Source organism: Ruditapes philippinarum, unplaced genomic scaffold (genome assembly GCF_026571515.1).
Source record: "Ruditapes philippinarum isolate M1 unplaced genomic scaffold, ASM2657151v2 ctg495_1_1_1_1, whole genome shotgun sequence".
Lineage (NCBI taxonomy): Eukaryota > Metazoa > Mollusca > Bivalvia > Venerida > Veneridae > Ruditapes > Ruditapes philippinarum.
The window spans coordinates 58,526-183,743 of record NW_026859038.1 but is presented as its reverse complement, the minus strand read 5'-3'; the positions used below and the strand labels follow the sequence as shown (position 1 = coordinate 183,743).

General features: G+C 32.0%; 6 protein-coding genes across 17 annotated transcripts; 4 read left to right on the top strand and 2 right to left on the bottom strand.

Annotated features, from left to right (window-relative positions):
• Positions 1 to 4,589: 4,589 nt before the first annotated feature.
• On the bottom strand, positions 4,590 to 29,217 carry LOC132754969 (ADP-ribosylation factor GTPase-activating protein 2-like). Of its 11 annotated transcripts, none has more exons than XR_009629152.1 (16): positions 29,112 to 29,217; positions 26,176 to 26,367; positions 25,195 to 25,326; positions 24,458 to 24,493; positions 23,877 to 23,909; positions 22,376 to 22,681; positions 21,529 to 21,674; positions 20,325 to 20,453; positions 19,431 to 19,595; positions 17,494 to 17,646; positions 17,175 to 17,207; positions 15,221 to 15,341; positions 14,436 to 14,651; positions 13,422 to 13,460; positions 12,029 to 12,069; positions 4,590 to 7,434 (listed from the first exon to the last, which is right to left on the bottom strand). XR_009629152.1 is itself a non-coding variant. In XM_060745727.1 (16 exons), the coding sequence occupies exons 1-14, from the start codon at positions 29,181 to 29,183 to the stop codon at positions 13,449 to 13,451; spliced, it is 1,746 nt and encodes a 581-aa protein (XP_060601710.1). In that variant the 5' UTR covers positions 29,184 to 29,217; the 3' UTR covers positions 4,590 to 7,434; positions 12,053 to 12,069; positions 13,422 to 13,448. The 11 variants fall into 11 exon arrangements, 10 of the variants coding, with proteins under 10 accessions (XP_060601710.1, XP_060601709.1, XP_060601711.1 ...); XM_060745727.1 differs by having other exon boundaries at positions 12,053 to 12,069; XM_060745726.1 differs by lacking the exon at positions 12,029 to 12,069.
• Positions 29,218 to 33,123: 3,906 nt separating this feature from the next.
• LOC132754968 (protein AMN1 homolog) lies at positions 33,124 to 42,643 on the top strand. 2 transcript variants are annotated; one of them, XM_060745723.1, is made up of 7 exons: positions 33,124 to 33,266; positions 36,810 to 36,942; positions 37,274 to 37,418; positions 37,781 to 37,998; positions 38,293 to 38,349; positions 39,040 to 39,151; positions 42,247 to 42,643. In XM_060745723.1, exons 1-7 carry the CDS (start codon positions 33,199 to 33,201, stop codon positions 42,324 to 42,326), a joined length of 813 nt encoding a protein of 270 aa, XP_060601706.1. In that variant the 5' UTR covers positions 33,124 to 33,198; the 3' UTR covers positions 42,327 to 42,643. The 2 variants fall into 2 exon arrangements, with proteins under 2 accessions (XP_060601706.1, XP_060601707.1); XM_060745724.1 differs by lacking the exon at positions 33,124 to 33,266 and adding an exon at positions 34,558 to 34,680.
• Positions 42,644 to 48,467: 5,824 nt separating this feature from the next.
• LOC132754967 (uncharacterized) lies at positions 48,468 to 59,390 on the bottom strand. The gene is made up of 6 exons (XM_060745722.1): positions 59,324 to 59,390; positions 54,222 to 54,427; positions 52,546 to 52,612; positions 51,965 to 52,087; positions 50,473 to 50,569; positions 48,468 to 49,493 (listed from the first exon to the last, which is right to left on the bottom strand). The coding sequence occupies exons 2-6, from the start codon at positions 54,397 to 54,399 to the stop codon at positions 48,702 to 48,704; spliced, it is 1,257 nt and encodes a 418-aa protein (XP_060601705.1). The 5' UTR covers positions 54,400 to 54,427; positions 59,324 to 59,390; the 3' UTR covers positions 48,468 to 48,701.
• Positions 59,391 to 59,834: 444 nt separating this feature from the next.
• Positions 59,835 to 66,893, top strand: LOC132754966 (uncharacterized). The gene is made up of 4 exons (XM_060745721.1): positions 59,835 to 60,116; positions 60,790 to 60,962; positions 62,806 to 62,878; positions 64,830 to 66,893. The coding sequence occupies exons 1-4, from the start codon at positions 59,871 to 59,873 to the stop codon at positions 65,001 to 65,003; spliced, it is 666 nt and encodes a 221-aa protein (XP_060601704.1). The 5' UTR covers positions 59,835 to 59,870; the 3' UTR covers positions 65,004 to 66,893.
• A 1,856-nt stretch (positions 66,894 to 68,749) lies between these two features.
• On the top strand, positions 68,750 to 108,078 carry LOC132754965 (uncharacterized). The gene is made up of 23 exons (XM_060745719.1): positions 68,750 to 69,039; positions 72,912 to 81,944; positions 82,484 to 82,618; positions 84,249 to 85,411; positions 86,160 to 86,355; positions 87,226 to 87,392; positions 87,913 to 88,024; positions 88,646 to 88,837; positions 89,694 to 89,797; positions 90,207 to 90,350; positions 90,805 to 90,957; positions 91,443 to 91,539; positions 91,989 to 92,096; positions 93,071 to 93,189; positions 97,155 to 97,226; positions 98,258 to 98,422; positions 101,013 to 101,120; positions 101,713 to 101,882; positions 102,928 to 103,017; positions 104,816 to 104,962; positions 105,536 to 105,640; positions 105,967 to 106,054; positions 107,673 to 108,078. The coding sequence occupies exons 2-23, from the start codon at positions 72,923 to 72,925 to the stop codon at positions 107,784 to 107,786; spliced, it is 12,771 nt and encodes a 4,256-aa protein (XP_060601702.1). The 5' UTR covers positions 68,750 to 69,039; positions 72,912 to 72,922; the 3' UTR covers positions 107,787 to 108,078.
• Positions 108,079 to 113,167: 5,089 nt separating this feature from the next.
• On the top strand, positions 113,168 to 118,813 carry LOC132754964 (ADP-ribosylation factor J-like). The gene is made up of 4 exons (XM_060745718.1): positions 113,168 to 113,835; positions 114,516 to 114,695; positions 115,203 to 115,337; positions 116,559 to 118,813. The coding sequence occupies exons 1-4, from the start codon at positions 113,724 to 113,726 to the stop codon at positions 117,176 to 117,178; spliced, it is 1,047 nt and encodes a 348-aa protein (XP_060601701.1). The 5' UTR covers positions 113,168 to 113,723; the 3' UTR covers positions 117,179 to 118,813.
• The last annotated feature ends 6,405 nt before the right edge of the window (positions 118,814 to 125,218 follow it).

Here is a 125,218-nt window from a genome sequence, read left to right as displayed (position 1 = left end):
TTTAAATCTACCAAGTGTATTAAAGACATTAATACACGTCAGAGTAGGGCCGGGAGGTGATAATCGGTCCTGAATGAATAATGGCCCTCGGGATAAAGCCCTCGGGTCCATTATTCATTTTGCGGACCGATTATCACCTTCCGGCCCTCTCCTGCCGTGTATTAACCTCTTATTCCAGTACCGTCCATGAACAGGCTCAGTTAAACAAAGCCTGCAACATTTTCAATATTGCCATTTTGGACTTTCTTTAGGGATTTCTATGTTCTCTATTTTACCCATGGCAATAATAGATGCCAGCATAAGTAGGGCCTACATAAATGAATGTAAAAATCAGTGAAACAATCAAAGAAGCCGAATTATGGGAAATAAAACAGTCACAATGTATAGAAATGTACAAAATTATGCCTGTAAAAGAGTCTTAAAAGTAAAAGCAAATGCATGTAATGATGCAATATAAGGTTATGAAGGCAGTTTCCCAATGCATATTTATTCAGCAAAACGATGTATTAAGTATTGGTTACGATTGCTTGATTTACAAAGAAATAGATATGTAAAACTTTGCTATGAAATTTTTGTTCATTATGATAGTGTAGGGCACACAACTTGGGCAACAGATGTAAAAAAGCAACCTTTATTCAAATGGGTTTGGTTATGAATGGGTACAACAAAGTAATAAATGAAAAACTTTTTGAAAAGCAATATGTGCAAAGGTTGAAAATTAGTAAATTATATAGGCCTACCTTTTAAACAAAATTTTAATCCAGAAAAAAATATTGCAATACTTGATGTTGAAAAGTTTAGATTAAGTACGGCTAAATTTCGTAGTTCATGTCATAATTTAATAATACATAAGAATATTCCAAGAGACTTGCGTTTCTGTCCTGTTTTTTGGGGGGGGGTGGCGGGGGGGACATTATTCGTCAACCAGTCTAAAGCAGATTTCAGTTTTAGAAACTTGACCTTTATTATATTTTGATCTTAAATTTCGTAAATAAGCTTTACACACGTTAATTCTAGAAATGGCACTGTCACGATCTTTTTGCGAAATAAATTTACGTACCTGTATTTGGTGTGGAAAAGGACTCTACGGAAGTGTCATATTTGTACTCCCGTATTTAGTGGGGAAAAGGACTTTACGGACGTGTCATAATTGTACTCCTGTATTTAGTGGGGAGAAGGACTTTACGGACGTGTCATAATTGTACTCCTGTATTTGGTGTGGAAAAGGACTCTACGGAAGTGTCATATTTGTACTCCTGTATTTAGTGGGGAAAAGGACTCTACGGACGTGTCATAATTGTACTCCTGTATTTAGTGGGGAAAAGGACTTTACGGGCGTGTCATATTTGTACTCCCGTATTTAGTAGGGAAAAGGACTCTACGGACGTGTCATAATTCTACTCCTGTATTTAGTGGGGGAAAGGACTCTACGGGCGTGTCATGTTTGTACTCCCGTATTTGGTGTGGAAAAGAATTTTACGGACGTGTCATATTTGTACTCCTGTATTTAGTGGGGAAAAGGACTTTACGGACGTGTCATATTTGTACTCCCGTATTTAGTGGGGAAAAGGACTTTACGGACGTGTCATGTTTGTACTCCCGTATTTGGTGTGGAAAAGAATTTTACGGACGTGTCATATTTGTACTCCTGTATTTAGTGGGGAAAAGGACTTAACGGACGTGTCATAATTGTACTCCTGTATTTGGTGTGGAAAAGGACTCTACGGAAGTGTCATATTTGTACTCCTGTATTTAGTGGGGAAAAGGACTCTACGGACGTGTCATAATTGTACTCCTGTATTTAGTGGGGAAAATGACTTTACGGGCGTGTCATGTTTGTACTCCTGTATTTGGTGCGGAAAAGGACTTTACGGACGTGTCATGTTTGTACTCCTGTATTTGGTGGGGAAAAGAATTTTACGGACGTGTCATGTTTGTACTCCTGTATTTGGTGCGGAAAAGAATTTTACGGACGTGTCATGTTTGTACTCCTGTATTTGGTGCGGAATAGAATTTTACGGACGTGTCATGTTTGTACTCCTGTATTTGGTGCGGAAAAGAATTTTACGGACGTGTCATGTTTGTACTCCTGTATTTGGTGCGGAAAAGAATTTTACGGACGTGTCATGTTTGTACTCCTGTATTTGGTGCGGAAAAGGACTTTACGGACGTGTCATGTTTGTACTTCTGTATTTGGTGTGGAAAAGCACTTTAAGGACGTGTCATGTTTGTAGTCATGTATTTGGTGTGGAAAAGGACTTTACGGACGTGTCATGTTTGTACTCCTGTATTTGGTGTGGAAAAGGACTTTACGGACGTGTCATGTTTGTACTCCTGTATTTGGTGCGGAAAAGAATTTTACGGACGTGTCATGTTTGTAGTCATGTATTTGGTGTGGAAAAGGACTTTAAGGACGTGTCATGTTTGTACTCCTGTATTTGGTGTGGAAAAGGACTTTACGGACGTGTCATGTTTGTACTCCTGTATTTGGTGCGGAAAAGAATTTTACGGACGTGTCATGTTTGTAGTCATGTTTTTTGGTGTGGAAAAGGACTTTAAGGACGTGTCATGTTTGTACTCCTGTATTTGGTGTGGAAAAGAATTTTACGGACGTGTCATGTTTGTACTCCTGTATTTGGTGTGGAAAAGAACTTTACGGACGTGTCATGTTTGTACTCCTGTATTTGGTGTGGAAAAGAACTTTACGGACGTGTCATGTTTGTACTCCTGTATTTGGTGTGGAAAAGAACTTTACGGACGTGTCATGTTTGTACTCCTGTATTTGGTGTGGAAAAGAATTTTACGGACGTGTCATGTTTGTAGTCATGTATTTGGTGCGGAAAAGAATTTTACGGACGTGTCATGTTTGTAGTCATGTATTTGGTGTGGAAAAGGACTTTACGGGCGTGTCATGTTTGTACTCCGGTATTTGGTGTGGAAAAGAACTTTACGGACGTCTCATGTTTGTAGTCATGTATTTGGTGTGGAAAATAACTTTACGGACGTGTCATGTTTGTACTCCTGTATTTGGTGTGGAAAAAACCTTTACGGACGTGTCATGTTTGTACTCTTGTATTTGGTGTGGAAAAGAACTTTACGGACGTGTCATGTTTGTAGTCATGTATTTGGTGTTGAAAAAAACATTACGGACGTGTCATGTTTGTACTTCATATTATGAATATATATTGTTATACTAGAAGAGAAACTCCCAAGACATATTTTGCAATCAGATCGGTTTTTCAGCAAAGAAGCTGGCAATCCAGCTTAATTTGTGATATCATCAAATAGATAAATACAGAATCCCTTAAGAAAGTCCAACACGACAAAATTGAAAATGTTGCAGGCTCGGTTTGATTGAGCCTGTTCATGGACAGTACTGGAAAGTGCAAGTTACCGTCCACGCACCCTAGCACCGGCTTAAGCAGAATTCAACATTTAACATGAACTGGTAAAATTTAGAATTTTGAAACATCCACAGATGTGTTCATATGGCGGTCATCATGGAACCTTTTATATGACACGTTAGTGCTATTCCATGAAAAGCAGCATATGGTCCCCAAGTAAAAAAGTGTGTGTGCCCTAAACGAGAAAACAATGGGCGGAACTAAATAAAATGGAATTTTAAAAGGGGATCTGAGGTTATGAAGCCTGCATATCACAGATAGGACGTCAAAAGACAAATTTAAAAAGCAGGCAACATATCCTAAGGGTGATTATACAGTATTCAAGTAGGAATACTGGAACCACCCAAGTTGAAAAAGCTAAATAGAAGAAACAAAAATCCCTCATAACATGTATACACAACAATAATGTCGTACTTAACGATCTTCAAGGATCGAAAATATAACATCATTGATCAAAAGTATGGTGAGACTTTTTACAGCCGCCACACGGCACAAGTAACACGGATGTGACAATAAAATAGATAAATACAGAATCTCTAAAGAAAGCCCAACACAACAAAATTGAAAATGTTGCAGGCTCGGTTTGATTGAGCCTGTTCATGGATGGTACTGGAAAGTGCAAGTTACCGTCCACGCCCGCTAGCACCGGCTTAAGCAGAATTCAACATTTAACATGAACTGGTAAAATTTAGAATTTTGAAACATCTGCAGTTGTGTTAATATGGCGGTCATCATGGAACCTTTTATATGACACGTTATTAGTGCCATTCCATGAAAAGCGGCATATGGTCCCCAAGTAAAAAAAATGCTTGTGCCCTAAACGAGAAAACAATGGGCGGAACTAAATAAAATGGAATTTTGAAAGGGGATCTGAGGTTATGTATAAATTATATCAGATTTTTCTCTACCATGACAGCTTACATTTATGTTGTCATAGTGCTGGTCGGTAACTAGGGAATTCCGAGTGCAAAACTTTTGGGATTTATTTTGAACCTTTAACAATTTGGCAATAAGAATAATGCACTAAGGTCAAGGTATACTACGGAAATATTGCTTGTAATCAGAAACAAATTTGCTCTTAATGCAATTCACTTTAAAGCAACTTAATATCTGCCATAGAAAATGTGTTACATGTCATTAACTTACAGGACTGGAGAATATACAAAATAACTAATTATTGAGCTGCTTTTATAATTATTTTATTTTCATAAATAGATATATTTTAATGAAACATTATGTATGTACCACTTTACTGATCTGTAATTAACCCGAGAATTCATTCACTACACACACTACACCAAACACAACAATGCATTCACATTCAACTTCTCCTGCACGTACAAATTTTGAAGACGAAAAAATGAAAGTAGAAACGAGTCTCCGCCATGTTTTGCAAGAAAAGCATTATAATATATACAAGGGGCCCTTACTCCGGACAATATTGCAAAATTCATATGATCTTTACACATAATAAGACAAACAATTTTCTTAAAAAGAAAACAGTGTTAAACTAAAATTTTGCAAAATACAAGATTACCCTAAGCAAAGTTTTTTTCTGAACTACAAGCTGTAAAAACCATGTACCTTAACAAGGTCTTCACCAATTAATTTCGGGTAAAATAATTTGCATTGTTTTTAATCTATCCATCTTGAGATAAAAATTATTTCTATTGACTTTTTAGTATCTAAATATTGCAATGTATATCGTGCAAGAATGAACCATTGTAACAAATCTGACGCGTTACAGAAACTTAATTGGCAACAACATATTAAACTACTGCATATCTTAGCCAATGATGTATTCAATGCTACTTTGTTTTCAGTTTAACCCTTATTCAAGTGAGCATGCTCTAAAATATTATATGCTAAAGACAGCTGGAAAAAAACAGAATATTCAAAAAATAAAAAATCAAACACAGAAAGTTTTTAAAGATAAATCTACATCCCCTGAAAGACAGTTAATTACTAGACATTGACTTAATTAACAAATATGACAATACAGATCTCTGAACATATTCACTGATGAAATAAAATACTCTTATACTTTCATACACACAATATAACAAGACAGAATTTATAAGGACATATCTGAAATAAAGCAAGTGTTGGCAGTTATCAGTAAAGTGGTGGCGTGTCACCTGAAATAACCCGTAGATAGGTATGTGACCAAATGTCATTGTTAGGAAATCTTTATTCTTTATTATTTTTTTATTTTGGTAATAGTGTTTTAAGTGTAATCAAGGTGTATTAGGTCATAATGCTTAAAACTGTTGGTAGTTTTTCATTTCAGCTAACATATCGTGCTTATAAGCAGAAATATACACCAATGTTTGTAATTGTTAATGCGGATATTTTGCATGTGCAGTTAACACAAAAACACCAGTATACCAGTAATAAGTAAAGCTACCATACAAACAGATACGAGGTTTGTCAACTTAACGCTAGACTACCAAATCAGGACTTAAATGCAGTAGTCACATGTATGACAAAAATTCTATGTTGTTACGATGTTTATAAAAAAAATCATATTCAAGCTGTCAGCCACACAAAAATGAAATGACTTGAAATTCCATTTCAGTAACCACATGAGAATTATAAATCAACATCCAGCAATGAGAAATATAACATGATGACACAACATTTACAATAAAAAAACAAGTTTAAAACAGACTCCTGGATGCCAAACCACACAACAATTGGCTTGAATTTATTATATATTCTAAAAATAGAATTTCCTCAAAGTTTTGAAAAGTTGTAACTAAACACTGAAACCTTGTCTGATGCAAAAATCAAAAAAAATTTTTGTTAGTGTTTTACCATTTATACAGACAGCATATTCTATTCCATTATTTATCTGAAATTTGTATTTTAGTCTGATCAAAGTAACTATTACAACAGAAACTTTTGATTTATGAAAATGATAAGTAATTAAAACATATGCACATAACTTAATATTATCTCACAATGGTTAATTAACTCCAGAAATAACAACTAAATTTCCCTCATCTACAATCTTAATATAACAAGACAGAAAAATCAAATATTCTAAAGTAATTTTTAAATAACTGAACAATACAGATCAAAATAATGTCTAATCTTTCAAACATCAAATGTGAAAGTTTTTTATATTTCTCATATTTCAAAATTGATGTTCTTAATATATACCACATTAATACCATTTTCAATAAGTTCACACTGTGAAAATGTTATCAATTCTAATTCACACATAAAATATTATGCAATAAAGTGCAAAAGGTTGATTAAAATTTTAAGGAAAACCACATATCAACTTGAGTGGGAGACATACACCAATTAAAACTTGCAAAGAAATGTATCATGTTTTTAGAAACAATTTTGTGTGATATAAATTTACTCTAGTTGTTTCATTACAATCAATTAAGTAATAAATTACATTTGTCATTACAAATTTTCTTAATTGCAACAATGACATGAAACAATAATGTTATTTAACAAATAAATAAAATAATCTAATTGCAAGATCTTTTACTTCAGTTTTTTCATACCATTAAAGTTCCGATGAGCAAACCCACTTCCTATTTAAACACTAAATTTGTCATGTTAACTTCAACCTTTTTAATATTCCGAGATAAAATATATCAAAAAACAAGGTTTTTGTTATTTTATTGTTATTTGTTATTGTTTAGTTTCACAGTTGTCACCATACTTTCCTAATTCCAAAAATTACACTGACTGAAAAAAGCCATATTTAAAACTGACAAAAGAATTTGAAAACTGATATCAAAGTCCAGGCTTACTGTTGCAATCCATAACAACTACATAATATAAATATTTTCTTTAACCCACATTTAGATTGTCTGTAAATATTGAATAAATGAACTTCAGTACTCTCATTTTACATTTGTTGAACGACCTTGACCTAGTTTCTAGATGACACTGACATCATGCTGTAAGACACTGACACAGTACAGGGCATTATGGGTCAGCTGGCCAGTAATGTTATATTTTCTGTTCTGTTATTTTTCAATATACACTATGATCCATATTTGTCCTGAAAAAGAGAATAAAGCTCGTGTTATTAAATCATTGATATGCAATTAAAAATCTTAAAATACAAGTGATAAAAAGCTGAATATAAAGAAAGAAACAGTTAAGCTTTTTACAAACAAGGAACTTATATGTTTATTTATTAACCCATTACTTCATATACACGCCTTTTTCACCCCCCCCCCCCTTTTTGTTGTCTCAAATGATGAAAAAATGCCTTATTTAGGCCCTAAACACTTGTTTTTGTTTGAGAAATGTTGTTAAAAAAAGTGACCTTTTTTTCGGGGGCAATGGTCCAGTCAACATTTGTGCCAAGTTTGATTAGTGTTGAAGCAGTTTTTATAGTATTATAGCAATTTGAACTTGTAACGGGAGACTTTTCAATGAAAACAGCCATTTTTCACAAAATGCTCATGAAGCAATGGGTTAAAGTATAGTAGGAATGTATGGGTTTTTTACATTAGTTCTATAAGAACAGAAATATTTTTAGTTTGACATATCTTTTCAAGATTTTTTTTTATGCACACTGCTTGTTTATCATAGAATAGCAAATATTACATAAGTTAACAAATTAAATGTGTTTCAACATTCTGAATTAACTAAATGTGTATAATGGTCTTCACAGAATAATTTATTGTTATTGTTGAGGGGTTTCAATACAATTACAGGTCAACTTCTGCTGCCAGCAGTTTAGAGAAAGGTCAACCTGCACACATGTACAAACTATCCTTACTTTATATTGGTGGCATATCAACATCAATTATCTGCATTAACAATGAAACAATTTAAAACAGATCCAAGAAACTAGCAGTTCTAATTATTTTAGAAACCTAATGCTCTAGTGATTGAGTTAGATAACAAAGTATAATAATAGTCCGGTAATAAACAACTTGAAAATTGTAAAATAAACCATCATTAAAACACCTAGAAGTTGTAACACACAGATTTAAATATATGACTTGAATGTTCATACTAATCAAGAAAATTAAGATTGGAGTAAAAAGGGAAACTATAATAACCGATATACTATGACATGTATTTACAGGAAGCTCCTTCAATATGTCTTATCTTGTCTCTTGAAAAATAATAAACAAATCAGCAAACATTGTTTAAATGTCAGTATAGTGATACATTCATTAATAACTTAACAAGAAACTGATTATCATGTTGTGAAGACTAGCTGAGAATACAGAGGCTTTCTTCTTATAAATACAAACACTTTACAATGGAGTGAAGGGCTTATGAATAGTTTCTTAAATATAACAATATCCAGCCTGCGCATCCGCGCAGTCTGATCAGAATCCATGCTGTTCGCTTACAAACCCTATAACAAGTAGAGAAACTGATAGCGAACAGCATGGATCCTGATCAGACTGTGCGGATGCGCAAGCTGGTCTGGATCCATGCTGGTCGTAAACGCACTATGTTGGTTTTGTCGTGACGCGGCTCATATATTCAAGATTGATAATGGTGAAATTTGATCTGTTGGGTTTTAAGTCACTGCCATACTGTAGAGCAACTTTCAAGCTTAACTGGTGGAGGACCATCAAGCATTGTTTCAATATATACACTAATAAGTTAAGAATATAGAAATACTAAAATGATTAGTTTTCATGTTTTAGCTTCTAAATCACACACATAGTTACAAATAAAATAAAATAAATGTGCAAATCACAGAAACAAACACACAACAACTGTAAAGCAATTTAAATATAATGCAATTCAAGTGCATAAATCTTTTACAATAGGGTTATTATATGAGAAGTACCTTGATCTGGAAGATGTAATTTACTATGCAGGATTTTACTACGCTAGCTTCTCATGTTTTCTAGAAAATTCCATGACAACTAAGTATATGTTATAGATCAAGATACTCTTAACAATAACTCATTTTTTTAATAAACCTCTTCCAATTTGAACCATAACACAACATTACTATTATGTCAGCAAGGTCATTTCGTATCATACCGGTTATATAATAATGATTTTCTTTCGGTCATGTCATATATAAATTTGTGCAAATGATGCATGCGCTAAATACAGGTATGTAATAAAACTGGGATATGAAATTATGATATTGTTTACATTTAACCTTTAACCTCCTGAATCTGAAAATGATTAGCCTTTGAAACCAGTATAGAGTCAGGCCAGCCTGTATATCTGTGTAGTCTGAACAGGCTCTATACTGTTGGCAGCTCCGTTTTTGTATTTTGACCTTGAAATCACTGAATCTTTGACAGACTGTTTGCTACATGAAAATTCAGCAGTTAAAAGGTTAATTGACAAGAAGCTCTAGCAATCTTTATATCTCAGATGTTATCAATTAGTATCTTCAGATATTTATTATTGGCTACATACAAAAGAAATCAGAAAGACATGGGGTATTCAGTTAGTCATGCACTTCTAGCTATGTTATTCATGGTTTAAAAAATCTATTTGTTTGTTCCTATATATGCATATGATATGTAAAAGTTGAAATATAGCCAAGAAAAATACACCATTTATATTTGTCTCATATACTGTATAATTATATCAAATATATTCAAACAAAGGTATACAGCCTACAAGATTTTTATAATCTAGCAAGATGCAACTTTGTCTTACAAAATGTATGTGTGAAAAAACGATGAAGTATCTCTACATTTATGAAACAAACTCTGCAAAACAACTAAAATCTTCAAAAATAAATAAATCCTTCAAAAAAACCCAAGAATATCGGGCTTTATGAGCCAAGGATTGGTCATCAGAGTTTAATAGCTAAAATACTTTTTATAACATATTTTAGAAATTGACCTGTGTTTGTCATCCAAGAAAATATTCTATATATCTTTAACCTAATTTGTACACTTTATGTCAACATTTTTATGACATAACCTAGTTTGATTTTAAAAAATTTGTACATTCAGTAATGATAAGACCTAGTTCTGATCAAAGATAATCCATAATCAATTATGATGTGACCTAGTATTGATCAAAGATAATCCATAATCAATTATGATGTGACCTAGTTCTGATCAAAGATAATCCATAATCAATTATGATGTGACCCAGTTTTGATCAAAGATAATCCATAATCAATTATGATGTGACCTAGTATTGATCAAAGATAATCCATAATCAATTATGATGTGACCTAGTTCTGATCAAAGATAATCCATAATCAATTATGATGTGACCCAGTTTCGATCAAAGATAATCCATAATCAATTATGATGTGACCTAGTATTGATCAAAGATAATCCATAATCAATTATGATGTGACCTAGTTCTGATCAAAGATAATCCATAATCAATTATGATGTGACCCAGTTTCGATCAAAGATAATCCATAATCAATTATGATGTGACCTAGTTTCGAGTCAAAGATAATCCATAATCAATTATGATGTGACCCAGTTTTGATCAAAGATAATCCATAATCAATTATGATGTGACCCAGTTTTGATCAAAGATAATCCATAATCAATTATGATGTGACCTTGTTTTGATCAAAGATAAAATCCATAATCAATTATGATGTGACCTAGTTTTGATCAAAGATAATCCATAATCAATTATGATGTGACCTAATTTTGATCAAAGATAATCCATAATCAATTATGATGTGACCTAGTTTTGATCAAAGATAATCCATAATCAATTATGATGTGACCTAGTTTTGATCAAAGATGATCCATCTTCAAATTCACTGCCTTTATTAAAATAATGAAAGCAATTTGAACAATTGTTTGGGTAAACTATGTGATGACTATAAAGTTAACAAGTTTTTCATTTGCTTTGATGCAATGACATAGTCATTTTACCCTTTAAATATAATATTGACCTGTAATTTATTGAAGGAAGCATTCTGTCCTAGTTTCATACTGATTGGGTGAAAATGTTACCTCAAATGAGCTGATTGTTTAAAATTAACAGATGCCCCTGAATAAACAACAGATAAGTTGTATTTTAAGATCATGAAAAAAAATAGCTCATTGTCATTGTCATAAAATATGACTACTGTAGAAGTGACAGAGATGTCATGATATCCAGAGATTTTAAAGATCCTGTAACACAATTTTTTCATGGTTTTATTTCATAAATATGATGCTCAAATTAAGATTTGTCAATATTGTAAGTTCCAATAAGCATTATTTATAAAGATATTACCCAATTTAACATTTCATGTAAATAAAGGGAGGTAATTAGAAATATATTTTCTATAAATTCTAAGTCAAATTTTCCAATAAGAAATGAATGCCTGTAATTTATTGATTAAATATAATGTGCACAAATATTTGCAGTACACATTTTACATATTCTTCGATGTTTGAAAATTGTTTTATTTGCATAAATATGTACATATATAATTTTTTGCTAGTGTGGTATTCATACAGTAAAAATATCAATCACAAAACATACAGGATCTTTAATATTAGTGATTAATTCATTCCATGAAAATAACAAATTCTCGGATACACTATAATGGTAAAAATATGGATATATATAAGACAAGAAAACATGGTATAATGAAGTGTTAATGGTTAATTAAAAGACAAGAGGCTAGTCACAGATAGAGAACATTGCAACACAAGAACAAAGAGAGGAAGCTAATATACCAGACAACACAGTGTAGCACATACTCTATGATGTTTCAGTCCTGAAAGTAAACAATGCATGCACTACAGTGTCCCTTCACATAATAAAACAGTGTAAGGTTACTTATAGGTACAAGATCAAAGATAATATGTATGTCATAATGATGAGGTAACAACATAAGACACTTTTGAACAGTTTTCTCTCCTGTGTTTGTTCCTGTTTGTTGTGTTGTTAGGTTTTAAATGTCCAATTAAAATTCTTAAAGTAATATGGCAAGTTTTCAAGTGAAGAAGAACTCAATCACACCTGTGTATATAATTTTACTAAGGTACAAGCTTGCACCAGAATTTCTCTTCCCCCCCTCCTCCCTTGAACTTTGTTAAAATAGGTTGTTTGATTTCAATGTTTCTGTTGGAATTTATAATTATGATAATAAAGAGAATGGGCTTCAGAGTAGGCAAACATAACCACTTGACCACAGATAACCATTATTCTGTTACACATTAAACAAATTGTTGAAATTAAATCATAACATAGAAGGCTATAATGGAAATTTCATTACGCTTGAGATTATTTTGGAGGGGTTTTTCACCTTATTATTTATATAACTGAAGTCTAAAAAAGGAATTTTCTTTATAATCATGCAGTTTTCCCAATACATGAAACAAACTTCTTACTTTCTCATATTTTTAATTTTAGCGATAATTCTTCCCAAAATGCAGAATGATGATAATAATGATGATGATGATGGTGGTGATGATGGTGGTGATGATGATGATGATGATGATGATGATGATGATTATTATGATGGAAATGATGATAATGATCATGATAATGGAAGTTATTGATGTGATGATGATAAAAATTATTGTGAAAATGAAAAATGGTAATGATAATAATGATGATAATTGCATGTCTGACTGAAACATTATGTTATTTGCAGACTTTATTTAGCAAGCAGGTTATAAAACTGAAAATAAAGTTGACAGAACTTGTTAACCAGTATAAATGTTTGTCAAATTGAAAAACCCAACATTTTAACCATGTGTATAGAGAGTGGTGTAACTGTACCAGGAGTATACATTGCCCTCGTATGCCGGATACCTTTAAACACCCAACATGTAATACATAATACAGGAATCAGGAAACACATTTCCTTTTATTGTGTAACTTACAGTTAACAAATTTGATTTTTCTTCATCAATAAAGGTAAAACCTATTAATATTAAATCAGTTTTCTGACTCAGAGCAAAATATAGATAAATATGACCTTAAATATAATATTATCTTAGAGGAAACGATGAAATAATTGAGTGTTTAATTGTACAAGCTGAAAGCGAAACAGCTTCAGGTATACAACATGAATTTAGGTTGTTCATTTATTCTCCCAGGCTTACAAATAAAGGAAATTACCTATATCTTACACACATACATCTTAAGTTACTTATTTCTCTGAAAATAATCATAGGTAATAGCTAAATATTTGATATATAACAATTTTACCAATATAAAAACCAGAAACCAGGATATAGGTAAATATAGGTAAAAATATACTCTATTCCCAATCTCCATTTCATACAATAATTGAAAGTTTGAAACACATAAATATTTTCCCATACTCAGTTTTAAGTAATGTTTATACTTCAGTTCCACTTTTGTATCAGTCTATTGTTAAATAATGTTCACAATACAATCAGTTTCTCTTAATTATAAAATTCATAAAGAAAAATGCCTTCAAAATTGTTAAAATTCAATTCAATTTCATCTAGAGAAGAACTTATTGTGATGACATTTTATTTATTTTTTTTTTTTTTTTTTATTGGGTTTTACGTCACATCGACACAGTATAGGTCATATCGCGACGTTCCAGCTTTACTGGTGGAGGAAGACCTCAGGTGCCCTTCCGTTTATATTTCAGGCACGAACGGGCATCTGAGTAGAACCACTGACATTCCGTAAGCTAGCTGGATAGCTTCCTCACATGAAAGAATCCAAAGTCCCTGTCGAGATTCGAACCCACAGCGGTGAGGGGCAAGTGGTTTGAAGTCAACGACCTTAACCACTCGGCCACGGACGCCCCTTGATGACATTTTAAGCATAGATTGAAGGGCAATACATATTATTAGATAATGATTTTTCAAATGTAGTACTTAAATAAGGCTTGCAAATTTTAATTCAAAAGTACATTTCCTTTCTGTTAAATGCTCCTGACAATATTAGAAACATTTCATTCTACAGCATCATTCTATAATGAGATATATTTCATATTTACTCAGAAAAAACAACAAATATCTTATATATGTATATTAGACACATCTCAAGCTGAAACAATTTAAGACCTTGCAAGTTTAACAATGTTATAATACATATAAATATACTAGATGCACATTCCATCTATACATGATGGAACCTACGTATAATACACACCTGTAATGAGCTCATCACGCCACTAGCAATGTTAGATAATCGACCGGCAACTTTTGACACGCCTTGTTTTACACTATCCTTCACGTCCTGGAAATCTGGCCCGCTACCGTAGTACCCACTACCTGATTTACGAGACTTATCACCATTACCAAATAATTCAGCACTTGATATACTTGATGAACCTTCAAACTTGTTCAAGTTCTGTCTCGTCTCAAACTGTAAAATATGTCACACACATTAATATCCTCTATATAAAATGTATTATCACAACTCATTAACAATGTATGTTTAATTTATACATGTTGGTGTGTATTTTGGTCCGGAAGCACATATTCCTTGAAATAAACTGTTGAATCTTTGAATCAACCATATATAACTGATAAAGTGTTAAAAGTATAAGTATTCTTGCAGTCGGTTTCTTGTATTTTTTTGTAATATCTGTTTGCCACTTAACCTTGTTTATCAATATTGATCTTGAAATTGTTTCTGTTTAAATTACAACTATAAACTTTGTGACACAAATTATGAGAACAACAGTTTTGTATTTATCTCTCATATTTACAAAGTGCACCTTAAAAATCGTGACAATGAGTTTGCAAACACTTTATCCATTTATAATTAAGCACTTCAAAGGGAGACAACTAATATCTTTCAAAACAATCAAAGCACTCAACAGTTATTCAGTTGGGTAAGTGTATAACTAAAACAGTATCAATTTACAATATAATGTTACTTGGCTATATGTATTATTGGAATGGTATAATAGTCAGTTTGTATGTACTTACATCCATATCATTTTTACCAAAGTATTGGTCTGAGGAGATGGCCTTGGCATTACCAAACTTTTTCTGGGCCTCCGTGCTTGATGATTCTGTATTATCGTAGGCCTTTCTAGTTCGAGCAGGTCTGAAATAATACAAATTATCATAGTATATATACAGTCTCTAATAATTACAAATTGTAAAATCGTATAGTAAAAATTGTAATTTCTTCATTCACTTACACCCAATACCTATCAATCCAATTTTATATGGCAACAACATGTGCCCTTTTATCTTCGATTTTTTTGTTACTCAATATGTACTGCTTTTTTTTTAAAGCACACAATTAACTTCCTAGATTACTTATGTTTAAATTTTTTGTACAGACCATGGATTGAAACAAATAATATCATTTACTGTGGTTATTATTATTATTTGAGTAATTTCAAAATAACATGACTATATTAAATAGGAATCAACTCAATAACTGCATTGAATGCTGGAAATTTAGTAAGTTTTTTGTACTTTATGTGTGTATAAACTAAATAAAATTTGTCATTATAAGGTATGGGAAATCATATTCAAGAACTGAGCTAGTGTGATCCCTCATTTGTCGGACTAATCAGTCCCTACAATAAATACTGTCAATCAAAAAATATTTGCTATTAATAAAATATATAACACAGATATGAGATATTCTATAATATTACTGTTAATTAAAATGGCTTAATTATGCCAGCTGTGAGATAAGATAAAACAATATTTTCTCTTCTGCCATGGACGTAATGCCTTACATTTCACTTGTATGCTAAGAGTTTAATGGTTTGCCAAAGTAAAAAAAAAAAAAAAATCCAAATCTTGTCAAATTTGGCGATTACATATCCAGGGTAAACTCGGCAAAAATTATATTTAATTTGTTAAATAGTATATAGCTTGAACATTATGACTAATTGGTCACCAAAATAGATGTTGTACAATGAGATTTATGCATCAATATTTCCTGATTGACAGTATATAAACATAAAATATGAATAAAGAAAGAGAAATGACTACAGGTATAAATCATACGATAATATACAGGTCTATATAACCAGTACCAAAGATGGTATATATATATATCCATAATAATATAAATGAATCAAATTTCCAACATATTCATCATTATTGTCAGGTTTTAATATACAATAACATAATTAATATTCCAGCTTACATGGCTGAGAAAAACTAGATTATTTTCTGATAATTACAAGTTTAAAGGTATCTTAACAGGTGTTAAGTTGTTAAGTTTCGCTGACAGGTTTAATGTTCTTACCATAATAGATACCTCTATACATTCAACACTTATAATGATAGCAGAAAAATGAACTTTCTAATGTACCAATATAGAGCCAGATCAGCTTGCTCGACAATGGTCTATACCATAGGTTGTTCTATTTTCATAATTTTAGATGTACACTTAGAATGAGCAGCTCTAAATTCAAGTATACTATTTTAACTTATTAGGGCAAGAGTGAAGCAAATCCATGACATTGAGACCTACCATATTAAATATTTTATACAATTAATCCGAATCATATCAATTAGGTGACTCTCATATGTCTATCAAAATGAAAGTGATATAAATAAACATAAAATATACATGATGAATATAACCCAAGATTTGTGATATTTATCACAGGAAAGATATTTCCCTCATTATGTACCATGTGCATTAAATAAATAAATGTATAAATAAATTAATAAGTGGAAAAACACAAAATATTTCTGCATATTAACTTTAAAACAATTGAAATTTTCAAATGTATTTTTTTTGCTTTCGAAAAAATCAATTTAAATTTTCAAACTCCATTCCAAAAGACGATGAGGTGCCACTATGTCATTTAAATATAGATGTTGAAGAGATAATTGACTAGGTAACAAATAACTGAGAGAATATTTAAAGCACATGACATTATAAATGGTGACAGGTGACAATTACCCTTCTTCCTCCACATTATCTTCCTCAGCATTGCTTTGTTTGCCAATAAAATAAATATACATATATTACACTTTCAAAACACCTAAAATACCCAACACCACTAAAATTATGTGCAGAAGGAAGAAAAATTTAAATTGTAACTTTTTTTTTACTGGTGTGGTATGCTTGATTAAACCGACAGATATTTTATATTTCAACAATTTATGTTAAATCTTATATGTCAAATATGATAATCTGAAACTTAGAAAAATACATATGAAGAAATCCTTAATCTATTAAAATCTACTTTACGACATTACATTATATATAACACACTAACCTGTCATCATTTCTTGAAGTATCAGAGAACGTGTCTTGTTTAGTTTCAAATCTGTCCATACCCCACCCACCTCCACTATTACTGGAACCCCAGCCACTGCTAAAATCATCATTTTTACGACTTCTTTCTGATGTTCCAAACGGACTGTCATATCTACAAATATAATTACAATTACTTCCAATATGATCTATCATATAACAAATTATTCATAATTTATGAGTACAATAAAATGCTTTGTTCACTTCTATTCAAAAACCTGTAAGATTTTTTTATTCTTTTACTTATAACTTGTGTTTAAACTGGATCATAAGCTTTTATTATTTATCATTATTCACTTAATTCAGCATAAACAATATCAGACACAAATTACAAGTAAACATAAACAAATGTATTTAAAACTGGTATAGTTTGATTGTGTTGGAAGCTATAAGCTTATTGAACACTCTCAAATCCGTTCCTTGAACCAACCAGTACTAAGCAATGAATGTAAAGTTTCTTGCTCAAGAAAACAACTGCTTCCAACACAATCAAACTAAACTAGAAATGTGTCATCATGCCACGGATGCCCCCGCATGCAGCCAAAATTTCAGATGGTGCTTTAATTATTTTTTTCATTTTAAGTTCAAAGCCCTTAAAACTTTTCAATGTTAACACAAACCATTTTCATACAATGTTCAAGGCACTGAAATTATTCAGTCTAAACATTTTAAAAATAGCATATTGCATATTTGTAGCCAAAATAATGGCTAAAAGTAAGAGTGCTGAAAGTGAAAGTTCAAAATTTTTCCAACATTCATGAAAGATAAGTTTGTCTTAAATCATTGAACTACAACCAAATTCAAACTTAAACTGCTTATTCCTAAGATGTATCTATATTATTTTCAAAGTGAAAGGGACATAACTCTGCCAAAAAATCATCAAACCATGACCAAATTCCAACTTGGCCTGTCCATTCCTTTGACATATCCATATGTCAAATTTAAGTTGAATATGTAACACTGTTGGGTAGATAATGAACAGAAACTGTAAATTTCATGTTATTTTCAAAGTGAAAGGGGCATTACTCTGCCAAAAATCATTGAACCATGACCAAACTCGAACTTGGCCTGGGCATTCCAAAAACATATCCATATGTCAAATTTGAGTTGAATGTGTTGTACCATTGGGGAGATAATAAACGGAAACTGAAAATTTCATATTACTTTCAAAGTGAAAGGGGCATAACTCTGCCAAAAATCATTGAACCATGACCAAATTTGAACTTGACCTGCGCATTCCAAAAACATATCCATATGTCAAGTTTGAGTTGAATGTGTTGTACCTTTGGGGAGATAATGAACGGAAACTGAAAATTTCATATTATTTTCAAAGTAAAAGGGGCATAACTCTGCCAAAAATCATCGAACCATGACCAAATTCGAACTTGACCTGTATTTTCTCATGACATATCCATATGTCAAGTTTGAGTTGAATGTGTTGTACCGTTGGGGAGATAATGAACGGAAACTGAAATTTCATATTATTTTCAAAGTAAAAGGGGCATAACTCTGCCAAAAATCATCGAACCATGACCAAATTCGAACTTGACCTGTATTTTCTCATGACATATCCATATGTCAAATTTGAGTTGAATGTGTGCAACCGTTCTTAAGATAATGAACGGAAACTGATGATGACGGAATGACAGAAGGACGGAAGGACGGAATGACGGAACAGGGTAACACTATATGCCCCGGCCATTACATGGCAGGGGCATAATTAAAATTTGTATGAACTATAACTATAACTGGTTTAGAATATTACTAAGTTATAATGTTATGTTAAAGATAAGCTGTGTTCTTTTTTTAATTTAATTTTGGTTTTCTGTCTGTGAATAAATTTTTTAAACAATTTAAATGGAATTTTATCACATTTTAGGCATTTTTATGATAACTTACTTGGGTGGTCCTGATGAGAAACCTCCGCTGTATGATTCCATCTCGTCTTCAAAGAAGGAATTTTTATTACTGCGTCTTTCATATTTATCTGCATTATATTTGTTATTGTCTACACCCACTTGTTCTATAGTTTGCATATCTGTCATAGCTGAATGGCTTATACCTCTGTAAACAACATACAAATATATCACTTATATATATAAACATATAAAACAAATGCTGCAACTCATATTAAGATCATCACATAATAAATCACTCAAAAAATGCGAGAAAAAATACCTGATTTCAATTTAAATAATTAACTTTGACACAGATTTTCGGGGATTTAATGTTTTAACGTCAAGCTACCGTTTTTAAATAAATACATAAACTTAACATAGTGCTATTCCATTACAGGACTTTCATATAAACATGATGGAGACCACAAAAAGTTGCTCACCACTCAAATATTCAACAAGTACATTTTAACAATTTCTACCATGCTATATATCATAAATGAACTTTATTATTTTTCAAAATTTGGCAGAATTTGTTGCCATAAGCAGGCTTAGAGTTAAGGGCAGTAGATTCTATACTGATAGTGTAGATTAAAATCACTGAATTCATAGGTTTTTATCACTTGATTGGCATTGAATTAATAAAAACCATAAACTAATTTGACATTAATATTGCTTCTTTTCTCAATTTATATTACAATAAATTTTTATTCTAAGTTGTTTTTTTTGTAATCCACAGTCCACTTTCACCATAGTCAATTGTAACATTTGCAGTCATCAATATTTCTCACAATCAACCGATATATATCACAAGTTCATGTAAGTATATTTTACTAAACAATACATTTAATTGACACGGTTGCATGATTAAAGCAAACATAAAAAGATATCTATCTACCTAGAACCTCCATATCCCATCCCCAATCTTTCCATCTGTTCAGCTTTCTTTGGATCTGAAGTTTTCAACTTCTCTTCTTGTTTCTTCCTTTCCATACTCATATCTTGATAAGCTAGTCGCATACTTGCCCTGTAAAATACAATACACTTTATTTATGGTCGCTCACATACTTGCCCTGTAAATTATAATACACTTTATTTATATACACACACTGTAATATCATGATTATAATAGTCATCTGCCTGCTCTAAAATATACATGTAATAGGTACTGTCAATGAATTTAAGATTTTGAATTTACTAGCCCGAATTCCAGTTTTGAATTTATTCTACTATATATTTATCTAAATTTTCTTGAAATTTTCACTGGCCTGAACTATTTTTCACTGGCCGTGAGCCACCGGGCCAGTGCTAAATTTGATGACTGTAGGTAATTTGTATAGACACTGTAACTAATATCTTGATAAGCTTGTCACAGCCTTGCTATTAATTATATTGAATATCAATTCACAAAAAAAACACTGTTAGGGTCAAATGATGACTTTCTAACTTTACACTTGGATGAAGACACCAGATTTTGTCTCTGTCAGTGTGCATCATTTTATATGAACTAGGTACATGCACAGAATCATCGATCTGCTGTAAGCTAAAAAGTATATTAAAACATTTAATTTCCCTTGAGAACTTTATGTCATAATTATATATCATATTAAATATGTTCAGAGTATTATATCTAGCAACATGTCAATATGACATATTGAAGACAATGTTAGCTTTATATTGATTGAAGTAAATCAACTCTATACATATAGACAGTTTTCTATGAGCAATGTACAATTTTCTCTCTAACATTGCATCATACATCAATAAAACATTTTAAAGTTAATATTTGTTTATCTGATTTAAACATATGTCACACACAAAAAAACCCCATAAAGTTAAAGGTTCTATTTGTCTTTTCCATATTATGCACTGCCCTTTGCTCCTAGAAAATGAGGATGTAACTTTAAACTTATTTTCAAATAAACATTAAAATTATTAATGTCAGCATACCAGTTACTGTAGAGCATTAGCTGCGGTATAAGCCACAATGGAAGAAATATAATCTTACAATCCATTTACAATAATATAAAAATACTCCCATTTCCCTTCTGCTCAATACATTAGTACTACCATAAAGACAATAATATTTAATCAATATTTACATTTGTTTTTCCTGTTCTTCTTTAGTTTTAGCTTCCTGTATTGCCATGTTTGCGGCCATTGACTCGCGTTCTTTATCTCTTTGCTCTGCACGATTCTCTATCTCTTTAAAGTCTGTCTTTACTTTCTGTGCTCCAAATCCTCCTTTCTGTAAAATACAGTAAATATGTTAATATATCCTCACCTTGACAACAACAATAAATACTTAACTATGACATCAGTATTGAGCCTGGCAAGCCGTCACATCCAAATAGTTAACTACTCAGAAACAACACTCTAACAACTCTGTCACCAGACTCTAGTCACTAAGCAACCACACTCCGACTCTTAACCACTCAGTGACCAAACTCTTGCCACTCAGTGACCAGAGAAACCAGCTAAGCAACCACTCAGCAACAAGACTAACCTCTCAGCTACCAGTCTCGTACCACTCAGTGATCAGATTCAACCACTAAGCAACAACACTTTAACCACTCAGCCACCAGACTCTTGCCACTCAGTAACCACTCAGCAACTAGACTTTAACCACTCAACAACCAGATGCTTACCACTCAGCAAAAAGTCTCTCACCACTCAGCCTCTCACCAAACACACTCTTACCACTCAGTTTACAACAAATTTAAATAGTATCAGGAGTGGCCTAATATTCCAGAATATTAGACAAGATAAATGAACAGAAAAAAAATTCACAAATATTTTGGATTATAATATTATGTAACAATTGACTCAATAAGAAAAACCTTAATTATTACATAAAATCATTTTGATCAACTAAATCACACTATCATATGTAATAACTTATACATTAGAAAGTAACAAATTTTAAATGAATATCTAATCTGTGCATACCCCTTTCTTAGCTGGTGCTTTCTTGGCACCTATAAGAGCTTTCCTTGGTTCTGCCTTAGCCATTGCTTCTGTGGGGGACATACTTAAGGCATGCTCTACATTAGGCCCCTCCCCTTCTCCTAGAGACACCGCCTCCTTCTTAACGCTACCATTCTCAATAGAAATAGGCTGTGTTAGTTTCTGACCCTCGGTGACGGGCATGTTAGGTTGAGGTTCCTCCTCACGCTGTATGTCGGAATGTTCAGCAAAAAAATCAACCTCCTTAGTTTCTGGTGATTGTGGATCATGATGACTTTCTATATGTAACTAAAATAAAAATACAACAATGTTTTATCATATATACATTGGAACTAATAAAGAAATTTTGGAATAAGTAATAAATAGAATTTAAGGTAGTTTTATAACAGATATCACAATTGTAAGTACAATATAATCCACTTATTATTTGCAACTAAAGCCAAGTTTCTGCAAACATGTGTTAAGAGCCAGCTTTTTAAATGAGAAATTTGCTGTGCAAATCATGTTTAAAGAACTCCAAGAGACTGATATTTATAGACTCCTTTATGCTAATAAATCACTTTGTGACACATCAAATATAATAATGTTTTCCAAAGCAAAAACCATCTATGATATGAGGTTCCTCATATGACAAGAACTTATAATGAAGGTCCGCAAGTCACATGCATTTAACCCATATGCTGCTGCATTCATAAAAACTCAAATAAACTGTTTGTTTCCTCTTTCAGGATAAAAACATATCCTATTGGACTTATTACCCCTGTTTAAAAAAAATCTCTAATTTAAACATGAATGATTACACATCAAGATATAAGCATTGCATATTTACTTACACTATGATCACTTTATATATTCAATTATGTGAACATAATGTTTTACATTTCACAAATTAAATATGAACAATGTTCATCTCTTATTGTTCATGACAACATGACAAGCTTCTTTACCACCTCCTATATGCTACCTTGGTCAACATTATAATAATAATAAAAGACAACTGAAAAATTCTTAAATGTACTGCTCAAACAAGTATATAAACATTCACAGAGCAAAATACAAAAATATCTTGGTATCTTATCAGGGGGCGGCAAAAGTCAACTGTCTGTATTGCCCAGGTTCTCCCACAACCTGTACGGACAAGTAGCAATTTCCAAGAATTTACTATATAAATATCATACAGACAAGTTAAGAAATGCCTCAGAAAAAAAACAGACTAGTAAATAAAAATGAGACTTTGTCGGCCCTGACTCAATGAAGAGAGGTATACCCCATGAAAGAGGAAACAATATGTCTAGATTCAACAGTTAAATTTCCATCTTTCTTCTATCAGATTTAAACCCTGGCAACTATACATTTAACTACTAAACTATCATCTAAAATATGCCCACATGTTAATAATGCTCTAAATTAAGATAATATTGAAGCAGATTATATATGAATTGCAAATAAACAAGCATTTTAAATAAGTAACAATGTATTATACTTTAACATCAGATTTTCGCACTTTAGAGTGCAACTGTAAAAAGTAAATAGCCATGTGAACAAAGAATAAAACTATGAAAAGATATAACAGTACTAATGCTCACATTTTTATCTTGGTATAAATAACACCTTAACTATAAAAAACTGTCAATATCTAATATTGTTTCATATAAAATTTAAAAATGAAATAATAATGTTAGTTTTTAAAGCAAATTGATTGAACTTTCTTATTTTTGTTTGTATGTTTTTTTTCTGTTGTTGTTTTTTTTTGCAGATAAACATCAATTCAACAAACACAGATTTATTTCGGTCAATATAATCTACAATGTTCAAGTTTTAAAAAACTGAGAAAAGGTAGTAGCAAAGACATTAACACACCAAAATGTTTGTACATGTACTTTAAATATTGATTTCTCTACCAGCTAAAACTACTGTGTATGTGACAGTTTTTACAATTAATATCAAGACATAAACGAGAAGATGTCTTTGAAATAAATTATAGGAAACAATATAGTGAAATACACTACAACACAAGATTTTTAACTGATGTGAAAGTATATAAATATATCTCCCAAATCTGACCTTGCCATCTGAACCTTTCCTGGTCTCCAACAATCTCTGAGTTAAAAAATTTATAATTTTTTTCTCACTTTTCCTCAAAAATATCATTGATTGTAACAAAAATAAATGTTTCTCTTATGAATGCAATCATATACATTTTTATCAATATAACATTACAAATAATTTTAAAGCAATATCATTACACAAACTTTTATTTTTATAAATTATTAACTCAAAAAATTAATCTTCGTTTTTTGACATAAGTATAAATAAAGAAAGAGGAAGGTTTCCATTTTGTATTGTTATTATATATAAAATGGCTTAAACAAGGAAGTCTTACATCATGTATCTTGTTTATACGGCAGAAGAATGTAAAATGTAGTAATGCCTTCTGAATTTGCTCTTATATATTTTCTTGACTTTAAAACTTATTTCAAGTTTTGTTTTGCATTCAAATTTTAATCAAATATTTGATCAGTTTAAAATGTTAAAGTAAGAGCCACTGAACCCTTGGAAGACCATTCCATTAGTTTATTTACTTTAGGTATTAATGGTAATTAGATAACTATCATTTAAACTTTCCTCCTGAATATAATCTAGGAACATAGACATACATGTTAATCTAAGCTGCATATTATAATGACACACATGCAGTGAAAATACAAGACTTTAAAATACAACATAGCAACACATGGCTCTAACAGCTCAGCCTCACTGTATATTTTATAAATAACTATAATTAAAATAACCATAGTTACCTTACTGCCATGGAGTCTCATAGCCTGAGTGGCTAAAGAATGTAATTTATCTTTATACATTCTGGCAGCTCTACTGTGATATTTCTGCTGGGCATCATTTGTTGTACAACCATGTTGTCGGAAAAAAGACATCTTGAAAAATGAAAAAAAACACCTCTCATTAATGCATTGCAACATGTAAGAATGAAATGCTTAGATACACATTACACACTGCATTTTCATCAACCAAAAACTTCTTCATTTTACAAAATTCCATTTTTTAACAAAAAATTTACTTTATAATAATACATGAATATTCCAACAATAAACAAACAGATACAAAATCTCATATGTTCTTACATTTGTCGTACTTTAACACTGTTCTTTTTTCCACAGAGCTTTGGTGCGGGATTTGGGCCCCTTTCACAAAGCATTTTTTTCCACAATTTTTTTATGAAAATTTACAAATGTTAAATAAAAGTTAGTGACAAAATTGTCAATAACTTCAAAACATGGGAAACAGAGACACAAAATTGTAGGATTATATTCAATAAGTTCTTTATCATTAATAAAGGCATTTTCAAACACATGATTTGAACTTTCTTTGGTTCCCCATTTAGTAGCTAAATTTTAACAGTATAAAATAGGAATATATTCACAAATAATGTCATTGCAGCACTTATTTTCACAACTCAAAGGGTCGTGGACCCATTAACAATAGACTGGAGAAAAAATTAACAATAGACTGGTGAAAAACACCTTCTAGAAATAGGACCATCAACAAACTTATATATACACTAATCTCTAAATGACTTAGAACTGTCTAAATTGGACATCCTTTAATTAGAGCTTTAGAGAATCAAACAAATTAACTAGTATTTAAATAAATCACTATTGATATAATTGGTTAATTAAAAACCTATTTAAAATATTAGAATTGTTACAAACTTAATGTATGATTTTGTAAGCAATTCATTGTAGATCAGTAATCAATATACTCACAGCATTGGAATTGCCTCCAACTTGCATTGCTCGAAGTTGCAGCCATGTCCAGTTTGTATCAAGTTGAGTGGAGCGTATAAATGTGACATGAACACCCAGTGATCTGTGTACTGCAGAACAATCTATACATAGAAACACTCCATATGTTACACTTGCCCATGTTGGATTGTTACTCCCACAGTCAAAACATTGCTGAAAAACGCAATGAGGGATTTTTTTTAATTTGTCTCAGAAGGAAAATTTGTTATTCAGATGACATGTTTAGTTACTTTTTGAATGGGTAAGTACTGTACAATATAGATGTTGTAAAACAATTATTCTCTTCTAATAGACGTATACACAAAATTTTCCTTCACAACATCATCAACACATTGTTCACACTTTTTATATTCACCTTTTCACACCTGAATTTAATTGTTTGCTGCAATTTTGTCTGTCATACCAAACATCACATAGAACAAGCGTTTTGATTGGTTTAATAATTGCCTTATGAAATTGTGAGGCAAGCAGTGAAAAAGCTGTTTTTGACCCACCTCTAATTGACTGGATATAGGCCAAAAAACCAACAACTGAGAAAATGTTAAATAATTCTGCCACGGGTATCTGGCAATGATGTTTAGTCTAGTTCAGATATTTTTTAGAAAAGATTGTTCAAACAGCATTACAATTAGCGTACTATAAAGAAGAAACAGTGTTTAATGTAATTACATTCATTGACACAAAATCCAATCTAAAAACTTTATTTATGAATCAATCAAAAAACATCTTGTCTTGACATGTCTTTAAAAAAAAAAATAATTTCAACATCAATATGATGTTGACTTTTTTAATTTCGATTTGTTAGTGATCATACCTCTGAATTGTTTTATAGGGAGCTTGACGAGCTGGCCCGAAGGGCCTGCTCGCAAAGCGAGCTTTACGGTAACGCGAGTACCTGCTAAGTGATGGTTTTGAAAACTTTCGTCCGAAAAAACGAATTGGACACATCGCAACTTTTCGAATTTAAAGATAACGATAAAAACTAAGGAATTCTGACTGAAAACGGATATGTAGACTGGTCACCCGCGCACGTCTATGGGAATCATAATTGGACAGGGAACCAGAATAACGGAAGCTGTGTATAAAATATCGAATGACAGTTTTAAAACGGAAAATGTAAAATGAAAATTGAAGGCGCCATTTTGTTTGAAAACTCTGATAAATAAAAACATTTTTTTGTCGAACTTTGATGTGAAAACTATCTAGAATGAAAGAAAATGGTCTAACTAAGAAAATGAATCCGAACACCAATATCTTTTATTCAGTCGTTAACGCTGTACAGACGTTTAAAGTATTGTTTACGTGACGTCACAATGTAGCGCCAAACAGCACGTGCAAAACAATCAAATCAAGTACGCTATTTTAATGTCGCAAACGTTTAAAGTTTTACATTTATTTCAATTTTAATAATTTTTATTTCGCTTTAAAAATTATAGAGTGAAATAAAATAAACAAACAAAGTTTTATCAACGTTTTCAAAACGCGTTATTCATTTAACGACAGGGGCGGAGCCATATGTAACACAGTACGTGTGACGTCACACGCACTCGTCACTGCATTTGAAATAAAAATGAGAGATTATTTCATACTATTTCAAGTTAAAAGTACATCGAGCTCGCTTTGAGGCTTTGCCTTTTTCATATTAGTAAATCACTCTTTAAAAAAGTTATTATTAACTAAACAATCTATATCCTAATACGCGGAAAGTCCGAGCGGGGCCGAAGGCCCCGCGAGGGCTGTAGCGCTCTTAGATAACATGTATGACGCGTATCAGTTTAAAGGAAATCAAATTCAAACTATATGAAAATTTCAAAAAAATATATATCCTATACCTAATGGGCTGCGAAAAAATCCTAAGTTAACTGGGCGCCGCCATTTTGAAATCCTTTTGAACGCTTTTAATGAGCGTCTACATAATTCAGACTATTGCAGACGCATGCTTAGTAACACTTCCGGTGAAAGAATGATGTACAAAATCAGAAAATAAACCTGCATTTCATTGATAAGAATTATAGTAACGACTATAAATATAAAAAGTTATTCAAACATATCCTTTTTGATAAATTAGCACATTAAAAATAACGTAAAAACAACAACTGTGATTAGAGATTAACAAAAATGGCGGACGGGATTTTCCAAACGCCGACGCATGCGCAGAGGTCCGGAGTTTTTCGGAATAGGCCGAGCGTTTCCGGTGACAGGTTGAACACCACCAATTTATACGTTTTGTTTATTCAAAAAAGATCTGGTTTACAAGTACACTAACTATGTTATGCTAAAATCATAATTCATAAGAGCTTTCCGCGCCATAGGTAGCACCTAATTTCATATTAGGTTTATTAGAGAGCACAGGCAGTTGTCATGTGCCGAGTTGGTAAAAGGTCAATTTGACCCTACCTATTCACCCAAGCCAGGTTGGTTTAGGGTCGAGTGCATACTTCAACAACAATAAACCTCCTCCCTCCCAAAAAATGACATCAAATTTTATTTAGAGTTTTACAATAATGAAAATATGTCAACTCATGATGCTTTGATGAGAAATAGATATACAATCTCATCAGAGATTTAGATTTTTAATTTCTTTTTCTTTCTTGTGTTATGTCAAAATTTGAAAAACATCTGTTTTTACAAAACGACACCTAGAACAGGGTCTAATTGCATATCTTTTAAGAATTTTGACATGAAAATGTTGTAGATGATAGAGTAAGCCATTGTGATAAAAATAGTCATAATGATAAAGTCATAATTTGTCAACAACACCATCAGTGACATGGCACGTTCCACAGCGCACCGGCTGTCAACATTTGTTTATTATGTCACTCTTGGAACAAAATGGATAAATTGCGGAATAAATAGAATGACACAATAAAAAGACATAAAATAAATTATCATTTAACCTTATTTGTAGGTATAGATCGTAGTCTTTTAAAAATTGTTTGAATATCTGTTTTCGTAGGTCCGTCAGCCATTTTGGTGACGTTTCTGAAAGTCACATGACTTATAATATTCTAACGAATGATCAAAAGGCATCGTCCTAAACCGGATGGATGGTTAAGAGAAAAAGAAAGCACAGCACGACAACATTGAAAATTTTGCAGGCTCGGTTTGATTGAGCCTGTTCATGATGCAAGTTACCGTGGGTGAGAGGGGTTTCGTCGAACTACCGGTTCGGCGAACTAATCTTATATAATAAAACAGGTTGTAGTTTCGTCGAACTTAATTTATATAGTGCAAAAAATATCTATCATTGTATAAAGGGCACGTCAATTATCGTGGGTCTAATTAAATCTGTTGTTTATCACACATTTTCATGCAATTAAAGACAAGATATTAAAAATTTAAACCTATTATTTATTATTTTCTTTAGTACTTAGGGGGCCTATAATAGTTATATTTTACATAAAAACATAACTCAACACAAATGATCTCAGTAAACAAACAACATCACAAAAATATATACATGTACGTATATATAAGTGAAGCCTGAAAAAAGGAAAATGATTTAAAATTAACACAAATATACACATTTCATGATTAATTGAAGTCTGTAAAATATGATTTTTTTAATCTATGTTAAACCGTATTCACAAATGATAAAAGCTGAAAAAGAAGGACAAATGTTATTAATCGGAATAAAATGATCGCCATTATACACAGAAAAATAAAACCTGAAAGAGAAAGAATTAACTATGTATTTTATAATCTAAATATATACTCAAAAACAAGACATACAAACAACATGTAAAAATATTAATCCAAAATAAGAAAATTTTGTACCATTATTTTGTACGTAATATTTATGTATTCATTAATGAAATTTTGTGTCATAATGTGTTTACAACAAACATATTGATGATAAAACCACTTTACATACATGAACATGCACCGGTTTAAGCAGAATTCAACATTAAAACACGGAAATGGACGGCAGTTTGCATTTAGCAGTACCGTCCATAACCAGACTCAACTGCAACATTTTCAATTTTGTCGTTTTGGACTTTCTTTAGAGATTCTTATTTTCTCTATTTTATTGCCACATCAGCGTTGTTTGTGCCGTGTGGAAGCTGTAAAAAGTCGCCCCGTACATGCAATCAGGGATGTTATATTTTTATACTTAAAGATCGTTTAGCATGACATTGTTGTTGTGTTTGTGGTGCATTTAGTTTTCACTTTTTGGCATTTTCTAGTTGGATGGTTCCAATATTCCAACTTGAATAATGTTGAATCACCCTTAGGATATGTTGCCTGCTTTTTAACTTTGTCTTTTGACGTCTTATCTGTGATATGCAGGCTTCATAAACTCTGACCCCCTCTCAAAATTCAAAATTTTTTTAGTTCCGCCCATTGTTTTCTCGTTTAAGGCACACACATTTCTTTAATTGGGGACCATACGCCGCTTTTTATGGAATGGCAAGAACGTGTCACATTGAAGGTTCCATGATAACCACCGTATGAATACATATTCAGATGTTTCTAAATTCAAAATTTCACCTTTTTCATGTTAAAATGTAGAATTCTGCTTAAGCCTGTGATAGGGGCGTGGACGGTAGTTTGCACTTTACAGTACCGTCCATGAACAGGCTCAATCAAACCGAGCCTGCAACATTTTCAATTTTGTCGTTTTGGACTTTCTTTTAAGATTCTTATTTTCTCTATTTTGACGTGTTGGGCGTTCTTTAGGGATTCTATTTCTTGTTATCACATGGTTCGGACTTTTTTCTTTGTTCTGAAAGATATATTCAGTACACTTTTCAATCTTCAGTAAGGATTTGAAAACTGTATTGATATGTAACAGTGCTGTTTCTTCATTGGTCCATAAAGGAAAAACTCAACTGATACAGGTCCATCGACACCGTTTTATGATGCGCACGTGCGGCAAATTTGCTGGTTCTGGGGCGGGGGGAATACGCAGGCATGCTCCTCCAGAAAATCCTTTATTCTATGATGCTCAAAGGTGCGTTTTCCCGTGTATTTATCACAGCTTACAGTCTGCCGCTAGTACATGTTATTTTGGCACATGTCACTGATTTTGTACAAAGATCAGTGCATCGTAAATATAAAGAGTAACAGGTTGACTACCAATCGCATAACGGACGGAAAGTTGTACATAAAATACATGTATGAATAATTAAAATTTGACGAATGAAAAAATATGCAATAACTGATGTTGTTATTAAACTGCTGTTGCATTTTTATCTGATGATAATAAATAAATACAAGAACTATTACACATAAGAACAAATGCTGCTCAATATGTTCAACCTGTCCCAGTTCCTTAAAAATAAACTTCAAGTAATTCAGAACAAGCTGATTAGGTTCTTGTTGATATTGTTTGCCATATTTTGTCCTTGGTCATGATGTCAAAATAGAGAAAAAAAGAATCTCTAAAGAAAGCCAAGTCACATACTGGTCCAAATCACTTTCGCTCACTCAACTGGTATACTGTACCATTTAATAAACGTGTAGATCAGATCATCCTTTGTCATGTTTTTAAAGCAAAAAATGGTCTTGCTCCAGATTACATGGAATAATATTTCACACAGAACACTGTTCATTCTTACAGGATCAGGTTACAACAAGGGTGCATTTACAATCCCAAAGGTTTAATTTGATTCCAAGTCCTTCACTTTGTGGGTTGTTCGTTGTGGAACAGTTTGCCAGCTGAATTATCTAAAATTTGCCGGCTACCTTCTTTCAAAGTATCTGTTAAGAAGTACCTAATGGAAAGTTTGTAATTTTTCAATACTTTTTATATGAGTTTTTAAATCTATATATGTTTTTTTTCTTTATAGGAATGGTTTTAACTCATTTCATTAATCATTTTCATATTTAATGATGAATTTCTTTTAGTTTAAGTAATCTCATTTTTAAATTCTCATTCCTACTTTTTCATGGTTGCGTCTTGGTATTTTGCCAAATGTTTTATCAATAGGTTTAAGTTTGTGAAGGTGATATAATGAATTTTATAATTGAATAATTTTATTATTATTTAATGGAATATCTGGAAAAAACGTGATCCCACGGAAGCATTAAATACAGCAAAATTACGTGAAAACTGCAGACTCTTTTTGATTGAGTCTGTGCATGAGGGATAATAAAAATGCAACATCCTTCACGCCCTCTAGTACCGGCTTGAGTGGTGTTCAATTCTCAACACTTAAAAGTGCTGGACTCAATGATCTCGAATGTTTGAATTTTGTCTTAAGCTAACTATCTAATGCTTATTAATTTTATCATTTGCTTCTTCGTTAATTTATTCTATCTTAATTGAATAATGTGATACAATGCTGTAAGTCTAGTCGGTGTTAAAATAATTGCAATCTAACTTTGATAATAAATGATAATATTTAATTGAAAGTATTTATTTGCACTGGATAAAGTCTCGCTATGTCTTGCCACCAACACAGTGGGCCACAATGGAAATAAGTGTCTCTCTTTTTTGTGTTATCCGTGTTGCTGGTGTGATGGTGTCATGTTTTAAACACTTTTTAGCTCACCTGAGCTAGCTCAGGGTGAGCTTTTAGGATTGTTGAATGTTCGTCGTTCGTCGTCTGTCGTCCGTCCACACTTGTTCGTTAACATGTTAACACTCTAGTGGTCACATTTTTAACTCAATTATTATCAAACTTGGTCAGGATGCTTGTCTAGGTAATTGCTCAGATAAGATCGAACATGGGTCATCTCGGATGAAAAACTAGGTCACAGGAGCTAAAAATAAAAAAATCTTGTTAACACTCTAGATTGTGGCTACTGTTGGTCTGAAAGTTTGTTTTGATGATTTTTAGGTTCTTGTTAACACTCTAGTCACCTTTCATGAAACTTGGTCAGAATGCTTACAAATCTAGGTAATTGTTCTGATGTGCTCGATGGGTCAGGTGAGCGATCTAGGGCCATCTTGGCCCTCTTGTTTTCAAGCCCACAGCGCTCTATTTTATTTTGTTCGCACTTAATTTTACTTAACCAAACATATCGGAATCACTCGAAATGTCTGCAATGGTTAAGCTCGATGTTTCTGGTATTATTTATGGATCGGTGACGACTTTAATGGACAGGTAAATTCTTTATTCATTTTATCGTTATAATCTTCTCGTTCTGAAAATTTTTTTGCTGACTGTCGCGTTTAGCGAGTGTGACATGTATTTTCGCGACCATACAAATGTAAACAAAATTAGGATGCTAAGGAAAGTGTTTGACACCGTTTATAGTTGTGTATGACATGACGTCTCGAAGAAAGCATATACCATTTTAGTGCTGTTTCGTTGAATTTTTCATAGTGATAAATATTTTGGAGCTATGAAACTCAAACAAAGTTGATACAAATTCTTTTAAAATGACTCATTGATATAAACAGATAAAATATGATTCATGCATGTATAATACAAGCAATTCAGTTGTGGAAGGTATTGGCTAGCTGTATTGTCTGTATTGCCTTTATTGTATTTAGCTAAAAAATTCAATCAATGGCATCAGCATCGGTGTTACAGTTTACACTACACTAACAAAGTTTGCACTATTACCCTATGCTACGACCGGATGTAAACAATACGTTCGCACAGGGCATGCACGGTGGTTAAATCCCACCCATTTCATTCGATTTAATTCTAGAACAACCACTACTTTCGGTTTCAATTTTGCTGACAAAGAACAGTTTGAGTCAAATGTTGAGTATGTGTTAATTTTAATTTCAATGTCCAAAACTTTGCACTACACGGCATAATTTTTATTACATATCCGTATTATCATCGTCATGGTAGTTTTTATTCCAGTCGGTCAAAATGACGGTTCACATTTACATGTAAACAAACAGATTTAACTTCTCAGACAATTTAAATAAGGAATGGACACATGGTAAACTCTGTTGCAACGTAAAGTATATTCATAAACCTGTTTGAGAAAAATTGTCTCCGTGATCAAATAAATTTCAAAAACGGAAAAAAAAATCAGTCTTTTACCGATACCCTGCAACAGAACCTTATTATTCTGGTGAATTAAATTGACTTTATAACGCTCGTATACAATTATTTATTGATCGATTTTCATTATATTTATTTTGTAATACCTATCATTCAATATGCAATCAAACAAAACCAAGTTTTCCTACATTCAAGGAAACTGTTAGTTAGGACGAGCTTTCAAAACAAACAGGTAGCAATTTCCAACACGCTTACCGAAACTCCAACATGGCGGCTCATTTGCATAATTTATTCATAAACACAGGAGCATAGAACTTTGTTAGTGCACTATTAACTTAAGTTTTTGCATGTAAGTTGTTCAAGTCAAATCAAGTAAATTTTATTTATAAGTTGGATACATACAATAATAAACATAAGCTCTGATGAGCTCTTTACACAGAGTCACCGACTACTGAAATATGATACGTTTGTTAAAGATATGATATATGAAAAACATGGTTACAGTAGATAAGGCAAATAGCATTGCACTAACAGTCATCAATATCATACAAAGGTAAGAAGTAATGTTTAATATGAAATTAGGCAAAGCCTATGAATGGGGAAGTCGTTAAAAAATTTATTTTCACTCTATCTGTTTTAAAGGTGTCATTCGGTATTTAATACATCACTTCTGTTTTCATTCGGAAGACTCGACGATTATTATTAATCCGAAAAGTTGAGATTTGTTCCGTTATCGGAATACCCCGCCATTATCATTAAGTTACATTGTAAATGGCGGCGCCCGACTAGAACTGACACTGAAAATTTCATTGATAGGTATAGAATTCTATATATATATTTTTTAATTGTTTTTTTATTTGATTTTCTTTTGAATATACACATGTAGTCTATAGCCGGGCAAGCCAAAGCCCGGACCCGCTTCGCGGGCCTGGTCTTTGACTTCCCCGTATTAAAATCTGATATAAATAATTATCCATTAAGATGAACATTACAGATAAGATAAACATCACAGACTACATAAAACATATAAACATTTAAGCAGAAAAACCCCAAGCATACAATCATATACACAGTAAAATGTATAGACAAAACTGACTTCTAAAAATTAGCAAATTATATACACATCTTTAAAACTACAGAGGGGAGCACTTTTAGAATCTGTCTGCAGCAAAATCAATGTTTTAAAATCCCTTTCCTAACCCATAACCTTTTCATCCTAACCCATAATAACACTACTCACCTGTAACACTAACACTAAGAAGTAATCTGAGTGATTTTGTAGAGAAACAAATATCAAAAAAATGATATGATAAAATCATAATGTTAGAAATAGCTGCGGACATATTCTAAAGTTTAGCCCTTAAGAGGGAAATATGTTTTAAACTTCACACACTTTTACTATCACACACTGAGAATAGTCAAGTAGGTTGCCCTTCTCACAGCTATTGTTTTATTATACCCCCACAATATGAAGTTTAGGGGATATATAGGAGTCAGCTTGTCAGTTGGTCAGTCTTTATCATTATTTCCCAGGGATTTTTTTGGCTTATTTTATAGCTGATATTTGGTCATATTCGCAATTGAAAATTGTATATTATTAAAATTCCCAATGCCCTGGAAAAATTTCCCAATTGAAAGTTACAAAATAAAAATATTGAATAACAAATTCTAAAAACATTTGAAAATAAGGGCCTTTTGTTTGAAGATGCCATCCTATACAGTTATTCTTTGCATTCATTAATCACTGCAAAATTTAAGTCATGCATTTTTCCCCAATTTTTAACAAAACATTACTGAAATTCCCAATTCCATGGGTATGGGTCATGGGGGAAAAAAAACACTGGTTTCCAGATGAAAACTAGAGTTTGGAATAAGTTATTGTAATCAAACTTGGTATAATAGCAACCTTGTGTGGAAACCCCCGTTAGTATTGCTTTTGGTCCCCCTGGGTTAAGGTCACTGTTACTAAAAATAGAAAATTGGTTTCCGGAAAATAACTAGAGTTAGAAATGAGATGTTGTAACCAAACTTGGTATATAGCAAGCTTTTGTGAAGACCTGGCTGGTATTGCTTTGGGACCCCCTGGGGTCAAGGTCACCATTACTAAAAATAGGAAAATAGTTTTCAGGCAATAACCTTTATTAGGAATGTGATATTGTAATAAAAACTTGGTATATAGCAAGCTTATGTGAAGACCCCAGTTGGGATTACATTTGGACCCCCTTGGGTCAAGGTCACTTTACTAAAAACAAATAGAAAAATCAATAACTACAGTTAGGAGTCAAACTTGGTATAAAGGAAACTTATAATATATGAAGACCCAGGTTGGGTTTACTTTTTCTGCCCCTGGGGTCAAGGTCCTGATGTTAAAACACTGTCGCCTGACTAGCACCTCTTTGTTGGTTACAATAACAAGTGATTGTTTGAAGTTAAGTATACTGAGACTTGTAAATTTATATTTTTAATAAATTTCATTACTGCTGATTTTATATAAAAATGATAGTGTTCAATAGTGCCGGCGTATCATTAGTCATACTTAAGTTAAATATTATATGATTAAACATCAGCTGTGAAAAGTAGCTATAGTGATTAAAAACTAATTGAATTTAAGGGCAACAAGACTTAATACAAAACAATGTTTCTGTAAGCTAAATGTCTCAATCTGTCTTGATTTATTTTCAGTTGTATAAAGTCTGTTGTGAACAACTTTGAAAAGAATGTTGACAATGTTGGCAGTCTGCCAGCTAATTTGAAGGACAAATGTATATATCTGATGTCAAAGCGAGGATTCCTTACAGATTCTAACATTGGAAAAGTAAGTATGCAATACTTAAACCTTTTATTAAATACATATAGTATTGAGAGTATAAATTGCCATAAGGCACAAGTAAAGTGTTCTTACAACTTGTTCATTCATTCTGGAAGTTAACATTTGTGATTTTGAGACAAGATAAAATTTAAGTATTGTGTAATATGAATGCTTCTCAAGACACTGATGATGCTTTAAAAGTTAACATTGATCTTGTTTCTTTACCTTGAAGACACATTTGAAGACAAATTTGTATTGTTTATGTAAATTACAGTAATGATACATTGTTGAAATTTCCCTTTAAATGATGAATGATATACTGTTGTTAATATTTCAGATATTACATGACAAAGTGAAGGTATTAGATCTAGCTGATTGTGAGATATCAGATGTTGGTTTATCTGCTATATGTAAATGTCCACAACTCCGCAAGATTGATCTAAACTCTAACAAACAGTCTAGAACTAATATCACTTCAGAAGGTATTCAGAATAAAATCGCTGTTTGTTCATAATGGAAACGTATTCCCTAAAGAATTGTTTACCAAAATTATGATGTACAGTGTAATGAAATACAATGCTTGTGTATTGTTTAAATGTCAATTAAATTATAATATTTGTCATAATGAGAACAGGATTATCTTGTTAAAGTGTAGTTAAAAGTTAAAACATTAGTTTGCTAGCATTGGCTCAGATGATCAGGATCTTGTCTTTTCTTATTATGCACATGAATGTTGAAAGCATGTCTTAACTGATTGATTCATAGAAATACATTTAAGACCTTAAATGATATAAGTTATATCTTTAGTATAAGTTAACATACAAACTGACTGTATTTATTCCAGGTATATGTAATCTGGCCAGATCTTGTCGTCATCTTCAGACTGTTTATCTTCGGAGATGCATCAACATTACAGATGTTGCCGTGGAAACATTGTCAAGGTCATGCCCTCAATTACGATTACTAAACATCGGTGGATGTCAGAATATATCAGACTCCTCTCTCAGAGTGCTTGGGGAAAACAGTAAATTTCTCAAAAGCATAAATATCTCAAACACATTGGTATGTATAACTTAAAAGTTGCAAACGTGTAAAAATTCTGATTTAATTAAAATATATTAAATATACTTGTTTCATACTTCATGTTGTTATGCTTACATGTTTTATTCAAGATAATAAGACCTAAAAACATTTCCTAAAAATTTCAGATTTACTTAGAGCTTAGTAATATAAAAGTATATAAATGAACCCTACTTCGAAATCTATATCTTGCTTTGCATGCTTTATACAAGGTAGAACTAAATAATTACACACCCATTATGTGTAGCATAACAAATATACCTAATGATGTTACAGGTATCTGACGCAGGAATAATGCAACTCGTGTCGGGACAATGTGCTGCAGCTCTTACTGTAAGCGTTACACGATTAATTTTATTATAGCTCTATATGCCAAAAGCTTTACATAATACATGTATATAGTTGTAATATGCCTGAAGCTTGACATAATTTATTGTGTTTAAAAGACTGATGGTACACATCATTTGTAGTGTTTTGTTTATTATACCTGAAGCTTTACATAATTTTTATATGCCTGTTTGAAAATTATATGTATTAAAATTCCCCCCCTCGCGGGTGGGCAGTCAGGGTCAAAATTCAGATAAAAAATAAATAGAGATGATAATATATCCAGATATTTTCAGGATATTGCCAAGAGAATATCTCCTATATGCTTAGCGTTAATGCCCACATCTCTGTCAAAAGCTTCTGTGATGGGCGTATATTGCGACAATGTTGCACTTGTTGTAGTTTATTAAACACAGTGCATGCAGTGACAAATAAAGAAGTTACTTCAATTACGAAACTTTTTATCATCATATTCAAAATATTTTATAAGAACTATAAGTAAGGTAATTTGATCTACATGTATTTACATGACAAAAATCATTTCTAATAATCTATTGTATCAAACCATGGAAACAAAGCAATTATGATGGCTGCATTGTGTGGATTTATGGGCTATTTAGAACTTTTGCACACTGATTGATGTCTAAAACATTTTTTATAAATGTTATTATCATCAGAATTATTTATATATAACAGGAAATGCATATAAATGGTTGTAAGAATGTAACAGATGAAGCAGTTGAGGCTATCATGCAGTTCTGTCCTCAGATCAATATACTCATTTTCCATGGTTGTCCCAACATCACAGGTATATATACACTGTTGACTATGATGGGCATTTCATAAATTATAAAACAGCCTGACAGAGCTTATTGTAAGTGTTTAAAATTATTTTTTTTTTTTCAGTCCCTCAAAGCTCCCCCTTTGTAGAAATAAATTACCTGTTCAGAACATTCTATCCATTTGAGGAAAGCATCAGGGATAATCAGAAGCGGGTATATGTTGCATACATTGATAAACGCTACAGCCAATACTAGTTCTGGATTCATAATGATGAGCTGCCAGCATTTCTTTTAACTTTTGATACAAACCAAGTCACAAGGGGCAAGGTCAGGATGCTCAATGACCCAGCATTTCTTTAAACTTTGGAAACAACCAAGTCACAAGGGGCAAGGTCAGGATGCTCAATGACCCAGCATTTCTTTAAACTTTGGAAACAACCAAGTCACAAGGGGCAAGGTCAGGATGTTCAATGACCCAGCAGTTCTTTAAACTTTGGAAACAACCAAGTCACAAGGGGCAAGGTCAGGATGCTCAATGACCCAGCATTTCTTTAAACTTTGGAAACAACCAAGTCACAAGGGGCAAGATCAGGACTACAAGGTGAATGCTGAATGATTAAGATTGATTTCCTGCAAATTGTTGGTTACAATAGCTGATTTATGAGGGGATGCATTGTTGTGTGCCTGTGCGTAGGTGGCTGTCTAGATGAATTTTAATGACCTTGTTAAACTTTCCTGTAACTGACAAAGTACTGGACCATGCCCATCATAGAAAATAGCATACATTGTCTTACTAACAGTCTTATCTCTTCGTGTGATTACTGTCTGAACTCACCCAAACCTTTTTTTCTTTGCTTTCCTCCTCAAAATGATAAAATCCAAGTTTGGTCTCCAGTAACAATTTCCATTAAACGTTGTCATGTCAAATTGATTAAATTTTTAAATAACTGCAAAAGCTAATTAAACACCCTTTTCCTTTTGTTCCTGTGTTAAAATATGGGAGGCCCATCTTGCACTTCTTCAGCTCTAATCGATTAGTTAGTATTTGATAAACTGACAACTGATGCCCGAGCTAATTCTTCCACTGTATATCTTGCATCACTATCAACCAGTTCTTTGATTATCAACATTTCTTTTATGGACTTGGCTGAGGTTGGACATGTTGGTCTTTCATTGTCATCAACTGACCCTTGTTTAACCCTTTCCCCCATGAGCATATTGTGAAAAATGGCCGTTTTCACTGAAAAGCCTCCTGTTACAAGTTCAAACTGCTATGAAACTATGAAAAATGCTTCAATACTAATCAAACTTGGCACAAATGTTGACTGGACCATTGCCTTTGTAACGACATGCTCAGTCTTAAATTTCCTGTTACCATGGCAACGAGGGGACATCTCAAAATTGCCAAAAATCACTATTTTGCCTCGATTTTTTCCATCAAAATTTATTTCAAAGTGCTGCAACTTCTCAAGGGATTGAGATAGAGTCAAAGGCTTTTCAGCGTTGGTTAAACGTTACATTATGATCGACCTGGGGTCATTTTTAGCCTCTCACAAGTCCAAAATTTTCTTGGCGATGAGGGGGACTCCGCCCCCCTTTAAACCCCCCTAACAGAAGGGGGCACATCCCCCTTCTGGCAACCCCCTGATGTATCTTTTGGATGGGGGGCGGCGCCGAAAAAGTGCTCAATTTTTTTAGCAACATTTCTCAAACGAAAACTTATGTTTGGGGGTCAAATAGGACACTTTTTTACTATTTGAGGCCCAAAAAAAGGGGGGGGGGGGTCGAAAGTGCGTTGTTTTGCGTATGTGGTAAAGGGTTAACAAAAAATGATGAAAAACTTTGGAATCACCTAAAAACTAGTTTTTCCATGTTAACATGTGGTCTTTCACCTAATTTTGGTGAAAAATTGTTGTTTTGTAACATTATATTTTTTTTAGTTAACCCTTTCCCCCATGAGCATATTGCGAAAAATGGCCGTTTTCACTGAAAAGCCTCCTGTTACAAGTTCAAACTGCTATGAAACTATGAAAAATGCTTCAATACTAATCAAACTTGGCACAAATGTTGACTGGACCATTGCCTTTGTAACGACATGCTCAGTCTTAAATTTCCTGTTACCATGGCAACGAGGGGACATCTCAAAATTGCCAAAAATCACTATTTTGTCTCGATTTTTTCCATCAAAATTTATTTCAAAGTGCTGCAACTTCTCAAGGGATTGAGATAGAGTCAAAGGCTTTTCAGCGTTGGTGAAACGTTACATTATGATCGACCTGGGGTCATTTTTAGCCTCTCACAAGTCCAAAATTTTCTTGGCGATGAGGGGGACTCCGCCCCCTTCAAACCCCCCTAACAGAAGGGGGCACATCCCCCTTCTGGCAACCCCCTGATGTATCTTTTGGATGGGGGGCGGCGCCGAAAAAGTGCTCAATTTTTTTTAGCAACATTTCTCAAAGGAAAACTTATGTTTGGGGCCCAAATAGGACATTTTTTTACTATTTGAGGCCCAAAAGGGTGCGTTGTTTCGTGTATATATGTGGTAAAGGGTTAAAGTGACGGTCCCATTTTGCAACCGCACCATATTGTAATGCATTGTCTTCAAATCTGCATGGATATTGGTTGCAGAATAGCCTAGTTTTGGCCGAATTTTTATACCCTTTGTCCTTACATTAAATCGACCATATTTTAGCATGCTAAAAAAGGCAATAGCACAACACAGTCCAACTGAGCCAGCACAAGAAATGTGTGCCCATCAAGCAAAGTGTCCTTCAGGAAGAGTAACAATACTTATATATAAGTACACCAAAAATCATTGGAAGAGTTATACACATGAATGAATTAGTTTTATGCTGTTTTATTAGTTTATGTAATGCCCCTTGTACATAAATATCCACAATAATTGTTTTTCTTAACTTTACTGTTTCATTGTATGAAGTACATGTATGATAAAAATGAGATGACCATTCTGTGTATATGATTTTCACAATAATATTGAGTACTTGTTGTTGTCATACTTATACTCAATCTTTTGGTATCAATACCAAGATTTGTCATACAAATTTAAGTTTGAAATAATAATATTTCAAATAGATTAAGATTAAATCATTTCTACTTTTAGAACAATCAAGACAAGCTCTAGAAGATCTTACAGTTTCACGATCTGCTCCAATGAAACAAGTTACCTGGACAATATACTGAAACTGGTTACCATGGTTACGTTATCCTGTAACCAACCATATCTGTGATATTATATTATATAAACATGTCTGTGTTATTTGCCTGAACAATATAGAGTTAATTTCTGAGATTAACCTTCAGATTATTTGACTATAATCAATGTGTACATTTAATAGTAATGCAGGGTATAATGGAGTGCCTATAGAATTGTTACTTTGACATACATTTGTATTGCTTCAGTGGAGTCAATGTCACAAACTTTACAATGAATCTATTAATGTTTTGTTATCCACACATGTTAATTTGTTTATGTTTGTACCAAATTTTTTTTGAAATGTTAGTAAAAAAGTAAAACGAAGTTATTAAATATAAACACTTAAATTTCATTTTGGCCTGTAAAGAGTATTAATCTGGTAGACAAGCTGATGTTTTGACATATTAACATTCCTCTATGTGTTGTACAGATGTTTCAGATTTATACTTTATTGTTTACTTCTTCTAATAGTTTATAGTGAGTATATGTAACACTAGATTATATTTAATTCAATTTGAGTAAACCAAAGTTGTTGTTTTTCAAATAAAATTTATAAAATTATAAAGTTTTATCTTTTTAAGTCAATGTTTGATTTTAATTATTTCAGGACTTGATAATGAGGGCAGCTTTAAACTGTTTTTAAATATTTGGGGACAAAATATGCAAATATTTGTTACAAGTACAATTATTTTGCAATGCTTCAAAAATAGTTTGCATAGAGCTATCATAACAGCAATATTAGTGTTCTTGGTATGCAGAAAATACAGTGTATCTCCAAAATAAGCAGCAAATTTCAAAATGTCAAAGATAACTGTCCTGGTTTAAAGATACAAAATGTACATGTAGACAAATTGGCAAAAGTTTTTGAGGGCAATAATCTGTGCCTATGTGTATGATGATTAGCCATAAGTTTTGACAACTCTTCTTTTGGCAAATTGTGACCAATTTCTCCTAAAATGACCAACAACAAATCACACATGATTTCTGAAACATCAGTGAGAGACAAATGACCATTGGACTCAATGTCCGAGATAAATTGTGACACATGAATTTCATCTCACTTGAGGATGGAACAGCTAACCCAAGATTACAAATCTCATGCTCCCTCTATTGAGCTTACAGGGCAGAAAAAGTGTGTATTTCATTTAAAGACTATTCGTGTATTAACAGACTGCTCAACATTATTAATATGTTCTATATTACTTACTGTTATATATTACATATTTATTGAAGAAATTTTAGATACTTTTACAACAGTATGTATTTACAAAATTCTTTATTTTCAAATGTCAACACAGCATATTGTAACATATTACAAATAATAAAACAAATAATTCAGTTCATCTAAATTTCACAATTTATTATTTCTGCTAATCATAACTAACCTGGAGATAATGTTAACTGAACCATTGCTTTATGACAAGTGAAATTATTTATATATTTCAAATAATTCCATTCACATAATTAAAGGATCAAGATGGCCCAAAATAATCATAATACGAGGATATGGTTTACATGAACAAGATTTCACTATTAGGTCATTCTTATCAGGATTCATCAGAATCTGCAAAGCAACTAAGGAAAAGATGTTGTTTATATGTAAGTCTTATTTCTATACTCAGTGGCCATTTTGTTTCACTGACCAGAATGATATAAGCATAATTTGAGCCGCGTCGTAACAAAACCAACATAGCGCGTTTGTGACAAGCATGGATCCAGACCAGCCTGCGCATCCGCGCAGTCTGATCAGGATCCATGCTGTTCGCTATCAGTTTCTCTACTTGTAATAGAGATGGTAAGGGAACAGCATGGATCCTGATCAGACTGCGCGGATGCGCAGGCTGGTCTGGATCCATGCTGGTCGCCAACCCACTACGTTGGTTTTGTTGTGACGTGTGGCTCATTTGTTAAAGATCATCATATGATCATTCCTGTAGTTTTTGCTCTGATGGCCATCCTTGTTTTGCAGTCACGATCAATATAAACAATTTTTGTAAAGGACAAACTGATCTATCTTTACTGCAAAGTTTCATCATCAAAATCTACCAAGCAGTGAAGAAGACGTATAATACTTATTTCTAATTTCAGCTCTGGCTGCAATCTTGGTGAGCAAACCCGATACATTTAAGCAATTATTGTAAAGGACCAACTAATGATCTTTCCTGTAAAGTTTCATTCCATCCAGCAGTTGAGCAGAAGATTTAAATATTTTATGAGATGTTTTCTATTTTTAACTTTGGCAGCCTCTTTTTCACCTGATCCAAATAAATGAACAATTTTTGTAGAGGACCATACGACAGACTTTGTGCTCAGATAATCTAATGGAAGAGCAAAAATAAATGAGCTGCGTCACGACAAAACCAATGTAATGCGTTTGCAACCAGCATGGATCCAGACCAGCCTGCACATCCGCAAAGTCTGATCAGGATCCATGCTGTTCACTATCAGTTTCTCTACTTGTAATAGGGTTTCTAAGTGAACAGCATGGATCCTGACCAGACTGCGCGTATGCAGCTGGTCTGGATCCATGCTGGTCACAAACACATTGCGTTTGTTTTGTCGTGACGCGGCTCATTAATGTTAAATTCTGATTTATGGTACATTTTATCTACAAATGCTGCCAGGTAACAAACATTTTCATAAATGATCAACTATTGCTTGTTTTTGTATCGAGTCAATGACAAATAAAATTCAAGAGTAAGTTTAAATATTTTCAAAACATGAAATTATCTATCAAAGTACATGTATGTATCTATATATAAAAGAATAATGAACATGTTTGTAAGACACAATTTGCCATGTCCAAATCTGTTCATCAAACATGTACTGAATGATCGTAAAAAACAAACAAAAAGGAATTTCTTTAATGATTGAAGACAAAGTGACTCACAAACTGGAAATTTAACAACAATGTTCAAGTTTTCTTATATGAGATATAGACAAACAGACAAAACAAACTAGAAATGTGTCCATAGGACACGGGTGCCCCCACACTCCACCGATTTGTCAATCTTATGTCTCTGGGTCAAATTTTTTTTTTTTGGCTACATGTGCCCAAATTGAAAACTAAAAGATAGTAAAAATCTTTTATTGAGTAATGGGCAAATACTACAAAAACTGTATAAAGCCACAAGAAAACCCCAAGGTGCATAACTACACATGCTGACCAACATTCTTGTAAACTTTCAGGCCTACAGGTCATAAACTTTTTGAGTTATGTGCAACACAAGTTAAATATTGTAAATTTTTAATAAGTCAAGGGCAATAACTCTAAAAATACTAAAAATATCCACACAAAAATACCCAGGTGTACAACTACACATGCTGAGCAACATTCCTCTAAGGTTTCATGACTATAGGTCAAATACTTTTTTAGTTATGTGCGACACAAGTTGAAAATTGGAAATGTTTACTAATTCAAGGGGAATAACTCTAAAAATACTAAATATATCCACCAGAAAATACCCAGGTGCACAACAACACATGCTGATCCACATTCCTGTAAAGTTTCATGACTCTAGGTCAAATATTTTTTTAATTACGTGTGATACAAGTTGGAAATTTTAACTAAATCAAGGGCAATAACTCTAAAAATACTAAATATATGCCATGAAACCAGGTTTTCAATTATCACCATTGTAGATAAATATGTTGTATTTGAAATACAAATACAAGCAACAAACAATGTAACTATGTGCAATGTAAAACATGAATAATGTAGGAGGAATTGCCATAGAGGAAGTGTTCACTAATAATTATAAAGTTCTGTATAAGGAAAAAAAAACAAAGGGCCCATAATTAAATAAAAAATTATTTCAAATCACAAAACCCCGACAATTATGCGCCAGGGCACTGGATGACAAAGCTACTGTGAAAGTTTGAACAAATCCGTTGAGAAAATGTAGGAGTTGAGCACAGAAAAATTTTTTTCACTAAATATAATTATTCTGTATTAAGGAAAAAAAAACAAAGGGCCATAATTAGGTCAAATATTATCCAATCACAAAACCCCGATAATGTGCGCCAGGGCACTTGATTGACAAAGCCTCTGTGAAAGTTTGGTCAAAATCTGTTGAGAAATGTAGGAGGTTGCGCATGGTAAAAATTGTTCACTATATAATCTGTATAAGGAAAAAAAAAAACAAAGGGCCATAATTAGGTCAAAAATATTATCCAATCACAAACCCCGATAATGTGTGCCAGGGCATTTGATAACAAAGCTTCTGTGAAAGTTTGGGCAAAATCTGTTGAGAAATGTAAAAGAAGTTGCGCATGGTAAAAATTGTTCACTATATAATCTGTATAAGGAAAAATAACAAAGGGCCATAATTAGGTCAAATATTATACAATCACAAAACCCTGACAATATGCCTTAAAGCACTTGATGACAAAGCCTCTGTGAAAGTTTGGCCAAATTCCGTTGAGAAATGTAGGAGTAGCGCACAAGAAATTGTTCACTATATATCCTATATTGGGAAAAAAAACAAAGGGCCATAATTAGGTCAAATATTATCCAATCACAAAACCCAGACAATATGCGCCAGGGCACTTGATGACAAAGCCTCTGTGAAAGTTTGGTCAAAATCCATTGAGAAATGTAGGAACAGTTGGGCACAGAAGAAATTATTCACTATATATTCTATATAAGGAAAAAAAACAAAGGGCCATAATTAGGTCAAATATTATCCAATCACAAAACCCCAACAATATGTGCCAGGTCACTTGATGACGAAGCTTCTGTGAAAGTTTGGTCAAAATCCGTTGAAAAATGTAGGAGGAGTTGCGCACAGAAGAAATTGTTAACGCCCGCCCGACCGGAAAACCTGGTTAAAAATACTAAATATATCCACATGAAAATACCCAGGTGCACAACTTCACATGCTGATCAACATTCCTGTAAGGTTTCATGAGTTATGTGCGACACAAAAAGGGAAAGGACGGACAGACAAGGGTAAATCTAAATCCCCCCCCCCCCCTATAGTGGGGCACAAAAACAATATGTTTCAAAATCAATCAATGTCACTTAATTTTGAAATGAAGTTTTTAGTATAAAATATTACGCAACAGGTGACACTATAAAGCAGGTGAGAGTACAACAAAAAACTTGTGATCATCAATATCTGAAAGCTTCAAGATGGAAGATAGAGCTGAACTAGGTAACTTCAAAAGAAACATTAAAATTACTAAAGATGATGCAATGGATGCTCCCCAAACTTGTATGTTTCTACATGTATCATTCGTACCTGTGAAATCTGACCCTAGTGACCCAAAGTTTATCCAAAGTTAGAGGACCATTAAAGGTATATGCCTTCCAAATATGGAAGATCATTAACTGAAATTGTTAGGTGAAACTGTACAAACAAGAGGGCCCTGGATCGCTCACCTGAGAAATAGGTTAAAAGGTCAAAGTGGACCCCTTTTTTACCCCAGAAGCACAATTTAAAACAAGGGACAGCTTAATCTGAACAATTTTTGAGCATTGTCACCAAGAAAAATTTTTGTGTAAAGTTATTTTAAAACTGAACCAATGGCTGAGATGTTGTTTTCAAATTTTAGCTCTGGCAGCCACTTTACTAAACAGTTCAGCCTGTCACTATGAGAGGTGAGCTTATAAAAAGATGAGAGAAAAAGAGAAGGAAAACAAACATTTGACCTAGCTGGGGATTGAACTGTCAACCTCGATCCCCTTGGGTTGGGGTCAATTTTGATGTTAGGTGTTTTATTTTGGTAGACATACACTAGAGCATGTTTCATGCCAAATATCTCAGCTCTACCTCTTTTAGATTTTCCCAAGAAGATTTTTTAAGTTTTTACTACATACATGTATATATCAGGAAAATCAATGACCCCTTGGGGTGGAGCCAATTTTGACCCTAGGGTTTTATTTGAACAACCTCTAACTCTTTCGGTTTTTTTACAAGAAGATTTTTTATGATTTTTTGTAAAATAATCATTTGGTTGCGGCAACCAGAGTTCTTTATGGAATCTAATTCTTTGAACAACTTTGATAGCTTCTGCAAAGTTTCAACAAATTTGGCCAAACTGTTTAGGAGGAGAAGTTGTTTAAAAAAATTGTTGACGCACGGACAACAAACAATGGGCCATCACAAAAGCTCACCTTGAAGACATTGTCCTCAGGTGAGCTAAAAAGCACCACAGAATTACAGATGGACGGGTATCTGTTTTTTAACAACTTTTTCAGGAAGCATAAAAAACTTAAAACTTTATCTTTCAATTCAACAAAATAATGTTCAATGTAATGTTAATTGATGATTCCCTACTTTAAGCCTTGCTATCCATCAGACATATTAACTAACATTGAAAAATGCTTCATAAAATGATTTCTGGCTGTCATAAATGTTTTACAATTTCCTTTTTTTATTTTCTCTACCCGTTCTCTCAACCCCTGGAGATGGCCATGTTTCCATGACAACTTGTTTTCTAGGCACAGACCTATTTTCACTGGGTGTGGTCGACTCATTATGACTACCACTTCTCTCAGACTGGTTAACATTGTTCCAATTAGATCTTTGTAAATCCTTGTGTTGACCTTGTGCTCTATATCGACTACTTTGTCTATCATTCCCTGAATTTCTTCTTTCTTTTTCCATTTGTTCCTTCCTTCCATTACTGCTGATTCTTCTACTGTTATCATTAATATACATGTTATCTGATTCTTCAATGTTTTTATTGTTTCCATGTACAGGATTATCATCCGGTCCTGTAAAGTTTTCATGCTGTCCCAATCTGGAGCTTAACTGCTGAAAAACACCTTCACGTAGCATTAAATTTCTATTACTGGCTCTTTGCTCTGACACTTTATTACTTTTTCTGACTTTCTCTCTTGTTTGTTGGTCAATGGCATGGTCATATTTAATGCTTTCATTATTATGCCATGGCAAGAAAGATTCTTCTCTATTTAAAACACCTTCCTCTCCTTGATGTGTAACAGTGTCATCTGTACCAGCAGAATGGAAGGAATCTGAGCGTGGTCGTGTAGAGAAATGGTCAGTGGAGGAGACACTCTCTGTCTCACCTTGGAGTGTTGACTGTCTGGTGAAATTATCAGGCAGTTTGTGATCAGACTCTCCAGTATTCAGACAAGCCTCAAGGTTCTTGATTCTATCATTCATTGACACAATCAGAAACTGCATCTGAAATATAACAAGAAATGAGCTGCGTCACAACAAAACCAACATAATGGGTTGTGACCAGCACAGTCTGATCAGGATCCATGCTGTTCACTATCAGTTTCATTACTTGTTATAGGGTTTGTAAGCGAACAGCATGGATCCTGATCAGACTGCATTATGTTGGTTTTGTTGTGACGCGGCTCAAATATTATCACTTTTTTAGCGGTGCATGTTTGGCTTCGATAGCAACAAATGCACATCAGCAAATTCAAAATTGTTTATTTTTTTGTTGCTTTTTGTTGTTTTGATTTTTTGGCATGGCTGGGAGGGAAGGGGAAGCTGGATTGCCATTATAGTCACACCAACAATCTTTTAAAGGTCATATGGTGAAGAAAAACTTCAGCTTAACTGGTGGAAGGTTCCGCTAAGTGCATTATTTCAAGTGATTATTGCTATATATGCATACTGCATAACTAATCAAGGGCCATAACTCTGTGTTCAAGGGTCGGACCCAAACAAGGTGACGATCTGCCCATCTCCACTTGGTATTGATGGTTCCCATAAAGTTTTGTTGAATTCCTGCCAGCAGTTGCAGAGAAGTAGCGCAGAAATGATTATTGCAATATGTGCATAATCAAGGGCCATAACTCTGTGTTCAAGAGTTGGACTGGAACAAGGAGACGATTTTCGCATCTCCTCTTGGTATTGATGGTTCCCATAAAGTTTCTTTGAATTCCAGCCAGTAGTTGCATAGAACTAGCTTGGAAACGAAATTCAAACGGACTGATGGATGGAATGACTGACGGACGGACAATGCCAAAACAAATCCCCCTCCCGATTCCATTGGCGAGGGATAACAAAAACAAAACAAAAATGGACTTTTTAGCTGGTGAATATGGTATGTACTGAAAAGATTTATATTGACTGGTTAGTATAATTTTTTTCTATATATATTACATTACATACACCAGCTAAAAATGCATATAAGTATAATGCATACCTTGCTCATCCTAGCCATAATGTAATCAGGTGATGGTATATTTAACATGTCTGCTAGGTCAAATTTTTCCAATTTCTCCACACTTCCAACCAGGTAGCTGAAACACAATTTCCACTAAATAATTTTGTAACTTTTGCAGAGTTAAGTCAAGGATGCTATAATGCAGGATTCATGTACATGTTTATTTCTTTCTTTTTTTTTTATTTTGAAGATTTTGTGCACTAGGTAAAATAACAAGTGCATAAATTTAATCAAGGAATTTATTGTTGGGAGTGTTATACAAACAAAAGTTCAGCTTATCAAATATGTTTGTAATTTGGTAAGTGTTTAAAGCATCCAGTCATTTCAAATCCATGCAAGCTTTAACACAAGAAGCGCCGCAATGCGACGAAAACCAGGTTTTCAACGACCAAGTGTTGATGTGACAGCAATCAATAGGTCAAAGTGCACTGATGTTATTGAGTAGAAGCTGAAAATTCTATTGTAAGCAAATGACCTTGAACTTGCTTCCAGTCTGCGGGCGGGCGTCAACTTTTGGTTAAAAATAAACATTCTTTAAGATTATTAAACATTTGGTTATAGACGCCTTTCTTCTAAACCGCAAATGCATGCCTTTTTCAGCATTATCTATGGCCTTCGGTTGACATAAATAAAGATTCTGAATTTGACCAAAAAAGTAAATTCAGATTTTACAACACACTATAGGGGAGAAGTTATTTTAAACCATGACATGCATGCATACTAACAAAGGAAATTATTATGTTGATTCATTTCTAACCTAAATTGCTCAAATATGAGACCATGTAATTATCTGCAAGATTCCTAAAAAATATTTCTATACAAATAATACTATGCCGAAATTTATCAAGATTAAATACAACTCAACTGGTGCTATATACAGGACATGAAAACCTGAGCACTGCATTACTCATCTGTAAAGAGCAACCACCATCAATTACCAGTTTTTATAAATATTATAAGATTAAAAGGGGCATAACTCCTATATTATAATAAGTATTGCTTTCAGGATAATGTCCGTTGTCTTAAAACTGATGTCACGATAATAAAGTATTGCAAGTTTCATTTTGATAGCTTTGATAGTTTTGGAACCATGTTACCAACAATAACAATTTTGACAAAAAGTCTTAGTCAAAAGGGGCATTACTCTAAAAATACAGCGTCCAGAATAATGCCCCTTATATTACAAATGTGCCTTGTCAAGATAAATAAGTGTTCCACAAGTCATGTTGATATATTTCATACTTTTGAAATCATTCTACTAAATAGGCAAATTTGACAAAAATTCTAAGTTTTAAAGATGAATAGATTCCTTGTCTTGCAGATGACTCTTGTCCTAATAAGCAAGCACTCCAAGTTTCCCATTGATAACTTTAAAATTTAAGTAAGGGGCTATACTAATGACTATGCACAATTGCCTATGTGTGCCTGATATGTGGTATTTTAGGTTGGTGACTGTAGTAGATACACTTACCTGTTTAACTTCTCCACATGGAAGGTAAATCTGCCTCTTATGTAATCAAGATCTGGTGGAGATGCCATGTACTGTTTGCCCAAAACTTCCTTACAAGACATGCAGAATACTGTTGAAAATGTACTGAAATATATCACATAAACATTCTCCAATTATATTATGCTACAAACGTACACTGATACAATAAAGATTTCATTGGTATATCAAAATTTCAGCTAACATTATGCCTTGTTGCTAGCAATTCTAAGGAACGATCACTTTGTTTTGACAAATTTAACACAGCCTAGGATCAAAAGTAGAAAACTATTTCTTTAAAACAAGTGACCTTGACCAAATTAATCTAAACCCATATCAAGGGTTTTGGTTTATGGAATTACCAAAATAATATCATTCAATAAATGAAGTTCTTATGAAAAAATTAAAAGTGTAAGGGAATAAAGAACAAAAAAATATATGCTTAATAAATAAATTAAAATCCAGAGCAAGAAAAGAAAAATTGTGGTGGAAAAGGTTTTATAAAATAATGGCTTTAAAGATATCTATACCGAGTCTGTATTTCTTATTTAAAAACAACATATTACCTTCCTTTGTCAATTCCACTTTCAGAAATCTGAATATTAGAGTTTACACCAACTTTACTAGTAACTCCTGAAAAAAAAGTTGTTCAACATACATGTAAGGTTTTCAAAAAAGTCTCCATCAAGATGTTTTTGAAAATGTTATTGCTAATATGCTTGACACAACATTAAAATAAGTGACCAATCATTAAATTGAATAATTTTTCACTTCATTTATTTTTCCTCTCGTCTCATGGTAAAAATAAAATAAGATTTTCAATACATATATTAAAAGTTTGTTACCTTAATAGTAAAAAAATAACCATTTTGTTTCTCACTATTATTATTCAATTCAAAAGGGTATAAAGCTATATATTTGTTCACAAAATTATTGTTTTAATTTCAGACTAGAAATGTGTATGATCACTGCATTGTGGTCATTGTCAGTTGCTAGTTGGTCAAGGTGCTGCTTGGCTATGCTCAGTGCTTGATTGACAGGTGGCATCTGACATACGAGGGATGTCCGGAAAGTTAATATACTTCTTCATTTTTCATTGTATAACAATACATATGTTGTACAAATTCTGTCAGCAAAAATATACATATCTAGCGAACACATTTATCAAAAATTATTGAATTGTGACTTACGCTTGTATTTTTACAGTATTAACATACAACATATATACATCGTCATGGAGCACTTTGACAACGTCAACGGCGTCAATTTAACTTGATGCTAATCCACTTTTCAATTTCTTCCATTTAAACAGCCATGGAACCTGTCTGGCGTATACTTTATACATGTTATGTTCCCTTGCTATTACTTTATGAATTTCATATACATTAAAAAAAATAAACAACAACAAAGGTGTCACTGATTCCCATACAGTGTGTGAGATGTCTGTCTTTTTCAAGGAATGTTCATTTGTTGTAACGCAATCTACGACAATTCGGCCATGCTACTTTTGGTTATCTGATACGTTTCTTATATAAAATATTGTCATCACCGCTTCTTAATCGTGTTTGACAATTAAACACAAGTTGCCTTTAACAATTTATGGTTGATTTTGTTTTTAAATCAAAGATTATAATCATTATTAGTTCCCTAAATTACAATTTTTAGCAACTTTTTATTTGAGTAGCTATTGTCATGAAATCAAAGTGCTCCGTGATTCTTTGATCATGTTGCCATGGTGATTGGTGATTTGCGAATACAATTTTTATCATATTTTTTAATTTAGAAACTTATAGCAGAATAAATATTTAAGCAAAATATTTAATCATCATATTAATATGACTTCTTATAATAATTTTATAGCCTTGTCTATGAACTTTCCTGACAGCCCTGGTATTCCTACACAAGTAAAGCTGGAAAATCGCCATATGACCTACATTTTTGTATATATAGTTTTAATATGACTTAATAAACCTCAATTAAAAATAAAGCTTAACTTGTTAACAAAGAATTTTTAATTCTAACACACATCAGCAATACATTACGGTAAAATTTTATGCCAAAGTTATCAAACTGACAGAACGACAAGAATGACCTGGAAAACATGAGTTACATTTCAATAAAATCAAGAGCAGAAACATATCATTATTATCTCCTTAATGCAATAACTGGTTAACTCCTTTTAACTTAAGAAGGACTCAACCAGTTTATGCACTAAGGTGATGATGATATGTAGGATACTTACTGCCTAGAGTTATAGTTCTCATAAGTTCGTTTGAAGTCACCCATGCAGTTGAATCTCCAACAATAGTGTTACATTGTGTACATTGAAATACAACAGGACTTGAACTTGCTACTATCGAGGAATCAGCCTCATCTGGTTTGGCTGTTTGCACAGACACACCAGAATCATTCACTTCCATAGTGGTAACAGTACCTATAACAATATACCTGAAAAAAATAAATTGTCAAGTCTGTGTAATGGTCATTAAATTCATAGTATCAGTGCTATTTACATAAGGTAAGTATATACTTCAACTTGTAAAAAGAAAAGAAGTGATACCCAGTTATTTTCCTTCTTATATAACAGACTCCAAAGAAAGGCCTCTTCCCAATTGAAATTTTTTCTTTAAAATCATGCAGTTTTCCCAAAAATCTGAACTTAAACCAGCCTTTTTACTTCCCAAATCAGCAATTTTAGCAAATTCACTGATACCGGGTATTTGCCAGTTTCTTTAAATTCAGTGGCCGGTTAATTATGCAACTTTACATGGTTTTACAGTCAAGAAAGTAGGTCACTGTCCCGTTGGGCATGGCAAAATTAAACCCAAGGGTTTAATTAAATCAATCTTGACACAGAACCACCAAACAATGTTTCATGTCAAATATCTAAGCTCTAGCTTTCTCCTATTCAGAAAACACAGTTTTTTCTTTCTTTATAGAACTACTACCCTAAAATGGTACTGTTCTCAATAGAAAAAAGACATTAAAATTCTCAATTTCCATTGTTTAAAGTCCCAATATGGCTGTTCAAAATTCCCACAAGACAAAATGATTTCTTTGAAATCATTTAAATATCCAATATATTCATATAAATCACCATTCAATAGTTCTACCTGGACAGTGGAAGCTGTTAGCTATCTTTATTCATGATGACTAATCTTATTTGTAGCTGAAAAAATGCATGAAAAAAATCCAAATTTAAGTCAAAATAACGCATTTTTCCCAATCAGTCTGGTACCAGCACCATTCCCAGAGAAAAAAAACGCTGAAACATCTGTTTTAGTTTCTGTTTTTACTATATGTACATAGTGAAAATCAATGACCGCCAGGGCAGGGCCAATTTTGACCCCAAGGCTATAATTTTAACAGTCTTGGGTAGAGGTCCACTACACCATGTTTCATGCAAAATACCTAACTTCTAGCCTTGTCAATTCAGGGAAAAAAACTTTTTAAATTTTAACAACATACATATATAAGGAAAACCTATACCCCCCTCCCCCCCGGGGGGGGGCTGAGATAATTTTGACACAAGGGGCAAAATTTGAGCAACTTTGGTAAGGGACCTATAGATGATATTATACACAAAATATCAAAACTCTAAGCCTATAGTACCTTCAGACACGAAGAATCTTTTAAGTTTTTACTATATGTAAAATATATGAAAATCAATGACCACCACCACGGCAGGGCCAATTTTGACCCTAGGGCTATAATTTGAACAATCTTGGTAGAGGTCTACCAGACAATGCCTTATGCAAACTATCTATGCTCTAGGCCTTGTGGGTCGGGTCTTAACAAGATCTTTTTATTTATTCTTATAATTCCTTTCGGTTGGCATGGCAACCAGATTTCTGCATGGAATCAAATTCATTGAACAACTTTGGAAGTTGCTGATGCTGCGGTGGCATAAAAATATGTAAATTAAAAGGTAAACCTAAAATGAAAAGAGTAATGGATGATTCCATATTAGAAGAGTGATACAGGATAAAATAAAGTACAGTGGAGCCTTGCTAATCCGAACCCTTCTAATCCGGAATCCTTTCTAATCCGAACGAAGTGTCCGGTCCCGATTTTATCCGTTCTATTTTTAAAAGTAAAAAACCTTTCGGATCCGGAACCTGTCTTCTCCGAATTCCGGACGATTTTTTCAATTTTTGTTCTTATTTTACTCTAAAATTTACCTCTCCGATCCGAACACATTTTGCCAAATGTCACACCTTCATTCAAAATAACAAATTATCGCACATCTTGCAGGTGTAAACATACACCAAACTGATAAGTGTTATTTCGCTTGATTAATGGGTGAAACGTATGATCTGCGAAGGTGTGAAAATTACACTTAGCTTGCCTTGATATCTTCTATAATTGCTTAATTGATTGTTTTTCGTCAGCTTCTATAAATATTTTGATATAATGCAATAGAAATATCTTTTAATCCTTTGTATTGGATTCAATGATACGTGATTAAGTAATGAAAATTAATGTAAACTGTCAGTAAATTCGGATAGTCGCTGAATCGGATAAGAGTAAACAACAACTGACAAATGCTGGTACGAATATCTAATCATGTCTCGGCCTTCTGTTTAACATCGTAGGTTAACTTACCCTAGAGGACATAATATTGTTGCTTATTTATTTATTTTTGTTTCTTTATTTTTGTATTCAGATGTATTAAAATGAACGATAAGAGACTGCAAAAATAACATATCTAAATTGCAATTTCAAATATATTCCCGTTTTCTTTCCTTAAACTATTTTGCAAATAACATGAAAAAAACATGTAAAAAACCTTCTAATTCGGAAACCTTTCTAATCCGGAAACCTTTCTAATCCGAACTTTTCTTCTGGTCCGGACGAGTTCGGATTAGACAGGTTCCACTGTATAACCAGATGAGCCATATTTGTACCCTGTTCATTTGTTGCAGATCTTACACAAACATCAGCTTAACTTTTATAAAAATTTATATTGTGGATTTTGTTTTACAAGTGTGACCTTGACTTATGCGCTAGGGACCTGATTCTTGTATGTGGCACATCATCATTCTGTCCATTGTCTGGCCTTTCAAGCTTTATTCAAAAGCTTATTGTCTTTCAACTTCATGCTCAATCATTAACAAAACCTCTCAAACAATGTACCAGTGTTCAATCTAGAACAAATTCCCAGGGGGCCCTTCGGGCCCATAAACTTTTCAAAAGGGGGTCATTTGAGAAAAAAGGGGGTCCCACACTTAAAAGAACATCAAATTCAAATAAGGTATTGTATCTTTTAAGTTACTTGTTCACGTACCATATATAGACCAAAAACGGTTGCAAAATTCCAAAACAATCAACTCACTAAAAAAATGATATTATTTTGACCTCTTTTGAGAGTTCTGTTAGCGTTGATGCAGGCTCAATTTTAAGAACTGATTGGTAAAGAAACAATGACAAATTGTTCAAAGAAACATATGAATCTTATTTTAATGTTACCAGGGATATTTGATAATAATGTTCAGTTTTTTAATCAGCGCCCGATATATAAAAGAAATTCATATTTTGCAATTAGCTTTGTTGATGAAGAATATAAACTTACAATAGTCGCTAAAAATATTTACCCTTCTCAATATATCCAAGCAAAAAACAAAGTGTCAACAGGTGCTAAGACAATGTATATTGACATACCGGTACCTTTGATCTTTTGTCAGGGCAGTAGTTCTTACGTCACGCTTAAGATGTCTGTATTGATTAATGATATGCACAATGTTTGGGTGCCTACCAGCCAAAGACCAATCAAAGTTTATTAACTCAATTGTCAGACACTCCCTAGCCAATTGTGTTTGATTAGTTCCATCTTTAAGACTTTTTTAATTGGATGAAGGCGTTTCGTAATAATTTATGCACACTTCTCTATAATTAACTTGCACTTTTCACAAATATATAGTTTTTTTCCTCCCGAAAGTTATGACATATTTATTTGTTTTGACCGTGAAAAAACTATAACTACACGCACGTATTGGATTATCTGTGACGATTTGTTTTGTTTATAAAAACTGTGACTCAAAAGTAAGTAATAGTTACGGTACGAAGAACAAGTCTACATAGTATTTACAGACCCCGGCCGAGAAAACGTAGCGAAGGGTTACCGACAGTGCGGTTCTTACCAACATGCTCTTGTTTTTCTATACAAACTTCAGTTTTGAATTCAGTATTTATTAATATTATTCACAAGAACCCTTTTTTATGCACTTAATCAGGTATAAGAATGCATTCTAATGTCATTTAGGATATTTTCTACGAGTGCGCCCATCGGGCCCACAGTTGAATTTGTTTTGCGCCGGCGGTCTTTTCAGGGGGTCAATGGCGCAATGGCGCGCTCTAGATTGAACACTGATGTACTTATCAATTAAAAATAAAATATAAATATCAATCTATTTTTGCCTATCGGCCTGGTTAAGTAAAGTGCTTTACAGATTGATTCCAAATTTTTGAACGAAAAAATATATTCGAACACCCTGACGGTGCATGGGCAATTATTGCAATAAAAAATATTCCGTTAGAAACTTCTGACTTGCATTTGAATTAGCCAATCAGATTTTGTGCACTGTATGGCGGCCATTTGTTTATCGGCTGTACAAGAAATTTAATTAAATGAGAGGATTTAATCATGAATTTTCGGATTTGACAGTTTAATTTTTTTGATAAAAGGTATTTATTTTTTAGTTTTGTTCATAAATAGGTCAAAATTAATGTAAATACACACTTTCGTAATTGTTTAAATGCATTAGATCTAAATCGATGTCTAATGTCAAATTGTTTGCTACACTTTTTGCAGTGATCTGTTAAGACCTAACATAACATGGAAAATGAAAAATATCAGATTAATAAATGATAAATATGAAATAGGTTACATATAGGTCTTATAATTAGGACTATGAACAGTGGCGAACCGGCATCAGCTTTAACATTGATAACCCAAAAGTTAAATTGATCAATTTTTGGGAGCACTTTAAGAATCTGTCGCAGCAAAATGCAGACGTTATTATCCTAGCCTAACCCTCTAACCTAACCAATAACACTAACTGACTAACACATAACAACCCAAGAATTTGAGTGATATTTAGAAGGAACATAAACTGATAAATACTGCAAAAATAATTTTGTGTAAAATCATCACTAATCTAAGTCGAAACGTCACTAATGTGGGGCGAGTAGTTATGAGGCGAAACGTCAGTGGGGCGAAACGTTGACTTCGAGTCTAAAGTAAAATAAATTGACAATTGCCAACATTGAACAAAAATTTATAGCGGCCAGCAAATTGCAGTATGGAACAGGTATGTCTCTTCAACAATTCTATGACAGATCTACCTTGCTCTTGTAAATTTTATAAACCGTGTAAATTGGAATAATGCGGGAGAATCATACAAAGCTATAAAGTCATGTTTAAGTAATAATTTCGTATATAATTTTTGTAAAAATTATTTTATTTTTATTTGAAATAAAAGATCTATATATATAAACATAAAGGTTATAAATTTTGCTTATATTAGATTATAATCAGAATAGTTTATATTCCACATAATTATTAATTACAGCCGCTTAATACGAAACTCGGAACAATCAACATTCTACTTTCATTTTGACTGGTTGAATGTCAATGTTCAGCTGTCAAAAATTTAGGCAGTTCTGTATTTGTTTTAACTTTAATTAATTGGCAGTTAAACTATAAGTTATAATTCACCATATATTCTAGAGCTGTAAAAGACTTACTAGATGCCAAGTACTGTCACACGTTTGACAGTCTATGCAATAGTTTTGATCACTTAAAATCAAACATCTACAGTTTTACACTTACAGCTTTTTTTTTAGTACACATTTTTAGTACGTTATAAAAAGAGATCTGCAAGTAGTTAGCATGAATTCAGCAATAAGGAACGTTGCAAAATCGCACTTTATTTTTAACTTTGTCCGTCAACCTTTAATTCATCTGCCATGTAGCTCAACAAATATAAATTTCTCAACGCTACAAAAATCTGACTTTTATGATGAAAAATCCTGGAAACAGTCCTGTATTAATAGTCAGGTACACATGGGAGCTCCTTGTTTGAATAAACAAATGATACGGTGCAAAACAAATAAAAGAAAATCAACAAAGAAAGAGGTAATGATGTAACTTTTTTTGCACATTAATTACCTGTTCACTTACTAGGACATTATGGCAAAAATCTCTCTGGAACCTTTAATAAGCTCAATAGGTAGAGCATTTGATTTCTTACCAAGGGGTGTCTTGTTCAATCCACTGTCCTCTGAGAATTACCTGAATGACCAAAAATGTGTTAAAATTGTCGAAAGAAAAAAAAACATTAGTTGTCATCCATTTTTATTTCTTTTTTTTTTGCAAATCTTGAATTGACTTGACATATTATTAGACAGTGAGCAGCAGACCTGCTATGATATGCTACATGTATTTTACCTAAATGTAAAAATGCAAATTACAGAATAATATAATGCCAGCAGCACTTTTTCCCTTTATTAAAAGGGATTGTTATCAGGCATCATGGAGTTTAAATTCAGTTCACTTTTTTCTTTGTTCCCTGTTTTCCCTGTTTGCAAAAATACATGTATATTTTAAGGAAAGATCTGTCAAAAAAATCTAGCTTGTGTGTTGAAATAATTTCATATTTATCATTATAATCTTTTAATCTAATATTGGTATGCCTTTGAATATTATCTTTGAATCATTTTGCTGCCTGAAATTTAAAATGAGTGAATTTCTCTTTGTTTAAGATTGGTTAAATTTATATCTTCTATGTATGTTAACTTTATTTTGATAGAATAAAGATGATGGAAGTGATGATGATGATGACAGTGAAGAAGAAGATGATGATGAAGCATCATACAGTGATTTAGAAATAGACTATGAGGCTCCAGCAGCATATAAACACATGAGTGTTCATTCTCAAAGGGCTGATAGTATTATACATACAGGATTAGGAATTTCAAAAAGGTGTTCAATATAATATATATGGTTATATTAATGTTAAGTAAAGAGGAGATTTGTATAGTGTATCATGTATAATTAGCATCAATTATAAGCTATTACACTAGATTATTAGTTTAGGAGGAATTCATCGCAATTATGCTCTATAAAGAGTGAGGCGATTACGGTACTGAAGATGATGATGATGAATTAAAAGCTTGTATACTAGATTATAAGTTTAGCAGGAATTGAAAGCTTATATACTAGATTATATCTTAAGTTTAAATTATAAGGTATTAAACTACATTATAAGTTTAGCTGGAATTGAAAGTTTGTATACTAGAGTAGATTATAAGTTTAGTATCAATTATAAGCTAATGTACTAGATTATAAGGTAATTGAGAAGTAAAAGCTTGTACACTAGATTATAAGTTTAGCATCAGTTATAAGCTATTGTACTGGATTATAAGTTTAGCATCAGTTATAAGCTATTGTACTGGATTATAAGTTTAGCATCAGTTATAAGCTATTGTACTGGATTATAAGTTTAGCATCAGTTATAAGCTATTGTACTGGATTATAAGTTTGGCAGAAATTAAAAGCTTGTATACTACAATAGACTATAAGTTTAGCATTAACTTAACCTATTGTACCAGGTAATGAGTTCAGCAGAAATTATACTAGATTATCAGGTTTGGCATCAATTATAAGCTAGTTTACTAGATAATTAGTTTGACAGGAATTAAAAGTGTAGGTTTAGCATCAGTAGTATACTAGACTATAAGTTTAACAGGTATTAAAAGCATATAAACTAGACTATAAGTTTAACAGGTATTAAAAGCATATATACCAGATTATAAGTTTTGCATGAGCTATAAGCAAACTAGATTATATTAAATTTAGGAGGAATAAAGAGCTTGTATTATACTAGATTAGAAGTTTAGCATCAATTAAAAAAAAAGACAACTAGAATACCAGATCATTAGTTTTGCATGGATTGAAAATTTAGTACTAAAAATTAGATTTAAGAATACAATGTACATTGTTCTAGATTATAAGATGAACAATAAATAAAAGCTAGTACATTGTATATCATATTATAAGTTTAGCATCAATTATAAGGTAGCTATTAAACTAGATTATAAGTTTAGCATCATAATTATAAGCTGAGAAAAGAGATTATTATTTTAGCAGGAATTTAAAACTTGTACACTAGAGTATAAGTTTAGCATCAAGTATTAAAAATTGGAAATACCAGATAATAAATTAAGATTTAAAAGTCTTTCATTTGTGGAAGCTATATTTAGTTAAATAATACATGTAGAAAGTTTGGTGGTTCTACTTCATATATCAACTTGTGTCTGGAATAATTCATAGGAGTGCATCTATGATCAGGTAGCTGGAAAGTTCCCTTATAACCTTAACAATTAAGGTTTGGGTTTTTAAAATTTATGTAGCCTATGTACATGTATATACAATATTTAAAAAAATAATCCTAAAATATCAGCTTGTGAACTTTATTACATGTACATAAGCTGTTGTTTTTTCGATAAAGAAAAATATAGTCCTTTATCAAGGATTTGAAATTGTATGACACAATTAAATCTTATGCAAAAACAAGCAGGTGTCCTTAATGTACATGTGCTAAATTTTGTATATCTTAGTTATGTTAAGTTCTTTGATATTAAAGCTAGCTTTATTATGTTAGGTGCTATTTATATTAAAATGGCAAGACATATGCTAATTAGCAATATTTCTGGTTCTGATAAATAAAATTGTATACATTTTATATTGATGTGATTTAAATTTTTAAGCATAAATAGCACTTAAATTATTCATATTAGAATTCTTGTTCATTTTTTTCTTTCAGTGAAACAGAAAAATTGTTTTATGGCAGCAAATTTATGTTTCAAGGAAAAACATTGACGAAGAAAGCAAAACAGGTAAGACATAATTAAATCATTGATATAATTTTAATAGTATATAATATTATAATTTATCCTCATGATGTTGCAGTTATATTGTATTTTAGACTTAAAGTCATCAAGATATTTATTAAAAAGGCATTGTTATTTTATAAGAATTATGTTAATATATTGAGGATGATGCTCATGCTATGAGTTCAAATGTTATTTACATGTATAAGGAAGAGCATGTGGTAGACTGTGTAATTTGTTATAATACTTTAAACTGTTCCTTATTGTTATATTGTCACCTTGTGCAGTAACAGGTTAACGCTTTATATTAATTCAATAGGAGTTAACCTGTTACTGCACTAAGGTGACAATATGCCCAGTTAGATCAGTGGAAAAAATGCTATATTTATGGACATTGAATTCACAATTTAGAGTCTTTACTGTAACTTGTTTTCCTGGAATTACAATGTAGATTGAGGACAATGATTCTTTAATTGTAACAACATAATTATATTTTCTGCCAATTGGTCATGTGGAAAAATCAGCTATTACTTGTTATGTTACCTTAATGTTAATCATAGTTGGCACTTGTGATTTACATGAATGTCATAATTTACATTAGTTATGTGAATATGTTAATTTAAATAAGTTGTGTGAATATGGTAATTTACATATGTTATGTGGTTATAATAATATACATATGTTATGTGGTTATAATAATATACATATGTTATTTGAATATAATAATATACATTATGTTATGTCAGTATAATAATAATATACATATGTTATGTGGTTATAATAATAATATACATATGTTATGTGAGTATAATAATATACATATGTTACGTGAGTATTATGATATACATATGTTATGTGGTTATGATAATAAACATGTGAGTATAATAATATACATATGTTATGTGAATATAATAATTTACATATGTTATGTGGTTATGATAATATACATCTGTTATGTGAGTATAATGATAATAATATACATATGTTATGTGAGTATAATGATAATAATATACATATGTTATGTGAGTATAATTATATACATATGTTATGTAGTTATAATAATATACATATGTTATGTGAGTATAATGATAATAATATACATATGTTATGTGAGTATAATAATATACATATGTTATGTGGTTATAATAATACATATAATTATGTTATATGAGTGTAATAATATACATACGTAATGTGGTTATAATAATATACATATGTCATATGAGTATAATAATATACATATGTTATGTGGTTATAATGATTTACATATGTTATGTGAATATGATAATTTACAGTACATGTATTATGTAAATATGATAATTTACAGTAAAATGAATATAATAATTTACTTATGCTATGTAAATGTGATAATAGACATAAGATATGCAAATAATTATGATAATTTATATAAGTTATAATGATATGATAATTTACATAGTTATGCAAATATGATAATTATTATTTACATATGTTATGTTTATATGATAAAAGAAACAGTGTGTTCAAGATAACTTGATGGGAATTAATTCACCTAATACATGTATATGATATTCAATAGGTACATTATGTTGTTAGTGGGTTATATAATTATGCATGATTGAAGTTTAATTATGGTCATAGGTTATATGAATACCATTATAAACACAACCGAAATTAAATTTTTTAGATAATTAATTTGTACCTGCTTGATTTATTTGAGCGGCGTCATGACAAAACCATTACCAACATAATGCGTGTGCGACCAGCATGGATCCAGACCAGCCTGCGCATCCGTGCTGTCTGATCAGGATCCATGCAGTTTGCTTACAAACCCTATTACAAGTAGAGAAACTGATAGCGGACAGCATGGATCCTGATCAAACTGCCCAGATGCGCAGGCTGGTCTGGATCCATGCTGGTCGCAAACGCAGTAGGTTGCTTTTATCATGGCGCGGCTCATTTATCTATTTATTTTCAGCTTGAAGTAGGGGATTCTGTAGATGTTATTCATTCAAGAAAGGATGATAAACTTTTAGTTCAACGTGTTAAAGTTATCAAAGTTTCCAAACGGTTGACAAAGTCAGGGAAACCTATTGTCATCATTCGAGTGTGGAGGAAACAGTTTGAGGTGAACAATTCAGGAGGAAGTTAATTAACTACATGAAATTCTTCTTACTGTGTTTTAGTACATTATGCTAAAGCTGCAAACCCTTACCTTACTTATGCTATCTTACATTAAATTTACATTTATGTATCTTTTATATTTCATATTAAGTTTATACAGAATTTATTTTAGTTTGATTGTGTAGGAAACTAAGGTTATAGACCCTCTCCTGGAACTAACCAATAGTGAACAATGAGTGAAAAGTTTCTTGCTCCTGATGGGATTTGAACCCTAATGGCTAGAGATTATTAGATTAAGATAAGTCTGACATGTTAATTACTTGGCCCTCCCCACCACACATTTCTCAATGCTACATACAATGTTTCATTTTCCTTTTATAAATATATAAAGCAATTTGAAACTTTTTTTTAACTCTTTCAATTAACAGATGTTTCAGCTCTTTGGCCATTATTAAAATGTAAGTTAACATTTCCCATGCATGTTGTGTTTTAATATTGATCTGCAGTGTTACAAAGATAACAGAAATGATGATAAAAAATATTGGGAAGTAATTTTTCACCAATCTATTTCTAATGATATTTCAGAATTGTTATGCTTTTATTTGTGAAATTCTCCAATTGATGTCAGTTTTAAATGTATATGAAGTTATGTTTCTTCTGTTGAGTAGAATGTTTTACCAATCTATTTCTGATGATATTTCAGAATTTTTATCCTTTTATGAGTGAAATTTTCTGATTTATGTCAGTTTTAAATGTATATGAAGTTACGTTTTTTTTGTTGAGTAGAATGTTTAGGAACAATAATTGATTATTTGTTTTAACCTTTTACCTCATATATACGCGAAACAACGCACTTTCGACCCACCACCCCCCCCCCTTTTTTAGGCCTGAAATAGTGAAAAAATGTCCTATTTGGGCCCCAAACACATGTTTCCGTTTGAGAAATGTCGCCAAGAAAATTTTGGACTTGTGAGAGGCTAAAATGACCCCAGGTCGATCATAAGGTAACGTGTAACCAACGCTGAAAAGCCTTTGACTCTATCTCAATCCCTTGAGAAGTTGCAGCACTTTGAAATAAATTTTGATGGAAAAAATCGAGGCAAAATAGTGATTTTTGGCAATTTTGAGATGTCCCCTCGTTGCCATGGTAACAGGAAATTTAAGACTGAGCATATCGTTACAAAGGCAATGGTCCAGTCAACATTTGTGCCAAGTTTGATTAGTATTGAAGCATTTTTCATAGTTTCATAGCAGTTTGAACTTGTAACAGGAGGCTTTTCAGTGAAAACGGCCATTTTTCACAATATGCTCATGAGGGAAAGGGTTAATTGTTGATTATCTTTTCAAAAGCACATGTTATTAAGTATTAATGAAATTTAGTGTTTGAAATTATTATTGTCCAATAGGATTGCAGTTTTTCAAATGTGTTCTAACAGGACTTACAGAAAATGATGGTCACTTAAAACATTAGGTCAGCAGGATTTCTCTAGGTAGAGCAATTTACCAACAACAAATAATAAATTTTAGGTCTGGCTACATGATATTTTACACTCAGAGATTTTTTCCATATACAGGTATGGTATTGATTTTCCGTGCCACAGTCTGCCCTGTCTACCTGTTGATGACCTAAATTGCTTCATAAGAGATTTTTAGTGGGGAATTCAATATGATAAAAAAAATAATTTCAAACACAAATTGGTTATTTTTTATCAGTATTTAGCAATTTAAAAATTAAATTGGTTGAGTGAAGCATCAATTTAATTTTGAAAATGCTTACTAATGAACACTTCAACCTATGCATAATTTTTAATCTGAGATCATTGCAGGTTGTGTAGCGAAAGTTTAGAGAAATGTGTATAGAGAATTTATGAGAGTATGTTGCATAAAGCACTGTTATTGAAAATAATAAAATTAAAAACATAAAAGCTTCTGTTTTACATTTTTGAGTTTTATAACTTCCAGGTATCATGAAATCAAACACAAAATCTGAATCACATCGTTCCTGGGCAGGCTGTCAAGCAGTTTACCAGTACTAGTTGCTTTCATTTTCGCAAGGAACTGAAACTTCTGTACATACCAGAGCAGAGGTACAGTGCGAATGACCATAGAATGACCATAGAAAGGATTTCATGATCAATCACACTGGGAATCAAACACGGGTCACCCGATTTAGAGTCCAACGATTCAGAGTCCAACGCTCTAGTAGTCCTATTGAGCTAACCGGACGGCTTAGTTGTATACCACACTTTAGTGAAATTATATATATTTATATATTTATGCTAATAAAACAATTTTCAAACATCGAAGAATATGTAAAATATGTACTGCAAATATTTGTACATATATGTAATCATTAAAATTTATGCATTCATTTCTTATTGAAAAATTTGACTTAATTAGACTTTATAGAAAATAAATTTTTTATTCCGTCCCGTTATTTACATGAAATGTCAAATTCGGTTATATCTTTATAAATAATGTTTTTTGGAACTTACAAAATTGATAAATCTTAATTTGAGCATCATATTTATGATATAAAAACATAAAAAAATTGTGTTACAGAATCTTTAACATCAATGTTCACTTTCTTTTGTTGATTTGTTTTTGTGAGCAGCAACTATATTGTGCAAAAAATTCATTTGAGATGGCCAAAGAATGGTTAGACCTACATAAGTTAAACTTCATAGGGTGTGGCTCATCTGGTCAAAAGTTAACCTCATAGTGCAAGTTAGACAGACATTTGTTTCATGATGCAAAAATAACAAAACATTTTGAACTTTAAAGGATTGTGCTTTACCTGTCCCAATTGTTTTATTGACTAAATAGGTCTCCATTATATCTTAGTGATTATTGTTGAACTTGGATATGTACTTGTAAATGAGGTTATAGAAGAACATTGCCCAAGACGCATTCTGGTATGAATGTTACTGAAATAATCCCCATTGTGAACATACATAGACTTTGCTTGGTTCTTCAAATTATTATCAAACACAGATTAGTCAATTATGCTGCCCATCCGACAGCTCTTGTTACTATAAATGGCTATTATGGAATAATTAATAAGAGATATTTAATTGTGCTTTTAATTTATTTAAAGCTTAATTCAATTTAAAAACAAAATTATGCAATTTCTTACAAAAGACTTGACACTTTTTTTATGTGTCACAGTTAATATTAAATTATAGTTTGAAGGTACTCATTCTCACAAGAAGAGTTTGAAAAGTACACATTTGTATCTGGACTGTCACTTTGTTGTGCTTTAGAAGGATTTATAACTTGACACAAATGTCTGCCACATCATGATGATGTAGAAACAAAATTAAAAACACACGCAACTTCTAGTGTCCACCACACTATAGCTGTAAGTTGCCTTAGAAACTGGTAACAAAAGTTGGGACGAAGGACAGGGATGGTTATAAGGCAATCATCCATAAATGCTCATTATTTTTGTTAGTTCTTACTTATAAGGGCATTGCCATTTTATGACTTAGATATTTTTGTCAGTGTCAGCTGATGGGATGCCACTGAGATCCTGGTCAGACTGCATGCATGTGAAGGCTGACCAAGCCCTTATTCACAATATTTTTACAGTAAGACCGACTAATTTATAAAATTGATACTTCATAGATGTTGGCCTTTTGCAAAGAGCAACCACTTTCTATATAATAAAAAGCCCTGGTGCACAATTTGTTCGCTAGCCATGCTCTATACTGCTTGCAGAAGGAAAACTTTTAGTGGTGTTTACCAAGTTAGTGGTGTCTTACCTACACAACAACAACCAGAGGTAAAAATTGAAAGAGAAAGTGTATGTGAAGTCTACTGCAAATGTATGAAGTGCAAATACATAAAGTTGTATCTCCAGATAAACATTTTTTTTGTCAAGAGAGATTAGATTATTGTATTTATTTGCCATGCTTGATTTTTTTTTGTTGACACAAACATTTTATTAAATGGAAGCATGTTCGGATGCTCGTCTACAGTGGTGTGGTTTAAGCTTTAGGTCAAGCAAGTAATGGCTTACTGATTAGAAGAAGGTACTATACCCTTGTCTATAGATTTTCAAGGTTAGTATATTCAACATAATGTCGTGTCATCACTTATTTCATGTTAAATGATATAAACAGTGTAGCTAAAGGTCTTCAGCTAAGTATGACATGACGTGAACGCTGAAGACAGACCCATAGGGAAAGTCCACCAATAATCGTGCCAGGAATCTGACACGCTCGTATTCATTCATCTGACATGCCATGAAGTAAAGTGAAGCATACCTTGATAAAACTATTTATAATCTGTTGATATGCCAAGGATAAGGCCCCCACGATTACACGGATTCGTTTCGATTTTCATTCATAAACGTTTACGATATTCTTTACCGTTTAATCGAAATGACCATATTGTCTTACAAAATTTTTAATCATTGCCTATAATCATGGATTTTATCAATTCGTGTGGTTTATTCCAAACTAAACAAATGGAAAATAGGTGTTTACAACCCTCCACACAGCATTACTGTGCAAAATTGCTCGTGACATTATACATTTTTGGTAAAAAATGGGGTTACAATGCAATCTTGAGCCCTGCACATTCTTTATTTGTACAATGTATAAAAAATAGAAAGGAAGACATCATTTGGCAACTCAAAGACATGGTGTGTATAGTACATAGAGGTACCACCGTTTAAACGGTATCGTTTCGGTTCTTAGCAATCGTGTAAACGTTTACAAACAATTGTAAACGTGGGAGCCTTAGCCAAGGATGGACAAATTAAAATCTTAATACGAACATAAACTAACTAAAAGTTTCTAACAGGTAAAAAATTAAACACTTGGCCGCCATATTGCCAAAATGTTTGACCACGTGATTACGAGACTGACCTTTATTAACCCATGTGCTTCCAACTTTTTTATAAATTACTTTTTTTAAAGATATTGAAAAAGGTGATTTTCTAACTTTTTATGATACCAAAGGGAGGCATAATATAATCGCACTGTCCGTCAGTCCGCACTCACAGGACAGTAATTATGTGGCTAGAGGAACAATAGGTAACTGTTCTTGCTCTTTGATGTCATTCATTCTATAATGCTTTTATGTGGCTATTTTCTTTTGAGTGGCTAAAAAGAACAATAGAGAGAACAATAGAGTAGCCACATTATTACTCTCCTGTTAGAACATCTGTCTGTGCGTCCCCACTTAATGCATGTCCGGATTGTAACTTTGTCATACATGGAGGGATTTTGATATAACCTGGCACAAATGTCTACCACATCAAGACGATGTGTCGTGTCCAAGAATAACGTCCTTACCTCGTCTGTCTGTCCATCCTTGTCTATGCGTCCCCACTTAATTTGTGTCCGGACTGTAACTTTGTCATACATGGGGGGATTTTAAAATAACTTGGCACAAATGTTTATCACATCAAGACAATGTGTCGCGTACAAGAATTACGTCCCTACCTCGTCCGTCCGTCTGTGCGTCCCCACTTAATTCGTGTCCAGACTGTAACTTTGTCATGCATTGAATGATTTTAAAATAACTAGGCATAAATGTCTACCACATCAAGACGATGTGTCGCATCCAAGAATTTCGTCTCTACCTCAAAGGTCAAGGTCACATCTTCATTTTGAAGTTTCACTTTATCACAATTGGGAGTTTATAGGTACACACATTCGTGTCCGGGCTGAAACTTTGTCATGCATAGAAGGATTTTAAAATAACTAGGCATAAATGTCTACCACATCAATATGATGTGTCACAACAAAGATCCATGTCCCTACCTTCAAGGTCAAGGTCACACTTGTAGTTTGAAGGTACTCATTCTCTCGAGAAGAGTTTGAAGATACACATTCATGTCCGGACTGTAACTTTGTCATGCATGGAAGGATTTTAAAATAACTTGGCACAAATGTCTACCACATCAAGACAATGTGTGGCGGCTAAGGCACATGTCCGTCTGTCCATGTGTCCCCACATACACAACCTGTAACTTCATCATGCATTGTGGGATTTTGAAATAATTGGCACACATTGTCTATCTCATAACAACATTTTGTCGCGTCCATTTCTTCAAAGGTGAAGGTCACACTTATATTTTGAAGGTTCATGCTATCAAGAACAATATTCAACAATTAGTAACTTTTATTCTCTTTTATTTCATAATACTTGCATGCTTAAGAAACCTTTTTGGGACATTCGTCACTTGGGTGACAGCTCTTGTGTATCAATATAATCATATTTAAGTACTAAAATTAAAGAAAATAAATAAAAAAGCATTATCTTGAATTATAAATATTGAATCATGTCAACAAAAATGTTCTAAATATAGTACACAACTCTAATCAGTTTCCGCGAGTGACGAGGTCTCACGTAGCTCCTAAATGTCAAGGCTGACTGTAGTCGGCGTAATTGATGTTTTACAGTTAAATAGGCTATTTTAATGACGGTATTAATATTTTGATTCTTTAAATGGTATAGAACGATATAAAAATAATTGTTTTATCACAAAATGCACAAGAATTGATTGGGACAAGGGTGTTTGCAAGTGAAAAATAGGGTTAAATCAATTTATATTATTCTGGTTAGGTTTCCTAATGGGTCTTATCCAAAACTTTAATGCCACATCAGATGAAAAACAAAATTATTAAAAAGCGGCTTATAATGTTTTGAAAGCCAGAACTATTAACATTGATGCCCCTGGACACAACTCAGTGTGGCAGTGTTGGGATAGTGTAAAAAGTAATTCTAAAAGAAAAAAAATATACTTCACAATGATACATAAGTTATAATAATCATTATAATACTGCACGTTTGTAACGGTGCTTTTCATTGGATAATCGTGACGTTTATATAGTTTTATATACACGGCTGTTGTCAATTCATGAAGAAATCTTACTTTTTTTTTCTAAAAAATGATGTTTGCTGTATTATAAATTCGTTATAAAGATTATTGACAGGTTATATGGCCTAGCGGCTCAGGTTATATTTACAAACAGCCGTTTATATAGGGCCATATAACCTGTCAACAATCTTTATAACTAATATAGTAATAATAGCCATGGCACCTAGGAATTATGCAAGACCCCGTAATGACTTAATTCGTGTGAACCGATTAGAATATAAACATGTACAGTACATGTCACATGTAATCAGCATGTGTCAAAGACTATCATGATCATCCCTCCCTCTCCCACCATATAAATTTAATTTAAAATAATCAATCTCTATAGTCTGCATTAAATTCTTTTTTCTTAAATTGATCATTTAGTCATTATATATAAATTTTATGTTGTAACAGGGTTGTACAGTAGCATGGTGTGGTTTTGATAAGTCTTTGAAACATGCCGACTACCTGTAATATATATAGGAACATAATTGTTGACATGATTTTAATATTTGTTACTGAATTTATAACTGAAGATAACATTTATATTGGCTTGATATTTTTGTAGGAAAAAATAGAGGTATTGTTACAGTCATGTTGGCATTCCCATTGCTGTCCGCAAATTTTGACGTTGATCATAACTTTGTAACTTCTTGATGTATTGTCTACATACTTTGCTTAATAAACCCTTGCATTCAACCTATTTGCTGAAACTGCAGCTGTGGCTGTGGTGGAAACATACCTAGCAAAGGTGCGAGCAACCAGGGGGAGAAAATTTACTATTGTCCTAGTGTATTGTTGTACAATTCACAATGATTTATTTTGTGAATGTTCTGTAAAGAACATTTTTGAAAAGAAAATTATTGTTATATGGAGAAAAAACATTTACTTCCATTTATTTAAGTGGCTGCCTGGCCTGCAGCATTCTGATCATGCAGCCTTGTTCTTTGCATGTATTACATCCATAAGGTCTTTCCCCCACCCCCATCAGAATACTAATTATATGACATATTTCAGCACTTTTAAACTAGTGATTTTAAATTAATGTTACATTTTCAGGGGACGCAGAAATGGCTTACAAATACAATCCTGCTAGAGGTCACAGATACACAGAGGATCAGCCAGTGTATGATGATGGTGAGCAAGCAGATTATACAGAACAACAGCATGCTTACAATGCAGAAAGACAATTGTACAATGATGATGTTTATGAAGATACTTACCAAGAAGAAAGTACTGACTATAGTTTTCAAGAGTGTAGAGTGAGAGAGAGACATGATCCTTACAGTATGCGAAACAGCTATGAAACTGGCAGTAGAAAGTCAGAAACTGATTATACGAAGAATGTACAAGGACATAGGAGTGATATTGATGTCAGTGGAAAATTTGGAAGTCATACAAAATATAATAGAGATAGAACAACTTCTGTTGATGATGATTACATTCATCATGATGTGTATAGACGTGTCCCTGGTGAAAAAAATGCTGATGGTGGCAGGCGATATTATATGGATACTGGTGAGACATATGCAAGAAGACGCGGTATTAGAGGAGTTCATAGGAAAAATGAGTATGCCCAGGACAACAATGTCACTGAACACGGACACAACCATTCTGATCCCTCTAGTATACAATTTCCAAAAAGTTTTAAAAGTCATAGTGTGAAATATGAACATGGTAAAGGACGTGATGTATTAATGGACAAAAGTGCTCATATGTTTGACCAGGAACAAGGTACAGAAACACATGCTAGGGAATATAAATATGGTCATGAACATAATTTAACAGAACAAGGCAGAGGATTTAAGCTAGGTCAAAAACATGATGTTATGACGCATGACAGGGGGTATAAACATGGTCATTGGAGGAAAACCTCTCACGTAGATCATGTTAAGGGAAGAGGCACAAAGACCAGACCATCTGCTACTTCGCAACATTTAACTGAGAATGATTCTTTTTGTGATTACAAAAATTATGAAAAGAAAAGGCAGCATAAAACATTGTTACCATATAAAAAAATTGAAACCAGCAAGGACACCATTGTGCAAGGTCATAGTCATAAACTTATGTCTTCTTTCAAACAAAGAAAGAGTCTACTTAGCACTCCAGATATAGAGCCTAATATTACAGAGGGCCTTCTTCCAGTTCCAGTTGATTCTGACATAAGTGATGATGTACAACCATTAGCAGATACTGTACATGTTTATTCTATAAGAGACACTCTTCGCTATTCAACTGGGCTTCTTCCAACTCCTCCTGATATTCATTCAACACATGTTTCGACAGGACTTCTACCTACCCCAACAGCCAGTCCAGAAGAAGTTGAAAATATTCCTTCTCATGGTCTCCTTCCAACACCAACAAGCAAACTTTTATTACATTCTAACCCTTCAGCAACAGTTGATAAGGATGTAATTAGAAAAGTTTATCCTTCGCAAGGTCTATTACCTACACCCACAGCTTCAATCCCTACTCATCCACTCATGGAAAGAGACACATTTGTTTCTGTGTATGATGATAATGAGACAGATTTTTCTACAGATCACGATGTTGATTCTTCATTGAATAGTATACAGATGCCTGTAAAACAGCCTGAGAGTGGAAGTAATGAAACTGAAAGTGTTACAGACACACAATCAGTCAGTGATGCAGAGATTCAGCAGTTACAAAATATCATTATTCAAACACAATTAACAAAAACACTTGAGGGTATGCAAAAAACTATGGAAATTTTGCAACAAAAAATTCAACCCAAGAAACATGTACAAGGTGATTTGAATGAGAAACATCTTGGAAATGTAGTATTAGATAAAGAATTAGAACTTCAGAATAGTAAAGTAGTTCAAGATAGTGATGTTATTGTTGAAAGATTGTCTGATAATCCTTCAAACGTTTTAAATGAAACTGACCATGAATGTGTTGAGAAAATAGAAGAAATTCCTGATAATAGTGAAAGTGAGATGAAAAGAACAGAGACAGAATCTGAAATTGATGAAAATTTTAAGAGTCCAGTAAATTCCAAAGTAGTATGTGAAGGAAAAATAGAACGGTCAAAAAATGTAACAAAGGAATCTAAAGAAGAAATAAGCCATAAAAGAAAGCAGAAGGCCTCACAGCAGACTGGAGAGTACAGAACTTACAGAGAATGGAGACTTGCAAAGGAAAGAATGAATAGGTACTTTTACAATCAGAGTTTGGAAAATGAGGCTAATAATCAGAGAAAGCTAGAAAGTGGTGAAAGTCATTCAAAAAGCAATAACATGAGTAACACTCTAAACAAGGTCAGTGAATCTGAAAATGTAAATAAATGTGATGAAAATAGTGGCACAGGAGATAACAAGCTATATCATGATACTGATGATAGCAATAAAATTGGTAAAGTTAATTCTAGAGAAATAAGTGAAAAATTATCTCCAGATGCTTGCACTGAATTGAGTCACCATGAAAGTACACATTTGGATAAATCTGATACACAAATAGTGCATGAACAATTAAAGGTAAGAAAGCCAGATGAAAATGTGCTTGGAAAACTAATTAACAAAAAGTTGGATATAAAATCACGGAGCAAAACAATGATTGATAGCGAGAAAGTGAAACAAAAGAATGCAAATGGGGACAAAGACAAACAAATGAATGAAAATGATAAGTTTAGGTATAAGGCAAATGACTTGAGCAGAAGAAGGAATAGTTCAGACAGTTTGTCAAGTCATCATTCAAAGGATAGGTCAACTCATAGGCATGATAGATCAAAGTCTAGAGACCAAGATTCTGATAAATCAGACAAACATAAACACACTAAAAGTTATCATAGTGGACATAGCGACAAACATAAAAAATCAGATAATCATCATAAAAAATCTCAAAAAGACAATCATTATGATAAACACAGTTCTAGTTCTAAAGACAATAAATATAGTTCTAGTTCTAAAGACAATAAATATAGTTCTAAGGATAGTAAATATAAGTCTAATGACAATAAATATAGTTCTAGAGACAGAAAATACAGTTCTAGTTCTAAAGATAGTAAACACAGTTCTAGTTCTAAGGAGAGTAAATACAGTTCAAGTTCCAAAGATAAACATCAATCAAGTTTTAGAAGTGAACATAGATCCAGTCATGAAGATTCTAATCCTGGTAGATACCATTTTAGCCCGGATAATGATAAAAAGGATGTCAATGAAAATAGAAATTTACAAAGTCAGCAGAAATTGGAGATTAACGAACATAAACATAAAGACAAATCCAAAGAGCATAGATTTGAAAATGATTCTAAAATGAATTTATTTGAAAAAATGGCACTGGAAAATGAAAAAACAACAGAAAATAAAAATGATACCAATGTTAAAATTAATTTGTTTAAAAAACTAGCAATGGAGAATGAAAAGCCTATTGAAAATAAAGTTAATACCCATTCTAGAGTTAATTTGTTTGAAAAATTGGAACAAGAAGATGAAATTATAGATGTGGTAGGTGGAATTTCCAGTGATGAGGATAACAAAAACTTGAAAAATGATAATAACTTTGAATATCCGGTGAAAACTAAAGAGAGATTAAATGATGAAAAGTATATGAAAACAGCTTATGTTAAGCTTTATGATATTCATAGAAGTAAAGTGAAAGAATTCAAGAAAAAGAAAAATATACCAATAAAATCCAGGGAAAATATATTTGATCAAATGAGTGATGAAATTTCCTCTGGTTATAATTCTCCAATATCCTCAAGTTTGAAAGCATGTAAGGAGGGTGCCATAACAAAATCTACAAAAAATAACAGGATAAAGTCTACAGAGAACAGAGAAACTGTAAAACGCCTCATTCTTATCTCTGAAGATAGCTCTTCTGATGTAGATCCGTTTGCCAAAATGAGTATGTTTTTGAATAAAGACAAGAAGAAAACTATTCAAACGAATTTTGTGAAGAAATCAAAACAACTGAAACAGTTTTTGGTTACAGATGACAATACATCAGATTGTGTAGAAACGCCAGGATATGAATCAAGTTCTACTGAACAAAAATCCACCTGCAAGCATGGTAAACAGAAAAAAGAATTTGTAAAATTCTTGAAAAGAGTGAATAAGTCTCTGTACTGGAAAGATATTAAATTAATTCTTCCTAGAGTTGCTTTGAAAAGGTTAGATGATAAGGATATCAAGATGTTGAAGACTAAATTGAAAAGAAAATATGAACCTGAGATTATGGAAAAAGAAAATGATAGTAATTTGCAAGATAAAAATGATAGTAATTTGCAAGATAAGAAATCTACAGAAAATTCAAAAACCATTGCTGAAAATAAAAACAACAAAGCATTCAGAAGAATCATTCCTATTACTTGCTCTTCTACTGAACAAAGTGAGTCCTCTGACTTGGAAAGGATAATTTCACCAAAAGAGAGAAGACCTATTATAGAAGAGAGTGATGACGATTTTGAAGGATCTCTTGGGTCAGAAGACTCAGTTTGTTTTGATATCAGTGATTTATCTGATAAAGAGGATAATTCAATGGTACAAAACCTACATGATGAAGCAAGCAGGGTTGATTATGACTTACATGTTGATCCAGAATCTACTGTAGTTAAAGAAAATTTTTCGCCGGAACATGATACAAAATTAGAGACTCCTGTTGAGACTGAAAAAATTCAATCTGTTGACAGGACAGATGAAGATGATGCAGTTAAAAATAAACCTGTCACTGAAACTCTGCAAGAAAATGATAAGTCAGATGAAAAGTTTGAAAGTGAAACAATCAAGCAAGGTGGTTATAAAATGACATGTTCAGAGAGTGCAGGTAAACACCTTAGAAGAAGAAATCATAGCGATAGTAGCTCCGATTCAAGTGAAGATGAAAACCCTCGTGAAAATAAATCTGCTAAAAAGTACCAGAAAATGCAATCATTAATAACAGATGAAAAAAGGTCTGGTGGTAAACCTCATTCAAATAATGATAATACCTTTAACAAAAACACAAGTCCAAAAGATTCTGTTCTATCACATGCTAAGCAATTGTTTAAAAAAAGTAAACAGATTAAGAGATCTTCATCGATCATGCAGTTGGATGGTAATGCAGATCTCATTGCTGGCCCTCCTGACGAATCCTCAGGTGAAGAAGGTGATGTAGAGGATAACATAATAAATCTTGACTCTGATGAAGAATGTTCTGCATCACAAGACCTTTTTGCTGATTTACCTAAAAGACTTGTGCAGATGTCTCAAAACTTCAAACAAATAATTAGGTCAGCAACTACTGCTAATCCTGTTACTTTAACAGAAGAGGATGAAGTAACTCAAACTGATGATGTTAGTGGCAATCAAGGGAACAATAATGACTCTCCTGCATCATCTGACCAAACACAAGAACCAGGGGAGGAAAATACTGAAAATGTTGAAGGTAAAGAAGAGCTTGTAATAAAAGACGAACCAGACTGGCTTAAGTGCTACACACAGGAACCAGACACAATATTTCTAAGTGATGATGATGATGAAATGATTATGTCTGTATCCCAGCCTGTAATTCTGGTATCGGATGATGATACTCAAGATCCTTGTGCAGATGATAAACTAGATATTTGTACAGATGATAAACTAGATATTAGGGTGAAGCAGGAGAAACAGGAACCAGGTTGTTTTGGATCACAGGAAACATCATTTGAGTATACGTTTGAGGACTATTCTAGTGCTGAAGATTGGTCTGATAATGGAAGTGACTTTGAACCTGAAAATATGTTCCAAAGTTTACAAAAGCAGACAATCACTAATACACATATGGTAAGTCCTGATCATAGCTTGAGTGATGTTAGTCTAATATCTGAACAGAGAACACCTAAGCCAAGGACTTTGCAATGTTCAAAAGACAGTGCAAATGAAAAAGATGGATTTGAGTCTAGTGATGGGCCTGTATTGTCAGTGAAAGAAGATGAGCTTGTCCTTGACACTTATGTGGCTGATGCTCATATTTCAAGAGATAAGAACAAACAGCTTTTTAAAACTGAAACTGAAGACAATAATTCTGAGAATATGAAATCAGATCGCAATTTAGATGAAGACTTCGGTTCTAGTGATGACAATCTTTTATCAGAAAGTGCTTTCCATTTAGAAAATCAATATCAGAAAACTTTAGCCTCAAGAAAAGAAGTTGTGTCTCACAGTGAAGATAATGAGACTTCAGAAGACGAAAGTGTAAATAAAAAAAGGAATCCATATATGGAAGAAACACAGGTGGATCCAAACATAACAGATGAAAATACAAGCAACAGTGTTAGTATTTTTGAATTGCATTCACTAAAATTTTCAGATATTTCAGATAGTGATAGTAAGCCAGTCAGTGAAGAGACAAATATTATTAAACGTAATGAATCCAGTAACGAAAGAAATTATGATTACGAGACTTTATCAGATGATAGTGACTTTATGATTATTGACCCTCCAAAAGATGCTTATGAAGTTAATACCCAAGTTGAAACATTTTTAAAACAAAGTGATGGTAACAAATATGATGATAAAGATATGGAAGCAATATTTGGAGAGCAAACACAAGTAAATGAGACCGATATTGATACAGATGATACTGAGGACAAAACAGACAAAGATAATGTTAATGATTTATACTTGGTTCAAACACAAGCAGATGAACCAGAATTTTCTTCAGTTAGTGGCAATGTTTCCCAAAAAGGTCCTGGAAGTAAAAAACTCCCCTTACAGAAGCCAAGGCAAAGTGCAGAGAATGAGTTATATGAGATTCAAACACAAGTCAATGATCTAGAACGTAGTGATGCATCAAACAGGGTGCAGTTTGATGAAGCCTCACAAGAAGATCTATCTGATGAATCATTTTCTGGTGAAGATCCTCAGCTTAAGTCATATATTCCACTAAAGCAGCAAGATAATAACTTGAGAAATAAAAGATTAAGACAGAATCTTGGTATTGAATATGAAGAATTTAGTGATGATAATATTGCTTACCATGCAAATACAGAATCCATTTCTTCTCCAGATAATCAGGATTCTGATGATTCTTACATATTAACTCAGGTTGATAGAGCACCAAGAAAAAAACAAATTGAAATAGCTATGTCAGATACCTCTATTACTAATGATGCTTACTTCAAGGCTACTCAAGTTGATTTTGAGATGGTAAAGGAAGTAGAAAAAGAGAAGATAGATGACCAAGATGTGTATGATATGGCCACCCAGGTTGATTCTGCTGATTCCGCAGACTGTCAAGAAAGCTGTGATAGCAGTATAATTATTATATCTGAAATAGATGATGAGAATCAGTCATCAGACAATGATGCCTATCTACAAGCTACTCAGGCTTATATGGACGACAAAAATGGTGAACAAAGTAATGAAGGGAATATTTTCAACATGGCAACACAGATTGATGATTGTATAAAATTGAGCAGTGATGAAAGTAGTATTGAAAGTGTCAGTCTTTTAAATGAAAGAAAAGATAAAAATTTGAAGAAAGTAAAAAAACAAGAATCCTCTTCTGGTGATGATTTTTATCAATCAATCAATCAAGACTCTATTGAAAATAAAAACGAACAAGATAGTAATGAAACACAAGAAGAAGATGACTTCTACAATATGGCAACCCAAAAAGATGCAAGTAATATGAAAATGAGTATTAAGAAAAGAAAAAAAGGTATTGTAACTATACCAGAAAGTAAGGAAAAATCTGTTTGTGATATGAAAGATTGGAATGCTTCTGTTGATGATGATGTATACATGGCAGCCACACAGGCTTTTGATAAGGATCAAAGTGAACCAACTGAAGAAGAAGATGTCTTCAATATGGCAACACAAAAAGATGTGTTTAAAATGACAGGCATTAAAAAGAAGACAAGCATTATGAAGAATAAGGATAACAATTCAAGTAAAGATACAAAGAAAAGTAAAGAACTATGTGATATTGTGGCACAAAAAGAGGTAAATAAATTGTCAAAAAGTGATATGAACAAAGTATTTATAAAGGATTTAAGTACTGTGACTACTGAAGGTGATGATGATGCCTTTTTACAAGATACCCAAGCTTATGTGGATGATGTAACTGAACACCAAGGATTGGATGTAGACGATATTTATAACATGGAAACGCAGATTGATGTAAGTGACACTGAAAATAACAATGAAAATATAGATGATATTTGTATTTTATCCAAAAGCACTGAGAAAGATTCAAGTGAAGTAACACAGAAGGATACTGATGTTGATTATGATGTTTATCAGGCAGCTACTCAGGCTTATGGTGAAGATATAAATGAAGATGAAAATGAACAATCAGAAGAAGAAGATGTTTTCAGTATTGCAACACAGAAAGATGTTTTTAAATTTTCAAGTGATGAAAGTGATGAACATGAAAAGTATCCAGTAAATGAAGTAAAGCAAATAGACAAACTGTTAGAAAATAATAAGTATAAACAATTCACAATAGATTTTGATGATGACAATGATGAGGCATATTATATGGAGACCCAATGTGATGAACTTCCTGATATTTTACAATCAAATGATGAAGAGGACTTGAATCTATTAACAGAATCTACAGAAGATGAAGTTAATGCTTTATCTGATCAAAGTAAACCAACTTCTAACAAAGTAAATGATATTGGTAAAAAGACTGTCTTAGGGACCAAAAGTATATTAAAAAGACCATATGCTGAAACTACAGGAAAGAATGTCAAATTTGATGCCCAGTTTGAAAGCAGTGTAGCTAAGAAACCAAGATTTATTTTACCAGAAAGAAAAACAGTTACAATAGAACCACAAAAACTGAAAACCACAGCAGAGAAAAGAGTTTCTGGTATATTTAGTACATTTAAATCAAAGCATTCGCAAAATTTAGGTAGCAGTAATGCAGGCATAGAAATGTTGGATGCTACAAAATCTGACATGTGGCTATCAAAAAAGATTCCATCAAAACATTTAGGTAAGAAAGGAGCAAAGAATGAGACTGTTAAGAAAAGAAAGAGAAAGGAAGATGAAGGATTCTCACTACAGGCAAAAATGATGGCTGCTAGATCACAGTTAAAGGAGCGTGCAATGTACAATGCCACTCACCCAGATTCCATAAAAAGAGTAAAGATGGGACCGACAGGTAATATAAATATTAAAGTTATCGATAATTATATAGTAAAAGTTGTCTTTAAAAGGTAAAGAAAACCTGAAGTGATGGACAACAGAATACTGAAATAAATTCCCTTCTGTCATTTGAATAATGGGCAGAATTCTTGATTGTCTTTTGCAGATATAACTGATAAAATAATTAAATCTATGATGAATTTTTGACACATGTCTTTAGGATCATAATTGAGGTCATTTTCAAAGTTATACTTTTTGTGAACTTTCAAAATTCCTGGTAAAGATTTTGTGCAGGTCACCTTAGTCACTGTAGACAATCACATGAAACTTCAAAACATGTCCTAGGGAGTATAATATTAGTCCACTGACCGAAACCTGTAAACATGACTTAAATTTTTTCTGAGTTATACCCCTTTTGTTTACTTATAATCTTTTGTTTTACTTTCAAGCACTGAGAATAGTTAATGCAAGCTGTGTAAATATGAACAGCTATTGTTTATCAGTGTGAGGTATATATTTGTGTGAGATCTAACATGGAATGTTGTTTTATTCCAGCAACAGTCACCTCATCGGAGCTGGAAGATGTTACCTTACCAACAGAAAGTCAAATTATTGACCAAGGTTTACCATTGTTGAATTCAACAGGTTTGCTATTGAAGGGAAAGGTATCTACTCCACACTCTACCACTGGTAAGTAGTTATGAATACTGTCTTTATGTACATATATCTGGGGGAAAAAAGTGATCCCTCGAAAGCAAATTATATGAAAATTGCAGACTAGATTTTATTTAGGTCATACATGACTAATCTGAAATTTCTTCTATGTGTTATTCATTGTTAAGCTTGATTGTTTAAAGAAAAGTGGCACTATGATATCATGTTGGCATTAGTGTTAAATGTGGTAGAAGTGGTAGCTTTACAATAATTATACGGAATCGTTCATATTTCTTTATTTAGAAAATTCTTGCATGATTTGTTTTACAAGCAAACAATTGTAATATTTAAATACATGTACTTATTTATGTATTCAACTTTGTTTGTTGGGTTTATATGAGTGAGCTTGTCAGTTAGTTGGTTGTTTGGTCAGATTTTTTTATTGATTTTTTTTGGTCTAAATTCTTGAACTTTTCAAACTTTGAAATCTTGGTTAAAATTTTGCATTCAGATTTTATCTCTATAACCACATTATTATATTTCACTTTGTGAAATTAATAAATCATGCATGGCTTTTGTTCTACTTATCAAGTTCTGAAAATACTCTAGTGCATTACCCATCTGACATCTGTTGTTATTATTGTTACTGTATTGAACTGTTCCATAATTAGAGAAGAAGATATGTAAGTGGCAGGTTAACTATTTGGGAAGTGCGGCAGAACAGTATTCCAGGATTTCCTGGTTCAAGTCCTGGTTAGGCTTCACTTTTTAGCTCGACTATACGAAGTATATGGAGAGCTGTCCTACTCGCCCCGGCGTCGGCGTCCGCGTCCAGATTTTAGATTAAAGTTTTGGTGCAGTAAAATATTTTTCACTATAACTTTGTCATTTCTTAAGGTGTCAACTTCAAACTTCAAATATATGTTCCTTATCATCAACAACATCTTATGTGACAAGGTTCATAACTCTAGCACCAATATTTTCAGATTTATCTCCCCTTGAACTTAGAATTTTCCATACAAAATATTATTTTTTACTCTAACTTATTTATTTCTAAGGGGATCAACTTCATACTTCAAATATATTTACGTTATCATCATCCACATCTTATGTGACAAGGTTCATAACTCTAGCGCCAATATTGCAAAAATTATCTCCCCATAAACTTAGATTAATTTACTAGAAAAATGTTATTTTTTATTTTAACTTTTTTATTTTTAAAGGTATCTACCTCAAACTTCAAATACTAAATTCCTTATCATCAATTACATTTTATGTGACAATGTTCATAACTCTTGAAGCAATATTTACAGATTTATCTCTCTTTGAACTTAAGATTTTCTTTAAGAAATATAATAACTTCTTTATTTTTTAAGGTATCTACTTCAAACTTCAAATATATATTTCTTATCATTACACAAATGTTGTGTGGCAAGGTCCATAACTCTAGCATGACTATTTCTAGAATTATTCCCCTTGATCTTGGAATTTATGTTAACAAATGTTATTTTTTTACTATAACTTAATACATAATTATACATAATTGATTTTTCTTTCATAGTTTGTCCTCCTTACTGCGTCCAGTATTTTATTAGTCGAGCTTCGCTGTCTCCTGTGACAGCTCTTTTTCTCACCCTGTAACACTATTATTTATTTGTATTTACAGATAAACAGATGGAGTCTACAAATACAACAACATCTATGTTGTTTATATCAACATCGACTGTATCAACATCAATTACTACTGCTGTACCAACTAGTGTCCAATCTACCTCTGTAACTTCTATTCTACACGCCTCAATTTCTAGTGCTGAAAGTACCTCAAAAAACTTAAATAACTCCAAAGAAAATGATAAACATTTAAGTACAACACAGTCAGAAAGCATTGTACAAAGAGGTAGGAGTGCTAGTGGCGATGTAAGACTTGCTGAACAATCATCAGTCAGTAAAGCTGACACATATCATAAAGCTAAGAAGACAGAAAGCACTACTAACAAATCAAGTTCTCATTCCAAATCAGACAAACACAGTAATAGGAATGAAGATGGAAAAAGTTTAAGTTCTAAGGTAGACAAAGAAAATGTTAGTAAAAGTAAGACTGATAACAGAGTGTCAAAGGATAGAGAAAAGAGAAGTACTCGTGAGAGGAGTAAAAGTGGAGATTCCAGGAAAGAAAGAGAAAATAAAGATAAACACAGAAGAGCTGAAAGAGATAATGATAAATATAAACAAAAGAGTGGTGAAAGTAAGAAGGAAAAGAATAGAAGTGCTGACATAAAGAAACATGATAATAAAAAGGAAACAATGAAAGAAAGGCACAGCAGTGGGAATAAACATGAGAAACAAAAGTACTCCAATTCTAAACATTCTGCAGATCAAAATGATCCAAAATATAAAGGGAAGGAAAATGACTCTAAATCTGAATCAGATGTTAACAGAGATATTCCAAATAGAAATATAGCTCCAGTTTTATCAGGTTTAAGTGAAATAGGAGAAAAGACAACTGTGGTATGTTCTTCTATAGTATCTACAGGGTTATCATCAATAGTATCTACCTCTTTATCAACAGTTATAAGCTCATCTTTAGTTACTAGTTTGACTTCTACATCATATAAAGGGGCCATACCAGTGATCTCAGGAAACACCACACAAAATGCGATAAATGTATCTACATCTTGTACAGGGACAATTCCAGTGATCTCAGGGACTACTACACAAAATGTGGTAAACTTACCTACATCAGTGACAAGTGGAACTTCTGTATGTCGGAGTACAAGTAGACCGGTTCCTACAGTAAGAACTCATATAGAATCATCTGTACTACTTCAGGTTTGTATTTTACTGTTGTAAGCTTAATGAACAAAATTTTCACAAATTGAACTTCCAAGTTTGTTTGTTTGTTTGGGTTTTTTGTCACACCGACACAGTATAGGTCATTTGGCGACATTCCAGCTTTACTGGTGGAGGAAGACCTCAGGTGCCCTTCCTTGCATTATTTCAGGCATGAATGGGCACCTGAGTAGAACCACCAACGTTCCCTAAGCTAGCTGGATAGCTTCCTTATATGAAAGAATCCAAAGTCCCTGTCGGGATTCGAACCCACAGCGGTAAGGGACAAGTAGTTTGAAGTCAACGACCTTAACCACTCGGCCACAGACACCCCTGAAGTTCCAAGTATTTGCATTATTAATGCCAGTTGTCCTTATGAATTTTTAAAAAAAAAATTGCAAAGGATTTACCTTATCAGTCTCCATGTGTTGGGTATTAACATTGTTTTGAGACTTGTTGTTGGTTTCGTTAACATTGAATAATGCTTTGAGACTTGTTGATTGCTTCGTCGTTAACTAAGAATAAGTTAATTGGTATTAGATTATATTCCTGTAATTGTCAAAGTGTTTATATGTTTATGAGTGTTTCATTCATCCAGAGAGTGGGTATATCCATGCTGTAATTCCTGTATACTTCATACTATGATCTTAACATTACTATTAGTGAACATGTTACCTGTGCTAAATTTCTGCTTGTTTCATACTTTGAAGTTATAGCATTATAGAAGTAACTATTATTTATTAAACAGAAACAGAGCAGTCATCCACCAGTAACATGTTCCAGTATAAATGAACCACCAACAATTGTAGCACCAAGCAGGCAGCCATTACAGCCTCTTCTCAACGATAATATATACAACACATTTAACAATGTTTCAACTCTAAAATGGGACAACTTTTTGAGAGTGATATTGAAGTGGTCACCAAATTGGTTTGAGGAAAGAGGTATGTATAGCTATAGATTGAATTGTGTTTGTTTCAGTTTGCTTATATTGTTCTTAAGATATGAATAAGCTTTGCTTTGATAATATTATTTCAGAAAGAAATGTTCTGGGAAAAACTAGAGATGTCTAGAGACATTGAAAGATGAACAAGACCATTTATGATGTTCAGAGTGGTAAATTTGAGTATAATAAATCTCACATAAGTTAGATCTATCTTCTCTATAAAATAAATAAAATCTCCATGCTGCCTCTATTACTCCATGAAGTTGAATGGCAACTTTCCTGCTTTATTGGTGTAGGAAGATCTGAAAAGCCCCAATATGTGTTTTATTTGGAGCAAGTAAGTGGTTAAGTTGCTGACTGATGGGATGAAAAAAAGTGTATAAAGCTATATATCTGATGCAAAAATTGTTGTTTGGATTTTAAAAAGGAATAGTTCTAAAATGCTTGTATGAAATAAAAATGGCAATAAATTGCCTAAAGCGATGGCGCATGCACAACGTCATTGCTAATCAGATAAAACCCTACTTAAAATAGAAAAATAATATTTTGTGCCGGAACATTTTATTCTGTTTACGTACATTATTCATGTGTGTTAAATAACAGAGACATTCTATGTTACTACTTTTTCGGGAATCAACCATAGAATAATGAAACCAATGTAATTTTACTGTTGATAGATTTTTTTAAAAATATTTGATAACATAAAGATTTATATTCTTTAAAATGGTGAGGGGAATTTAATTCCAAGACAGCTATACTTATCACACTGCACCAAATTCCATGTATTGTTTTAATCTTGTACTTATTGAAATATATTAATATAATATTTAATTGTAACACTGACAGTACTGTATATTTTATATTATAGAGAAGATGGAGCAGTTGGACAGACGTGTTCCCCCTCCTGATGTAACCAATGATCTGTGTGGTCATGGCAACCATATGTTGTTCCCTCTTATAGGAAAATATGTGTCGTTCAAGGAATACAGCGAGAAATTTATGCTGCCTTTATTACTCCATGAAACATGGGAAAGTGTAAGTATTTGTTTTAATTTTATATCATGTCAAACTTGTATGTTGAATATTTTACCTTCATTTTATTTTATTTTTCATGTAAATTACATGTTATAAGTTGCTTTGTGAATGTTGTTGTTAGAAATGCTCTCTTCTAAAAGGAATAAATGTATAGAGACTTCATATAACATTTTTAATCAGCTAAAACACTGTTCTTCCTACATCATTATAAAAACTTTCAACATGATAAGTGCAATGTGGTATATCATCATGATCATGTAAGTATGACATCAAGTGAATTTCTGAAAAATTCCTTTGGGATAAATGCTTTACTTGGTTTGATTACTGTCTGTTTTGTCTTTCTTGTATGTAACTGAGGTCATCAGTGTAGTTGTCTGTTTTTACAATCAATCTGTTCAAAATGTATTATAAACATTGTCAAAAAAAAAAAAAAAAAAAAAATTTTAAATGGAGTTTACTTTATATATAAGTCACATTTGAAGTTATGTATTCTGTAATTAAAGAAATGATTTTATATTAGTGTTACAGTACATGGAGAGAGAGAAAGAATAGAAGAAAACTTGTTGAACATAAGATGATGTTCAGTCACCAGGCTCCAGGTGGAGACAAACTCATTGTCTATACTCTACTTGGTAAGCTTTTTTTGTAGTTTCATTGCCTTAAAGGGACTGCACTGAGGTGGGTTTTTTTTAACATGACTGTACTTGAAATATGTATCAAGATTTATAATACTGCATGTTTGTAATGTCACTTTTCATTGGATAATCATGACATTTTTATAGTTTTATATACACTGCTGCTTTCAGTTCATGAAAAATTCTTCATTTTTTATCTTAAAAGGGAAGTTTGCAGTATTATAAATTTGTCATAAATATTCCTGACAGGTTATATGGCCGAAAATAAACTGTTGTTTGCAATAAAACCCTCGCCTGGTGGCTATGGTTATATTTACAAACAACTGTTTATATAGGGCTATATACCCTGTCAAAAATATTTATGACTAATATTATAATTTATATTATTTGATGTAGGTTTGAAATATTCAGATCACCAACTCACTCCATTTTCCAGAATAATTAAATAATTTCATTATTTTCAATGTGAAAAATGACCTAAAAATGAAAAGTGTTTATGCTTTTAGGTTAAGAGTCCAAGCTCATGTAAAAGATCTATTGCCATTATAGCCCTCTTTTATATTATATAATGAAGATTTTGAGTCATGTAATTGAAGTTTTTATTTTGTATAATTAAAGGATTGATCTCGGAGCGTGATATAGGTAACAATGTTACAGAAGGAGATTTAGTTAAACTAACAATCAATGGTGATATGAAGATGGACAATCAGAACAAAAGAAACTTGGATTACACAATGTCGGGTTATGTTGATAACGTTAAATACAGGGATTTCTCCGTAGACAGGATATGTGCCCACTACAAGGAGATGGGTATACTAACTTTATTTGTTCTCATCTTTGTTCATATTTTTGTATAAATATAATAAAGATTCAAGTTGTCTAAGATGTTAAATTTTGTTTTACATATACACAAGTGTGTAATTTATTAACTATTTGCCTGCTGGTGGCAACAGGTTCTACCAATGCTGATGCAACCAGTGCAATCCAAAGGTCAGCTTACATATCAGTGACATCTGATCATGGTCTGCACTGTTTTGACTATTCACTTAATACCTACTTTGAAATTTTACTTTAAAATGATGAATGATTTTGTCCGGATTAAAAGATTGACAAGTCTAAGATATTTAACATGAAACAGATTTAATGATATGAATTACTGACTGATGGTTTCTTTACAACTTGATCTCAAATTTATACTTTGTGTTAAGTAACTACATGTATCTACATGTAGTTTGAATATTTGGATTGAATATTTTATTTAAATTTTTAGTATTGCATGAGATACCAGTACTACATAAATTAAATATATATTCGCTTTGCTCTTTATTGAAGACATGGAGTAACAATGTATGTTCTTAATGTGTAACCTTCTTTAAATAAATTATATAATTATAACAATATGATCTTGTTTGCTGTAACAAACTCAAAAATAATTGATCTAAAATGTTACACATATTGAATAAACACAACTTGCATAATAACAGAAACTGTGCATGTATGATCATTTTATACAGGTATATATAGATGTTTAAAATCTGTCATGAATAACAATCACAAGTGTAGCTGTTTATTTAATTTCATACCAGGATTATAATATACAGGAATAAAGGAAGAATGTCAGTTATTATGTCCATTTATTAAACAGTTACATATAAATATATTTCAGGTGAAATAAGGAAGGGATTAAGGAACTGTATATCAGTGAAAGTAAATGTGAGAGTTAGAAGCAGGTCCTTCATTCCCAGTGACAAGGTCATAGTTCATTTACAGGTATGTTAAAAAGTTCATCTACAGGTATGTTAAATAGTTCATTTACATGTATGTTAAAAAGTTCATCTACAGGTATGTCAAAAAGTTCATCTACAGGTATGTCAAAAAGTTCATCTATTAAGTTTTAAATTCTTACACTACTGTAAGAAAAAATGCCAACTGGAAGTACTAATTTTAGTAATTTCTTTTCCAAATATGATTTATATCATAATATGTGATATGAAGAAAAAGAATCATACTCCAGCTGTTTTCACAAACCGGAATATTTAGTTTTGGGGTAGCAGAAACTCGTTGGAGTATGCAAACAATTATCCTAGAGGCTAGATATTCCAGTTTGTTCTGGTGGCCGGTGTTAGATTATATGATGTGATATAAAGATATTTATACAGGTATATGTTTATTGTTTCAGTCAATAAGTACCATTATGAACACATGGCGACAGTTTACAGGATTGTCTTGTATTCCTAGAAGTCCATTATGTCGAGATCTTCTCTACCCTACAGCTAATATGACATACTGTGATAAAGCACCTGCCAGTGTTCAAGGTGCACAGGTGAGATTCTTATAACAATATTTACAATTTTATAATTGGTTAAAGTTTAGTAAAGTCTTAATTCTGGATTTTGCCAATTACCAGTGGAGATAGGCATCAACATATCAATTAAAGGCCAGTGATTTTAAGTCAGCAACCTTATTCACTCTGCAAGGGCCTTTTATCTATTAACAATAATAAAATCAAAATATATCCATGAACATTTTCATAATTATCAACCTTCTTTAACAAGTGATGAGTAAATTTGTGAGATCCCTAAACCTGAGTAATCTATGAATGACTAATGATAGCTTGTAATTATCTTAACAAAATCTGAAATTCTGGAAAATTGCTATGTCAATAAAGAGAGTCGTTGTGACCTAAAACCCAGTTAAAAAGAGAATTATATGATAAATAATACATACATAGATATATGTGTATATGAATGTGTATTTATCTAATGTATTTATTATAGGATAAGTATAATGAGAGTCAATCAAAGGCTATAAATACAGCAGGTAGAATTGTGATGTTACCAAAGGAACTACCTAGAATCTGTCTGTTACAGGGACCGCCAGGGACCGGTAAATCACACACCATAGTGGGTATCATCAAACATATTGTTAAAGTAAGTTCTCTCGGTATATCTCTTTCTCATTTACATTGTCTGGTTCTATAGTTCCTGTCTGTTATATAATATGTAACATACAACAGGTTTTATAGTTAGCATAAAACAGGTATATTTTAATGGTATCTTGTACATGTTGTTCCATTACCATTATCTTTTTCTTAACTTTCAAACCAAGGTCAAAACAGGAATAAGTCCCGGCAGTTTAATACCACATCGTAAAAAGTCATGACTGTGGTCTACATGGACAATGAATCATGAGGCTTTGCTACGCACTTCTGTGTTACTGCTTGCCATGGCAAAACTCACCCTTACACTTTTATATGCAACTTCATATATCATTTACCAATGATGCTATCCACACTTGTCTTTAAATGATTTATATTTATGAACTTATATTTTATGACTTTTCATTCAATATAGATTATTATATTGATAATGTAAATGTATTATAGGTATATTTTATTGTAATACATGTATTACAGGTAATGAGAGGAAAATGTCGGATCTGTCTGACGGCACCTTCTAATGCAGCTGTAGATGAACTCTTAAGGCGACTTATTAAATACAACAGAAATATAGGTATCAGTAAAATTAGTTTAAGTAAAACCACATTGAATCATATAAATTATAGAAATATTTGTCCACATTTTTGTGGGGGCACCCGTGTCCTATGGACACATTTCTAGTTTCTTAAACAGTTGGCCAGAAGTAAAAAATTTTAAATACAAAATCATTCAGTTGAATATAGGAGTAAAAGTGTTTATTAGAAGGACAGTAATTTACTAATCATGAAGTTTTTGCAAACATCTTTATGTATGTAATATTTATCTTGTCTTATATTTCATTCTGGAACATTAAGTTTTTCAATTTAAAAATTGAAACATGTAAGTGTTCTATAGACCTTTTTACCTTAGATTATTTTCTTACAAACAAAAGTAGCATTTTCATTTATTGTTTTAAGTTTCACCTGATAATTTTAAATTATAATGTTTTTATGATATTTTTAATGTTGCTAACTGTTATTTCAGATAAAAATGATCAGATAAAATTGGTGAGGTTAGGGAAGAAGTCTAGTGTACATGAAGATATACACTCACTTTGTCTAGATAATTTGGTGGAGAAGAATTTACGTCAAGGTAATTACATTAACAGGTGATGTAGACTACTGTAAGATGTGCTCCTTTATGCTGTTGTTTTTGCTCATCAGTCTTTTGAACCAGATTAATTCCCAATTCAAATGTCAAGCCTGAGTAATACAAGCAGAAAATTATATAAAATAAAGATACTTTCATGATATTCCACTCAGATGACATCAGGATAAGCAGATTCTCTAACAGTAAGATTAAAAGTTTGAAACTAGTCTGAAATTAAAAAGAATTTGTATGGCTTGAGGCTGGTACAGAGCAGTCATATAGAGTGATTATACACTATGCTCGGCACAAAATTTTAACTAATGTTAAGAAAAAACAGTAATTTATAATATAGTTTATGAAGAAAAATGTTTCTGTTCAAGAATAACATATGCACTTATTCCTTGAGTTGTTGATATTCAAAATAAACTTTACTTTTACTATGTTTATGCTATAAATAGAACAACTAAAATGGGTCTGGTTAAGGTCCTCAAAACCAATGTGTGGATAACTATTAGGCAATTTATTTGGAAGAAAAAAAAGTGTTTGTTAAATTTGAAAATGTTTTGATCGAAAACAAAACTTATTTGATTATTAATTGTTTATTTTAATTTTTCCTACACATGTACCTATTTAGTAACAGCAATTTGGTTGTTTTATCGGCTATGTTTGGAGTTTAGTCTATTGCTGTTGTGCAGAAAATTAATGAACAATAAAATTTCAGACGAAAGAATAAAAGTAGAAAAAGTATAATGAAAGTAAATTGTTTTTTAGAAATTTGTTTTAATTTAGTAAGATATTTCTGTGTTAATATGGAGCTTTGATCTATGCCAAGTACTGCACTCTACATTGTATGTGATATATGAATGTATAAAGCATAAAAATATTATAGTCTCATGTCTGAGTACAGCTTTTTCAAGGCCACTTTGGTAATCATCTTTGTTATTGACTGTTATTTAATGTTTGATGTTATATTTTAGCTCAGAAAGAAGAACTTCTGAAACAATTACCAATGAGCTTGCAGGAAGAGAGAAAAACTCTACAGAATAAAATTATTGCTGTTACTAGAACTATAGAAACTGCTAAAGATCAGTACCAGGTAATTGTTGACTTTATTGTTAATTATATGATTTTGCTTTTTTGAATAAACAACAAGAAATGCTTAAGTTTTCAAATGAATTATTTTCAGGAATAGCATACATTTAAAATAAATTGGATTTATAAGCCAAAGTTTGCTGTTAGCAGAGTATGATCTGTTGGAACATTTCATGAAATGAAACCTGCTATTTCTAATGTATATGTATGCAGATACACATAAGTGTTCTCACAAATGTTGATAAAGTATCCCCTAAGGATATATGCAAATTAAGAGTAATGTGTTGTAAAGTTTGTCTGCAAATTAAAAATGAAACTGCTTTATTTGTTGCATTGATTACATTTTTATGAAATTACATATTCAGAAGTGTTGTACAATATGATAGATTTACATATAAGATTGGTGGTATAAAAGTATCTTAGAAACAAATTATTTAATACAACATAAGTCAAATTTGCAATCAAGGTATCTAACATGAGCACAAGCTTTCTGTAAATGAATTATTTACAGGAAATACTAAATGAATTTTTTCCAGGAAATATGTTAAACTAATACAATTTTTATAATATAACGGACTTAATCTGCTTTGAACCTTAAAGTTTCCATTTTTGATGTTAGTGTTTTGATATTAAAATGTTAAAATTGTGTAGACAACAGTATAGAGGAAGATCATATTGAATGAAGTATCAGCTGACTTGGCTCAACATTGGTGGTATAGGCAAGTCATTATCACTACCAGGGTTCAAATGCTTAACTAACACAATATATCTTCATATATTTACAAGATATCTTCATATATTCATTTATTAACAGGATTTCTTCAATTGTTCACATATTTACTAGATATCTTCATATATTCATATATTTACTGGATATCTTCATATATTCATATATTTACATGATATATTCTTATATTTACTAGATATCTTCATACATTTACATATTTATGGAATATTTTCATTTGTTCTTATACAGGATATATTCACATATTTGTTGGATATCTTCATATATTCACATATTTACTAGAAATCTTCATATATTCACATATTTACTAGAAATCTTCATATATTCACATATTTACTAGAAATCTTCATATATTCACATATTTACTGGATATCTTCATATATTCGTATATTTACTGGATATCTTCATATATTCATATATTTACATGATATATTCTTATATTTACTAGATATCTTCATACATTTACATATTTATGGAATATTTTCATTTGTTCTTATATTATACAGGATATATTCACATATTTGTAGGATATCTTCATATATTCACATATTTACTAGAAATCTTCATATATTCACATATTTACTACAAATCTTCATATATTCACATATTTACTGGATATCTTCATATATTCATATATTTACTGGATATCTTCATATATTCATATATTTACATGATATATTCTTACATTTACTAGATATCTTCATACATTTACATATTTATGGAATATTTTCATTTGTTCTTATATTATACAGGATATATTCACATATTTGTAGGATATCTTCATATATTCACATATTTACTAGAAATCTTCATATATTCACATATTTACTACAAATCTTCATATATTCACATATTTACTGGATATCTTCATATATTCATATATTTACTGGATATCTTCATATATTCATATATTTACATGATATATTCTTACATTTACTAGATATCTTCATACATTTACATATTTATGGAATATCTTCATTTGTTCTTATATTATACAGGATATATTCACATATTTACTAGATATCTTCATTTATTCACATATTTACTAGAAATCTTCATATATTCACATATTTACTAGAAATCTTCATATGTTCACATATTTACTAGATATCTTCATATATTTACATATCTATGGAATATCTTCATTTGTTCTTATATTATACAGGATATATTCACATATTTACTAGAAATCTTCATATATTCACATATTTACTAGATATCTTCATATATTCACATATTTACTAGAAATCTTCATATGTTCACATATTTACTAGATATCTTCATATATTTACATATATATGGAATATCTTCATTTGTTCTTATATTATACAGGATATATTCACATATTTGTAGGATATCTTCATATATTCACATATTTACTAGAAATCTTCATATATTCACATATTTACTAGAAATCTTCATATGTTCACATATTTACTAGATATCTTCATCTATTTACAATATATCATCATTTGTTCATATATTTACTAAATATCTTCATATATTTACAAACATCTATTTACAATATATCTTCATTTGTTCATATATTTATAGGATATCTTCATATAACCACATATTTACTAGATTTCTTCATATATTCATATATTTACAGGATATCTTAATATAATTACAGGATATCTTCATATATTTACAGGTTATCTTCAATATATTTACAAGATATCTTCATATAACCACATATTTACTAGATATATTCCTATATTTACAGCATATCTTCCTATATTTACAGGATATCTTCCTATATTTACAGGATATCTTCATATATTTACAGGATATCTTCATATATTTACAGGATATCTTCATATATTTACAGGATATCTTCACATATTTACAGGATATCTTCATATATTTACAGGATATCTTAAATATATTTACAGGATATCTCATATATTTACAGGATATCTTCATATATTTACAGGATATCTTCATATATTTACAGGATATCTTCATATATTTACAGGATATCTCATATATTTCTAGGATATCTTCATATATTTACAGGATATCTACATATATTTACAGGATATCTTAAATATACTTACAGGATATCTTCATATATTTACAGGATATCTTCATATATTTACAGGATATATTTACAGGATATATTCATATATTTACAGGATATCTTCATATATTTATAGGATATCTTCATATATTTACAGGATATCTTCATATATTTATAGGATATCTTCATATATTTACAGGATATATTCACATATTTACATGATATCTTCATATATTTACAGGATATCTTCACATATTTATAGGATATCTTCATATATTTACAGGATATCTTCACATATTTACAGGATATCTTCATATATTTACAGGATATCTTCACATATTTACAGGATATCTTCATATATTTACAGGATATCTTCATATATTTACAGGATATCTTCATATATTTACAGGATATCTTCATATATTTACAGGATATCTTCACATATTTACAGGATATCTTCATATATTTATAGAATATCTTCATATATTTATAGGATATCTTCATATATTTACAGGATATCTTCATATATTCATATTTTTAACAGGATATCTTCATTTGTTCACATATTTACAGGATATCTTCAAATATTCACACATTTACAGGATATCTTCATATATTCATATATTTAACAGGATTTCTTCATATCTTCACATATTTACAGGATATCTTCATATATTTATAGGATATCTTCACATATTTACAGGATATCTTCACATATTTACAGGATATCTTCATATATTTATAGGATATCTTCACATATTTATAGGATATCTTCATATATTACAGGATATCTTTATATATTTACAGGATATCTTCATATATTTACAGCATATCTTCCTATATTTACAGGATATCTTCATATATTTACAGGATATCTTCATATATTTACAGGATATCTTCATATATTTACAGGATATCTTCATATATTTACAGGATATCTTTATATATTTACAGGATATTTTCATATATTTACAGGATATCTTCATATATCTACAGGATATCTTCATATATTTACAGGATATCTTCATATATTTACAGGATATCTTCATATATTTACAGGATATCTTCATATATTTACAGGATATCTTCATATATCTACAGGATATCTTTATATATTTACAGGATATCTTCATATATTTACAGGATATCTTCATATATTTACAGGATATCTTCATATATTTACATATTTATTTTCATACAGAGACAGAAACATAGATCTGATTTAAAGAAGTTAGAAAAACAGAAAGAAGTCCTTGAGAGCAAATATGTCTTGGTAAGTGTGAGTTATATCAATATATTTATGATATTTTATATTTGTTATGTTATCTGAAATTGAAGCTCCTTGTGACGTAATTCACCTTCATTTCATTTAATTTAGGAAATAGAAATCAAATTTTAGTGAGTTGTTGTAGAATAATGTAAGGCTTGAGTTCAAATGCACTGGAATAAAATTCTGAAGTCTGGTGAAAAGTTTTAAAGCATTTGAACGATAAACTGTGTACTATAATACTACAATAAAGACAATACAATTAAAAATTAATATCCTTTTCTCCATTCTAAAATGCTAATAATGTTCAAAAAAACAAAAACTACATTCAGGGAAGAAGTAATTTTCCTTACATCATGTCAGATGTAATATGAGGTGTAAACATATTTTATGCCATGTATATATGGTATAATAAAACTCAGGACTGCAGTGTCTGTTTAATAGGGGGAAAATGTGATGTGTGTAAGAATACAGAAAATACATGTTCATGTATGTATATAAGTTGCTGAAATGATAAGGAATTCAGTGGCAATGATGCAATAATGTGAAAAAATCATAAAATTATTATCACATAAATAATGGCTTAGGAGTGCAATAAAGACGTTTAATAAAAAGGATGTTACACTAGTGTAATAACACTCTGATGTGACGTCATTTATGTTATGTACAATTATAGCATTAAATCATGCAAATGTTAGCATTACACTATAGATGCAGCAATAAAATATGACACTTTTTTAACTCTAAACCGTTCTTATTTTGAATATGTGATATGTAGAATATTATATTCTTGTAGATTCAATACTGTACAGATACACCTTTAGTTATCATTGTATTTGTATAGATCTTCTTTCTACTTTGAAAGATCATTCACTTCACATTATCATATGACATGGAATTACTCATTTCATCCTAAAAGTCCATGCATAGTTTGATTGAATTATCTTCACTATATGGTACATTATGATATTGTAAGTAACATTACACAATGTGGTTGAATCATCTAGTTTACACAGCATATAACATATATCTTGTAGCCAAAGGCGTACATAGACAAGCAACAGGAGAGACAGGCACAGTGTAATTTACTACTGAAAGCTCATGTCATTGCGGGCACATTGAGTAAAATAGGTGGTGGAGAATTAAGGTCGGCATTCCAGAATATGACAGGTCCAGGCTTTGATGTTGTTATTGTTGATGAGGTATGTTGTTATCTTGTTTTATTATGTTTAATATAAAATGAAAAATAAACCATGCATTATTGTACTTTTGCAATAATGCAAGAAAAATTAACATCCATTTCCAAGAGTGATAAAAATATGTTGAACTACATTGAGTTTAGACGTAATTTTCCTGATGCAATTTCGTATATTAACGTAATATCTGATGTCATATGACATGTAAGCATTCCTTTTTTATGCTGTGCATATATCGTGTAATAAAGCACATGATAACACTGTCTGTTTGGCAGGGGAATATTGTTAAGCGTGTTATAATGTTTTATTATGTTTGATATAAAATGTTATGATACAGCATTATTGTATTTAAAGATATCAACGAAACTAAAAATCATCATCAATATGCTAGTCAGGTCGTCATTTTCACAAATTTTAAAAAATAAACTTTTTTCATGGAATTTTTTTTGATGAGGTTTAAAGTATGATGTTTCAGCAACCGTATGCGCTAACTCATTTCTTCCAATTTGGTGCACAATAGAAAATATTGGTCCATTTACTTATTGAGGTACTCGTTTCAGCCACTAAATTGCACAATTCTGTGTTACTTTTGCACAATTCCAACGTTATAAGCACATTCCTGCGTTACTGGATATACATGGTGATATTATATAGGTTGATTTTCTAGATGTTTTAAGAAAGATCTTAAGTACTTTTTCACTGTTGCTTGCTGGGGTCTTGAATCTTGCACATAAAGGTCTTGGTTCCTTGCCATTTATTTCTTTAATGATACTTAAAATTTATTTCTTTAATGATACTTAAAACAAGAATTATCTTTTAAAAAGATACTCAGTTGAAGTAAATCTGTTTAACCAAAATAGCAAAATTATGTTATTTCTAAGTTTTCAATATAAAAAGAAATGTTAGCAATGCTTTGCATAACAATGACATGATAATTATTTCTCGTAGCTATTAAGAAAATACCCATTTTGTAAACATTGAAATTTAATTATAGCATATTGATATTGATGATTTTTCAAAGAGGAACAACTTCTATTTAAGGTGTCCTTTTTACTTGTTTTCCGTGTGACTTTATAAATTTTGTTATCATTTAGAAATTAACCTAAAACTTAAAGAACTATCTTCATTCCTGTACATTTTATTTGAGCACTATCCTTTACTATCCTTTATAGTGAAGATATCATCTTTTATAATGAAGATATCATCTGTTATAATGAAGATATCATCTGTTATAATGAAGATATCATCTGTTATAATGAAGATATCATCTGTTATAATGAAGATATCATCTGTTATAATGAAGATATCATCTGTTATAATGAAGATATTGTCTGAAGATATCATCTGTTATAATGAAGATATCATCTTAAGATATGATCTGTTATAATGAAGATATCATCGGAAGATATCATTTGTTATAATGAAGATATCATCTGTTGTAATGAAGATATCATCTTTTGTAGTGAAGATATCATCTGTTATAATTATATGTTAGGGTAGAAGTTCTTACTTCCTCTCGTTCTCTTATTGAGTTATAAAAAAATCCCTAACTTCCCAGGTGTATAAGTAAATAGCAAACAAATTTGGGAGAGTTATTGCCCCATATTGAAGGAAAATACATTGGTTGTGTAACACTTCTATGATTGTTTAACTCTATATTTACCACTTTTAGTGTACTGGTGTGGAAGAAGCATATTATCAACCTTTCTTATAACTTTGTTCAAATAATATATCATTTTATGATGTAATATATTTTTATTTTTTTTACATTGAAGGTTTCTCTCCCTAATATCACATTGAAACATATACGTCATTCTAAGTATAGATTATTTTGTATTGTTGCTATGTAGTAGACTGTGAAATTATTGATTTTTACAGGAGACTGGTTAACTTGACTTTAAATGTTATCTATATTCTGCACCATTTATTACCATATGAATAAACATGTGAGGTCAGATAAATGTATTTAAAAATGAATAAAGTCTTTACCTTATTTTTCATACAAAATGTGCTAATTTTAGTTCAACTATTCAAAGAATTGTATGGTTATTCTTCTTGTGTAGCCTGATGGTATAGGTTTTGCATGCAATTCATATTTCATTCAAATGAAACTTACTACATGTCTTTGAAGTCAAAGTTGTAGTTTGTTGTTCTAGACTCTAGCATGCATTTTAAGTGAATTAGTGAATATTTATATTAATGTATGAAGTGTATAAAGCTATACCTCTACTGCCTGCACTTTACAAAGTATTTGTTTGAATTTTGAAAAAGAATAATTGCAAAAGTGAATTTAAGAAATACGTTAGTGTTTTTCCTTGTGTGTAAATTGATTATGCACAAATAATTGCTAAATTCTACTTTTAATTAAAATAGCAGCATAATATTTTGTTCCGTAACATTTTATTCTATTTACGTACAGTATTCATGCTTGTTAAATAACAGAAACATTCTATGTTACAACTCTTTTGATAATTGACCATAAGGTTATGGAAACATAGTATTACTGTTATAAAATATTGTGAAAAAATCAATATCATTAGATATAGCTTTATACCTCATTTATGAATGTATTTCAGTGAATATGTTTATATTTCAGGCAACACAAGCTATAGAGTTAGAGACATTGATTCCCCTACAATATGGTGTAACCAAACTAATCCTGGTGGGTGATCCAGAACAACTTCCTCCAACAGTTCTCTCACAGGTATTGTAAATATTCATGTTTTTATCTCTAGTATTTCCTTGGATTCTTTCATGTAAGGAAGCTATATCCAGCTAGCTTATGGAGCATCAGTGTTTCTAATCAGGTACTTGTGCATGACTGAAATAACACACATAGGGGCACCTGCGGTCTTCCTCCACCTGTAAAACTGGAAAGTTGCCATATAACCTATACTTTGTTGGTGCAACTTAACCCCACCCTCCAAAAAATAAATAAATAAATTTTAAAAATCTAGTATTACTATTTCATCTTTAAAACTTCACATGTTGCTATATCCCAACAAATGAAGTTAAAGGGGTAAGTTACATGGGACTGATTCTGAAGAAGCAAGTTGATCAGTCATTCTGCAGGTGTTTTAAAGTTCTTGCTTTACAGAGTATGACATGAAATTGTATTTGAAATACTATGATGCTTTGAGCATTTACTGCCCTGCCTTTGCAGCACTTTGATTTATACTTTTTTGGCCCCTATTTCTCTTACAGAAGTAGTTCTTTAGCAATGTTTTCAATGTAAATATGCAACATAACCTTTATTTGATCTGGGCTATAATTTATCAAACTTTTATATTTATCAGAAAGCAACAGAGAACCAGTTCAACATGTCATTGTTTGAGAGATTGGATGGACATTTTAAAGGACAGAGTATAAATCCTGTCATCTTATTAAACAGACAGTATAGAATGGACCCGGAAATTGCTGCTTTCCCCAACAACTATATCTATGAGGGGAAAATAACAAATGACAAGTATGTTGTTTATTTATTGTGATGTTTTAATTATTAAGTTATGTGTGTTCTTTTAGATGAATAGAAAAACAGTTTGTGATGGTTTTGGACATAGTTTTATGTTAATTGAGATTTTACCCTGCTGGGAATCAAGAGTTATTACCCATGCAGTCTGACCAAGCTGTATACTGTTGGTGGCTCAATTCTTGTATTTTGATACTGAAATCCATTAAACATTAAATGGACTGTTCTTAATTAAAAGCAAGGCAAATCCATTATACAAAGTCAGCGTGTTAAGGGTCAGTGGACGTGTAGTTCTTTGATTAATTTTAAATCTTCCATGATTAATTTCAAAGATTTTGAAGATAAGAATATTAAGCTTTATAAACATGCAAATTTAGATATGATTATGTGAATGCTGATGTTCTTTTATTTTCTAAAATAGACAATACTTTGTTGTATGTTACATCACAGAGTGGATCAAATGTTTGTTTACTATTTATATTGCCCCCTAAACATAATCTTGTTTCTTTAGTTAGGCTGAACCTCAAAGAGATTTTGACTTAAAAACTGTCTCAGTTTTATCAATGTTTTTTTCATCTGCATTTAACTCATTACTTAATGAGCATTTTGTGGAAAATGGCTGCTTTTATTGAAAAGTTTCCCGTTACAAGTTCAAATTGCTATAAAACTATAAAAACTGCTTCAATACTTATCAAACTTGGCACAAATGTTGACTGGACCATTGCCTTTGTAACAACATGCTCAGGCTTAAATTTCCTGTTACCATGGCAACGAGGGGTAAGCAATTGCCTAGTGGTTAAAGTGTAGACCTTTATCGTTTCAAGTCAAGACAGGTCAACTCCAGAATGGTCAAAATAAGGTCAATGCTCATACATTGAACAAGAGGAGAACTGGCCAAGTGATCAAGGTGTCTACTTCTTATACTAGGGATAGTTGATACGAGTTGACACAGATGGTCTAAATATTAAAAAGCATCAAGCTTTCACCATAATTAGGCCTAAATTGATATATTTAAACTAAATGTATAACAATGATTTTACAGATGTGTTGAGAACAGAAGTCAACTACCACTGGTTCCCTATTTGTTGTTTAATGTTTCTGAAGGCAGGGAACTCTTCTCACAGGGAACCAGGTAAGCATTTAATCTCAGGAGTTCCAATGAGATAATAAATGTCATCATTTAGATATAAGCTATATGAAACTGAGTGAATGAGGTATATATCTGACTAGTTTGAATGCTTAAATTATAGAATATGATCTAAGACACAAAGAAAATCGTATTGTTTTCAGTAAATATTGAACTCCTTTTTGAAATGAATATTTAAAACATATAAAACTGGCATTTTGCCCTTCTCCATAATTTTTAAAATTTCCAATTTTTAGTGAAATATATAACATAAACATTGCAAGCCTAGAAATACAAGAAGAGAGTCAATCAGTTGACATAAGATTAAGCAAAATAGAAATGTAGCATATAAAGTCCATTTATAAAATACCAGAAAAAAATGGAAATAAAATCCAGCATATTTTGATATATTGCAAACTCTACTCTATAGAGGTTTATCTTAATATTTTAAAATGTTGTATGCAAATTAAGAAATAATAACACAGCTTCATCTTGTTTTAGGGCATTTACATCTGCAAAAGTATACTTGGTTGCAGGCTAGTACATGTACAAACAAAACAAGAAACATGGCAATGCCATGAAACCAGGTTTTCAATTATCACCATTGTAGATAAATATGTTGTATTTGAAATACAAATACAAGCAACAAACAATGTAACTATGTGCAATGTAAATCATGAATAATGTAGGAGGAATTGCCACAGAGGAAGTGTTCACTATAATTATATTCTGTATAAGAAAAAAAAAACAAAGGGCCATAATTAAAGAAAAAAAATTATTCAATCACAAAACCCCGACAATATGCGCCAGGGCACTGGATGACAAAGCTACTGTGAAAGTTTGAACAAAATCTGTTGAGAAATGTAGGAGTTCAGCACAGAAGAATTTTTCACTATATAATCTGTATAAGGAAAAAAAACAAAGGGCCATAATTAGGTCAAATATTATCCAATCACAAAACCCCGATAATGTGCGCCAAGGCACTTGATAAAAAAGCTTTCTGTAAAAGTTTGGTCAAAATCTGTTGAGAAATGTAGGAGAAGTTGCGCATAGGTAAAAATTGTTCACTATATAATCTGTATATAGGAAAAAAAACAAAGGGCCATAATAAGGTCAAATATTATACAATCACAAAACCCTGAAGCAATATGCCCCAAGGCACTTGATGACAAAGCCTCTGTGAAGTTTGGTCAAATTCCGTTGAGAAATGTAGGAGGAGTTGCGCACAGAAAATTGTTCACTATATATCCTATATTGGGAAAAAAACAAAAGGGCCATAATTAGGTTCAAATATTATTCAATCACACAAACCCCGACAATATGCGCCAGGGCACTTGAGTACAAAAGCCTCTGTGAAAGTTTGGTCAAAATCCATTGAGAAATGTAGGAACAGTTTGGGCACAGAAGAAATTATTCCCTATATATTCTAACCATATAAGGAAAAAAAACAAAGGGCCATAATTAGGTCAAAATATTATCCAATCACAAAACCCCGACAATATGCCTTCGCAGGTCACTTGATGACAAAGCTTCTGTAAAAGTTTGGTCAAAATCCGTTGAAAAATGTAGGAGGAGTTGCGCACAGAAGAAATTGTTTACGCCCGATCGCCCGTCTGCCCATCCGCCCGCCCGCCGACATACCTCAATCTAATAACCAGTTTTTTCCTTCGGAAAACCTGGTTAAATATGTTGGCTTTAAATCTCAACAGAAATATTCAATAAGTTTGCAATTTTGAGTTTTGGAGAAGTTTGCAATTTTCTACATGCATGCATATTCATATTGTTTCCTTCTTTATTGTAACAGATCTATGAGTAATCCACTAGAGGCAATATTTACTGCAGAACTTTGTAAATTCATCATAACCAACTCCTCTGTCATTGAAAAGGTCATTGGTATAATAGCACCTTATGCTAAACAGAAGTCAGAAATAGTCAAAGAGTTAGAGAAAAGGTAAGACACAACTGTCAGTCTATTTTATAAATCGCAATTTTATTATGAAAAAGACATTTTTGCACATTTGCTTTTGTATGTCTTGTAAAAGTTTTTAGATTTATTATACATGAACTCTTCACCTTAGATTTGACATTTGCAGGGAGATAATTGTTGGTCTTTAGTCAATAAATAATCAATAATAAATTCATATCAGTAATGAAATATACAACTGAAAATGTAATTGTTAACATAAATTTGTATATTTTAGCAAGCAACTGAAAATTAATTTACTTAAATTATTGTACACTGAAAAATATGTATAATTTGTATTGTATCATACTTTTCTGCACTTTGTATTGTACCGCCAAAATGTTACTTAACATTGATCATTTATATTTTTTTGCCAATAAAATATGAATTATCACAATCTTCTATTTCATAGTTTTGTGTAATAAGCTTTATCTTCAATACTGTTCAATGCCATGTTTGTAGTATAATGTATAAATGAATCAGCATTATAAGTCAACAACAAAATTAGATTTTGACTTTCTGTGATTTTAGCTTTTATTGATGTATTATTGTACCTTTCAGACATCTCAATAATATTGAAGTATCCACAGTGGATGGTTTTCAAGGGAGAGAAAAACATGTGATAATTATGTCCTGTGTTCGTGCCAATCAGTCTGGTACTATAGGGTAAGTTTATTTATGATGATTGTACACTACACATACCTTTACTGCTGTGGTCATGTTGTTTTAGTATGTAAAATCAAATTACTTTCTCCTTACTGATGTGGGTTTGATTCCATTTGTTGACATTTCAGTTCTTTATACACTGGCACCCTGTTATAATGTTAAAATTGGGGTGTGAGGTCTTAAACTGCGATACAGTGGGATACTGATATAAAATGCTCATCTCGACATCATATTGTTGACAGACTACATACCTGTATATGTTCTTATTTTGTACACCAGTTCTCTATTTGTCAGATGTTAGGAGACAATACTTCTCTATATTTCAGGTTTGTTGGTGACAGGAAGAGGATGAATGTTTCACTAACTCGGGCAAAATATGCCATGTATTTAGTCGGCCGTTTTGAGTCATTAGAGGTAAATTTAACTTTTTAGTTTCAAGTGTGACAATGAAATCAAATGTGGTTTTAAATTCTAAAGGACATACATTTTTCACTGAACATTACGATTGATATAATTATCATAATCATGTTTATAAAGAAATAAGCTCATTAAAGCAGTGATTTATAAACTGTGAAATGTTTTGGATCATTTATTTTCTCACATTATAGTTTTCAGCTAGATTTGTTTTTACTGAAGTAAATATGCAAGGAGAATTATCCTAGATGAAATATTTTCACCTGAATCATGCTGATGAATTGTTTGTGAAGCTAGTTTTAAAAATTTATATTTATATATTTGTACTTATATAAATCACATAAATCTGTGTTTAATGAAGTATAAGAATGATATACAATTGCTGATACCTTAAGAAGATTGTTATAAACATGTTATAGATGTTGTGTTGGTCCATATATAAATCTCTCGTACACATTGTTATGGTAAACATGTCAACAATAATTTGCAGCCTTTGTATAGGAATTGTTGTAGGTATTAAGAAATATTAAAAACAGTAAAGATATTTAGAGACATATGTTTTGAACTAAGATAAAAATGTAGACAATGGTGTTAAATCAGACAAGATTTAAAGGGTATTAATTTAGGTTTTACAATATATGTCTTACTTGTCTGTCCTGTTTAATTATTATCAGATTTGTCTTCAGGTCATCATGGAATTAACAAAAAATAGCATAAGATTCTAAAAAAGTAGACTTTGTTTGGTAACTTTGAAAAAAAAAAGGATAAACAGAACTTTAATTTGTTGTTTATCTGACAGGTATAATTGTTTTACCATTTTCATGTAGTAAATTTAAGTAAACCATTAAGATTTGCACTGTGGTAATTCAATCCATATAAATCTTATTGATGAAGCATAATGTATCGCAGGATAAAATGTGCCAATGTCATATTTATCTTTTAAAAATTTTTAAAGTGCTTTTCAGCCCATTTTCAAAATTAGGACTAAATAAAACCATTAATTTAATAATGTTTAAAGGCTATTTTCATTCCCCAATATAAAATTTGCTGAAATTTTTAAACTTCTACCAGGCTTTTTGGGATTTTTTTTCTTTTGATTAAGTTTAACACCTGGGCATCGGGACATTTGAGGGTTTTTATGGGTTTTAAAAGGTTTTTTTGTTAAAATGATTAAAAAAAAATTTTGTAATTAGGGTCCACAAACCAGTTAAATTTTAAAAAGGGACCAATCATTTTGTTTGTAAATTTTTAAACCAAATAAAACTTTTTTGATATATAAAAATTGCTTTACTTTTGACGGGAAAAACATATATTTATCACATTAACACAGGAGTATAATAAAGCCATTTAATAAAAACAATATTACACTAGTGTTATAACAATGCCACATGATTTCATTTACGTTATTCAATCATAGAGTAAAAGCGCTATAACGTTAGCATTACACTTTATTTGGATATCTTTTTTTACCGTAAACTGTTCTTATTTAAGATATGTGATAAATAGAAAATTATTTTGGTGTAATTTCAAAGAGTTGTGTATAGTATGATTTTATTCAACTTGTTCAATTAATTTTGTATTGAACCTACACTCATTCAATATTGTGTATATATTTCAGGTGAGTGATGAATGGAAGGCACTTTTAGCTGATGCTAGACACAGGAGAAAGATTATAAATGTTGATCAATTCTCCATGCAAGATGCCATTAAACAAATATTTAGAAATCTTTGAAAACGATATACAAAAATATCAAAATAGCAAAACAGCGTAATGACAAATTGTTCAGCGATATTTTTATTAGAAGTAGATAATAGATAATACTTGATATAGACATTATACATATAGTGCTTAAAACAATGTTCAGATTATAAAACATACAGGATCGACTTGTGTGGATATATCAGTATATGACCAGTTTTAAAGCAGATCTAAGAAATTCAACTAGACTCTTGGAAAATTGGAGGAATTTAGCACAGAAATAGGAAATAAGCACAAGAAATTTACAGAGCTGAAGCCAGCTTATGCTTAAGTGAAGAATATTACAAGGCATTATAGATATCACATTCCTTTACTGTAGAGAATAGCATTAACCCTTAACCTGCTGGAAACAAGAGTGGTCAGCCTTTGCCACCTGTATAGAGCCAGGCCAGCCTGCATGTGTATGCTGTCTTACCAGGCTCTATACTGGTGGCAGCTCAAGTTTTGTATTTTGATACTGAAATCCCTTAAACTTTGAATGGACTGTTTCAAATTCAAAGCTGGACAGAATCCATTATAGAAATATAGGAGGTTAAGGGTTAAAATACATATCACAGTTCTTGATATTCATTACATGACTTTGTGTGGAGACTACAGTCCTTAACAGTGCATTAATGAAATAGCAAGAATCACATATTTTAGTTGTGAATTTATGAAATCATTCATATATCACAATACTTGACAATAAATTAAAGAAATAGCACAATCAGATTTTGAGGGTGAATGTATGAAATACAGACCATGTTGAATTCATGAAATCCTTTGGGTATCTTAGTTCTTAAGATAATTTGTAAAATCTGGACAGAGAAAGAAAGCACAGTGTACATGAATAACATGATCACAATACTGGTGTGCATGATTACAAATTTTGGTACTGAATTTATTTCTGTCTTCAGCGAAGTTTAAGAACTGATCATTGTTCTTGTGTTTGTTATGATTTCTAGTCAAGGTTATAGCATCTAGCAGGTTGATAAATCACTTGCAGATTAAAATGGTGGTGCTGTTTATGTAACATCACAGAATCTAGTTCATATTTCACTGAAATTTCTGTATAAATCTTATATAAATTGTTTGGTTTTCATTTAAACTTGTCCCGGTGTTCATCAGACAATTTAATTTCCAGTTCACATTTTTTAAGCATTTACTATAGTAACAACAAAATATAGGGCGGATTGAGAATAAAAGACTATTTTCATGTATTTTGGTGGACTTATTCATTATTGTACAATTGTGTTTATATGTTCATTTCACATATTGTAAACATGGTCATGTGTTCTCAGATTTGTTGTTTATATTGTTTTCTTTGTTTACATTTTTCTGTGTAAGATAGTTGTTGTTTTTTACGAGAATCTAACCATGTGTACTATGAAATTATGATAAAATGATCCCTGCAAATGAGTCAAGTTGTTATATTACAGGGATCATGTTTTTATTTTTATGATGTTGGAAATCCATGTTTAATATGTATAGTCAACTTCAACGTTACTATGTCACCTTTTTTTTTTTCTTTAATGTTTTCATCTGTGTATAATAATAATTCATGATTAGTCATTGATGGTTTGTTATAATACCCTTGTATTGTTGTTTAACATAAGCTTTAGTAACAATGTACTAAGCTTCAAATAATGCTCAAATAATCATTTGATACGAGGACCTTTTTTAAGACTGGATTTCCTTGTCCATAACTTTAATATGTTTGTTAGACATGACACATGACAAAAAGGGATAAAATGTTATATAAATATTGTACATGGAATGATACATATAGATAATATACATGTATTTATGTTGTAATGGTTCAGGTTACATATATACGCTGTACATTATTGTTATTGAATAACCATTACCAGGCTGGAATTGAACATGATCCTGCCTTTGTCACCACTATAGCTAGACTAGTGTAAACATATGTGTAGTCTGACCAAGCTCTTTAGTCTTGGTACATGTGTTTTTCTAATTGAAATCCTTTCAACATTGAATGGACTGAACTTAATAATATTGTCAGTTAATATAGTTTTGTCACTTGATAATTTTGTCAGGTAAGATAATTTTGTCACTTGATAATGTTGTCAGTTAAGATAATTTTGTCAGTTAAGATAATTTTGTCACTTGATAATTTTGTCAGTTAAGATAGTTTTGTCACTTGATAATAATGTCAGTTTAGATAGTTTTGTCACTTGATAATGTTGTCAGTTAAGATAATTTTGTCACTTGATAATGTTGTCACTTGATAATGTTGTCAGTTAAGATAATTTTGTCAGTTAAGATAATTTTGTCAATTGATAATGTTGTCAGTTAAGATAATTTTTATACTGTTTACTACATTTTTTACTACTTTGCCATGTATAAAGTAATAATATGTTTTTCTGTTAAAATGTGAAAAATAATATAAAATGTTGAACCTTCCTTGATATATCTTCCAGCCATTGTTGGCAGTTTTGACAGGCATAAATATGATGGTTGTCAACATTCCCAGTAATGATTATATGGCTGTAGTTAGTAATTATTTTTGTTACATGATGTGATGAGATTTTTACTTTATTAAAAAATGCACAATTCTCAAAATTCAGTAAGATTTTCTATGTACATTTTTATATTGCTTATTTTTATTGATAGATTAAGTTGATAGATTTAGTTGGTGAAACAAGAACAGAAGAATGTTTGCATTTTTCTTCTTAAGTTGTCCATAAATGAATTACAATACAACAAATAACTTTAAGCTTTCTTCATCATACATTGAACATAACAAGTTACAGAATGCTAGTCAGTGATAATTGAAATATTGTCTTCCCTTTTCTATCATTAACACTTCCTTCCTTCCATTCTTTCTTTCCTTCTTCCGTCTTCTTTCTTTTTCTTTCTTTCTTTCTTCTTTCTTTCATTCTTTCTTTCTTTCTATCCCCTGCTTTTTCTTGGTCTCCATATAGGCAAGACATTTTGAATGTGTTCATTGTTAATTAACTTGCCACTACAAGAATTTTGTATCTCTTGTATTATTTTGCGTCCATTATATATATATTGTACATGTATATAATCACTTTAGTCATCTAACATTACAGTATTATCATGATCATAAAACTAAGTCAATGTTAAATACCATCATGTTATCATATTTGTAATTTCAAACTATACTTCTTTCATATTGAAGGTTGATTGCATGACTGCTGTACCTTGATGTAAATATTAAAAAGTTACAATAGTGGTTTAAATTTTGAATGGTTTAAATTTTAAACAGGGCTTTTGTTTTTTGAAACAATTTTTTAAAATTTGGTTTTAAAAAATTTTAAATTTTAAAATCTTTAAATTCCCTTTTCTGTTTTTTTATGTCTCAAATATGAAATTTAATTAAAAAAGTTACGAGAATTGTGTTTATAGAGTTTTCTATTGCAGTGTGACAAAAGGGTCTTGTATAAAAATCAGTAATCTTACTATAAATATATATTTCCACAAACAAATTATCTTTTATCAACATATTGGCAGGTACTCCTTATAAAACTATATAAGTGTTCTTCATCATTTATTCCCTAAACAATCACCTTTACATATTAGCAACCTCTCTACATACCAACCACCTTTGTCGTCAGTCAACACATTTGCAACTTCTTTTTCCTACAAACTAACTTTACTTTTAATCTACATATCAGCAAAGTCAACATATCAGCAGTCAACGTATCAGCAAAGTCATCATATCAGCAAACTCTATAAATTAGCAAAATCAACATATCAGCAAACTCAACATATCAGCAGTCAACATATCAGCAAAGTCAACATATCAGCAAAGTCAATGTATCAGCAAAGTCAACATATCAGCAAAGCAATGTATCAGCAAAGTCAACATATCAGCAAAGTCATCATATCAGCAAAGTCAACATATCAGCAAAGTCATCATATCAGCAAACTCAACATATCAGCAAAGTCATCATATCAGCAAAGTCAACATATCAGCAAAGTCATCATATCAGCAAAGTCATCATATCAGCAAACTCAACATATCAACAAAGTTAACATATCTGACATATCAGCAAAGTTGACATATCAGCAAAGTTAACATACTAGTATCTGCAAAGTCAACATATCAGCAAAGTCAACATATCAGCAGTCAACATATCAGCAAAGTCAACATATCAACAAAGTCAACATATCAGCAAAGTCATCATATCAGCAAAGTCATCATATCAGCAAACTCAACATATCAGCAGTCAACATATCAGCAAACTCAACATTTCAACAAAATCAACACATCAGCAAAGTCATCATATCAGCAAAGTCATCATATCAGCAAACTCAACATATCAGCAAAGTCAACAAATAAACAAAGTTAACATATCTGCAAAGTTGGCATATCAGCAAAGTTGACATATCAGCAAAGTTAACATACTAGTATCTGCAAAGTCAACATATCTGCAAACAAGATATATAAGGGAACTCAATATATCAGCGAGCAATATTTTAAACCTCTTCATATCTCTCAGACTCTACAAATGACCTTTACATTTAAAGCACAAATGTGTGACCTCTTCATATATGTATAAATGACCTTCACCTTAGATCTTCAGGGCAATAAATTATATGTATGGCCTTCTTTTAAGTGTATTCTATAAACTACATTTTTTGTACATGTATAACGCGCTACAATCTTGAAGAAAATAACGCCGGCCTGTTTACATTTAAAATCACTTTTAAACATATGGATTATGTTTCTTCACCTGTTAATCCATTAATACGTCTTAATTAATTATTAGTGACGCCCACGAAAAAAGAATTCATACGGAAAACGAACATAACATTTATAGTGAGTGTACCGTTTAAAATACAGTGCAATCTCAACATTTCCATCCTCTGTTGCATAATAATTTCTTTACATTCCCGCAATAGATGTGGGAGCAACAACTAAAATCGTGTCTCACAAATTGGGTTGCTGTGCAAAGTCTAGGAAACACACATGTCTAGATATATGGACGTAGGTTGAAGCAACTTTGATTTGGAGATTTTTTTTAATTTTTTTTTTAATTTTTGGTACAGATCTGAACACCAAAAGCACGGCTTGTCACCCATCGGGTTATAAATTAAAGTTTAAAAGGCAATTTATAAAAATGTAACGTATTTTATAACCCCCCCCCCCCCCCCCCCCTCCCACACACACCACCACCACCGGCTAAAGAAGCATTAAAGTTTTCTGAAAAGTGAATTTACTAATACTTACTACTTACCTACTAATGCAGAAAAGTGAAAATAACAGCGAGAAAGTGTTTAGATTAGACAGTTATCGTATCACTAAATTAAATCTTAAATAAATTTTTCACAGCCCAGTGCGTCTTTTCATGGAGTTATATGTATAGGCGTTCTTCATCTATATATCAATGTAATTGTTAAAATCGCGCTTGTTGTAGCACTTTATAAATAATTTTACCAATTGCCTAAAGAATGTCGGATTTTGAAGTAGACCGGGCAATTATAGAGCTACTTGTACCGTAACAAATAGAATTGATCGAATGTGTATTTAATGGCTTAATACTTTGAACAAAAATGCGGCTTCCATTAAAGTAAATATGACAGTAGAGTTATAGATTGACCGGTACGGTTGGATTTAATTCATCGGTTAGTTTTTGTCAATATTTTTGTGCTAAATTGAAATCAATATAAATTTTAATGCGGATAAATTGTGTATAATTTCTGTTTCGTTCATGGAACAATATCTGAAAGAATATACACTGTGAAGTGACTTCGTTATTAAGAATACTTGGAGTATGCGACAGTTATGTATGTTAAGGTTTAACCAAGAGAAGCTGAAAATAAATCCTTGTTTTATAACAATTTTGTACTGTTCTTGTACCAACCCAGGTCGGGACCTGGCTAATTCTCGACAGTAATTAAAATACCCGATCACGTGTTGCACGGGTAACGGAGGAAATGGGGAATATAATAGAGAAACTACAAAGTTGTCGACATCGTATGAAACATCTAACTGATGTATTTGATGGAAAAGAACCGCGGGTATTGATCCTAGGACTGGACGGTGCAGGTAAGATTGTTTGTAATAATGGTACAATATTATAGTACTGATTATCTGGCACTTTAACAAGTCTTTGTGTAATATACATGTACTGTAGTTTTATACACATAAACTTAGATTTATCCGATATACTCTCTTGTTTAATAATCATAGACTTTTTAAAAAGATATTTCGACTACAAGATCGATATAACAAGCTTCATATTACTAGTATATACGTGTCGGCCTTTATTGCGATTTTCGTATATTTAATATAAAAAAGCCCTGGTGCACAACTTGTTGGGCTACTTCGAATGCTTATTATCATCTCTGCAACTTGACAAACATACTGCCATGTATTCTACAGAATGGCTGGTTCAAAAATACGCACTACTAATGACCCGTTTTTGGATCACGGACAAAAGGCATTCCACTGTTTTTGAAGAAAAGTGACAAAATCTCAATGGGTGGACACAAATTTCGAAGTTCAAATTGTAATATGACAATAAGCTCCTCGGATGAAAGGATAACAGCCTTTATTGCAACTTGTCTTCGTTAATACATTGCTTAAATTCAATTAAATGTGTGGTCAGTACATGCTTCGTAATGAAGTCTTATTTACTTGGGCGTCCAATATATTGATATTATCAACATGACCTCTGAACTTTCTATATATTTTGTAAGATTTTAATTTCCCACATTTTTTTTCAGGCAAGACGACGATATTGTATAAGGCGAGGTTGGACGACACAATATTTGCAAATGTTCCACCTCGGGGTATAAATATTGAACTAATGACACCACGACGAGGTGCTACGATACAAGTGTATGACATGCCCGGCAGTAAACTTACACGTTATTTGTGGCCAAACTGGTATAACTGTGCAGAGGGTACGCTCATTTCTAAATCTAAAATTTATAAACTCCCAGAGACTGATTATTTTTAGGATGCGACGAACCTTGTTCTTTAAGGTACACCAACTTATTCGGAAAGCACACCTTATATATTGGTAATTTGGTACATTAAAGCTAAATATATTATTGGAGGTCCGGAAAAAGATTTCTAACCGGAGATGATTTCATTATGTATGTTCTTTGGTGAATAAATCATGTCTAAATGTAAATATTAAAAGAAACCACAAAGATGCATCCATTAAATTTATAAAACATTGTAATTTCATCAAAGAGATTTCATGCATGACCTGTGACATGAAATTAATGCCTAATAGTATCATTTGCAATATAGCTTTGAATAAGGCACAGCTTTAGATATGTACTAAAACATCGATTTACATCATGAAGCTAAATATATATTGTACCTTTTTTATCAATTATTAACGCAAACCTATATTGAAACAATCATGAATGTTTTATTTCATTTTTTTATATTTCCTGTAGCCATTGTTTACGTTGTGGACAGTTCGGACAGTGTCCGGATAGACGAGGCAAAGTTCGAGCTTCATGATATACTGCAGTCAAGTTACCTTAGACGAGTGCCGCTCATTGTAGCAGCGAACAAACAAGATAAAGATGGTTGGTATTTGTTAACATTATAACTTGATTTCTTATGCATAATATGAGCCGCGTCACGACAAAACCAACATAATGGGTTTGCGACCAGCATGGATCCAGATCAGCCTGCACAGCCGGATCCATACTGTTCGTTATCAGCGTCTCTACTTGTAATAGGGTTTGTAAGCGAACAGCATGGATCCTGATCTGGATCCATGCTGGTCGCAAACCCATGATGTTGGTTTTGTCATGACGCGGCTCATATTTATTTACTAAAGCACCACCAGATTTCTATCATTTTATAAATACGGTTTTAGGTTACGTATAAATATTTGAATAATGCACGGGTTTACATAATAGCTCATATAAAGTTAATGATCCATAGATAATAATTACATGTATGTTTCCATATACAGAAATGAACTGAAAGTAGAATACAGTGAATTGAGTTTTTAGATACTTTACATTTATATATTTGGCTACACATAATAGAACTTATACAGTTATTATACACACTATCTACATAATACGAAACATTCATATTTTACAGATTTTTAAACTAATTTTTGTTCTTTTCTTTCACACCATATACAATAAAATACAAAGTTTCTCACGAAACATTCAGGTTGGACCAGATGTTCAGTTACTTTACCACAGAATTATTGTATTTGTAATTATTGTATGTAGCAAGATACTGTAAATACATAAGTTACCGAAATAAACTTTTTCTTCTTCTTGAAAAAGTTACTTTACCATTTATTGTCAGTCCGTCCGTATTTGTGAATATTTATATAGAAACTACTTAATTATGTTAAAACTGTGTAAAAATAATATGATGATCAAAAATTATGCAAATTACACATAATGCTAAAACTGTAACATTTATTCTTTCATGTCATCTGATTTTGATTTGAGACAACTGTTTAATTCGCATGTTTCTCACGGGTAGTCGTTAAATATTGCAGGAACATGTCTGAGAAATATCAGAAGACCGTTGTACTTATTAAAGGCACTGGGAAGATTCTCTGTCTTGTAATTCAGTGAAGTTGTATGTTGTTTAGATAATATCATAAAATGATGGAAAGCGGTCTCTCCGCCGGTACTACATAACCTTCCATATGATAACTTTATAAATACCAAAAAGAGGTTGCCGGAAATATATCACTACTTTGTGTTTCCAATATATTATAGTTTTAGCTTTTATATTGAAACCATTTTTATCTTATATGAAATTTGTTTCAGGTGCTTTGAGTAACGAAGTGATTACAGCAGAGTTAGACCTAACGTCTATTGAAGACCGTGACTGGTCAATACATGGAACATATGCACTCAAAGGTACAGGAATTAAACAAGTGTTTTTGGATGTTGTAGACAAAATCAAAGCGTTTAGACAATACAAGGCTTCTCTGATTGCTCAAAATACAATAAGAAAATCACAAATTGAAAAATCAAACGGTGTCCCTGGTGAAACTAATATAGAAATTACTGACATTGAAATCAAAGATTCTAACGACATAGATAAATCAAACTCGTTGTTTGAATCCATTAAGAAAAAAGATGAGTTGAAGAGTGAAGAAACGGCCTCAGCAGGTAATAGTAGTGGGACTTCCGACAGTAACCCGGCGGAATATGATCGACCACCGCCGGATTTCGGAATGCCGACAGAAGAAGGTGATATGAAACCACCAGACAGTCCGGAAGCTGATAAGACAGACATTAGCACGGAACATGTTAAAGTTACAGATTTAGACGAAGACTCATCTGACTCAGATACAGAAGATATTAATGACGCGAATATTGAGGGTAACGAAATAGGAAGTTTGTTCGAGTTTGAGGCAAACGCTCCCGTTGCTGTAGTGTAACATCTCAATACTGAACCAAATCTCATTACTGAACCAAATCTCAATACTGACCTTGAACGGTGTTGTTTAAACGGATATACATGTATCTTATGTTGCAATAGCCACCTTTCCAAATTATATAAACTTTCTGGTCGACTGAAATCCAGAAAAGTATGCAAATAGTTCATATATATGTATTTATTCCATTCTATTGAGACAGACAAACACAACTTACACGTCTGAGGTTATTTTGCACTGTTGCATTCCATACTTGTTTTCGAATAGCAAGGTATACATGGTGCTTTTCGAGTTTTGCTTGTGTAACACATATATAATACATGTAGTATTGAAACGGATGCAATCAATTTGATTGCCGAGACTACGGCAATTTTTTATATAGAAATTCAGTGATGTAAAATTTCAATCTATGACAATGACTTAAGGAATGACAAGTCTCATCTACACAATCATAGCTAATCAAATAAAGTAGAGGGCTATTTTCAGAGCGGTAATACCTGGTGATCTTAGCTGCTGTTTGATCAAATTCAGCCTTAGAAGTCGAGTTCCCTCTATTAAATTTGCTACTTAGTTTGTCCGGTTAAGTTATGGACGGTATTTTCTGTATGTTTGTTCTGCTCAGATACTCCGTCTGAAATCAGGAAATACTGTAAACTAGTGCAAGTAAAGCCTCTCTCTAGCAGAAAAGCTAAAGATCGCAATGTGAAAAGTAAATAAAAGGAGAAGATTGTGTTTTAAAGTAGGATAATAACGCTACCAGTCAACAAAGACCCGACTCTTGGCTTGTTGTGATTGTGGCATATAAACCGTATATTATGTTGGATTGATCAGAGTGAAACAAGGTTGAACTCAAGATATGAACCATGTGACCGAACAAAGTGTTATTATGTGTTTGTTTGGTTAATAATTCGATATATTTACATTCACTTACAACTTTGTCGACATTCCGGCTTCCCAGACCATTTCATAATATCAACAAAGTTAAAATAGGTTAGGCTATATATTAGCTTTTTTACAAACAAATAAAAACCTATATGTTTGTACAAACATGTACTTAATCAATACATGTATATGCAAAATAACATCGAACAATTGTTTAGGTTTTTATATGAGTCAGGTTTTCCATTTCTCATTTATATTAAAGGTTGATTGCTTTAAACATATTAATTTAACAAGTTCTACCACTTTCGAGTTCGCTTCCTGGAACCAACCAGTACTGGTGCCATATGAAGAAACATGGTCGTGATCCGAGTAGGGCTCGAACCTATAATCTCTGGGTTGAGAGGCAGATGCCTTAACCACTAGGCCACCTATAGTTTACATGGTCCACGTCTGTCAACCAGTATTCTGGGTGCTTCAAATATACAAAAATTCATTCATCGTAACATCTTTGACTGACCAATTTTAACTACAATGTTTAAGAGAGATTTTAGCACTGTTTTAGATGTTACAATTTTAAAGTGGGATAATTACAGGTTTCACGTTACTTGTATATTTTATGCATATATATTTGTTTATGACAGCTGTTTCGGTCACTTTATAAACTGTGATGTTTACTACAATTTCAACCTCTTTACCTATATATTATGTATTCCACATTTGTTATAAGAATATGTATGGAACACAAAATAAATCAAAACCACATTTGAAGTGTTTACTTGAGTTATTGACCTGTAAAGAATAACCAAGCATGAAGAAGTAAATGAATAATAATGATGTATTATATGTAATTACAATATATTTATTAAATGCTCTGGATTGGAAATAGGATAGGATAAACGCATTTATCTCCCTTATATAAAAATTAAATTATTTCGATTGATTTTTTTTTTTGTATATATATTTTGATTTCACACCTTATAAAATATAATCAAGGAATTTTCAGTATTTGCACAACTTTATGTTCCAAAAGAAATCATTAATTTATTGGATTCAATCCTCGTTTTAATTTACAGAATCTAACACATCCATATGAAATACTAACCGTACCCTTTATTTCAGAGTCCAAAAATCCATTTCAAATCATTATTGTACTTGAACTAACAAAGTTGTGTCAAAATGTGACAAAAGTGGTGTGAAATAAGGAGGTCATATATTCATTGTTGAGAACATTACTGAATTCTATCGGACTCGTACACAGATGAAAACCCTATTATACTGTGCTCCTCTTATTTCACGGTACTTAACGCTTTGAAACCAGAAAGAAAACAACAAATGAAACTTATGGTACAAAAATTGTCATAAGCTATAACATATAGGTACTTTCTACTGTGTGGCACAAGAAAACAACAATATATTCCGTCAAAGTCAATTTAATGGACCAAATGTCGGCCGTTTTGAAAACAGTATGTCATCATTAAAATCGCGGTAATGGTGTTTCATTTCCGGTTTTTTCATGTTTAAGTTAAAATTTTTACATGTTAGTTTGCTTGATTTTAAATATTAAAATTATCCTTACTTTGCAACTCATTTTTTTTTCAACAAACAAGAACATTTAGCACACATATATAATATCAGTCTTGGCTAGCGCCTCTTGACAGTTGCATTGTATACTCGTCTAATAGAATTCAGTATGTACTAAACAGTGGATAAAATAACACAGCTATATTTAATACTGTAATCTTAGTCTCTGATAATAATAACCTCATGATATTATACATGTAGCATGGTCATTTGCGTACTTAACCATTTTAAAACGGATGACTGTACGGAACATTATATCAGATATGTATGGTTGAACCCTTAGCACTCTCCATTTTGATGCAGTTTATATATTGTCATATGGTGCCGAAACAGGTTCAAACTTCAAAGTCACACCAGGGGTCAAAACTATCTCACCTGTTGGAGCTAAGAGATGCATAGACTCAAGTAATTCGAACCCATTTATTCGCCTCTTACGATCACGTAGGTATAGACGGTGGCTACAATTTTTATACCGGTGTAACATTAAATTTTGACCCTGTTGAGAAATGACCCTGAGGGTCATTTTTCAACGTTGAGAATTGACCCTGGGTCATTTCTCAATAGTCACGGGTCAATTCTCAACGTTGAATTTTGACCCACCCGTTAAATTTTGATCAGTAATGTGAAGGTGTTGAAAAATGACCCCGGGTCGTAATTCAACGTTGAAAAGTGACCCCAATTTTTTGATATTTGGAATGTAAGTTTTAAGGTTAAAGTGCATGGAGGTATAAAACGTCAAAAACGCATTAATGGGTAAACTTAAAGCCTGTTGGTGCGTCCGTCCGTTGTTTCCACAGATTGCATTACCTTTAAATCTAATTTATCGTTCTTTATGTAGGTAAAACAAATGAAAAATACAGTTCAGCAACATTTGGGGAATATATATTAAAATCGTGCAATAAAATCGAAGTATTTAAGTTATGAGACGTCGCATGAAACAGGTCATTAATGAACGAGCGTAAATGAGTCATTTTTATTTCGCTGACATTAAATGATATCTCTATACAGACGGCAAATGTCATAATTATGTGTCTGCCCCTTACTCTTGTCCCATTTACGCAGCATCCTAAGTTGGGGCTTGATTTTTGTGTGTTTTGTTTTGTAGTTTAAAATTAATCTTATTTTTAATACATCGGTGAAAATTTAAGTGAAATATGTTATTTAAGGTTTGGAAAATTGAAGAAAGTATTTGGCACCCACCTTGTTTTAAGATTACCTTTACATAATGGTGTACCCCGTCTGTCAAATGGTGCCCAGCTTATCAACTGCAGCTATTCAATGATATTTAAGCTACTTTACTCCGAGGACATCAATTCCAACCCCTATTCCTTGATATATGAATCGAGAGTCTTACTCCCCTATAAACAAACATGAATTGTCCTTCGTACGGTGTACTGTTATGGCCATCGCGTTTTCTCTGAGGACGGAAAACGCGAAGCATGACAGTACGATGGTGACAGTACGACAATACGATGGTGACAGTACGACAGTACGATGGCGATGCACGACAGTACGATGGTGATAGTCCATCGTACTGTCGTAGTGTCACCATCGTACTGTCGTACTCTCACCATCGTACTGTCGTAGTGTCACCATCGTACTGTCGTAGTGTCACCATCGTACTGTCGCCTTCCGTTAGCGCATGAACGGCAGCCAAGATTCCCACCACTGCCTGCAAGCTCAGTCTGTCGAAGAAAACATTCAATGTGTAGTTTTTTCGTGGAAAATGCATAGGCTTGGAACCATAAAAGAATGTTTACTTGTAAGTAACTGTATCAGTGTGAACAGGCTGAGCAAGCATTTTTAGTATTTACAGTAATTAGCATTTTTTCTGCATTGGCGGAGGCAGTGGGTTCGAATCCCATGCTAGGAGGTGTTATTTTGAAGCCTCTTCAAAATATTTTTGACATGATAACCATAATTACATAGTAAATACTTCAATCTGTCATTGTCGTAGTAACGTGTTGAGTAACTCACTTTTTGTTGCCATTAAAATCTATAATTTCTAATCTTTTAGGCCGAATGAGCTAAAATTTCAACTTGTGCCCAGTCAGGTTAATTTGATGTGTATGAAATTAATACATAGTACTAACCACGCAAGGACGCCACTGTTAGCTAACGTTAAACATTTGGCTTATTCAAACTCGAATTGAATTTGCCTAAATATGAAATTGTCTCACTCGTGAATTAATGTATATTGAGTAATGTAGCCGTCTTACATTTCAGGTAACAATGTCTTAAAGAATAAACGTTTCAGGAAGGCTTCAACAATAACATTATATATACAGGCAATTCGAATCGCCTTCAAAATTAATAGAAACATTTATTTAAAATGTACCTAGATAGCCACTTCCACCTTTGATTCCAGTGTTGGCGTCTTTTCAACTTTAACTGATTCAGTTTCCTTTTCAATTGACGGACACTAATATTACAAAGAAAACGTACAATAGCTTGAACAAGAGCTGTCAGTAGGACAGTGCGCTCGACTTTTCGTGTTTGCCAATAAACAAGCAATCAAAGTTAAAACATGTATCTTTAAAGGATGAGGGCAATATTCAATGTATTTTTGAATTAAAAAGGGGCATAATTCTGTCAAAATCTTGACAGAGTTGTGTACTCCTGTCTGTTGATGGATGTCATGATGGCAAGTAAGTATGATTTAGTTTCAAAGCAATATCTCAAACTGTTTTGAAATCAAATGAGGTGGAACGAAATACTTAAGCAATATTATATGTCGATCAAGGTCCTTAAATTTTTTAAAGTAATTCGTGACAGAGTTATCATCTCTTGTCTATAGATAGGGGTAATGATTAAAGCAGCATTCAAAGTTTCAAGCACCATCTCAAAGGGTTGGGCATAATTCTATAAAACACTCGAGACACTTATATATACTCTTGTCTTTTGATTAGGTCTTCATGGTAAGTACATATCTATCTTTAGTTTAAAAGCTGTATTTGTAACGGTTTTGAAATAAAGTGAGGTGTTAACCAAGCTCAATACACTTTGTAAGTCCAAAAAGGCTCATAATTCTGTCAAAAATCTTGACAGTGTTATGTACACTTGTCTGTAGATGGAGGTTATGATGGTAAACAGGTATCGAAAGTTTCAAAGCCATGTCTAGTAATTTTAAAATAAAGTGAGTTGGTACGAAAAACTTTACGATGTCGGGTTGAGTAGGAAAAGTCGAGCTCAAAATGTTGCAAATTCCTGAGAAAAAAAAGTAATAAAGGGCAAGTACTTGATATATAAACCTTAGAAACCGAAAGTAGAATAGAAAATTTAATACACTGAAACACGTAAACCTTTATTGAATAACTAAAATAAATTGTAGAAAAGGTAAAACATGTCCATTCACAAATTTCATTCCTAACACAAACTAGAATAGCCCTTGTAATAAAATCGAAGCATTGTTACTGTCATTGAATTGTAGAAGTCATGTAGAAGACACTACGACAGTACGATGGCGATAGTACGACAGTACGACAGTACGATGGTGACATATTTCACTTAAATTTTCACCGATGTATTAAAAATAAGATTAATTTTAAACTACAAAACAAAACACACAAAAATCAAGCCCCAACTTAGGATGCTGCGTAAATGGGATAAGAGTAAGGGTTATGACATTTGCCGTCTGTATAGAGATATCATTTAATGTCAGCGAAATAAAAATGACTCATTTACGCTCGTTCATTAATGACCTGTTTCATGCGACGTCTCATAACTTAAATACTTCGATTTTATTGCACGATTTTAATATATATTCCCCAAATGTTGCTGAACTGTATTTTTCATTTGTTTTACCTACATAAAGAACGATAAATTAGATTTAAAGGTAATGCAATCTGTGGAAACAACGAACGGACGCACCAGCAGGCTTTAAGTTTACCCATTAATGCGTTTTTGACGTTTCATACCTCCATGCACTTTAACCTTAAAACTTACATTCCAAATATCAAAAAATTGGGGTCACTTTTCAACGTTGAATTACGACCCGGGGTCATTTTTCAACACCTTCACATTACTGATCAAAATTTAACGGGTGGGTCAAAATTCAACGTTGAGAATTGACCCGTGACCGTTGAGAAATGACCCAGGGTCAATTCTCAACGTTGAAAAATGACCCTCAGGGTCATTTCTCAACAGGGTCAAAATTTAATGTTACACCGGCAACCCCTCAGCCACGAGGGGCATTAGCTAGCCTACATAATGTATTGCCATAATATATAGTGCCGCTAAACATAAAGTACATTCAAGCATTAATAATTCACTAACTGAATAATAAAATAACTTAAAATGTATATCTTAACACAGTACAATAAAACTCCCGGAAATATAAACAGTTATCTTTCAAACTCTAGGTCGAACTAAGACCATCTTCAGAAGATATTTGATTAGAAAGTCGGACATAAAACTGTTCGAAAATACCGAGAATGGACGGGAAAATTTTAACGTGTATTATACCGAAACATTTTCATTTAAAAGAAGTGATGCTGAATATTAGAATTAACCTTTTTTCCTAGGCATAAACTAATACCTAAAATGATCCTGACTTTTTACTTCGTTCTCTCGTTTTTAAGAGGATTATTTGTGCCACTAAATGACGACTGCATGTTTCCTCATTTCAGTATTTTGAAAAAAGTAAGTTAGTGATGTAAATATACAATTAAATTCCAGATAAGTCAAAATATTGCATTTAATCAATTTCCAGCTAGATACAAGTTATCATTATATATCTGTAAAACCTTACAAAATGTAAACAACGTACACATCTACAGCGTTTGCATCACGTGATGTTCCAATAGAAATCATTATTGGATCCAACCTGATCAATTTTGCCTCGTTTTCATCTCCCAAGTCCAAAATATCCATATCAAATCCATATTATTTATTATACTGATTTATACACCATCTGGCCTTGTTTTCATTTTCTGATCAAATCTATATATTGTACCCAAAGTTACAAAGTTCTTCATTTATTATGATTGTCAGTCATTCAACTTGCTTTTTTTAAAACCTGAGACAATTGAAATTATATTTTTGCTTAAGGTCACAAGAAGTACTATAAAACTTTAGCATCCACAATATTGGTGTAAGTGCATATAAAAAGATTTAAAATTTAGATACGCTGGTCAACTGTTTCCTCGGCCACCACAGCTAAGGAATTGTGAGGGCTCTGACCTCTTGATATTCCACCTTCTCCCCACTCCTCGCTCATGTACTATTAGTGACATTTCTAAAACATTCGATACAGTTTGGTATACAAGTCTTATCTTTAAAATACAACAATATGGAATACCAGTTTAACAAAACTGCTGAGATAACAAAACTCTGAAAGTCTTTTATCTCTCCGATATTTCCTACTGTAATAAAGTTAGAAGGTCGCGTTCCTCAATGCTCGGTACTTGGTCCTGTACTAATTTTTCTTTAATCTATATCAATCACACAGCAAACTCATTCATAAGTAAATTACAAAACATTTTAGACTACATCTATAAATTGACTATGATCATTATTATCATGCTTTTCTTGACATTTATTTTCTTCCTCGTTCTATTCATCAGAGAACTTTAAACACAC

What these genes read in the sequence shown, in the direction of transcription:
- LOC132754969 (XM_060745725.1), bottom strand. Translation starts at nt 29,183, where the DNA reads ATGGCTGACGGACCTACGAAAACAGATATTCAAACAATTTTTAAAAGA. An exon ending in GAAGAACAGGAAAAACAAAT is followed by an intron (nt 20,454 to 21,528) that starts GTAAATATTGAT and finishes TGTATTTTACAG; the next exon opens with GGCAAGTATGCGACTAGCTT. An exon ending in TTCTCATCAGGACCACCCAA is followed by an intron (nt 17,647 to 19,430) that starts GTAAGTTATCAT and finishes TTATATTTGTAG; the next exon opens with ATATGACAGTCCGTTTGGAA.
- LOC132754968 (XM_060745723.1), top strand. Translation starts at nt 33,199, where the DNA reads ATGTCTGCAATGGTTAAGCTCGATGTTTCTGGTATTATTTATGGATCG. An exon ending in TAAATATCTCAAACACATTG is followed by an intron (nt 37,999 to 38,292) that starts GTATGTATAACT and finishes ATGATGTTACAG; the next exon opens with GTATCTGACGCAGGAATAAT. An exon ending in AATGTGCTGCAGCTCTTACT is followed by an intron (nt 38,350 to 39,039) that starts GTAAGCGTTACA and finishes TATATATAACAG; the next exon opens with GAAATGCATATAAATGGTTG.
- LOC132754967 (XM_060745722.1), bottom strand. Translation starts at nt 54,399, where the DNA reads ATGGAAGTGAATGATTCTGGTGTGTCTGTGCAAACAGCCAAACCAGAT. An exon ending in AGTGGAATTGACAAAGGAAG is followed by an intron (nt 52,088 to 52,545) that starts GTAATATGTTGT and finishes GATATATTTCAG; the next exon opens with TACATTTTCAACAGTATTCT. An exon ending in CATGTGGAGAAGTTAAACAG is followed by an intron (nt 50,570 to 51,964) that starts GTAAGTGTATCT and finishes ATTGTGTTTCAG; the next exon opens with CTACCTGGTTGGAAGTGTGG.
- LOC132754966 (XM_060745721.1), top strand. Translation starts at nt 59,871, where the DNA reads ATGAATTCAGCAATAAGGAACGTTGCAAAATCGCACTTTATTTTTAAC. An exon ending in GGATTAGGAATTTCAAAAAG is followed by an intron (nt 60,963 to 62,805) that starts GTGTTCAATATA and finishes TTTTTCTTTCAG; the next exon opens with TGAAACAGAAAAATTGTTTT. An exon ending in TGACGAAGAAAGCAAAACAG is followed by an intron (nt 62,879 to 64,829) that starts GTAAGACATAAT and finishes ATTTATTTTCAG; the next exon opens with CTTGAAGTAGGGGATTCTGT.
- LOC132754965 (XM_060745719.1), top strand. Translation starts at nt 72,923, where the DNA reads ATGGCTTACAAATACAATCCTGCTAGAGGTCACAGATACACAGAGGAT. An exon ending in AGGTCATAGTTCATTTACAG is followed by an intron (nt 89,798 to 90,206) that starts GTATGTTAAAAA and finishes TTATTGTTTCAG; the next exon opens with TCAATAAGTACCATTATGAA. An exon ending in TAAATACAACAGAAATATAG is followed by an intron (nt 91,540 to 91,988) that starts GTATCAGTAAAA and finishes CTGTTATTTCAG; the next exon opens with ATAAAAATGATCAGATAAAA.
- LOC132754964 (XM_060745718.1), top strand. Translation starts at nt 113,724, where the DNA reads ATGGGGAATATAATAGAGAAACTACAAAGTTGTCGACATCGTATGAAA. An exon ending in CCTAGGACTGGACGGTGCAG is followed by an intron (nt 113,836 to 114,515) that starts GTAAGATTGTTT and finishes ATTTTTTTTCAG; the next exon opens with GCAAGACGACGATATTGTAT. An exon ending in CTGGTATAACTGTGCAGAGG is followed by an intron (nt 114,696 to 115,202) that starts GTACGCTCATTT and finishes TATTTCCTGTAG; the next exon opens with CCATTGTTTACGTTGTGGAC.